The 144,179-nt window shown below is 35.2% G+C and overlaps 2 protein-coding genes across 7 annotated transcripts in view; one reads left to right on the top strand and one right to left on the bottom strand.

Moving 5' to 3' along the window:
* Positions 1–16,044, top strand: part of LOC129748297 (protein gustavus) — a 738,224-nt gene extending 722,180 nt beyond the window's left edge. For all 6 annotated transcript variants that reach the window (XM_055742842.1, XM_055742843.1, XM_055742839.1 and 3 more), the window contains 2 exons: positions 12,528–13,438; positions 14,966–16,044. In XM_055742842.1, the coding sequence (XP_055598817.1) occupies positions 12,733–13,438; positions 14,966–15,105 (846 nt within the window). In that variant the 5' untranslated portion in view covers positions 12,528–12,732 and the 3' untranslated portion in view covers positions 15,106–16,044. The remainder of the gene's footprint in view (positions 1–12,527; positions 13,439–14,965) is intronic.
* A 12,478-nt stretch (positions 16,045–28,522) lies between these two features.
* On the bottom strand, positions 28,523–116,950 carry LOC129749849 (uncharacterized). The gene is made up of 4 exons (XM_055744942.1): positions 116,632–116,950; positions 45,360–45,460; positions 29,520–29,920; positions 28,523–29,449 (listed from the first exon to the last, which is right to left on the bottom strand). The coding sequence occupies exons 2-4, from the start codon at positions 45,457–45,459 to the stop codon at positions 29,291–29,293; spliced, it is 660 nt and encodes a 219-aa protein (XP_055600917.1). The 5' UTR covers position 45,460; positions 116,632–116,950; the 3' UTR covers positions 28,523–29,290.
* Between the last annotated feature and the right edge of the window lie 27,229 nt (positions 116,951–144,179).

Consider the following 144,179-nt stretch of genomic DNA (forward strand, 5'->3'; position numbering starts at 1 on the left):
AACTTGATCATCACAAGGCCGTACAAAGAACCAACTCAGGGGGGGATTTTGGTTACCTTTTTCTTTAAGATAATTTGGCTCAGTTAATGCATGAATAAAAAAAAATTAAACAGATTTTTAACATAATATTTAATTATTCATACTAAGTTCTTTTACATTGAAAGTTTTTCGTATTTCATTTTATAGAAAATATATTTATATTTCCTCAAATCTTTTCAATTTCAAGCTAGATTTGTATATGGAATCCTTTAGTAGTTTAATTGGAAACTTATTTTCATCGATGATTGAAATCTATGAATTCGTTTAAAAAAAATCTGGAGGATTATAAATTTAGATTATTTTAATTCAACATAGAATTTTTTTTTTTCAGAAAAGCCTTAAATTTCATATACAATCTATCCACGCTCAAATCAAATAAGCTAAATCTATCCAACTCTTGAGATCCGATCATTGGATAAATGAAATTTTCAATAAAAGTTTAAAATTTTGTGATTTAAATCTAATTCTTCCAAACTCGATACAAATTTAAGATTTGAGGTAAATGTTAGTCAATACACACACAAAATTCTCTGTTAAGTATTTTACGGGAAGATTACATGTTTTATCAGAAAATATTTTCATTAAATATCAATTCTGTAATTCAAATTCTGTAGAAGATATTTTATAAATATTATCCAATTTCTTTTACTAAAAAAAACATTCAAAATAAACTCAAGTTCTACTATATATTTGCGATTCCCCAACAAAATAGTCATTTTGATCATTTTAACACATGCAGAGACATGTATGTATCTTGTATTATATCTTGCGCGATATGTTACATTCAGAAGCATTACGCAAACATTACAAATTTAGTCGTCAAACTAAATTTTACAAAATTAAACACAAAAGCTTCGGCAATTAAGAGATACTAAATTTGTAGAATTTGGTCAAGTGGTTTCTGAGATATCTCGCGTGAGCTTCCATTACGTCGCATAAAGCTAAATGTAAACAAACAGTTTAACTACGAAAAAAATACAAAAACTGACATAAACTAGTTGCAACTTCCTTCAATTTAGAATATTTGTAGCCTGGAGAACATATTCTATATGTAAAATACATATTTTAAAGTTGTTTTGATAACTTTTGCTGTAGTTTCCTGTGAATTCTTAAGATGTTTCATCATTCGTCGTAAAAGCTCACGCGAGATATAGAATGTCGAATATCGGTGTTTTTGGCTTAAATTTTTTCGTGGTCCTCAATGTATTAATTTGATTGTGTAACTCATTCAAGAGCTGAATCTGAAACTGAGTTTTGTTGGTATATTAATTCAGAATCTAAATGTTGAGCCTGAATTCAAATTTAAACTTTGAATATGTATTTGAATTTCTATATGGTTGCTGAAATGTACACAAAACGTTTTCTGAATTCAGACCTTCAGAATCTTTGATTTAAATCTGATTTTATTATTTCAATTATTTATGTTTAACCCGACTTGCGAATCTAAATTAACACATTGCGGACCAAATGCGAGATATCACGTTTTTTCGCTTATCGCTAGTGTGCTCTAAGAAGCATACCCGATCAGGAGAGCATATCAAAATAATAACTCAAACGTATCTCACCAAGATATTTACATCTGATTCAGTTATAATTAAGTACTGAAAAATTTAGATTTTAAGTTTCTCCAATCTGAATTATATCTTATTCTGATTGACAGACTTGAATGGGGTTGAGATAAATTCAATGATAAAGAATTTTTTCGGGTTGTCCCAAAATAAAATGATTATATCTTATTTTGATACATGTACAACTTTTTCTGAAACACGGACATCGAAGTCAACGGCCCAAACCGTACATTAAAATTGGATCCAAATTTTGGGAAATCAAAAATGGAACATGGTTTTAGCAAATAATATGGTTAATTGACATCCCGCTAGTAATTTTTCTCGAAGCACTCATATCTTGATAAGTTATAATTTTGATAGGTTTTGTTCTGCCCAATATCAAACTATGCTTTCTGAACGAGATATAATCTTGAAAGGAGCATATCTAAAATTGATATAATTTAGCTATGATCGTATAGATTTTATGATATAATTTGAGATATTTTAACATCCTACAAGTACAGAACAATAACTCATTTAGATAGGAAAAAATTAGTATCAAAATATCTCATCTTGATATAATTTAGTTTTTCCCTCCTGATCGGGTAACTTAAATTTAACGAATTTGAAAATGAAACTTTATTCTACAAAATTGAATACAAAAATTTAGATTACTCAACAGGTACTTATTTGATACAATTTTCTCCAGTGGATGATGAGATATAGAATGACGATTTTTGGTGTTTTCCGGCTTAGATGTTTTCGGCCCGTAATGTGATAAAATAAGAATTTCGAATTAGGAATCTGATTTTGAGTCTTCAATTCTGGTTCGCCATTTTGAAGAATTAAAGAATCTGAATCTGAAACAAAAAACTCGGGATGATTTCTAATTTTTTTTTCACATCCAGAAAATTATTGAATCAAATTTTGACTTAAATGCAAAACCAAATTTGAACGACGATTTTAAAACAGCTTCCCACATCTTTTTTCTAAAGATGATTCGAACCGAAAATCGAAGATCCTAAACTGAGTGCAGAATCCGAATCATGCAAACTGGAACAGTAGTTCGGAACCAGAGCCTCGGAAATGAATTCAATCTTATTTTAAATTTTAAACTCAGATATGATCTTCTATCAACAAGTGTTTTTTTTTTGAAATACTTCAGCAGAATTCTGAGTCTGGAATTCGTTTGAGAGGTTTGATCATCAGCTCTGACTCAAAATTGTTACTCTTGAATCATCAAAATTTGATGAATAATTTAAATTTTCGGTAAAGGGTAGAATATCTCGCTTGCTTTTGGACCCTCATGGGGAGGGGTTTAATCCCCAAACTCCCCCTCCCGTTTCTACGGCTATGGATCATCATATTATCAAGTTTCGCTGAAAAGGCACAATAGAAAAAAAAACGGCATTATTTTGTCATAAAACTTGTCTTATTTAGTGATTGAATGACTTTCAGACATTCAGTATGAGTTTATCCACAAAAGATGTAAAGATTTTGGCCTACAGCTCTCTCAAAAATTGTACATTGTCACAAAAAAGCCAAAAAAAGAGCAACGTCACATCCACATGAAGGTTTCTGCCCTATCTTGTGTGTAGAATAACAAATATTCGTCAAAGATAAGGTAATAAAAACAACCTTCAAAAATCTAAAAAAAATCCTGATTTTGTAATGTTTAAGATGCATCCACAACCTCAAAATATTGTACGAAAATCATTTACAGAATGTTCACCATTTTGTTGAAAAATTTATCTCTAGAGTGTACTTCTGACTCTGACTTAACAGAATAATTCTCGCACGAATCAGGGTTGGGCCAACCGTTCATGATTAATTTGACAAAGTTTGCTTGAAAATAAAGTTTTTGAACGCATAATTGGAAAATTAAAAAACATAACACGATATAAATTTTTTGTTTAATTTTGAAAAGGAAGTAAACAAATCCGGGTAAAATAAAGGCATTTTTTCAGCGAAATTCTGCAACCGGGACGGATCTAGTCTTTGCCAAATTTTGTATCAAAGATCCGAGCAAGTCTGGGTGAAACCAAGCAATCTGGTAAGATTGCTCTAAGAGAAGACTCCAGACTCCAGCGCAGTTTCAAAGAACCGTGAAACGGGGCATCATGCAACAGCAGGGCCAGATGCACCATTTGTATACCACAGCACTGGTAAAATTTTTATTCATATACTAAAGAATAGATTTTTTTTTAAATTTTTATTAGATGTTATAGAGGAAACATTTATGATAATGAAAAGATGTTGACAAAGTTTCTCACATCAGGGTCAAGTTTTTTTTTAGATTTTGATTTTCATAGAAAATTTGAAAAATTGAGCAATAGATGTACAAAATTTTACATTTTTCGAGCCGTTAAAAACTTTACACAGCATGACGAATTGGCTTAATGATATCAACTACAAACTTTATATTGCTTTTATTATCCTATTCCGACACTGTTGGTGTAAAAATATTTTCCGGACAATCACCAAATTTGTCTTAGATAAATATTTTTGAAATTCAGTTACCAGTCTGAGCTTAAATGCATCAAACTGCAAATCAAAGATTCACCTTTTAAATCTCGTTTCCATATGCTGGAATATGATTGTTTTGCATCCCGCGTTTGTCAATTTTAAAATTTCATCCATCCAAACATTTTTATAATTTCAGGCAGTATAATTTTCTGTAGTTTTTTTTACCCCTAAATGTATGCAGCTCCCTTATGCATTTTCATCAAAAAATCTCACGAGCCACAAAAATACTAAGGAATAGAATAAGTACCGTGAAAACGCCGTATCTCTTAATGAGATATTGAGAAATAGTGGGTAGAACACCAGAAATGTTCAAAAGTTCACTGAAGAACATATTGAAACACGAAAAATACCATAAAGATAAGCTTGGTTCCAATATTTAAGCCATGAACCCGCTTTTGAAAGTACAACCAACGAAGTAGGTAAAAGGTGCAAATAGAATGCATTTTGTTATTGCTGCTGTTTACCGCGCACCGAACAATTCGTAGCTCATTGCCCTAGGTCAAACCATTCGGTTTGTTGATGAAGCCTTATCAGTCGTCGTCCCGCAACTTCGACGACGCCAGAACAAATTTACATTGGTTGCGCGCTCATGCAACCTCATAGGGGGAACGGTGAGAGGAAGCAGTACAAAACCTCTAACAAGAAGGTGTCGAGGTACCCGGAACAAACGGGCTCCAGAAAGATAACCTCAATTACCGTTTTACCGTTCCAAAAACCAACGGCGATAACTGTTGGCGTTCCCCGTTTGCCCGATTGTTGAAGGGAATTTGAAGATTGGCCAGCAGCAGCCGGTTTTCCAGCAGTCGTGCCCAAGGTCTGCTGGCACCCAGAAGTTCGCCCACCACACACCGGTTACGCGATTCGGTAACGCGCTCGCGCCCACTTTCGCGTATTTTTTTTTTCTTATTTTTCGTGGAAAAAGCGCCAAATTTGTTGTTCGGCGAAAGGAACAACAACAAACAATCCCTTTTTCGATTGGACAGGCAATTGGCGACCGTCAAAGAGCTACCTTTCAGAATTTGGAGCAGAAATTTGTGAAGGGTAAAACCGAATTGAACGGATTGGCCTCGTACGCGCGCACGCGGACGTTCTTTCACCGGGCTTAGCGCGCAAAAGTGATCGTCGTCGATTGCGCGACGACGAGTTCGAGAAAGCTGAATCAAAACATTCCCGCTTACCGGGGTGAACTTTCAATTCGGTGGACCCCTGAACAGCAGCGGTAAGGTTCTCGATCGTGGGTTTTGTTTTGACAATCTTTGGCCATAGGAAAGTCGCAGCCAGAAGATCACGTGTTGCGTGGAGTCGTTGCCGCGTAAAAATCGTGGGCACCTCACGCGTGTGGCCACCTCGCGCAGCCTAAGAAAGGTATGACGAATGTACCGTAAATGGGCTTCATTAACCTTGCAATTAATCTACCTTCCTTGGACAATCGGAATCGAGAATCCTGGCTGGAGAGCCGCCTCCGCCAACAATAACTTACCGGCTGCTGCACTGTTTGGGTTCTTAGCAAGGACATCTACCTTTTACAACCGAGCAGTGCAGCGCAAGCAATGCGCCTCAATGTAGAGTGTTACCTACTCTTACTAGGACAATCGGCATGTGATCGAGTTTCGGTTTAGTTGTTTTTTTCCCACCGAAACATTGTTGCAGCAGAGCCAGATTCATTCATTCAAGGTTCGACCAGAAATTTAAAAGTGGCGAGCTTCATTAATTCCGCAAAGGACATAATATGCTATTTATAGCTTTGTTTTGATGAATCAAACAACTACTTGTATCAGAAATAAGTTATGAACGAATCAATGAAACGAATTCTAGGACGTTTATCAAAGGCGCGTCGAAAATTATTAACCAAATCAGCAAAAACACAATATGCTGCTGATAAAAAGCTGAATATTGTTTTGTTATTCCTTCCATCTCGGAACTTATTCTAAATTTTGAATTGAACCGATTTTTTTTCGAGTGAAATCTCAATAGAATTTGAAATTAAGATTGACGTTGAACCTGACACTATAAAATTTGTTATATGGAGACGGATTTCTACAGTCTAAATTTGAATTTGGAAAATTTCATCCTTAGTCTGACTCCGGATTCAAAACGTGAGTTTTCGGCTCTCATCACGCTTAACTGTAAAATTTGATAAATAAGTTCTGTCCCGACTCAAATTGCATCACGGGAAAAACGCTTTAAAAAATAACCCATGGAATAGGGTAAGTGAGCCCTATTTTGGCATGGTCCTTTTCTTGGCATGCCAACATGTCTTTTCATGTTTTTTCAGGTCCCAATTGAGCTTAAAAAATTTTGAATATATTTTCATTGCGAAGAGATTAATTTGTTTCAAATCTGTGTATACCGAATTTTTTGATTGTTTGTACTTTATTAAAGTAGTAATTTTTTTTCGATCTGCATCCGAGGCAATTACGTTGGAAATCACCGTATGAAAATCAGATGAACTTACTTTTCTAGTGCAACTGTTGAATTCACATTCGATTTCAAACGCGGACATTCACTTGAAAAATTTGCAATAAATACTCATGCCTACAGTTAAACTCGGCAAAAAATAAAAAAATACTAGAAAGACAAAAGAATAAATATTTTTTTAGGTTTTGAATAAAAATTTAAAACTAATTTTGTTCCTTATCTTGGCATACAACTTCAATCGAAATACACCACCAGTGTTGGAAGCTGGAAAAAATAAATGTTCATTAAAGAAGTATTTTTGGGCTAATGTTTTCCCAAAAAATTCAATTAAAACTACTCACAAAAGTTTTCATACTAATTGGGTTGTATGATAAGACCGTTTCTATCAAATTAAGCTTCGAAATAAGTTGGAGAACATAAAAAATTTGACTAACTAAAAGTCATATCCAAGCATTGAAAATGCAAAAATCGCTATTTGGGAACCATGAATCGAAGGTACATTGGTATGCGTGCGAACAGCATTTGCATTGCAGTCTGCCGAGCAAATGCCACGTGGTCTCCTTCAGAACACAGTGGTTCGAAAAAAAAACTAAGTGAAATTAAGCAACTCACAAGACTTAAGATGTTTTTCGTATCTCAAAACTGTTAGATCGATGGCAATTTATGACTTGAGTATAAAAAATACATAAATTTTTAAAATCGTTTTCTATTGCTTGGGAACCATATACTCAGATTTAATTTTTTGGATTTTTGTTCTAATTTTTTTCTTGGAAACAGAAGTTGGAAGTTCAGGAAAATATCGTTTTCTTTCCAATCATTTCTTAAAATATTAGATGTGAGTCGAATTAAGAGAGAGATATTTGGAGATATTTGAACCCAAGGTGGTCAATTAAGTACCTAAGGACATGAATCCTCTCAATATCCTGGAACTTAAGACCCCTCGAAAAATACTGGGTTTTTTTTAGCAAATACTACTAAAACAACTCGAGGGGTCCAATCCTAAGGAAGAATTTGATAAAAAGTAGATTTCTGTAAAGAAGAAGCGGTATCAAAATGTGTTCAAAATTTAATGAACAGTGCTAGGCTGATGCACTTTTAGTTCACACTAGTCCAAAAGCTGATCTATAACTAATTAAAATTCTTTTTTTTTGTTTTTGAAAATGATTCTAGAACAGAAATTCGAGTAAATTTGAGCAAAAAGCTTCGTGAACCTTTGCGTAAGTGTCGTTTACTGACTCAATTTTCAGACAAATATTTCTCCATTAACGGTAGAAGAAATTAAACGCCTTTGTGTATGCAATGCTTTAAGCATAAAGAAGTACAACAGATTTTTTCAACACTCATAGTGTTTTTAATAAAATTTGATACACTAGAAACTTTTATTTAAGATCTACTTGTAGAAAAAAACATATTAAACAGTCATTTGCAATAGAAATTCATGTGACGAAATTATTACCATTATTTAATTTATGTTTTCAACAACCTAAAAACTTTCAGAAAAGAATCAACGAAACTGTTAGTAATATTTTAGAAAGTATGTTTTTAAACAATTAATTTTAAATATTGAACCTGAATTCCGAATTCAAAATTTATATTTTAAAATTTTTTAATTTCCAAAATCCCATTAGGTTTCCAAGTTCGTTTTCGTCCACTTTAAATCTAAATTCGTAGTCTTAAGTTAAATTATGGGATTCTTAACTGTAGCGTGTGTTATGATGAAATTTATTAAATTTAAAATATTTAAATTAAATCCAAAATTATACTCGAGTTCTCAATTGCAAATTTTAAACTACAAACGAGGAATCAAAACGCAGCCTGTTTTAAATAGATATTTTGTATAAATATAATTAAACAAAATAAAATCATTGCCTATTTTATAACAAACATCAGCCTTTTCAAATCCTAACAAAGCCATGGCATGAATTTCATTGAAAGCGCCCACTTAAATATTGAGCACATTAAAGTTTTTTTTTGCTGGAAACCAGACATTATTTTGCTGGTTTTCATTCCGCTGACTTTCCAGCACCAATTCCAGCAATTGAAATTACTGAAAAAAAACAAATTCATATTGCTGGAAATCAGCAATCCAATTTGCTGGAAACCAACAATTTCTTTCAAACAAAAAAAATACCGGCTGTATTTAATATCAAATTTATTTTTTTTTAATTCAAAATTAAATATTGAATACTGGCTGTGTTCACAGCAAAGTTTTTTTTTGCAAAAAACCAGCAAAATTTTGCCGATTTTGTCCAGTTGGTTTTCCAGCAATATGTAAAATATAGAATATGCTACAAAGATCAGCAAAATGTATTGATAGGAAAAAAAATCTTTAAAGAGGCATTTTAAGAAACCTACAAATGTTTGGTATATATTGGTTGGTGTCAATGCTTTTTATTCATATTTCCCTAAATAATGAACTTATGCCTGCTTTTCAATAAAACAATTCATGGTTTTCAAAACACAATTTAACCTACAGAAAAAATAACAAAAAGAAAGTTCTTCCTCCATTTTTTAGCGGCTGGTCCGTCCGTGTTGAAAAAAATTTATGAAGCATGAAAAACAAGAAAATATTTGCCATTTTTGTTGTTAAATTTATAGCAAAACAATTTACTTACCGAATAAAGAGTTTGCCAAACTTCGATCACTTTATTTTTGCAAAACCTAAAGCTTACTTTCGAAAATAACGAAGTTCTTAATCTGACACATCGATTGCTGATTTTCCAGCAATAATGATCAATATCTGGAAAATTACCAGGAAAATAGAACAAGTGCTGGAAAAGTCAGCAAAATAAATCATGTTAGCTGGTTTCCAGCAAAAATTTGGATTGCTAAACGTTTCCAGCAATATTTTTTGCTGAAAATCGAAAAAATATCATAGTGTGTATATGTATTATATTATATGTGTGTGTATTTATTTTTAAAAACATGATTTTTTGTCAATGTTCAAACACTGGCTCTGAGGTGGCAGCTTTGTCCCTAAGTGTTGATCATTCGCCACCTGAAAAGAGTTTTGATTAGTATCTGTTTATGGAATATCTATCTGTCCAATAAAAACTCACCCTTGACTCTTGATTTGATTTTTGATTGCTAGAGTATAGAGGAAATAAAAATAGATTGATCTAACCAAAATTTCTAAAACAAAGTCTCACCTTGTTTCAACGTGCGAAAACGAATAGACTCCAACTTGACAACTCTATTGCTGAATTTTCTAGCAAACAAGACCGATTGCCGGAGAGTTCAGCAATTTGAAAACCGATTACTAAATTTTCAGCAAAAATGACAAGAACTGCTGAAAAATCCATCAGTTAGAAAACAAATTGCTGGTTTTCAGCAAAAAATTGGATTGCTGAACGTTTCCAGCAATTTTTGTACTGTAAATTGAATAAAAAATCTTAGTGTGTGAATTAAAAGACATAAATTTGCCAAAAATAGAATACATGAATAAAATGCCTATTTGCCAATCATTTAATTTTAAATCTTATTGTGATCTTTATCGTGAAATCTGAAAAGTAGAATTTTAACCGTGTTCTTATGCCCAAATCAACCCTTAAAAGTATAGAATAATAAGTTGTGAATTTCAAAAAAAAATCTAGTCTTATTGAAGAATTCACTATTTTTCGGTTTTACTATTTCAATTTTAGAACTCAAACTCTCTCTTTACTCGAATGTCTTATACACAATGCTCCTACTGTTTGTCAATTTTGATGTTGTATAGTGTGGAATCCCGGACGGCCCATTTGCAGGGTTCATCTCGTGGTTGATAAACCACTAGGGGAAAGTCGGGTAAGACGGACACCCTATGATAGAATCGCAATAGAAAATCAGATATTGCCATTTTCATCGCAGTTTTCGTGCAGATCGGCAGTTTAGGTTGTTTGCTATCGCATTAACTACTGGAATTAGTATTCCTTCATCAAAACTGTGCTTGCAAATTACATTTTACAAAAATGGTCGGGTAAAACGGACACTGTTCAAAAAAGGTACATTTTGCCGCAAAATTTGCTGTAAATGTAGATATTTTTGTGAGTTAAGTTTAAGAACACGCTTTTAAACCAAAATGAAACCAACTGATCCGAGTCCAGAACAGTGTGGTTTCGGAATTCCGTATTTTATAGGCGCTTTATTACAGTTTATATGGCCTGTTTGAGATGTTGAGTGCTTTTCGATCGGCAATTGCTCCTGACAAGGTCTTCTGAAGGCATATGGAGGATCAAACTGATGAAAAATTTAAAATACCTGGAGAAACTTATGTGTCCGTTTTACCCGACCTTGAGGTGTCCGTCTTACCCGCCTTAGCAACTTTTTTTTTCAAAACGTTTGTTGTTCAAGACCTTTGACGGAAATTCACCGGTTTTCCTCCAGATGATTAAAAAAGAAGCCTTATAAACACTCTATCTTTGAAAACTGTTGGAGTTTTCGAAAACTTTGCGAGTTATGAACATTTAAAGAGGAGAGAAAATTACATCAAACAATGGATCCTCAAAGTTTTTGTTTGTTATGTTTACTATTATGGGACCTTGCTTGCTAAAAACTAACAAAGAGTCTCGAAAATGTTGTTACACTTAGGCAAACATATTCTCATCATTAGATTTGTACCTAACATAGTAATTTTGAAATATTGAAAGTGTCCGTTTTACCCGCTGTGTCCGTCTTACCCGACTGTCCCCTAACTTTTTTTTTGGGATTTTAAACCAGTTGGTTTATTCATCCCCATTTTCCCCTAACTTTTTTCTTTTTCTCGGGATTTTCATCCCGAAGGATGATTCATCCCTATTTTCCCCTAACATTATCGATCTCTAAATACCTACTTGAGAGCTTTGTTATTCTAGCGATTGCTATTGCTGATGTTACAAGCTTGTCTCTATTGATTATCATTGATTAATTTTTATTATCATTTGTGTTATCGTTTTTAATGCCAAGAGCTGACACCGACTTCTGTTTATTCCTGATGGCCATGGGCTATATACCCGGCTAACTATCAGATGCCATGAACTGAAACCAGCGTTGCCATTTCTACGGATTTCTCTGTAGATCCGGATTTTAAGCATTTCTACGAAGCTACGTATCGAAGTTCGAAATTTATGGATTTTCAGCATTTCCTACGGATTATCGAAAAAAATATAGGGATTCTGCGGATAAACGAAAATTCTACCTGACGAACAAAAAAAAAAGGTCAACAAGTTTCATTTTGTCAAAATCAGTACATTTTTCGATTTCCGCCAAACCTACGGACTTGAGTGGTTTGCAATCTGGCAACGCCGGCTGAAACCCGGCAATATATTTATTTTAGTTTAATTATTCTTCCGACAACCATTGGCTGATACCCGCCTAGCTGTCGATTTTTAACTCAAATCTTTAAAAAATCCAGATAACCACGGCCCTAATGGGCAGTCGAATTCCCTCTTGCCCTTCAAAGGCGTGCAACTGATCTCTTGCCTTTAAAGGGCTGCCGAGAATCTCTTAAGCCCATTGAGCTTCCGAAAACCTTTTGCTCATAGGGCTTTCATTTATTTACTAATCTGGATCGCAAATGGGATCGCCCATTTGCAGGTTTAATCTCGAAATTGATTAACCACTAACATTATCATCAATTTTTGAAACTGAAAGTCGATAAGACTTAGAAATCATGGGACATCAGAGTGATCAGTGAATATGTCTAGCTACTGTTTTTGTTTCCCTCTTAACTTCACATGTTTTCATCAATCTACGGAAATTTTTGAACTTTTTTTATAGCAGTTTCATTGCAATTGCATTGCATAAAGAAAGGCGCTATTCAATTCAAGTATAAAAAAATTGTCGGTTAAAAAGTAAACAGGCATGAAATCATGGCAATCATAAATTAAATTTCAATTTCAGTAGGCGAGTTAGGTAGTTGGCTTGATATCAATATTATGTTCTTTGAAGTTATTTTCACATTTTTAAACATTTTCATGTTCATTTTTTAAATATTGTTCAAAAGTACTAACGTTTCCTTTTCTTTCCCCTTTCCGCTTCCAGATACAAAAGTAGCCGGGGTCCGGTGCTAAGGTCTAGCGAACGTCGCCGTCCACAGAGTATATCGTCATCCACCTCCACACTGCTGCCCCGTGTGGTGCTGAACCGAATCGATCCGAGGGAGTTTGAGCGTATCCGCGTCTCGTACAAGGTTGCCATCCGCAGTACCCGCAGCAGTCGTACCAACAACAGCAGCGCGCACCCTGGCATGAACATGGGCCAAAAGATCAGCGGAGGTGTTAAAACGGTCAACAGCCGCGACCAGCCATCGCCATTCATTCCGAAGATCCCCCGGGAGCTGGCAGCACATTTTCAGCGGCCGCCACGCCTAGATCTGCTTCTGGATATGCCCCCGGCCCCGCGAGAAACACAGGTCAAATACAGCTGGAACTCGGAGGACCGCTCCCTGAATGTATTCGTGAAGGAGGACGACAAAATGACATTCCACCGGCATCCGGTGGCACAGAGCACAGACTGCATACGAGGCAAGGTCGGATTCACCAAGGGTCTGCACGTGTGGGAGGTGTTCTGGTCGACGCGGCAACGCGGAACCCATGCTGTGATCGGTGTGGCCACCTCCGAAGCGCCACTCCACTCCGTAGGTTATCAAAGTCTGGTCGGCTCGAACGATCAGAGCTGGGGCTGGGACCTAGGGCGCAATATGCTGTACCACAACTCGAAGACCTGCCCCGGTGTCACCTATCCCGCGATACTTAAGCCAGACGAGACGTTCCTGGTGCCGGACAAATTCCTAGTAGCATTAGATATGGACGAGGGCACGCTCAGCTTCATCGTCGACGGCCAGTATCTGGGGGTGGCTTTCCGGGGGTTGAAGGGCCGGAAGCTGTACCCGATCGTGTCCGCCGTCTGGGGGCACTGCGAAATCACCATGAAGTACATCGGTGGCCTCGATCGTGAGTATTAATCCGTTTCCTTTTCTTTTTGTCTCAACATTCGAAGACCGACCATCAAGGACTCCCCCGAATCGATTCCGAATCATAACAAACCTTTCGCCGTCGCCACCTTCACTTCCAACCAAGTGTTGTAGCGATCATTGGACACACTCTCTCGCCAGGCCGCCGCCGCCTCAAGTGCCATTGATTGGCGTCAGGCTGTGCTTTGTCCGGCACATTAAATCGAGCAAATCGCGCGAAGTAAAAGTCGTTCTCTTTTTTTTTGTATTACGTTGGTACCACCTACAGACCCCCTCACAACACAATCTGAGATCAAGTGTCCGTCAAAACAAAACGACCAAATTTGGTGCCGAATTATAGGTAGAATCGGGCCAAGGGAACCGCGAACTGTAGGGGTAGGTACTTGTCTGGCTCGTGCACTTGGTTCTCCGCCGTTGGTTGGAGGTCGCCGTTCTAGCCTTGGGGGAATTTTGGTTTTGGGAGCCATTTTTCCGCTAATTGAAATCGCTGTCGCCAGATTAATTTTGTTTTGTTCGATACCAAACTTGGATGTTTATATTATTCATTTTTCTTTCGAAGGCTCGTTTACTGTAAGGCCTAAGGAGCCGAGTGATATTTTACATCTTTCATACGGGAATTCTTTTCCGGGTTAAAAAAATTTTGGTTGAGAGTTCGTAAATTTAGTGTTTGCTACCTTTGTGATAAGCACTTGCTAAGTGAAATAAAAATCTAATATATGCATCTTTTTTTTCGCTCCAATAACAAGTCAAAAAGTGGGTCCAACTTTAGGAATTCTAAAATGGCCAAGATTTGGAACGAGGGTCACAATTGAGATTATCTCGGTTAAAAGTTAGTTTGCAGGCTTTAACTCAAATAAATCACAAATCTAAGGACAAAAGTTAAGTAATCACTTGAAAAGCAAGATTAACTTTTTGAAATTCCTACCTTCTTTTGAATGCGAGAAAAGAATTTCTCACCAAAGACATCTCATTAAACGCCATAGTGTAGGCAACAAAATTAAACAGGTTCTGATGAGTAAAATTAGGCTGGGGAACCAATATTTTTAAATATAATCGTTTAAAAACAAAAATGTTTGAAAATGAAAATTTTAATATTAATCTGTAAATAATTTTCAATTTCAAACAACTTTGTCTTTAAACGTTTGTTTAAAAAAAAAAATCGATTTTCTTAGCCTAATTTTACTCATCAAAACATGCTTAATTTTGTTGCCTACACTATGGCGTTAAATGTTATGTCTGTGATGAGAATTTTTTTTATTCATCCCTATTTGTGATGATCATTTGAAAGGATAAAAATCCCAGGAAAAAATATGAAAATTACATGAGGGATGAATGACCCCATAGCTGTTAAAATCCCAATGATCAAATAAATAAAAAAAAAATGAAAATTACAAGGAATCGATCTTGAGGGGTTCAGTACATGTTTAAGAAAATTTAAAAAAGTCCTTAACCCAAGGAAAAAAAAATACAATTTATCTAACCCTGTCTCCTTGTCTTTCTCTTTTAGCTGAACCGTTGCCATTGATGGACCTGTGCCGACGCGTCATCCGGCAGAAGATCGGCCGGACGCACCTCGAGGAACGCATCGAACACCTCCAGCTGCCACAGTCGATGAAAACTTACCTGCTGTACCGGGATAGGAGATAATAAGAGGAGCCACCGCCGAAAGTCGCCCCCCGAAAGCCGCTCACTTCCGCTTCCGCCCTGCCGAACGTCTTCTCAAACATCAACAACAACAACAGCAAACATCAGCGCGAGCAAACAGCGTGAAATGCCCCGGAACATACACACCACAACTAGCAGCTGCATCTACTATTGATTATTTAAAATAATTTTTATGCTTATGACAAGAAGAAAAACACATTTTTTACAAAACAGTTCGCTTGAAAAAAAAAAACAGAAATCTGAGTTGAATTACACTTTTGACCTTCTAAATTTGACCTCGAGAGATGCTAGGAGGGACCCAATTCTGGGAGCTGTGTGTGAGACGTCCCCCCCAAATCCCCTTCCCTTATATTTTAAATTTAAAAAAATACCTTCGTCTGTGCGTGTTTCGAGTGGTATCAATCAATGGTAGGAGAAAAAGAGAGCGCAAGATCGATATCAGTACGTTTTTATTAGGGACTGTGTTTCTTAGGATGAGTTTATATATAAATATATTTTTTTCTCGATCGAGAAAAGCAATAATAAGTGCATTTCGAGCCCCCGTTTCCCCAAGAATAAAAAAAAAGAAAATTGGGGGCACAGAAAGCGCAGCATACACACAAGAATAAGAAGTTGAAGAGCAAGAAGAAGAAACTGACACACAACTCTGTGCGAATAGGGAAAAGTTCCCACCCCCCAATCTCACAAACTTTTTTTTTAACATACGGATTCTGCGATAAGTAAAACTTAAGGACATAGTAGTGTAACATTAGGAAAGGCAAATAAATAAAAGTAAAGAATTAAAAAAGAGGAAAAACAGATGCAAACATAAAACAGAGAAAAGAGATAAAAAATACTGTAGTAGTATATATATTGATGAACAAATGCAAATCTAAGTAAAAGTAATACAGAAGAGAGTAAAAAAATAAATTTGGCAAACATTATTTTCACTTTTTAGATGGAAAGAAACCAACAACAAACAAAACACAAAACCAGCAACACAAACAGTTGTAGAAAGAAGTCGCGACGGGATGGCAGCTTAAAATTCCTCCCGTTTCCCCCCCTCAATTTGTAAGATAGACTCGAATGATATGAAGTGTGCCGATTATGATAAATCGAAGCGAATCAAAAAGACGACCCTTTTTCGTTCTCTGCCGAAAGTGAGATATCTTTTTGATTGTAAGCAATTGTAACATATGTATAAGAGAGGAAAATGGCTGACTTCTCCCGGAACAGAAGAACCCTCTTCCAACTGTTTCCCCCCTTAAGAAAAAGATTCCCTAGGCCTCGCTTCCCCTTCCTCGAAACACAAAAACACCTCCCTTCCCACTCCCAATCGCCAAAAACAAATTCCCCAACTAAACTTCATTCTCCAGCCCTGTTGTGAAATATCTACGAAATAGAGAGCAAAAACACAATCTTCTAACAAAACAAGGACAAACGTCTCAGAGCAAGAAAATCGCCTAAACATGGGTGATAGAATAGAGAAAAAAACAAGAAAAAGTTTTCCTATCCCCCTATTTCAAGACAAACAAACCAACAACAACAACAGTAGCAGCAGCAAACAAGCAACAACAACAACCGGAGAAAATCGTAATGTGTTCTGTTTTTAAGCTTTTAATCTGTAATATAGAAAAGTGTCACAGGATTTAATGAAATACAAGAAGAAGTAAACAGAAAAAAAACAATCGAAGAGCGTGCGAAAAAGAGCAAGTAACTTAGTGGAGAAGGAAAAGAGATAACTAACTAAGATAGAGCAAGGGAGCGAGTGAACAAGTGAGCGAAAGTGACAGAAAGAAACTAGCGAGCGAAAGAGAGAGAAAGGGACACAGAGAACGAACGAGAATAGCGAGCGAGCGAGCAAGCGATCGAGTGAAAGATTTGCAAAACATTTGCTGATAAAACAAAACAAAAAAAAACCAACAAAAATTGCATGAATAATATACAATTGAATAATTTCAACACCGAGCGTTTGTGTTTTCGTGGTTCCGATTGAGAAAATCCAAAAAGGTTATTACATATTCAATAATACTACTCTGCGTTTGACTGGGTTCCACTCATATGAATCTAGCATTTCGGACACTCCTTTTAATTTTATAAAAAAAAAAAACCAAAACATGTTTCTGAGAGAAATTCTCATTGTTGATTAGCTTTTATCTTCCAGCAACCAAACTTTCCAGAATAACAGGTGTTAAATGTGAGAAATATTTTTAAAGTTTGATCGATTGATTGCGTAAATTGAGGTTTTTATAAAAATGAATCTTAACACGTTCGTCGCCACGCTCATTTTGGTAGTTTTGCTAGCCGGGCCCAAAGAAATTTTCAGAGAGAGAAAGCAAAGAGGGAGAACTCCCATATTTGAAACGTGTGGCGAAACTGAGCGGTAAACTCCAGTAAGAGAGCGTCACCTGCTTTTTGATGTGACGGCCCCCCCCCCCCCCCCAGGAAATACACCCGTCTGCCAAATATGGGTGACGTGGCGACGAACGTGTTAAAGCGTTTATTTTACACTGGCACGGTGGCAGTGGAAAATTTCATAAACAAACCAAATCATCACCCGGGACGATGCATATGAGTCATAAGCGTTGTCCCCGGTGACGATTTTGTTTGTTCACGAAGAAAAAGTTTGCAACTAAGCCAGTGGAAACAAACGAAAACGCTATTACTCAGAGCAAGTTCACTGGTGTTGGAAAAAGTGGTAGAAATTTTGACATTTTGAAAATTTCGCCATGCAAAAAAATTTTCAAGATCTGTGGCCTTCAAGTTTTTCTACAACACGTGTTGTATTTTCGCATGCTGTGATGCAAAAATAGCAATATTTCTATCACATTCGGCTGAAATAGAAACAGTGCTGTAAAAAACTACAACGCCCAAAGATCTTGAAAACATTTTTGCATGGTAAAATTTTCAAAATGTGCTACAAGTATTGAAATTTCTACCACTTTTTCCCAACACCCGTGTATTTGCTTTCAGCGTAGGATAAGGTTTCATTAAAAAATTGTTTATGTAAGAGTGATGTTAGTTACTAGTGAGGAATACAAGTTATACGCGAATTTACATCTCTTTTCCCTCGTTGAAGCCTCCAATTTGTCATTTATGTAGATAATTACAAGCATTAACTTAGGCGCAAGCTGGGAGATAACTTATCAATACACAACGTTGAAATCATCATTATTCATTGGAAGAGAGGTGGTGTAAAATAATTGAGTTGATATACCAATCCTTACATGTTGAGGCCAATATAAATTTAAGATGCTTCAACACCTGGTTTGAACATGCGCCATTGGAGGGTTAGCCATAATAACCAAAGAAAGTTACAAATTTTGTAACAAATAACCCTCAGCTCAGTTGAACTAACAGGATTCAAGGCTGAAGAATTTTCTGTTTTTGAGAATCGTATCGTGATAGACTTGTATTGCAAATATTGTTAGGTTTCTCGAAATTAAATTACACTCAGACTTGAATAGTAGAGGTTCAGATAACGCAAATTCGTTATCAGAATACTCAAAGGTTAAAAATAAGCGTTGAAATAATGAGTGTTCAAGAAAAATTTAATATTTTTGTGAAGTTCAAACCAAAATTAATCTGGAGAACGTTGGAAAAATAATTGCGGTTAAAAATACTATTTAGTGTAGACCATGGATCGCCAAGATTTTCGATAAAATGGCTTTATTTTGAAGCTAGCGGACAGCAGACACTGAATTTCTTCATGAAAATAACGTATTATGAATGTCGCTGTGGGCTTTTCATTAACTTTGTAGGAAAAAAAATGTTTGCATATATTAAGGAGTCTTTGAGTTTCAAAACCTTACGGCCCGTGGGCAAAATCAATTTTGACTCTTTAAACCAACCATCTTTTCCAAAACCTCCTCGCTGCCTATACATCAATAAAAAAGATTTTCAGATATATTGGAAAACGTTTGGAGAAAAAATAATAATGTAAAATTATGCGCATACTCTTTCTATCTCACGATGGGTGATTCTCTGTTTTCAATACCCAAGGAATACAATTTATTAACTTAAAACCCTCAGGGTTGTCCCCAATGATGAACTGATACAATGACTTAAGATATTCTTCACCTTTTGAATGTTGATTAAGATTGCGGGCCGTTCACATTTTTTGCCAGCTTAAAATGGAAATTAAGATTTGAAGCTGAGTAAACTGATTCAGATGGTCTGGTGGAAATTAGGATGTTTGATTTTTGAAATACTAAAACAATACTCAAAGACCTTTATCTAACATACCATAACTTGAAATCCCATACGAAATCGTTGTCGTTTTTCTCCGAGCTTTATCCAGCACTTTTAGAATCTATGTGTAGGGAAGAATGAGGATACTTGATCCCAGGAAGTACTTCATTCCTTAGTTAAATCTCGAAACTGGATCAATTTTTTTAAGAAAAAAATCTAAATAGAACAAATCATCAAAACTGGTATCTCGAATAATTTAATTTTTTGAGTTACCACTTGCACCTGATTTTTGGACTTTGTTTAAAAAATCTAACAAAATGCATATTTTTTTTATCATTTTTTTCCCCACACGAAAAAAATTTAACAAAAATATTTATTCCAATATGTCAATCGTTAGAGTATAATATGAACTTCTTAAATAATGCCGTATTTCCAATAAAATACTAAAATGTGGACTTTTTTTAAGAAAAAGTTCTCCAAAATGTATGTTATGGGTTCACTTATTCCCTAAAGTCCAAATAGATATATTCTTCTTCTGAATGGATTGCCTAAGCTAAGGCGACCCTAATCAAAGGATCAAGTCTCCTTCAAATTCAAAATATCACAGTTTTTTAGTTCCACAAAAACGCTTATAGTTCATCCACTGATCATAGTTCATCTACGAGTTCATGTATCGAACTTACGTTTGCAGCATATAAACTCGAATGCAAAAAACGGTGATCTGAAAAAATTTTCCTAAAAGATTTATTAAAACAAAAAAAAAGGATCAAGTATCCCCATTCTCCCCTATATAAATATATTTCTGCCAGTCTGTCAATTTGTCTGTTCCCGATAGACTCGAAAACTACTGAACCGATTTACGGGGAACTCGACAAATGGAAGTTTCTGAGGCCAGGGAAGGTTCTTATGATAGGTTGATAGTCTTTATAACCCGAGAACTAATCATGCAAATGGAATCAAATTTGGCATGGTATGAGGAATGTTTCTATGATGGTTTGGTACCTCTCCTTTGTTTCAATGAAGAGATACGAAGGGGAAAAGGGCTCTTTAATTTTTTTTTACATAACTCAAGAACTTATCAAGCAAATCGAACCAAATTTGGCATATAAAGGTATTTGAAAATGAGTAATGATAGTAGGTATGATAAATTTAAGCCACTCATTTCTATCAGCGGAGAGATATAAATGGGGAAAGAGGGCTTCCATACATTTTTTTTGCATAACTTGAAATGCAAAAATTGATCTTGAAAATTTATCTAACAACAAGGAAAATTATTTTGATATGGTTTTATGATTATTTGGGACACTGCCCTTCTTCCAGTAAGTAGGAACGTAGGAAGAAGGGAAGATTACCCAATACAATTTTGTTTGCATAGGTTCTCAATTTATGTTGACGAAACCAGCAAATGAATTCAAGTATGGCATGGAAAGGTATTTGGGTATGAGATATGTTTCTACCATTCGATTGTTATAGATCCTTACGCTTTACAGTATGGAAAGGATAGGAAAGAAAGGTGTTCCATATAAACTTTATTGTAAAGCTTAAAACTAATCATCCAACGGGATCAAATTTGATATAAGAGAGCTCACGCTCTCAATACAATTGAAATGTAATCCATTTTTAGAAAATTTCATTCATTCTTGAAAGGTGTAGCAAAGCAGATTAAATCAAGAATACTGCATATGCATATGCATAAGTGGCTCATGATCGATAACGCGTGGTTGAAAACGCCAAAAGGTATGCAACAGAATTAAAATTTAAAGGCGTTAGCAGTTTTGAGCAGTACTGTCAGCAATATTCCATTGGCAGTAGAGTCAGCCGGTTTCATTTCAACATGTCAAAAAATCTCTTAAATAATCTAATTTCATGAAAAGTATGGTTAGTATGAAATGTTAGTTAACAATTCATATGTTTATAAATTCTCGCAACATTTAATCTAATTTCGAATTACGCCAATTACCGCTTTACACTTAAAATATCAAGGCCCACAAAAAGTAGGTTACCAGAAATTTCAAACAGCTTTAACTTGCCAACTACTGATCCGAATTTCACAAAGTTGGCCTATTTTAATTACTTCAAGTGTCTAGTTTTAATTTGTTGAACTTCATTTCCCTCCAAAGTATTTCAAAATTAATATCAAAAAGATACTGTAGTTCAAACTTTTTTTGAAAAATTTACCTCGACTTCGCCCATGTTAATCTATGGTTTGAATAATCATTAAAAATTGATAAAACATGGTGGATATGCCTTGAGTTTTAAACTATTCAGTAGTACATAAATTCAATAAAATCGTGCAAACAAAGTAATTTTGAAGCAAAAAAACTTATCAATTTCAATTGCCACCCGCTCAATGTATATCACATCACACCTACCACGCAATATTTCTTTTATTTAAAAGGGTACAAGAATAAAAATAATACTGCTGTTATCTTAAAAATCCGAGAAATCATATATGATTCCATGTCAATCGTGCAAAGCGGAAAATTATTTTTATCCAAATTTTGAAAAACTTGACGAATAGACTCGCTGAGGTCTACAATACAAATCCTGAAATTTTCAAAATGACCTGCCAAACTTTCGTTCCTGGACCATCTCTCCTATTTTCCTAGTCGTCATTTTCAAAATGCAATCTCTCCGAATATTTAAGTCAAAGAAAAATGACGAAAGGATCTAAGTTTTTGTTTGTAATATGTGTCTAGTTTTTTGTTCACTGAACATTTTAATCCAGGGGTGAACAACCTTTTGATCCAACGACGGGCCAATTTGAATTTGAAACTTTGTTGACAGGCTGCACTGAAAATAACATTTATTATTTAATTTGCAGAGCTTTATTTTATAACCATAGATTTTTTCACAAAACAAATTTGAAAAAGGAAAGATAAAACTAATTGAAGTTTTTAAAAGAAAGAAGTTAAACACCGTATCACTCGGTACATCATTATCATTTTATAATAATAAAAAAAACTTCTAATTGATTTGAATTCCTTCGAAAGCATTCTTGGAAAAAGAGACATCATTTGCTTTCCTTGTTATTGCAAACGAAATTTTTGGAGGCCTTCCTGATTCATTAAAAAAGTTTTAACTGTTTTATGAGAAAAATCCTTTTGCTCAAACCGATGATACGATTTATCATCACTTCCATTTGAAGGTTTAAATCCCAGTGATAAGTTATAGTTGAAATAATTTATTTTTATGGAATCACTTTTACTATCTTCTCAGCTTTGGACATTGAATTATTATAGAAATTTCTTGACTTTGATTCTTTTTTTATAGTATCTACGAGAAGTTTTTTCACAATTTAAATTTGTCCTCAAAGTCTTCACGCTTTGAAAAACTGTTTTTTTTATTAAAAGTTATTTATCAGATCAGATATTGAGCAAGATGGTCGAAATCGCAGAACAAATCCATAATTATACAGATTTTTAGGAGGATTTTGTTAAAGTTCTAGCTTATGTACATTCTCGTTTCTAGAGTTTTTTCACACATTTGACGGATTTTCTTAATTTAATTTACCCAGCTAGCCTTTAGCTTGCATAAGATTTTTTAACTGATATATGAAAATTTTATTACTGGTAATGTGGATTACCAATCTTCAAGTGTAATGACTCGATTCTCAATGTTTTGCACAAGATTTCTACGAAATTTCTGAAAAATCTGGTTTGGTTAAACCACATATTTACAGATTTTTTTTTTTCAAGAAATCTGAATTTTAGTCATCGACTTTAATGCTCAGTCGTGTCGATAAGAAATCAAAAATTGTTCATCCAGGCTATTATAAAACTTTCCTCATTCTAGTCAATATTCAAGAACAAAAAGATTTCACTTGTTAACGGTTTTTTTTACCAGTACTTGAATGTTAAAAAAACTAGCTTTTGCACATAATTTGATAAAATAATTTAAATTTCATAAAATATTTCCTTAACATAATTATTAACAAAGTTATCTTTGCCAACGGATTTAAAATTCCTGCGATCATCTGTAACGTTTGCTCTTACCAACAGTTTTTTTTTTATAGATTTTAAATTTAAAAAGTGGTATTTCAAAAATTAGGAAAAATGTTATCAAAAATGAAATAAAAATTCCACTCTGACAAATAAATCATATTGCAATTATACCTTCAAAAGAACAAAATAAATGGTTAAACACTAGAAAAAAGTTAACAATATGAATAATTGTGTGGCAAATGCAACTCCAAACAAGTAAAATGTAGGGAAAAGTGTGGATACTTGATCCCCTTTTCTTATTTTCACCATATCTTTTTGTAAAAATTAAGCAATTCGCACCCTCTTACATTTTCTGACAGCGTGTAACTTCAAGTTTCTATGCTCCAAAAATTAGAACGATACTTGAAGTTAAGGGAGACTTGATCCTTTATTCAGGAAGCCCTAGTCCTGAAAAAAAAATCAAACAAAACCCAAAGATAGAATTTCAGTTTACTATTTTGGTCATGTTTTATCTCATTTCACAATTTATAACTGACAGAAGAAGAAAATTCTATAACTTTGTCTCAACGCTAATGATATTGCATACCTAAAGGCGCTATTTTCTATAATTAAGAGAAAATTAATTATATTGACCCTTTTCTTCAGAACCTTTGTTTGTTAAATGTTAGTTATTGGATAAATATTAGTAATTGAGTAATCAGCAATGATCACGATCAACTCAGAAGAAGAATATATTGTTTTTAACTCTAGGGATCAATTGAACCCATAACTAACATTTTAGAAAACTTTTTCTAAAAAAAGTTGAGAGTGCTCCATTGCTTTGGACATATGGTATTATAGAGTTCATATTACGCTCGAACGATTGGAACAAATATCTTGGTTACAAATGTTCATGTAAGGAACATTTTAAAGTGATGAAAAATGATCTTCAAGTCACATTTCGTGAAATTTTTCAAACAAAGTTCAATTACTCAAACAATTTTTTTGTTAAAATTTTTTGAGCTTTAAGCATTGCTGTTTTGCTCCATTTGGCACATTTTTCTTGAACGTTTGATCTTTGTAGGACATTCCAGTTTCGAGATATAGCTAAGGAATCAAGTATCCCCAGGGATCAAGTATACCCACTCTCCCCTGTATTTGATCAATCACTAACATATTATTATACGGACTAGTTGAGAAATAAAATCAATTTGAGAAAAGCTTCGCGGGCCGCACAGGATGTATTTCTAGTTCCCGAGACATTGAAGATTAAATATTTTCTCGAGGTTTCTTTTGTGTAACTAAGTGAATCCTCTGCTATAATTCAGGGTGGCTTTAAAAAATACTACGTAAACCAGAATCAAACACTAGGGATTGTGATGTTCCCGTTCTGGACCGTCCGTCGGTCCTCTTCAGGCTCTCGACTATGCCAGCTTTTTATAGTCGTTTATACTCGGGTAGTTTATCTCGTGCTTCAGGATACCACATCCTCCGCTTGCACAAAAAGCTTTCTAATTGCATCCAGGCATTTTTTTAAAATACATATCTAGCAAATGTCAAAATACTTCTCTTCAATCAGTTGTTTCCGTCTGCGCTCAATGTATTCATGTGTTTCATTGTCTTCTATTATATCAAGTTTTCTCTATTCAGAATTATTCATCACATATGCAATTACCAGTCTTTCTCAAGAGTCCTTGTGATTCTATTTTCTTCCTCAATTTTTCTATTTTTCTATTGTAGTTTAATGATTTTCTTTTTCAGCCATTACTATAGTTATATTACTCCTTCCTTATATAGTTACTTTATATTTCTCCTTCCATAATCTTATTTTTTCTGCATCATCTTTCTTTTCCCATCATCTACAAAGCTGGCTCTCGACTATGCCAGCTTTTTATAGTCGTTTATACTCGGGTAGTTTATCTCGTGCTTCAGGATACCACATCCTCCGCTTGCACAAAAAGCTTTCTAATTGCATCCAGGCATTTTTTTAAAATACATATCTAGCAAATGTCAAAATACTTCTCTTCAATCAGTTGTTTCCGTCTGCGCTCAATGTATTCATGTGTTTCATTGTCTTCTATTATATCAAGTTTTCTCTATTCAGAATTATTCATCACATATGCAATTACCAGTCTTTCTCAAGAGTCCTTGTGATTCTATTTTCTTCCTCAATTTTTCTATTTTTCTATTGTAGTTTAATGATTTTCTTTTTCAGCCATTACTATAGTTATATTACTCCTTCCTTATATAGTTACTTTATATTTCTCCTTCCATAATCTTATTTTTTCTGCATCATCTTTCTTTTCCCATCATCTACAAACAACATCATCTTCACTATCATATCCTCCCCTCTCTTCCAGGCTTTATTCAAGCTTCACCATCTCCTCGACATTTCTTCGTTTCTTCTCTCATATTATTTTTCATTTATCATCGTATTGTTATCCATCCAAATTACTGGTATTTTTCTACAATCTCTTATCGTCTCACGTTATTTTTCTCATTTGCTTTTCTCATTTCCCCTTTCATTCTCAATGCTACTACACTTAACCATGAACTTAAACTCGTAATAAGGTTTAAGCTTACTTTATTTATTTTTTTCCCATTTTTCACCTGACCATGAGCTTATACTCAGATTCAGGATTTTTACAATTTAATATTCTACCTGACCTTGAGCCGATACTCGGATTCAGGATTTAACTGTATCTGCCTGATCTTGAGCTGATACTCTGATTCAGGTTTGCATTTTCAATTAATTGCGCCTTGGGCTTGACCCAACTGCAATTATAAACACTGCCATGAGCTTTACTCGGACTAGTGTTAAACTTCTTTGCATCTTTCTGCGCATCTGTAACTGCGCCGTATCTTCTTAAAACTCGCCTTATCGCAGCACTCTACGCACGGTGACATCGTGTTTACCCCAACAGCCAGTATTTGTGCACAGCAATACCACGAGTATTGTAGCGCCTAGCGCATTTCTGAGCATTGCACAATGCATCACCCACAATCATCCCTTGAAACATCTCATCCTGTAATTATCACTTTAGCACTATCGTCCTCGCTCCATCGACTTTGCATCATCGTGCTCTCGCCAACACTCCCTCGCTGTCTCTCCCTGGGATGAAACAAACACTCTTTCTAAACTAAACTCCTTCTCCATGGGAGAGCAGCGCTCCTGCTTCGGTCGCCAATGTGATGTTCCCGTTCAGGACCGTCCGTCCGTCGGTCCTCTTCAGACTGAGCCTCTGCTCTCGACTATGCCAGCTTTTTATAGTCGTTTATACTCGGGCAGTTTATCTCGTGCGTCAGGATACCACAGGGATCTAGAATTCATTTGTCCAGAAGACACATTCCAATTTTCAACTTATTTGGTCAACATTAAGGGATGTCTTACCACATCCTAAATTTGTATGGCGTCTTTTATTTTATCTCGATGTCATTTTGAACAAGTTTGTTGAAAATCGTAAGATAATTCGATCAAAGACAAGAAGTTACTAAGCTCTAAAAAAGGTATTGAGGGAGAAAATATAAGCCTAATTTATTTCTATTTGTCTCATATACAAATGCTTCCATCATTGCTCTCTAAAATTCAATTTTCTAATCAGAACATCAACTGAATTTTATATATGTGAAGCTACCTTGTAATGTAATATTCACATGAGCAAATTTTTGTGACGTTCTGTCAAGTTGTTTTTGAGATAGCGTCCAATGAAGAAGTTCATCGACTTTAATTTTTGGGCGCCACGTGCGCCATCTATAATGAATTCCAAGAATTACCCTTTTTCAATCAAGGCTTTTTTATTACTTTTTTTGTTGTCTAAATCTTGATTTTCAAAACCACTCAAAACTTTTAATTTGATCGGAATTATGACAACTTTAGCAGATTGTCCTCCTTCGACGCAAAAAACATATTTGACTTTCAATCAATCCACCTCTGCTTTGCAGTAGTTGCACTTGCACCATTCAAGAACCTATCAAAACATTATATCAACTTTGAAGGATCTATGAAAGTTTTATTCAGGGAGAAAGGTTAAATTTGGAGCCAAACTTCTTTGTATATTCAGCAATTCCATGTGTCAATAGTAACTGACTGATTTGTAGCTTCCACAGATCGTCAGTCCGACATCAAATTTTTCAATTTTCTCTCTTTTTTCATCTTCGGAACATCCAGGCGAGACTTGTCAGCAAAAAGTTTCTGGCAGGAAACCTGCCAGGAGCCCATTTAAGAGTTCGTGTCGCTGTCCTTTACGAAGTTTTTCAAAATATCTCCTCGCGGTTCCGATATTTTGCGCACGATTTGACCACCGTATTTTGTTTATTTTTACGGCGGGCGCCTTTCTTCTCTTGCAGAAATAAAATAAGGCGTGTATATTTGTCAGATAGATGAACTTTCAAAAAAAAACCTTCGTGGAATCAATCATCTCCATGAATAGTGAAAATAAGAATGAATTAGCACACCTTTAGATCCCTCAGGACTCCTTAAACGATTTACCATAAGGGCTGTCCCAACGGTAGATGCAAAACACGGTTTTCGACCACGCTAAAACAGTCCGCCCGGCACCGGAACTTTTGTCGACTAGCTGATTTCCAGCTGTTTTTGAGTCTCCCACTGGAACTTTTCTGAATTTTTCGTGATCGTGCTCAAAAAATTTATTCAACGACCTTTTCAAAAACTACTTGACAGAACGTCCCATAAATTGCACTTTCCTATTTAAGTTCTTTTTAAAAGATCTTAAACAGACTTTAAAGTTCGAGCGGTATGTGAACGGGTGTCAAAGTAGCTCTGAGGGAGTTGATTTCTTATTTTCTCGAGTGCGTTATGGATATGACAAACATGATCATTGGTTTCATCATGATCATTCGATTTAATGATTTTGAGAAATCACGTTATTCTTTGTTCGAATGCATGTTGTTCGATTTATACAGATTGGATGCGATAATCGTTTTCATAGTAATCGAAAGTTGAGTTTTTGGAGTCCATCGTGGTCCAATGACCTTTCTTGATGAGCTATGCTCCAGCTTGTTGGAATGATCATTGAACCAAGTTGGACTTTTGAAACCCTATTTTTTACGGTCGTCATGACAGAAAAGGATTGTTTTCTAGAATTAATCTAAAAATGCTTAGAGAAAAATGATTAAAAATGGTTACTAAAGTGCAAAAACGGACGATTAAGCTAAAAAGATCAAACAAGTTCATGTGATCCGTTACGCTATTTTTGACACTTCATATTTAGAAGCACGAAATATAACAAAACTTTAAAAAAAATCAAAGCATTTTCTCATATTTTCCGATTAATAAATCATCGCTCTAGTATATAGTACTTTTTATTTTCCAAAAAAGAAAACAAAAACTTACAAATGTACAGAATACCTTATTCACTGACACTTAATCAATTTGGGCTGTATTTTGCAATGCGTTTCGATTGATTCTTTTTTTTTTTGTGTAAGAACAGGAGTACCAATTTTTACTCATGAATTTACAATGATTTCTTTCCATAGATAAAAATTGATACCCATGGACTAGTTTTCCGAAGAATTTTCAGTTTCTCAAAAACAGTTGTTTTTATGATGGCGTCCAATTTCGACTATATGCATACAGCTGCATCGAATTTCATTTCTATTTTTTCTGTTTTTCAAAAGCTTCAAGCGACGATTGTTACAATATTTTTGTACAGAGAAAAAAGTCATGAGTTGGCCATTTATTTTTTTTTGCTTTTGTTTTTGTTGTTCGATTACGATAAAAACATAACTACAGATCAATAAATAATAAAACACAATAAGCATAACATACAAATTTTTTGTTGGTTTCGAATCTCGAAGTTATTTGTTCACTGGGTGGCGCCGTTTTGGCTTCTTCCAAATGGCTTACGGGGGGGGTTTTGTATTTTTTATTTTCAATAATCTACCTTCTGGGGACAAAACAATTGCTTCCAAATTTTCGAATATTTGGACTGTAAAGCTAAATGTTTTTTGTAGTTGTTGTTGGTTCGTTTATCTAGGTGTGAGTCATAAACAGCTTGGAAATGTTCATTTCTTTTATCACGAACGACCAAATTTTGGTTTTCCATTGTGATAGCTTACAGACGAATGCCAGGATTGCGGGAACGTACGAAGTTCAACAGTTCATCGGAATCTTCGCACACGAACGGCTTCAGGTGGTGACAGGCAACGTCGTGCCACTTGAGTCCATCATTGTAGAAGTTGTTCAGAATCGACAGGCAAGATTCGTCGTTACCCTACAAAGTAATGAAATTAGCGTTAGAATGACTATCTTCACAACATAAATCTTCCTCAAGAAGGTCTCACCTGGGCCGCTTCTCGGTTGTCCGGCTGCTGCTGTCCGTATCCGCCGGTGTAGCTCCAGTCTCCGGTGTTGCGCTGAGTGGTCGGTCCAATCTTGACTCCGGAACCGGACCAGAACCAGCCGTTCTCATTCGGGGGCTGCAAATCGGGACGGTCACAGCCGGCAAAGTTGCACTTGCGACCGGACGTCCAGATGTAGCGCACATTTCCGCGAGCGATGCGCTGCTTGATGAATTCATTCTCCTGGGGCGTCTCCATCGAGACGGCGTCCATGCAGTGACGGCGGCAGATGTTTCGGGCATCGAGCCAGTCCACCTCCAGACTGCGGGTGGGGGCGTGCTCCCAGCTGAAGAAGTACGAGTGTGCTACACCGCGGGCATCCCGGTAGGTTGCGTGCCGCACACCTGGGAAAATAAAAAAAGGGAAAGAATCAATCAGTGGCGTTTAAGTCCAAATGGCAGCATTAATAGGTCGGTAGACATGAAATCCTTTCCACACAGATATTTAAGTATTTAAGTGCTCTTTTGTTGGGTGAAGAATGATAACAGTGACCCCGCAGTTCTCATTTGAACAAATCAGAAGTTGCGCCTGTCGAACCAACTGGTCTCTACTAAGAATATCACTATCCAGCTTCACAATGATATACGAGTGCCGTTATGTACTTCCGGGACCATAGTTATTGCCGCAGCATAAGATCACCGTGACTGACCAAGTGGTCATGTTATAGGTCACGGAGAGGACTTTTAAAAGCCGAAGTCTAAGGCATTAACATAGATCTGGTCGAACGGATCACGGGTCTAAGCCTACTGCCCCGTATAAGCACTGTCGAGGGTGTATTTATGCTGACCTAAAGAGCGTAGGCGCTGCAAGTTTCTGCTACAGAGAGAAACGTCAATCAGTCAAATACGTCCGATAGTCCTAAATGCAGCCTACAAAGTGTTGTCTCCAATCCTACTCCGCCGCCGCCTTAGTACACAAGCAAACAGATTCGTGGAAAGTCATCAGGCCGGCTTCATGGGGGACGGTCTACGACTGACCAGATCTTCACATTATGGCAAATCCTCCAAAAATGCCGTGAACATTAAGTCCCCACGCACTATCTATGGAAATTCATGGACGAGAACGGCTTCTCCGGAAAGCTGACCAAACTTATCAAGGCGACGGTAGATGGAACGCAGTGCTGTATGCGGATCTCGGGTGAATTGCCGAGTTCATTCGAATTCCGCAGGGAGCTTCGACAAAGCGATGGTCTCTCCTGCATGATGTTCAACGTGGCAATATAAGTTGTTATTCGTCGAGCGGTGGTTGCAATGCGGGGCACGATTTTCAACAGATCCAGTCCACTTATCTGCTTTGCCGACGACATTTATATACTCGGCAGATCATCTGGGGCAGTGGAGGAGATCTACCGCAAACTGAAACGCGAAGCAGGAAAGATTGAGTTATTTATGCTGGCCTGCGGATCCGAGACCGACCAAACCCGCTTTTCCAGTAATAACAAGGTCACGATCGACGGCGACGAGCTGGAGATAGTCAAAGACTTAGTCTATCTCGGCTCACTGCTGACCACAGACAATGACACCAGCCGAGAGATCCGGGGCGAATGTTCAGTGTAAGTCACGCCTACTATGGACTCCACAAGCAACTGCAATCGAGAAGACTTAGCCCTCGCATGAAGTGTAGCCTGAATATGACGCTCATTAGACATGGATATTGTTCGAGGAGGACCTGCGAACACTCAGAGTATCCGAGCGACGAGTAATATGAACCATCTTTGGAGGCGTGCCGGAGAACGGAGTGTGGAGGTGAAGGATGAACCACGAGCTCACGCTACTCTATGGCGAATCCAATATCCAGAAGGTAGTGAAGGCTGACCGGATACGCTGGACAACTGTCCTGCAAAACACGTGTTCGCTACAAATCCGATAGGAACGAGACGAGCAGTGGCACAACGAGAAGTTGGAGAGCGGTTGCCATGGACCGAGTGAATTGGAGGAACATTGTTGATAAGATTATGTCGTAAAACGGAATACTATGTAAATAAAATAATTCCTAGTCTTTTGCGAAGTTTTCGATAGAGTCGGCCGGCTTCTCATGTTTATTCAAGTACAATTTGGTAAGGGTTTTAATCGGTCCCGCTTGAGGACAATTTGGTGGAATCATCGTCTTCGGTTCGATCTAGACTTTGTTGGATTTGTATCAAGCCATCGTGTCCTTTGAGTAGTGAACTCATTCCAAATCCGACGAAAACAGTACTGGGTAATCATACATGCGGATCATGGGGAATACGCAACGGTTCAGGCATTCTCGGACGTAAAGAGCTTTATTCATTGTGTCAGTAGTCAAGAACGGCTCGGAATGCATGCCACACTCGGATATGGCTTGCCAAACCAAACCATTTTATCAAATTTTCCGGTAATAATTGATGTCTGCTACTCTTCAATACTTTGACCATCCCTGACAGTGTAATACTGGTCATTTGGAGCGTGAAACGCGAAGCAGGAAGGATTGGGTTGATGATTAATATGTCCAAGACGAAGTACATGCTGGCCTGCGGATCCGAGACCGACCGAACCCGCTTGTCCAGTAACAACAAGGTCACGGTCGACGGCGACGAGCTAGAGATAGTCGAAGACTTTGTCTATCTCGGCTCACTGGTGACCGCAGACAATGACACCAGCCGAGAGATCCGAAGGCGAGTTATCAGCGGAAGTCGTGCCTACTATGAACTCCTCAAGCAACTGCGGTCGAGAAGACTTAGCCCTCGCACGAAGTGTAACATGTATATGACGCTCATTAGACCGGTTGTTCTCTACGGGCACGAGACATGGATATTGCTCGAGGAGGACCTGCGTACACTCGGAGTATTCGAGCGAAAAGTGTTAAGAACCATCTTTGGCGGCGTACAGGAGAACGGAGTGTGGAGGCGAAGGATGAACCACGAGTTCGCGCGACTCTACGGCGAACTCAGTATCCAGAAGGTGGTGAAAGCTGGCCGGATACGCTGGGCGGGACATGTTGCGAGAATGCCGGACAACTGTCCTGCAAAAGAGGTGTTCGCTACGAATCCGGTAGAAACAAGACGAGCGGGGGCGCAACGAGCGAGGTGGTTAGACCAAGTGGAGCGTGATCTGGCGAACGTGGGGTGCCCAAGAATTGTAGAACGGTTGCCATGGACCGAGTGAATTATAGGAATTATGTTCGTCAAGTTATGTCGTGAGACGGTATACTATGTAAATAAATAATTGGGAGCGTTTTTAATCAAACTTTCAATAGGTCTCGCCGTCAATGGTAACGCACGCCAATTTTCGGATCATATAATTTACGAGCTCTTAGTTTGGCGGAAGCAGCTTATTTTTTACCCGGCTTCGGCTTTTTTTCTGCTTCTTATGTGTCTTTAAACTCAATCTTACTTGGGCACTGATGGACGGTGCTGAGAGGGGATTCCACTTTTTGGTCACATCCTAAACTGAGGCAGTCTTCTTATTTCGACTTTCCGGTCCAAAGTTTTGGCAACCGGACCCGGTTTTCGCTCAGATTTTTTTGTCCACGAAGTTGCTTTACTCTCCAGACTTCCGGTTCGAATTTCAGACTGCTCCAGTGTTTACTTCTTCCATTTTCGCCAACTGACTAAACGAATTGTTGGGGATACTACATTATTTGTACATGATATTTTTGCTTTTTTCCGGGGAAATGGTTTTCATTTTTACTAAAATAATGAAGAGCGGAGCACACGATACACAGATTTTGAAGTTAAACTGTAAAAAACAACACCAACAGAAATCAGCTGTGTAATCGTACTTATATATGATGGGGCATCCTGTATTAGGATCTAAGATATCCAGTCAGGTATACAATTCTCAATCAGAACACGATGAAAGAAATTTAACGAAAAATTTAACGAGGATATTGGCTATCAGAAAAGTTAAATGTAGAGTGTAAAACTTGGGATTTCTAAATTAAGTAATAGGTAGAACTTTGAGAGGGGAATACACCTATCTGTAGCTGGCTTTCAAAGTATAGAACACGACCACGAGTGAAATTACGAAATTGAGACTAAAACTTGTCATGAGCACGCCGCGTGCGTGGTAGGACAATTCGGGGTAGATGACTCCGAGTAGAGTCCGAGTCACCGTAGGATGGATATTTTCTAGTGGCGAGTAACGTGTTAAAGACAATGTTCGGAAAATCGCTCAAGAAAAGCAATCAGGAATGGTTTCTAGCTAAAATGATGCTAGCTGCAAGTGCTGTGATACGCACGTGGTAAAAGTACCCATGTCGAAAATCAACACTAACTTGATACAAGAAAATATACCATGCTCCATCGGAGGCTACCGTTGGTATTCGTCACGTGGCTAATCGACACGGTGATCGACATACTTGGTGATACATTTTGAACGTCGCTCCCTCAATCATTCCCGAACGTCTATCCTCGCATCATTGTTGATAATGCTCGTTATTGATAGACGATCTTAATGTTTCAAAAGGAAAAATCGTAATAAATACCAGGACCACATGTTCAAAAAAGCTTTAGCACATGCTGGACAGTTCATTGCGGTTACCTAGTCATGATTTCGTCCTTCTAGGCAAAGCGAAAAATCCAAATTCCTTTAAAAATACATAGACCGCTCAGAACTGATGCATATCAGTTATGATCCTAAAGGTTGAAAGTCGTCAAGGAAGGAAATCAGCATCGAGACGTTCGATAGCTGATAGTCGGTGCCCTTCTTTACCACATCCTGTATCGCAAAAGTGTTTCAAATACAGAAGCGTCGTTGTCATGCATGATTGTTTATATTATTTTTTTTTTGAAGAAGGAAAATTTGACTGCTTTGATTTTTTGGCTCTGAATGTAGTGAAGCATGGGTCAGTGAAAATGATTGATTTTCGGAACATTGGTTAAAGATAAGCAATCACCGATCGAAGTACATCTCGATGAATGAAGATAGCATTGGTTTATTACGAAAGGTTATTTATGAGATTGTCCCAGAAAGAAGGATTTGAAACGGATGTTGCCGTTGAATACGATAGCTTCAGTACGCCCGTTCTTTAGAAATGCAAATTTAAGTCGTTACGAATCATTTTCAGTAGCGAAGCTTCAATTAGTTTCGAAATTTTGAAGTTTACTTGAATATAAATAATATAACAACTGAAACCAAACTCAGTAAATTCAGCTGTACTTTAAATAACTAAAATATCTGTGCTCATGGCAACCACGATCTGAAAAACTTAAAACGAGAGAACCAAGAGAGCGAACGAAGATCGAATAATGAGTGCGTTAAACCAATTCTCAACGTTTCTGAATTGTCACAATACGTTAGTGATCGATTTTCTTTAAAAACTGATCGCTTGTGGTTGGTAAAAGTACCTAAGTTGATTTCCACACGTTAAAAAAGTGAACAAATAAAAATAGCAAGTATAAATTGAAATCTTAGCGTAGTAGAGTACCTGGAAATTCTCACAATGGAAAGGAAGTTGAATCTTCATTATTTCGCCGAAGCGCCATACCAGCGAGGATTGAAGTTCATCTGTGCTTAAAGCTGGAATCACATCAAGAAGTAATAAATGTTGAAAATTGTGTTTCATAGTGATAAGTACCCACGCAGAATATGATGTAAAACGGCATTACGGAGAATTCAAAAGTATGCTTGTCCCGCCAAACGATCACTAGACATTCGACTCCACATTGGCGTCCATGCTAGTGTAAATTTTTGCATTTCCCTTCAGGTGGGAGGGAGGAATACGATCAGTGCTTGTGGGTAACCCAAACACTGATACTATTTCTTCCTCCCACCTGAGGGAAAATGCGAAAATTTACACTAGCACGGATTGCCAATGTGGCGTCCCGAGCAAGGTTTCCGAAATCACAGAAAAATGTGTTATTTCACAGAACCTCGAGCAAATTTTCATCACAGAATCTGTGTCACAGAACACAGAATTTTGAAACATTCACAGATTTCACAAAATTTTGGAATTTTGAATGGATTTTCGATATTCAATTTTTTTTTGCCAATAAAAAATATAGATTCCTTACTTTTAATATGAAAAATATGATAAGATTGCAAATGTAGATTGATTTTTCCCAACTAAAATGTTAAAAAGATCCAATTTATCATGAATTTTCAATGAAAATAAAGGGCATAGCATCACAGAAAACCATCACAGATTTTTTGGGTAAAATCACAGAATGTCAGAATTTTTTTCTCAAAAACTCAGATTTTTTTTCGGCAGCCTTAGTCCCGAGTCTAGACCTTATTGAGGTCCAAATCCGCAAAACTGACTTGATTGCTTCCTCAACTCTGTAAAGGTCAATTGTGTTAGCCATTGAGCTCATCATCGTTGGTTGAGTTTGGCTCTCATATAAAGTCTGCATGGTGGGAGCGCAAAGACAATTGAGTCAAAGATACCACAAGGACCACAAAGTTTGCAAATTTGCCATGTTAAATTTTCATTGCATTATTCATCAAGAGAATTTATGCGCTAAGTCCCTCAAAATGGATCATGTTATGAAAGTGGTCATCAAAATTGACATTTGTATAAAGTCGAAAGGGTTAAATCACCGACAATTCCAGGAGTTCCTTAAGTCCTTGGATCTAGTCCTTGGAATAGAGTTTGTAAGAATTCTACAAAATATATTTGAAAAACAAATGTCCTAGAGGATGATTTAAGAGCCAGTTCAAAGAACAATGATCAACTAGTTCATCATTTATCCTTTTGTCTTAGCTTTCTTCTTAGAACTTTTTCCTTTGTTCTCGAATTTGTGAAGGCATGTGTCGTGATTTTACGATCCTTACGAATTTCAATTCAGAGATTCACTCAGACACGTCTGTCACTCACAAGAATAGATCGATTACTGACTTTGATTTGATCGTTTTGCCTACACAGATAAAAAAATGTAATGTTACGTTGCATGGAATTTTGCGATTTTGAACTCGAAAATAAAAATCGCTCGAAAAGACATGTAAAAACACGAAAAACGATTTCCAGTTTCGAAAATCCATGTGACCTTACATGTAAAAACATGGGTAGAAAGGAATCGGATGTTTTCATGTAATTATGAAGGTTGTTTCATGTAAACTTCCCTTCAAATTTTGTTTTATAGTGTATTGTAAATCTACCCAGACAAAAAATGTAAACGTACGTTTCACGGAATTTTACTTTTATAAATAAAAAAGAACCATCACTTCAAATGTCATGTAAACAATTTGAAAACAATTTTGGCCCCATGCATTTACGAGGACAGTTACACGGAATTGCATGCAAGCAAACGCTTGCTATATTTGTATGACAGCTCAAGCGTTTGTCATGTTTACTTTTTCAGTCTGTTATGAACGTGGTTAAAGTAAGTCCGGGAAGAGTGCAGCGAGTTTTTATTTATATTAACGTACGCAGAATTATACATGAAAGCAGGTAAGCGAAAAGAATACATTATCTATATATATAAAAATGAATTTCTGTCTGTCTGTCTGTCTGTCTGTCTGTCTGTCTGTCTGTTCCCTATAGACTCAGAAACTACTGAACCGATTTACGTGAAACTTGGCAGGTAGGGATATTGGAGGCCGGGGAAGGTTCCTATTATGGTTTGGGACCCCTCCCCTTAACAGGAAGGGGGGGAGGGGCCTCCAAAACATAAGACCATTTTTTGCATAACTCGGAAACCAATCAAGCAAATGGTATCAAATTTGACATGGGGTGGTATTTGGGGTCAGGGAATATTTCTATGAATATAAAGTACCCCTCCCTCCTCTCAGTGGGGAGATAGAAAGGGGGTGAGGGGGGCTACCTTACAATTTTTCATATAACTCGAAAACTAATCAAGATATTGGTACCAAATTTGGCATGGGAAGGTATTTTGATACGAAAAATATTTCAATGATTATTTGAGATCCCTCCCTCTTTCCAGTTGAAAGGGGGAGGGGCCTCTTTCATATTTTTTACATAACTCAAAAACTAATAAAGCAAATGGAACCAAATTTGGCATAGGAAGTTATTTGGATACGGTAAATATTTCTATAATTTTTGGGACCCCTCCCTCTTTACAGTAGGGAGATATAGAGGGGGGAGGGACCCTCTTTTTAATTTTTGACATAACTCAAAAACTAATTAAGCAAGTGGAACCAAATTTGGTATGGGCAGGTATTTGGGAACGTGACATGTTCTAATGATTGTTTGAGACCCCTTCCTTCTTTCAGCGGGGAGAAAGGAAAGAGGGAGGGAAGTTTCATACAATTTTTATTGTAAAACTCAAGAACTACAACAGCAAATGGAACCAAATTTAACTTGGAACGATATTTGGGTACGAGAAATGCTTCTATGAATATTTGGTATCCCTCACTCCTTCAAAGAGGTAGAAGAAAAGGGGGAGAAGAGGTCTCTCTTAAAATTTTCAGTATAATTAGAGAGCTGATCGAGCAAATTGAACCAAATTTGGCATGTGAGGGTTTTTGGATACGAGAAATGTTTCTATTATAAATTAAAGTTCTACCTTTTTTTCAGCGGAAAGATATAAAGAGGGAAAGGGAGGCTTCCATACAATTTTTTTTGCATTACTCGAGAATTAATCGAGCAAATGAAACCAAATTTGGCATCAAAAAGTATTTGAGCACGAAAAATATTGTTTCTATGAGAAACAATCCCTCTCTCATCAGTTTTTTAGCATAAATCCAGAACATATCAAGCAAAAACAACCATATTTTACATGCTAGATTGTTTGCGTACGATGAATTCATTCATTATTCATTAATTAATCAGATCTTTAACACAAATTTATAGAGCAAGATTCAGAATATTAGTTTAAATTATCTTTGTGTTGCAATTCGAAACTCCAGCTGCAGCTCTCATTTTATAGCGGTTGGTTATGAATTATGTTATAATTTAATTTAAAATAATGCCAATAAAACAATAAAAATTTGAATAATTTTTGAAAATATCATTTCATTTTGAAAGGTGTAGCAAAGCACACCGGGTCAGCTATCTATATATATAAAAATTGATTTCTGTCTGTCTGTCTGTCTGTTCCCTATAGACTCGGAAACTACTGAACCGATTTGCGTGAAACTTGGCAGGTGGGGGTATTGGAGGTAGGGGAAGGTTCCTATTATGGTTTGAGACCCCTCTCCCTCTCAATAAGGGAGGGAGGGGCCTCCCAAACAAAAGACAATTTTTTGCATAACTCGAGCACCCATCAAGCAAATGAAATGGTATCGAAATTGGCATGGGGTGGTATTTGGGTACGAAGAATATTTCTATGAATATTAGATACCCCTCTCTTCTCACAGAGGGGTGATAGGAAGGGAGGAGGGGGGCTACCTTACAATTTTTTATATAACTCGAAAACTAAAAACTAAAGATATTGGAACCAAATTTGGCACGGGAAGGTATTTGGATACGAAAAATATTTTAATGATTATTTGAGACCCCTTCCTCTTTCCAGTAGAAAGGGGGGGGGGCTCTTTCATTTTTTTACATAACTCAAAAACTAACTACGCAAATGGAACCAAATTTGGCATGGGAGAGTATTTGGATATGAAAAATATTTCTATGATTATTTGAGACCCATCCCTCTTTCCAGTAGGGAGAAATAAAGGGGGGAGGGGCATCTTTTAAAATTTTTTACACAGCTCAAAAACTAATTAAGCAAATGAAACCAAATTTGGTATGGGCGGGTATTTGGGAACGTGACATGTTCTAATGATTGTTTGAGACCCCTTCCATCTTCCAGCGGGGAGAAAGGAAAGAAGGCGGGGGGGTGGGGGGGGGAATTTAATACAATTTTTACTGCATAACTCGGGAACTAAAACATAAAATGGAACCTAATTTGGCATGGAACGAAATTTGGGTACGAGAAATGCTTCTATGAATATTTGGTATCCATCACTCCTTCAAAGAGGTGGATGAAAAGGGGGAGGAAAGGTCTCCCTTAAAATTTTCAGTATAAATGGAGAGTTGATCGAGCAAATTGAACCATATTTGGCATATGAAGGTATTTGGATACGAGAAATGTTTCTATCATAAATTGAAGCCCCACCCCACCTATAAAAAGGGAAAGGGGAGCTTCTATATATTTTTTTTGCATAACTCGAGAATTTATCGAGCAAATGAAACCAAATTTGGCATCAAAAATTAATTGAGTACGAAAAATACTTTTTCTATGTGAAACAATTCCTTTCTTGCAGTAGGATGATAGAATTGGGAATATAGGAAGGGAAGAGGAGGCTTACATTGAACTTCTTTTTTTACAAAATCCGAGAAATGGACAAAACTTAACATGGAAGATCATTTTGATATGATTCTATGATTATCTGACACACCATTCTCCATTCAGTGAGTAGGAGGAGGGAGAGATCCCAATATAATAGTGCTAGCATAAGTTCTCAATTTATGCTAACGAAGCCAACAAACGGAAACAAATATGGCATGGAAAGGTACTCGGTTACGAGATATGTTTCTAGATCCTTACGCTTTACAGTGTAGAGAGGGGAAGAGAGGAGGAGGCTCCATATAAATTTTGTTGTAAAGCTTAGCTGAGTTAAAGATCAGCTCTCAATTTATAGCGGTTGCTTATAAATTAGGTTAAAATTTGATTTAAAATAATGCCGATAAAACAATAAAAATTTGAATACTTTTATTTTTTTATTTTTTTTTCAAGACCTTTTGTTTTACATTCTGGTCTGTAAGAATATATCATTTGATTTTGAAAGGTGTAGCAAAGCACACCGGGTCAGCTAGTCTATATATATAAAAATGAATTTCTGTCTGTCTGTCTGTCTGTGTGTCTGTCTGTTCCCTATAGACTCAGAAACTACTGAACTGATTTACGTGAAACTTGGCAAGTGGGGGTATTAGAGGCCGGAGAAGGTTCCTATTATGGTTTGGGACCCCTCCCCCTAACAGGAAGGGAGGGAGGGGTCTCCCAAACAAAAGACTATTTTTTGCATAACTCGAGAACCAATCAAGCAAATGGTATCAAACTTGCCATGAGGTGGTATTTGGGAACGAGGAAAAATTCTATGAATATAAGGTACCCCTCCCTCTTCTCAGTAGGGTGATAGGAAGGGGGGAGGGGGGCTACCTTACAATTTTTCATATAACTCGAAAACTAATCAAGATGTTTGAACCAAATTTGGCATGGGAAGGTATTTGGATACGAAATATATTTCAATGGTTATTTGAGACCCCTCCCTCTTTCCAGTAGAAAGAGGGAGGGGGCCTCTTTCATAATTTTTGACATAACTCAAAAACTAATTACATACACGCAAATAGAACCAAATTTGGCATGGGAGGGTATTTGAATATTTCTATGATAATTTGAGACCCCTCCCTCTTTCCAGTAGGGAGATATAAAGGGGGGAAGGGGCCTCTTTTATATATTTTTTTTTTCAAAACACCAAAACTAATTAAGCAAATGGAACCAAATTTGGCATGGGCGGGTATTTGGGAACGTGATGTGTTATAATGATTGTTTGAGATCCCTTCCTTCATCCAGCGGGAAGAAAGGAAAGAGGGAGGGGAGTTTCGTACAATTTTTACTGAATAACTTTAGAACTTCAACAGCAAGTGGAACCAAATTTAGCATGGAACGATATTTGGGTACGAGAAATGCTTCTGATGTGGGTGAAAAGGGGGAGGAGAGATCTCCCTTACAATTTCCAGTATAATTGGAGAGCTGATCGAGCAAATGGAACCAGATTTAACATGTGAGGGTATTTTGATACGAGAAATGTTTCTATTATAAATTGGAGCCCCGCCTTTTTCCAGCGGAAAGATAAAAATGGGGAAAGGAGGACTTCCATACATATTTTTGCATAACTTGAAAATTAATCGAGCAAATGAAACTAAATCTGGTATCATAAAGTATTTGAGTACGAAAAATACTTTTATGAATATTAAGTTCTCACCCATTCATTCAATGGGGGAGAACGGAAGGGGGGATGGTACTTCCTTTCAAATTTATGCATAACTCAAGAATTAACTACGCAAATAAAACCAAATTTGGCAAGGGATGGTATTTCAATACGAGAAACTTTCCTATGTGAAACAATTCCTTTCTGACAGTAGGAGAATAGAATTGGGAATACAGGAAAGGAAGAGGATAGCTTATATTTAACTCTTTTTTCATTACAAATTCGAGAAATGGACAAAACTTAACATGGAAAATCATTTTTAAATAATTCTATGATTATCTGACACACCATCCTCCTTTCAGTGAGAAGGAGGAAGGAGGTGAGTCCGATACAATTTTGTTAGCATAAGTTCTCAATTAATGCTAACGAAGCAAACAAATGGAAACAAATGTGGCATGGAAAGGTATCTGGTTGCGAGATATGTTTGTACGATTGTTGTAGACCTCCACGCTTTAAAGTGTTGAGAGGGGAAGGAAGGATTTAAGTCATATTTGTGTTGCAATTCGAAAATCCAGCTGCAGCTCTCATTGTATAACGGTTGCTTTTGAAATATGTAATAATTTAAAATAATATTTACTAACAAAACAATAAAGATTTGAATGATTTCTGAAAATATCATTTATTTTTGAAAGGTGTAGCAAAGCACACCGGGTCAGCTAGTAGAATATAAAAGAAATAATTTTTCACACCAATTAATGCTTTGCAGGAAATCAGAGGAGTCCACAAACAGCGGACCAGCCGGCAGCGGTTCCATTCACAATACTCTTTGGATGCGGTTTTTTTATGTTTCCGGAAGGATCATCTATACGACTCAAAAAACAATTGGTACAAGCTGACCCCGGCAGTGCCCAATCCATGAAAAAACATCTCCGGAAGTTCTCGAAAGCTCCGGATTCAGATAGGATTGAGCACTACGCGAAAACACAACAAACAAGTGGCGATGTTAATGCTCCGGTAAGAATTATTTTGGTATTAAAGTTCTTGCGTTTTAGTATTTCATTCTTCCCCTTTTCAGCCATTCCCGTCCAAACAAACCCAAAGAGAGAAGAATGGTTCTCAAAGTCCATTATCCCGAATGATGACCACCTTTGGAATCGTACGTTCTCAGCTCCAGTTTGTGAGGACAGCACATAATTAAAAATTTTGGATCAGAAGACGTTCTCTCGATCATGTTTGTTCTCCCGATCGTGTTTTTTATGCCAAATAGAATGAGTGGCCCCTGCGCGGTTTTGTTGTGTGATATTTTTTCATCAATCGCTCTGAGAAGATATGAATGACCAGAAATAGTGGAAAACGTTAAGCCATCGTCGATTGAAATAATCATTTTGCGGAAGAAAAATATGGTGCTAAACTTCAGCGGTCCTCGAGGTGCCAGACCGGGTGTGACACAGAGCCAGTGTAGTGATTGTTTGATAGTCTATATTGTATGTTTGTGTTGATTAATTGAAATTTGTATCTTTTTTACTGCCGTGAGTGATTTACATGATCAATAAAGTTTATGAAATAAACAAAAGCTGGATTTTTTTCTATGAAATTTGTGCTGTCCGAAATTGGGGCTTCAAAATGTAAACATACAAGCAATAAAAAAAGGAATAAGAGAAGGGAAATTTACATGTAATAACCCATGTAGATACCCGATTCCCTTCTACTAATGTTACATCATGTAAATATACAATGCATGAAGAAAGCATGAGATGTACTTTATCTTTCAAGTACAATTACATGTAATGAGTTGTACAATCGCTGTCAAATACCCGATTCCTTTCTACCCATGCAGTTTCATGTAATAATACATGGATTTTTTTAAGTGTGTAGGGTTTTCAAAACATAAATTGTTGCCATAGAAATTTATTTTATTCTCTATATCTTCAGTGTTGCCAAATAGAACTTTTATTTTATTTTTATCAAATTTGATTTATTTTCTGCATATCCTTCGTTTCAACTCTACATTCCTTTTCACCTCCATTCTTAAGAAAACTTTGAATTTATCAATTTTTGTGTTTCCCTAAAAAGAATTTTAAATTTTGTTAAGAATGATAGAGATGGTTCCGAGTTTTTAATTGAGTATATTAAAAAATTCCTACAAAGACTGGAATGTATAAATGTTTGTTTTTGTTTACATTAGATTAACTTACGTTTACTAGATATCACTCATTTTTTTTTATCAATTATTCTTCGTATGTTCCGGTGATCAAGATTTTTCTGTAGTTGAAGAAATGATTGTAATGTTTGTTTGTTTTATATGTTTCTTAGGTAACCTCACTTGTTTGCTGTCGGCTGGTAAGTATAAAAAAAAACTTTCACAGATCGCTCTTTGGACCGTACTGAAGCTGCTGATGGATAAACAAAGTTGCTCTAGGTCGGCGCGGATGTCTACTGTGAAAATGTGGCATTTGTTAGGCAAATGAAAGTTTAGAATTGATGGTCTAATTTATAACGTGCTGAACTTACAACTTTCTGGAGCCGAGTAGAATATTAGTTGTGTTGATATCACGAATGCTATTTTCGAATTACACTTCCTAATATAAATAATATTGTATTAATACACATTTCTTTTTTTTTTCTTTTCAGATGAGGTTACCTGCGGGCGTAAAACTTATGAATTCAACTTGTAATTTTAAGCGGTTTCACTATTCACGATGTGAGGAAATGTGATCAATAAAGATATTAGACCGGTAATAATCTTCTTTTGCTTTCTTTTCTATTGAAAGATTTCTCTACAAACTACTTCCTTGCAAATAAAAGTGGGTTTTTTCATATTGGCCTTTGGCTCAACTTTCTAAACTAGTACTCACATTCCTATGTTATGCACACGGAAAAAATATATAAAGATAATCTGACGGAGACGCGCCGTGACACGTGACAAATTTTTTAAATAAACTTCATCTTATTTTTTTTCTTATTTATAGCGGCCCACCACAAACGCGAGCAAAATTTTACTCATGCTGAGAACTGAAATGTTTAAGATTAGTGCGAGGAAATGTAAGGATAATACAAAATTAAATACTACATGGATCTCAATAGAAAACAAATTTCCTTTAAAGAGATCCTCTTTTTTATATTAATACTACTAAGCAATTTTACAATTCTACTTAACAAAAAATCAGCAGAAGCAACCTTAAAATATGCGCTTCCTAAGCCAATCCGTAATTTTCCACCGGAAGGCCAAATCAAATTAATCAGCAGAAGCAGCCTTCAAAATCTGCGCTTTCTAAACCAATGCCTTCTTTTTCAACCGAGATTCTAAATCAATACAAACAATAAGTAGCAGTAGCCTTCAATTTTGCACTTCCTCAGGAAATTTCGTCTTTTTCCGGAGCCGAATCAGACACAATTTCGTTCGTAGCAGCAGCCTTCAAAATATGCGCTTTCTGTGCCAACCTTTTTTTCTACCGGAGGCTGAATCAAAACTTTTTTTGTTTCGTAGCAGCAGCGTTAAAAATCTGCACACTCTGTGAAAGCCGATTCAGAAACAAATTCTTCTTAACAATCTGCGCTCTCTGTCCATTCTACCAATCATTCCATTGTCGTGTTTCAACGGTTCTTTCGAATCTCAATTCAGAGATTCACTCAGTCTGTCGATCACAAGAATAAATCAATTGTTATACTAGTGTTTCCAAAATATAGATCTGGCCATAGAAGTTTATTTTATTTTACATATCTTCAACGTTACCGAATGGAACTAGTATTTTGTTTATTTCTATTTAATTTGAATTATTTACTGCATATCCTTTATGTCATCTCTACAGTATGTGAAATGTACAACTCAGTCCAAAATACATCAAAAATCAACTTTTGGCATTTAAGTTTCAGTGCGTTTAGTTAAATCTTCAAAAACAAAAGTGGATAAAGCGATTAACTGATGAAATCCATAAATTATTATAATTTCCAAAAATAAATCATTTTGCAATTTTAAAACTGAATAACTACTCCAACTTACGGTTAGCACAGCTGCGGGGATCGGGCAGGGCAAGTCGTCGTTGGGCCAGCACCACCGTCGCTCCGATGGCCAACAGCGCCAGTGTTCGCAACACGGACATTCTGAAAATAAAAGTGAGAAAAAAATGACCGTTAAATTAAGGATTCTTTCGCTATGATACACGTAATATTTTATGGATATCTATTTTATTGAAAAAAAAAAATAACATTGAAAAACTTAAAGTATATTAAGTTGCTAGAAATTTTGTTTTAAAATTGAAACTTCTTCCACGGTATTCGTATTTTCAAGTATAAAATCATTTTGAAGGTTGAAAACGAAGCTCGAAATGCAACAGCTGGTTCGTTTCCAAATAGGTAAAATCACTAGAGCTGCGAACCAGGAAGCCAAACCTATTTCCTGAAATCGTTAAATCCGATCCATTTCAATCGGATTTGATGGACGTTCATCGTTTCCACGAAAATTTTCCCGCTTTTCAGTTGTTTTTTTTCTACTTGGCACAGCTGACCACCATAGGTCGGTCATCAAATTTTATCAATTCGATCTGCTATGCTCCGTTTTTGTTGTTGGAATTCTGATTGGATTTTTTTTTGTGCTGTTGTCTGCATTTTTTTTCGTTCTTGCTGTTGTTGAATTCATTCCATTCGATTGAGCGATGCATTGTTATGTTAATGGGGCATTTTTCAGCGCACTGAATGGCGATCTCGTCGATTGAATGCATTATGGTAACATGTTAATTGACGTAGAAGGCAGTTCAGTGTCGCTCAACGGTAGGTTAGGGAAAATTCTGTAGGTCAGCACAATTTTAAATTGATTTGAAGCTCATGTAAACTCTCCATTTTTTGTTTTTTTTGTGATTTATTCGACGTTTTAAGCTCTTGTTCACTGTGAACACTGAGGCAAACGTCCTTCAGAATACTGGTTGATTAAGTAATAACATTGATTGCATCAACCTCACCTCACTCTGAAACCTCCGAACACGTTGCAATCTTGTGCATCCCACGGAATTCAACGAGGTAGCTTCTTCCCATTGCAATTGCACCATCACCCGCGTGACATCTGAAGAGTCCGATTTCTCAACTGAAGTATGCATTACCGGTTTTGATTGCGGTTTCGTAATAAACAAAATAAATATTGAAGACAAATCACTTGCAGGAAGAACTTGCGCCTCATGTGGATATAAATGTAATTACACAGACAGCAGCCGAACGCTTGGAATCATCTCCGGGCAACTTGAATGGAACCCCGCTGTTGACCTCTTCTTACGATCATAGTTAGGAAGTTGCCGTGAATGGATAAATCTGTGGGTTTAAATTTTCCGCCACAGACGGCGGACCTCGTTGTTGGTTAATCTCCATGAGAAACTGATTAGCTCTTTCGGTTTCCTATGCTGCAATTTTCAATAATGAACTAAGGTTCTAGATCTTTCCATGCCCGTGGGGTTCTGTCAGTCTGACATCAGTGCTTACCACTTAATTTCAGTCTTAATCCGTGGTAGTATATTGGTTGTTTGACAGAAATACACCATGATTCCGATTGAAGTGGCATTGAGCTCTCTCACACGAAAATACCCCGTACATGAACCATGTAAGTAACAGATGGGAAACTTAACCTAACCTAACATAGCCTTTACTTGTAACTTGAGTTCCTAGAAAACCTTTAGTTAAGCATTTTAGGTGGTTGGTGGTCCGCAAGATTAATATCCGTACGTGTTTTCATAGGCACAGGTGAAGATGATCATAACATCTTTACCGCTGCGCGGTATTTAAGGATCTGAACTGTGATTCGCGAATCTCTTAAGGGGGGGGTAGGGTCTAACGGGTATAAAAAAAACACCATTTTCACGATTTTTTTCTGGAACTATCGTTCAAACAAATGTATTCAAATTTTTTGCATTATACAAAGCATTGTTAAAAGAACATTTAGTAATTTTTTTGTAGAAAAATATTGAAAAATGAGCCGGAGACGGAGCATTTTCGAGGATGCCTTTTAGAAAACAGGATTTGCGGTGGACACTGTATCTCAGCGCAGAATCATCTGAAGTCAAAAAATCAGAGCAAAATATTTTTAATAGATGTTTTTCTGGACCCCAACGTTTTTATTTAGCTTAAAAATATTTTTATGAAATTTTTGTGGCTGTTTGAAGTAAAAACTACGATTTTTCACTTAAAAATCCGCCATTTTTGACCTGTAAAGTCTCCCCAAAATAAAAAAAATCAAAAAAGAAAAACGTTGGGGTCTGGTATTTTAAATATAGAAAATGTGTTCCAAATTTGAAAAGAATCGGATAAGTAGTTTTCAAATGACGATGTCCACGGACTTTAAAAATGTGCTTTCGAGAAAAACGCGTTTAAAGTTTCTGTTCTTGCTTTCTTGCAGTATTAGATAGCAGGAGATAAAGGCCTATAACTTCTACAGTTTTGCTTCAATTGACTTGAAAATTTGACACAACATTCTTGAAATGTTTTACAATAAGAAAATAAATAAATAAAAAAATCGATTTTTTGAAAATGTTAGACCCTACCCCCCCCTTAAGCGAGAGACGCTGGATGTGCGGGTGCTTGAAATCTGCCATCGAAGCTGGTTGATTATGTAAAATCGTGACTCTAGTAGTGAGCGAACCTACGGCTTCTCGGTGAGAAAATGAGTGTCATAAACAAAGTGTTTTTGGTTGAAGGTGTCAGGTTCCTTTTTTCCGCCAAATTTGGAACCGCTTCTGATCGAGATGGATTGGCATCGTTCTGGTGAATAATGAGTGTCATGTTTTTGAACTGGTCTTGAACAAATTGATCGTTAAGGAATGTTTAAACTTGGTCTGGTTACCTTATGCATGAAACTCGGTTTTCACAAAAAAGATTTGAAACCAGGACTTCAAACCGGAGTCAAGTAATTTCAACACGGAGATTCCAATCCCTGACCTACAATTTAACTTGATTCTATCCGAAATTATTCGGAAAAATTTACTGTTCAACGGAAAGTTTGATACCTGTTTGACAACATTCGTCCGAGATTCTAAAGAAATTGCAGTTCTGGTCCACAGTGGAAAGTTTGATTTGCCTGAGTTTGCAGTCAGGCGAAGAAATTTTCCCGAAAAAATGAAAGATATCATTTTTTTTTTAAATCACTGAGTGGAATATTCCAGATATCACAATCTGATTTTAAGTGAAACAAAATTAAGACTTGTTTTTTGTAAAAATACTGTACTTCGTGTTTCAATTCCTGATCAGAGAGAAAGAACTTTTTTTAAATTTTATTGGACGCTACTTTTTTTTTAATTATTGCATAGAACAATTTGAACAACATTTTTAGGGATCTACAATCGATACCGTCAACTGGGGCATCATGCAACACTTTTCAACTTCAATGGCTTCTCAAAACTCAAACTTTCCACAGATAATCATACCGTTTTAAGGTTGATGGAACGTCAAATTGACGCAGTTACAAAAAGATTTGGTTTCACCAGTTATTTTTTAATTTTCAAAAACATCTAAATTTCACCCTACTAAGAAAATGGGGCAAAATGCAACAAACTTTTTTTAATAAATTTTTGTTTTTAAAGAAAAAGCATTAAAGTGCTGCATACATTTAGGGGTAAAAAATTCTCCGACAAATTCTATTAGCTGCAATCATAAAAAATAATGTTTGGATGGATGAAATTTTGAAACTAGCTGCAAGATGAATCTTTGATTCGCATTTTTATGCATTTTTGCCCAGATTGGCAACTGAATGGCAAAAATATTTATTTAAAAAAAAAATTGGTGATTGTCCTAAATCTATTTTTACACCAACAGTATTGGTACAGGATAATAAAAGCAATATAAAGTTTGTAGGTGATATCATTAAGTCAATCCGTCATCTTGGAAAAAGGTTTTTACGGCATCGAAAAATTCAAAAATTTAAAGTCCGGTCCGGTCTAATTGTCCGGATATCATTGAAAAAGCCCGTATTTATTAACTTTATTTGCCAAATCCAAAAAAAATATGTTGTAATTTTTCTGTGATTCAAGCGTCTTAAACGAAGTTTTTTGAGCAAGTTTTATTTAAAAAAAAATCATGAAAGGTTTTTTGAAAGCCTTAAATCGATTTAAATCTGCTGATAAGTTTAAATGAAAAAAAAAATTGTTCAAGATTTTTTAATTTTTGTTGAGTAATTCCTGGATTTTGACCAAATTTGCCCGGATATTGCCTGGATTTTTGGTCGACAAATAAGAAATGAACTGCCCAGAATTTTTGAGGTTTTTAGATAAAATAGTCCGTATTTGTCCGGCCTGGAGACGGGCTGGAAAAATTCTGGCAACCTTAGATTACAGTCGTTTTACCAACTTTATGGTATTCGCGACTTTATATCAGCGTTGCAGTTGGCGGCCAGTCATTGAAAAACTTAACCGGTTTAATATTTGCTCTTGGGCTCGAACTCTCGGATATCGGCTCAGAAGGAAGCTGACTGCCGGAAAATACCCATAGAAATAATTTTATAAAACCTGATGATTGTTTTTCTTCAGATAGAAACAGTTTCGAAAAGAATGAATTTTTTAACTTTGCGAAAATTGGATACTGGTGCTAAAATCCCTTTCAAATGTATGCGTCGTTGAGCGACCAAATGGAGTTGACCGCATGAGGTGATTTTTTATATAGTTTTTATTCTAGTAGTTCAAAGAACAATTTTATCCCTCAACGTTTTGATTTCAAAACACATCGGCTTTTTGGGCCATCCTTTTAAGCACGATAAATAGAACACTTAACAATAAATTGAACGTATTTGGCTTGAAAAAGAAGTTTAAAACGATGAGATTGCTCAAAAAAATCATATTTTTGCTTCCACTCTAATGGACTTTATAAAAACAAGCTAAAGAACTTGGGTTGAAGTGTTCCTAAATATGTACTCATATCGGTTTAAATTCAATTATTTGGTGAAAAAGTTCGTGAGAACTTAGGAACAAAGTGAAAATCTCATATAAATTGGGGAAAATTCAAAGCAGTTTATCAAGGTAAGACACACAAAAAAAAATTATAAAATAATTTTCTAGCATTTATCACCCGTGAAATTTCCTGAAAAATCCAATCTGCCGCTGAATTTAACCGGAACCATTTGAGTGAGCTTTTTTCTGTTTATGTCCTACCAACAAAAAATTTGCGTCACTGAAATTCTATAGAATGAACTGAAAGGTATTTAAAATGTTTTTTTAAAAAGCCCATTTACAGTTGAAAAGATAAAAGAACGCGTTCTGTTTTGTCCTTTTACCCCTATGAAGAAGATGTGATTTTATAAAATAATTGCTTTAGGACTCACTTGGAAGTCGATCGTTTTTTACTTAATAAATATCAATTTATAGCTTAAAATTGGACTCAACCATGTCCAAAGTTTCAGATCGTTCTTTCAATTTAATGAATATATCTTTTCTAAAAGTTAATTTGTTTTGAATATCTTTTTCATGAAAGAGGGATTATTTGTAATGAATAAGCATTTCATCAATCTTCAAGAAACATTCATTTCACATCGTAATCTTTCCCAACAATTTTTCGGCTGAAAAACTGTTTTGATCACGAAGTTTATTATTGTTTTCAACCTTCCACTTCCAGTTTTTTTGGGATTGAGGGTCGAAATTTTCCTAGTGTACAATATTTTGACAATATTATCATCAATAGCAAAGGGTTCGCCGTTGACATGAATTATAGTTCTTTAAGATTTGTTGTCTTGAAATTTGAGAAACAGAGTTTTTAAAAACAATCTTTAGATTCTTTGCATAAAATTTTGAGTGAATGGTCGGGATAAAGGATTAAAAAATAAATCCGATAAAAAATACTCCCTCAAAGCCTAAGCAGCTTAAGTGACTTTGAAACTTTTCAAACATTGCATGTTGTCTGACATTTAATACATAGTAATGTTTTTCAACGAGTTTAACTAGTTCAAAACTTTAATTTTAATATTTTAAAATAGAAAAAATATAGTCATGTGTTTTTGAATAAAGGTTGAATTATTGAAAATCAACTTTGAGTGCATAAAATATGAAAATTCTGAGTGGAAAACAGTTTATTACAGCAATGCGATTATTAAAATTAATAGTTAAACGTAAATATCCACTCATTTAGCAAAAAAAATCCTCATATCTATTCTATTTTGTATGACATCGAATATTATTTCTGAGGTACAAGTAAGGTTTGGTTTTGGTTCACATGAAATGTATTGCAGAAACCAAATATTATTTCAAAAATCAAAAAATTAAGTTTTTAAAGCTTTCAGTACATTTATGGTGAATCTTGAATGGAAATTTTCATTTCTTGTACAAATAAAAACACGTTGCGCTAATTCAGGACTAAATTAATTGCTAATGAAAAATTTATTGCTATTTTTGGCAGTAAAAACAACCAAAAAAGTTTGGAAAATGTCGTGCAACAATAGGTAAGATGTCAACGATTGGCAAATCACCCTACGTCTCAATCTAAATGTATGAGAAAGTGGGGAATCGTATAGTTTTCTACATTTTCAAGGTATCATTAGGTATCATTATATATTTTTTAAATTTTTATTAAGTTATTTTCCCCCAATTCTGACTGTTTGAAAAAAAGCAATATTTTTTTGGATTTTGAAAAATGGTGGGGAATCGTGGGCCACCAAATCCAAATTGACCAAATAACATACAAAGTTTATGAGTTGACCCAAAACTGTTATTTCCTAATTCATTTCGTAATTTTAAAGCAATTTCAGATGATGAAATAAAAAAGAGAGCTGTGTATGATCGCATAGATTCCAAAACCTGGCTCGCGAACGTTTTGGCAAAATTTCTTATACAGGATGGACAAAATATTCTTCATAACTCTTCATTTGGCATAAGAAAACTTTACAGATAGGAAAAACATATTTTGTGTTCTGAATGTGTATAAAAACATAAAAATATAGGTGTTTAAAGATGTGTGGCCCACGATTCCCCACAAGCTATGATTTACAAATTGGTTGCGTTTGTGTGACTTATTGATGTTTCATCAAAAATTTCTTTTCCACGTGAAAGATCATGAAAAAACTAAGATCATAAGCGTATGAACATATTTTTGTTATGCACTTTAGGTTCCCCATCGTTAAATTAGTGGGTGTTTTTTTAATTATGTAAGTAATTTTTTCTAACTTTTTTTGACTTCATAAATAAAAGAAGCATATGATGCGTATTTAAGTCAACAACATATAGAAATATATGCTCACGCAAAGTGATGACGATGATAGTTGGTTTGAGATTTTTATCTCGTCACACATCTGAGATATTAAAAGTGGCCCACGTTTCTCCATGGCCCACGATACCCCACTCTGTAAAAATTTACGTCAAAAAATATGCTTCGCTTTTGTGCGTCTAATTTGACATAAATTCACATCATCGACGATATAATATTATGTCGAATATGTCTTCAACTTATGTTCGAGAATTTATGGCTTCAAGTGTTTCTGTTTTGCTCTAGTGTAATTTTTTGTCAACAAAGTGACGCTTCAATGTTATACATTTTACCTTATATGTGAAAAAATAGAAGCGTTTTCTTTGTAACACCATCACTTATAAACGGATGGTCGGAATGGAGTGAAATTTGGTATCCGTGGGTTTTTTGGGGTCAGAGATGGTTTCGAGAATCTCACTTTCTATGGAACGGGGGCTCCCATGCAGAATCAACTTAAAGTGGGAGAACAGTTCTCTCTGCAATCAGCAGTGAAACCAGATTGATAAATATTAGATCATGTACATATTTGCAAGAATTGCCCAATGAGAGAAGCAGCAAATATTGTCACTGGCAAAGGTTAGCATGCGCTGAGAGCAAAAACTTGCATTCTCCTACATTTTTCAGTATGTACGAATAACATGTCGATTATCGTCCAATTATCGTCCAAAATTATATACGCTAAGATCAAAAGACATTACTTTTTTGTTGTTGAAATGCAAAATAAAAAAAAAAATCAAAAATTATCACGAGGTTTTAAACATTGTATTGGTATAAATCGTATTTTAATACAAATTTTCGAACGAAAAGGTTAGTTCTTTTTTTAATCAGTAAATCAATAAACAAATTGAAGTTTTAAGCAAACAAATAATCGATATGATATTGAAATAACATACCAATTTAGAAAGCCACTATAGGGCATGTTTGATGGGATTACAGAGAAGCCAAGCATTGAAAAACATAAAAATTTTGTACAAATCATAATCTTACAGTGAAAATAGAAGAGCTGAATTCTGATTTGTTAAAAAAAACCATATGATTGAAATGTTTTTTATAAGATGGCACCTCTAACCAAGGCCATGCAAGTGGGGAGCGTTTTAAGAGTTAAACTAACCCTTAAATTTCGTGAAATGAGATTACCATAACTATTTCATCCCGAAAGGTATTTATAGATAAATGTTAACAAAAAATATCAGAAAATAAGCCTTCCTCCGGTGAAATTTAGTTCTTTTGTAGCCTAAGACATTTAGCTTTACGACACTAGAAGACGTTCGCAAATTGAAAATAATTTTTGATTGTAAATTTCAAATTGCAATTCCACAAACCTTTTGTATTTCAACTCCAAAAACCCTTACTCGTTAAGAATTTAAAACAAATAGTAGTAAGTAGTAAATAGTAAGTAGTAAATAGTAAGTAGTAATTTATCACATCAACCAGTTTGAATCCAAATATGATGTAAGTGTGTTTCTGTTAGCTTTTGTTTTTGCTTTTGAAAATAGATTTAAAACATTCAAGATGTTTCAGCACTTTTTTTTTAACAAAGCTGTTAAATAACAAAAAATAACAAAATTTTTGAAAATTAAAGTTGAAAAAGTTATAAATCAATGATCAACTTTCCCAAAACCGCAAATAATTTTGACTTTTTCCAAAAAGTTATGGATTGTTTTGTTCACTTTTCCCCATTCTGTAAAGTACGAAAAGTTATCAAATTTTTGATGAAGTGTTAATTCAAATTGAATCACAAGTTTTTAAGGAAGCAAAAGTCGAATCGTTTTGCAGTCTTCAACATATTTTTTAAATGCAATTAAACCATTTGTTAACTTTGTTTAATAATAGCAGATATTCTTGAAATGATATCTTTTCACATTTCTGAAAATTGATCAATTTTAATTTTAAGCATTATTTGATTTCTGAAATTAGGATATCTAGGCGAAATATTATTCTTGGATTGAATTCAGAATCATGTCTTTTGTGTGGGTTTGTTGAATCAGTTATTTATGAATGATCACTCAAATCTGATTTATTTTTAAACTTATTAATGCCATATCAACCAAACTAGAGGTTATTGATAAAATCTGACAAAAAATCGATTTCAGGATGCCAAAGTTTTCAACCAATTAAAAAGAGGCACCAGAAATCCTGTTCCCTTAAATTGACAATTTAATTTTAAAAATAAGTTTTTAAATGGAATGAAATTTTTATTGGAGAAATTTCCTTCTAAAATGTTATAAATCTACATATTTTAATCTTGATATTTTGCATTAGCTTTCAAAAAAAATACCGAATTTTGTAGTCCTACTTTTTAATTTTATTTTAACTTAGTTTTTTTTAGTTAGTTTGTCTTTGAATTTAAAAGTTGAAATTTTTGTATTCTGTACTCTCAATCTTTTTGGAAGCATCGTTTATGGTCGGACACCGCCAAAGGCCAAAAAAAAATTATTGTTTCGAGAGCAAACAATAAAACCTGTGCTGGCAAATTCAAAAATAAAATTGTTTTTATTTTTATCAATTCTCTTTTTGAATTAATCATGACTTTTTAATAAATGTTTGGAAAGTTCAAAAAATGATTCCAAGTTGTTACGCTTTTATGCGGAATGTTAACCTTATTTGTATTGCTTTGTGCCTTCAATCTATGCTTCAATATCCATAATAAAACTTGGAAACCCTACATTTCTTTTTAAACGGTCTCTAATTGGTTAACTTATACTTTGTGTGTAAAAGTTTCTATTGATGAATTGAACCGGTTTATGTTTTCAAAAAAATTTTAATTATTATTGTGAACTTCAAAAATAAAGTTCTAGTCTATTATTTTGATAATACACTGGATTCTTTTTTTAAACGATTGTTGTGTTCGCGCAAAAAAAGAAATCGTGTAAAAAAAGTTCGAAACAACCGGGCAAAATTCATCGCTTATTTTGAGTAAAGTGGCCAACTTGGACTGTAAATCGATCATTTCCAGCCAGGTAGACCATTCCGAAGTGATTTGAGTGAAACCGGGAAGCTCAAAGATTTGTTTTGGATTGCTTTGTTTTGGGTTTTAAGCCACGCTTGTTCCGGAACTTCCACAGAGCCTCTAAGTGGCCATTCCAGCACATGTTTCCGTTGGGAAGCAACGTCCAAAACCATTTACCACCTAAGAGTGGTTTGGACAAAAAGCGGAATTGTGTAGAACAGTGGTTTTCAAACTTTTTCCACTCACCACCCCCTTTTTCAACATTTTTGAGATCATCGCCCCCCTGGGCAAATTTTAAGAAAATCTTTAAAAAATTATAATCTTGATCTTTGTATACCAATAGCTTTTGGCTTTATGTTGTTGTAAGACTTAACTAAAAATGCATTCAAATTTATATGAGCTCTTCAGAGCCAAAGGGGTAGGGGGCATTATAAGTGTAAAAATGTTCGATTATGATGTAATGCCAAACGATTCTTCATATTTCAAACTATATTTCTTGATTTTTTAAAGATTTTTAGAATTTTATTTACATACTATTTCGTTCGAAAGAAAAATGCAAATTTTCGAAAAATATATGGAAATTATGATAAAACACAACAACTTAAAATCGTGTTTTCTCGAAATACGCTTTTATATATTTACATAATCCTTGTGGCACCGAGGGCCTCATTTTGCTTCAAATCTCCAGTTAAAACTTAATTCTATGTTAAATTTCCTGGGCAATTACTTAAACTGATTGATTAGTTTGTTTTGATATAAAATCAAATACATATAATCAGGCTTGGCAAAAGTCATCGTCATGAGGCGTGAAGCTGTGACTGTGAAGCCTCTTGGTCCGTCAAACTCAATTGACTGTTCCTTAACGACCAGTCACTTCGTTTGCCAGTCATTCAACCCCCAGTCGTTTGAAGCTAAAAAAATTTCATAGTCAGCATTCACCAATCGCATTCGAACGAGTCGTCGACCGAACTGAAAACGAAAAACGAAACGCATTTATTATTATTGTTACTCCTGCCAGCAAACCGAAGACGACCGAAGACGAAAAAGAAACGCATTTATTATTGTTGTTGCTCCTGCCAGCAAGCTCGTTTTCAGTTTTTTATTGCTATTGTTGCTCTCTGCCAGCAAGTCGTTCAATTAGTTGTACCTGCCGTCAGCAGCAGATTTATCTAGACAGGTACAGATTTTTGAGCTCATTTTTGGTACAGAATCTGTACGTACAGATGACAGATTTTCAAAATTTGGTACAGATTTGTACAGATTTTTGAATTTTTTGACTTACATCAAGTTTATTGAAAACTTTATAGAAAATAAGTCAAAAGTTAGCCAGTATTATTCTGACGATAGGAGTTTCTTACTGGGAAGTACACGATGGAACAATAAGATTTCCAAATTTGCTACAAATAATTAAATATCTGATTATAATCCCTAACTTGTCAGCAGTGGTTGAGCGCATTTTCTCGTGAGTAAATATCAATAAAACCAAATTTCGTAATCGTCTGAATGTTGACACATTGGACGCTATCTTCAAAACGAGAAGTTATTTAAGATTAAACGGCTGATCGAAAAATGTCGTAATAAATATGACGCTCTAAAATCGTTTTAATTAAACTATGTATAAACATCATGAACATTAGATAGTGTTGGTTATGGAAAATATGTTTTAATGTCAGTTTTTTCAAGAAAGAAAATAAAAATGATTAAATGAGTTTCACAAAAAGTGTTTAATTAAAAAAACTGTACTTAGTGAAATAAAGTATTTATTTTTTTAAAGATTAAAAATAAGGAATCAAAATCTTCACATATCAACAAATTTAATGCAGAACTTTTTTTCTTTGGTACAGATTTTGGTACAGATTTTTGAGTTTTCGGTACAGATGAAAAAGATTTTTTCGATGAGCGGTACAGATTTGGATGTGGTAACACTGGCAGCCGATCAAAGTGTGAAGAGATTTGCCAGTCACTCTCAGGATAAATTTTGACCATGTGTAGGAGCTTCGCTTCGCCAGTCGATGATGGAGAAATGTTGATTGTTGTCGTGCTTTATCCGTCATGCGAGTAGTGAGGCTTCGTCAATTGAGAACAGTGCCAGTCGTTTGATGAAACAAAACTAGTCGGGTCAAGCGTGACAGGCGAAATTTACCATCACTGCATATAATAAATTTTGGTAAAGAAAATTATATATTCCCATTAGTTTGCATTATTGAATACAAACTAATTTCTATAAAGCCGGTGAATAACGTTGAAAATAGTATTATTTCTTGATTTCTGCACTTGAGTCCTGTTCAAAGTTATAAGTTAAATTAGATTCTAATGAATGAATTCCAACAGTGTTAGTGATGATAACCGAATAGATTTAAAGTTCATCCAATAGATTCTTTTAATCGACTGAAATAAAAACGAACAAATAAGAACTTTTAAAATAATCTCTTATCTTCCTAAAAATATTCTTTTATATTGTCTTTAAATCACAGATGACGCTTTTTTGCAGGTTTTGTCTGTTTTCCAGATTTTTTGTGACAATACAATTTAAAGATTATCAAGCATTGCCATCTAAAATTAATCTTTTTTAGGATAACCCTAAATAATCAAACAAAACAAGACCAACATGTGGAGCATATAAAAAATTTGTAACTATCTTTAAGATGCATTTTGAGATACCGGATCCAAATTTGCTTGCAGCTCTGTAAAATTATAGATATTTTAGTCTTGGACCTGATGTTTGGTTCTGTAACGTTGTTTCATAATTTTTCATCGAACTATCTCGTTGATATGTTAAATCTACGTTGATTCTTCGATCTGAACACCCCACCGCCCCCTTGGCCCTTCCAACGCCCCCCAAATTTCAAAATTGAGCTCACCGCCCCCCTGAAAGCTCTCAACGCCCCCAAGGGGGCGGTAAGGACCACTTTGAAAACCACTGGTGTAGAACCTGTTTTTGACATGCTCAAAAATCGTCTTATTTCGAGAAAATCGTTTAAAAAAAGTCGTTTAAAATAAAACCGTGTAAAATAAGATCGTTTAAAAAAAGAATCCAGTGTACAAAGAATTTAGTGTGATTTTACCTCGGATTTTGATCACTGGCACTTTGAAAGAAGATTTTTTTTACATTTGTTCAATTTAGATTCTATCGTCAATTATGTGTTCTGAATAAATTCTCTTTTATTCAATAGATTAAATTCTAGTTTTATCAGAAATGTTAATTCGTATTCGTTTCAGGGTGTTTCTAAAATATTGATGGTGTAAAAATATTTTTCGTACACTCACCAATTTTCTTTAAATAAATATTTTTATAATTCAATTACCAGTCTGGGCTAAAATGCATCAAAATGCAAATTAAAGATACACCTTTTAAATCTCGTTTCTACATACTAGAATATGATTGTTTTTCATCAAACGTTTGTTGATTTCAAAATTTCATACCTCAAAACATTAATTTTATGATTTAAGCTAGTAGTATTTTTTGCAGTATTTTTACCCCTAAATGTATGCAGCATCTTTACGCTTTTTCTTTTTAAAAATTTTTGACAGAAAAAATGTAAAGTTTGATTCGAACAAAACCAATAATGAATGAGATTGGTGCTTTATGTGTTATAACATCACAAATATATCAAAAACTATAAATCTTCAAACGATTTTATTGGATTTTCCATTACGAGCAAAGTTTGCTGCAACTTACCCATTTTTCGGTGAAAGTTTTCGTAAATTTAAAAAGATCTGGTGAAACCAATTATTTTTCTGAGTGCGTTAATTTTATGTCACATGAACCTTTAAACTTTTTATGTACAAGCAGTATGATTATCCGTGTACATTATGTTTTCAGAAGCCATTGAAGTTGAAAAGTGGTGCATGATGCCCCAGTTGACGGTATCTGCTCAATTACAATGTTGGATGAAGTACAAATTCTTCCTAATATGCCCATATAAACTGCAAACTCGTACATAATGCAGAAAAAATCGAATAAATATCCGTAATTTTATTTGTTTGTATGTAATCCTTATTTTTGAAAATATTCATCAAAGTTTTCAAGAACCGCGATTCACTCCACCACAAACCACAAAACAATTCAAATCTCGTCCTTTTAATTTTGTATTTATTCGCTTCACATTCATATTAAAGTTTAAAATCTTAAAATTAAACCCTTTCTTTAGCGGACTAGATTCAGCATCCATGGGATGCACAAATTAGTAACTCGAACCTGATTTGCAGCTCCAAACCAAACTCTTGGAATCTTCCAAGCCATATGCTGCAAGAAGATGCATCGTGCAAACGTGATAAAAATGGAGGCGAGCATCGACCTTTAGCAATGATACAACACCCCATTAGGTTGACTAACCATTTTCCAGTTTTGAGCCATACCTCTGATAGATAACAAACTGCAAAGTCGTGCCATTACCGGTTTCGTTTTCTTTGAATGGAAATTGGTGTGAAAAGTTGCAGCTCTTCAAATGGCGAAGAAGAAGCTGGTGGGCATTACAAATTAGCGTTTATCTGGTTTTATTTGACATCTGTTGATTATGACAGCAATAAAATCATTCCCGAACGTAAATGGTTAAATCTACAAGTTCTCACAAATAAATAACGATTCAAGCTGAAATTTATTGTCACCCATGTTTTAGAACTTGAAGGATAAATTTTTAAGTCAACAATCAGAAGGTATGATACCTACTCAATTGTGGATTTAAAAAAGTTCAGATGCCATCAACATGGATTAGCTTAAAAAATGAAACCAATCAGCTCGTTCTCACCCACTTACGAATGGCAGCCACGTTTCGAGACCAGCTCAATTCTGTGGCAACCACAACACAACTCAGCCTTTGGATGATAAGAGCGTCGTCGTTTAATCCAGGTCACAAAGCAGACATTTGAAGTTTCCAAAGCTTTGGCTCTAGCTCGGTTGGCCTCACCGATAATGATGCTCATGTATTTAGTCAATTGAAATGTGCATTTCAGCATGTTCATTAACTGTGTGTTGTATGCTGCTGTCAATGGGAGATTTCGTGAGCAGATGATTCGTTCGGGTGAAGTGGATTTTTTTTTCTTTCTTCATATTGCTGCTTTAGAATTAACCACACGAATGGCATAAATTGTGCAATTGTGGCGACGACCGAAAGATTGTGGCTCAAGGCTTCGGGGTCCAAAATTAGCCGACTTATCCTATAGTATCCGATTGAGGGGGTTGATTGATGGGCTTAATGCTCTGGACATGTTTTTCTATGCAATATCTGAACGATGAAGGCGTATTTATTTGGATAAACATTGATGATTTATATTAGAGGCAGAGATCTTCATAATTTTCAATCAAGGGTTTACATTATAGATCTACCGATTCATTTATTTTTTATTATTCGATAAAACGAAGATTCAGTTGAATTTTCAGTCGAATATTTAGAAGAATAACAAAAGCGATTCGTTAAATTTCCTTCTATTTTTTTTTTCGTCTATAGGATATCCCATAATGCTTAGTACGATTTTGATACAATCCTGCTCATTCCGGATGACGTTTAAACACCTTTTATCTTCTGGGTGATGTTGTTTACAGTTTAACTCCAGTTTCCATAACTTTTGTGAAAATGATTTTTCCGGAAATACGCGAAAATATCGTGCACAAATCGTGTACTTTCCCCAACATTTCGCTGAGTCAGTTAGCGAAAATGAAAGAAGTACACATGGGAGCAGTCCCAAATTCGATTCGAGAGTATGGAGAGTAAAGGAGCTTCGTGAAAAAAAAAACAAGTCTGGGCGGAAACCGAGTCCGGTGAACAAAACTTTGGACCGGAAAGTCATGCGTGCTTACGCCTGTAGGAAGACTGCCGCAGATCGGGATGTGACCAAAAAGTAGAATCTCCTCTCAGCACGGTACATCGTGTCAAGGTAAGATTGGACCTCAAGACACATAAAAAGCAGAACAAGTCGAAGAAGAGTTATAAATAGGCTGCTCGTAAATAACATGAACAACTGTTGTGTGGGAAACAGCTTTATCCACTAAATTGCCCTCAGTTCCTTTTAATGATGAAATATTTGACCAAGAAGTTTCAGAATTTGAAGAAAGAGGATGCAGCTACCTAAAATATTGATTAGACGAAGTAAAAGTTGGAAACATTGATCAATATCATGACTGAAAAAAGTGTGCGCAGGCCGATGGAAGATACCAAGAATAAAGTAGAAATTTTTCTTACAAAAAACACTAAATAATTTTTCTTTCAATTTTTTTCATGAATTGTCATAAGATTACCTTCATTTTCTTCATAGAAAATCCGATCAAACGCATGATTTTTTAGATACACGCATTCGTATCAGTCCCACTTCTAAAAAAACTAAGCTTTAATGACTTTCATGAGAGGAATCCGCAAAATTTTCCTCTAGCGAGCCCGATTGAAACTTTTTAGGCCCATACCAAATCGTATTTGAGAAAATACTTGAAACCTTTAGATTTTATCGAAAACTTTGTAAAAGACTGAAAAATGTGGCCAAAATGTGCTGATGCGAAAGAGCAGTTTTCGGACAAAATTCGATCACTGGCCAACCGATTGACTGAAAGCCAATTTTTATTGAATTACTGTAAAAGAAGAACATAAAGTAAAAAAATTAATTTGCTCCTAAATTGTGTTTAAACAGGTAATTTTAAATTGTGCTTAGATGTAATGGGACACCCTATAAATGCTCCTCTTCTACCCTCAATTTTTTTTCAAGTTGTATCTTGTGTCATCTTTTTCTCTTCAAAGGAATTGTGTGAAATTACGAGTTATTACAAAAACCAGAAACTATACAGGAATTTCAATTAGTAGGATTAACCGAATATCCCAAAAATGTGTCGTGCCAGTGATAGTCCGATGTGATGCTTATAGGCGTTTTATTGTGTTTTATCAGATGTTTTTTTTTTTTTTTCACTCGGAAGGCTAGTGAACTGTACATTTTTCCTTATGTTAATACACATATGTATAGTATGCAAAAAAAGTTTATCCACCCACCTCACAATTTTGCAATTGTAATTTTTTCTGGTGAATAGTTGATTTCATGAATTATTTATAATTTTATTTATAATATTGCCATTGAAAATACGGCGTTTATATCTTTTTTCGGGTTTTATGAGATAAATTATGAAAAAGGGTAAAAAAATACTTAAAAAAAAGTTTATCCACCCTCAAATGGATACTACGATTTAAGTGTGTTTTACATAGTTTTAGTGTGTAGCCTGCAGCTTTCTTGAATGTAAACATTGTGTCTAGCTGTCATTTAGCGCTCTTGAAATTTTCGTTTCGTGTTTCGTGTTCAAAATTGAAAGTAATTGGTTGCAAAATGCTCAAAAAAGCACAAATTCCGATCAGCATCCAAAAATTGATTGTTGAACATCACAAAACCGTCAAAAGCTACCGTAATATTGCCGATATTTCCAGCTTAATAAAGATACGATTGCTAGGATTGTTCAGGTGTACGAAAAGTGTGGTTCTATCTCACCAGCTAAGCGATCGGGGCGTCCTTCCAAGACTACAGGCCGAATTGATAGAGCTATCGTGAAGAAGGCAGAGCTGAACCGGGGACTATCAACTCCGAAAATTGCGAAACAGATTGAAAGCGAATTTTCCATTCAACTGACATCACAATCCGTGCGAAATCGTCTTCATAAGAAAGGTCTTAAGGGCAGAATAGCGCTTAAGAAGCCATGGTTGTCCGCAAAAATATCAAAAAAAGATTGAAGTGGGCCCTGGACCACATTTCATGGACCAGTGATGACTGGAATATCGTGATTTGGTCAGATGAGTCGAAAGTAATGCTATTTGGGTCTGAGGGTATCACAAAAAAATGGCGGTAGTGTCATGGTGTGGGGATCTAAGGCTACATCCGGCGTTGGAAAACTTGAATTCATCGATGGAATCATGACCAAGGAGGTTTATTTGGATATTTTGAAGCGGAAATTACCAGCGTCTGCACAAAAGCTTAAGTTGGGGCGCAGATATAAGTTCCAACAAGACGGAGATCCAAAACACACCTCAAAGCTGGTTTCGCAATGGTTCAAAGAAAAGCGTATCAAGGTTATGGAGTGACCAGCGCAGTCTCCCGACCTTAATGCGATCGAGCATCTCTGGTCCATTTTGAAAATTAAGGTTCAGGAGCAAAAACCAACAAGCATCCAGCAATTGCGCAGGTAATCTCAACTGAATGGAACAAAATCACCCCGGAAACAACTGCTAAGCTTGTTGAATCGCTACCACGACGTTGTCAAGCAGTTATTGAAGCCAAAGGAAGTCTCACGAAGTACTGAAGTTATGTGAGCCGAGGGGTGGATAAACTGTTTTTGTGTTAATTTTTATCTTTTTTCAACATCATATGTCAAATGCAACAGAATATGTTTTTTTATTTGGAACTTGAATGAATTGACTTTGTTTTAACATATACAATAATAAACTGAACAACAATTAACTGTATTTTAATTTTTCGTAGGGTTTTTTGGAATACATCTAGTTTTTCGCTGGGGGTGGATAAAATTTTTTTGCATACTGTATGTGCAAGAACTTAAACTTTCGAAAAATAAAGTGTTTCAAACTAGGTTTCATTTAGATGCTGGTCTGGCTGAAATGTCCCATCAACAACAACGTGTTAAGGAAGGGAATGTATTCAAAACCAGAATGCAAAGCTTAGTATTTTATGTTCATCTATTCTAATATTTAAACTTTTCTAAATTATGAACCCAAAAAGAGCTCCGCGAATGCTTGAAAATAGAATTTGTTGAAGCTACATAAGCTAAGAAGTAGATACACTTATTTTTGTTTCAAGTTTCTATCCGGGGCAATTTTTTGACATAAAATCGTTATGTTTATTTTGAAGGGTTGCTTAGAAGAAACTAAATTATAAATGCAGGAAGTAGATTTGTAGATTTAAAAATATAATCATTTGTCTTTGTTCTTGCTAGAGATTAGCATTAGGATTTTTTTTAAGAAAATTTTCAAGCTAGTGAGTATTATTCCTTATCAAAACATAAAGACATGATGGTGCCATTTTTTAAGATTTTCAGCATGAAATGTTTTAAAAGAGTTAGTTCAAAATAATTCGTGAAGAATCAAATTATGCTTCATTCCTCATTGACTACTAGGACGTGGTCGGCTAGTCCCAAGCACCGTTTTTTTGGCCCTTGCACAAAATTGATGGAATGGAATTGGAAATCCGTAAGTTAGGTAAAGCCTATCAAAATTTACTATCTGAAGTCTTTAAAATTGTTTTTTTATACACATATTTGCACAAAAAAAGCTGTGTTCAATGATTTAAGGTGAATATGAGTAGTCAACCGAGCTATGCTAAGCTAAGCTAAGAATTCGTGAAGATTCAAATTATGTTATATCTCTTTCTCATGTTTCTTTTTAAGAGCGATCATGGTCGATGACCATGAATAAAATACAGAGAAATTCAAAATTTTCAAATTTAAAATTTGCTTGAAATGTTTAGGGCAGGACATTTATGAACTTAAGATCTGTAGTTTCTGTGTATAATAACCGTTATTGGTGCATATTAAAGATTGAATTTCTCAAAATTGTACTGAGAGATTGTGTTGCTTGTTCCCAGCACCTTTCATTTGGTTCATTGTGCAATGCTGATTATCTCGAATCAATCACGGAGTGCAACCATTATGTCATTGGCTATTAGGGGCCGCAGGTCTACCGTAGTTGATAACAAGTTCAAGCTCAAAGTGAGAGTATCTCATTATTGGGGTTTAGTTTTTCTATATCAGAAGTTATTCATTTAAAATCATTACTTTCAAAAAAGGCCGTTTTTTGAAGCTTTTAACAACAAATCCCTGAACCAAGAATCTTTTATTTGAATAATGAACTTTTTATTTGCTATAAGAATTTTATATTTTTTCATATGAATTTTTTCAATTCATCTAGTGAATTTGAATGAAATTTCCAAATGATATAACTCTGATATTTCAATTTTGGATTACCATTATGGAACTTTTTCAGTTTCAATTCTGTATAAGGATTAAAAGTAAAAATTTCAAATCCATACAAATGGTTTGTAATTTAAACTATTTCTTTCAATTTTCTGGTATGATGAGTTTTGTAAGTGGAAATTGAATCTAAATTTAGTTATCAATGCAAAATCAAGGTAAAAATCAGGATTTTGTCCCAATGATGAATCGAACTGAAAATCAAGAATAATAAACTGGGGAAAGATTCCAGAATCCGATCATAGGAAACAAATTATGATTTTCTAAAAATTTGGAAACCCAAAATTTGGGCACAAAACAGTCAAATTTGGGAGTTCTTCAATTAAAATCGAGAAGAAGAAAACTCGAAACATTGTATTTGTAGAATTGTGGACCTGGGATGAGATTTACAGGTTTTGGCCTTTGTTCTGTGTCGAGATTGATACTCTTGATTCACTTTAGTCGTTCATTAAAATTTGATTAAGATTTTAATTTTAATTTAGAGAAGAAAATTTTGCTTCACATTGTTGGACACTCATGGGGGAGTTTAACCTAGGGTTACCATATCCCGCAATGCTGCTAAGAAGAGTACAATGATAAAAAAATCCAAAAGAGTAAGATAAACGTTAAGAAAATCAAAATAAAACTGATTTATTTAAAGTCATCCAAATGCTGTCAATTTATTGGGGTTAAAAAAATAAGATTATGCATTCCAGATTGCCTCCGGTCCGGTTTTCCAGATATCGAAGCCTGGATGCTCGCATTTATCCAAAATCTATGCAAAATTACATAACAACACTTTTTTACATATTGCATGGTTTTTTGAGCTTTGTTCACCGAAATACACGGGCAAACCTTTTTTTGGAAATGTAAAATTTGAACTGAATACCACTGACTTTTTCTCTTGAATTTTCATGTCAGATTTGCCTGGATATTCTCCGGTTTTTTAACTGAAAATTTTAAAATCCAATGCACGGATTTTGCAAGGTTTTTGTGTAGAAATGCTTGGATTTGCTCGACCCGAAATCGCTTAGAAAATATTCTGGATAACTTAGGTATGACGTACATGATAATTTTCATAATTTTTCAATTAATGAAATGAAAAAGGTCAATGACTGAATATTCCTATTTGGATTATTCGGAACAAAAGTTTTACTAGATGTTATGCTGACAAACCGCACCAAACCCGATAGATTATTGGTTTCGAAATGAGTTTTTAGGCGCGTTTATTTTCTTTGAAAAAACTATAAGTTAGATTTGTGAGCTACGAAGCATTTGAGTATATTGTTTTTGTTTTCTTTGATAACTGTTCGGGGATTTATTGCATACTCAAGGCGCTTTTTGCGCTCACTGTTAATAACGATTCAAAAATGCCTTAATAAATTCGGGATATTTAGGTAAGGTAATGAACATTTTTGTAAGTTGTCTATCTTTTGTATTTCTTGTATAAAATGTGGTAAAAAGACTCCAAATATTGAAGCAAACAAGTTCATTTTTCTGATTAAATAGCCCTCATTAAAAAAAGAGTACATTTCGTAAAATTTCACAAAAAGAAGAGTACGCCCATTTTTAGATCGAAAAAGAGTACATGTACTCTTAAAAGAGTACGTTTGGTAACCCTAGTTTAACCCCCAAACCCTCCCCCCTTCTTTCCTACGGCCATCATCTATGTTACATTTATTGAATACTAGCTGACCCGGTGTGCTTTGCTACACCATTCAAAAACAAATGTTATTTTCAGAAACTATTCAAATTTTTATTGTATTGTTGGCATTATTTTAAATCAATAACATCATAATTCATAAGCAACCGCTATAAAATGAGAGCTGCAGCTGGAGTTTCGAATAGAAACACAAAGATACCTAACTAGAACAAATTTTCTGAATCTGATCTGTAAATTTGTGTTAAAAATCTGATAATTTTAATCTGTTTCTTTAAGCTTCGCCCTGAAAAAGGAGGTTCTCAAATTAATCATACGCAAACAATCTTACTTATGCTTCAAAATTATTAGTCTTTTAAGGAATTCAATGCGTCAACTAGTGTGCCGGTTATGCCGAGAACTTTTAGAAACCTGACTGCTGTGGCGAAACTCTATTTTTACTGACGGAGTCCGTTTGTTACCACATTCACCGTATCTACTCGGCCAAAGTTTGGAAAAACCTAGATGATGTCCACGTCGAAGAAGCGCGCTCGAGAATGTTGAAGGAAGTCACCATGGAAACGACGGCGATGTAAACAGGATGCCGTCCGTCATTGCGTCTATCAAATTAGTTTTCAGAAAGGTCGCGATTCTCTTGCGGCGTCTCGATGCACTCTCAGGCAGTGCACCCAGTTCTCAACACTTATGAATTATGGTTGTTTTTGCTTAATATATTCTAAAAAACAGATAAGAGAGCCCCCCTGTCTTCCCCTTCACCCCCTGCTGAATGGAGGTCGGGATCTTTAATAATCATACCCATTTTTTTCGTTCTCAAAAATCCTCTTATATCATCTTCATGGAATACCACCCCATGCCGAATTTGATACCATTTGCTTGATTGATTTTTGAGTTATGTAAAAAATTGTCTTTTATTTGGGAGGCCCATCCCCCCCCGCCTTCATGAGAGAGGGAGGGGTCTCAGACCATAATAGGAACCTTTCCCTGCCTCCAATACCTAACCTGCCAAGTTTCACGCAAATCGGTTCAGTAGTTTTCAATTCTATAGGGAACAGACAGACAGAAATCCATTTTTATATATATATAGATAAGAATCTTCATTAATTAAAAAGGAAGCGTCTATCAATACAATATATCATCTAGTTTTGTAAAAAAAATCAAATCATTCAATCATCTTCAATTATGTAAAAATGTTTATCGAGGATTTGATCATATTTTTGTAAACTTTGTATGAGAACCTCTCTTTTGGATTCGGAGGGGTTTAAAATTTCTCGTCTCTGAAACGGATACACACCAAATTTCCGGAAATTGTTCAAAATTTGTTATATTTTTAATTTGGTATGGGAGCCCTTCACCCTCCCTTAATTTGAAAAAGTTTGTAAGCATTATAGACACCATTGCAGGTCTTGAAATCGGCTGCACACAAAATTGCACGTTGATCGATACAGTAGTTTCGGGAAATTATTTGAGTTGATGTTTTTTTATTAAATTTGGATGAGAACTGCGCCTCCCCCCCCCCCTCCACCATCCCTAAATTTTGAGGGGTTTGAAAGTATTCTAGAAACCGTTTTCTGTATTAAAAAAGGCTACACACCACTGATCGCTACAGTAGTTTCGGGAAATTGTTCAAATTGTATATTTTGTTTAAATTTGTAAAAGAACCCCCGCCCTCCCTAAATTTGGAGGGATTTGAAAGGATTATAGAAACCGTTCACGTTCTTAAAAACGGCAAAGCACAAAATTTCACGTTGATCGGTTCAGAAGTTACCGGAAATTATTCAAATATTTTTAATTCTGTATGGGAGCCCCGCTCCTTCCTTAATTTGCAGGGTTTTGAAAGTATTATAGAAACCAATTCCGGTCGTCAAAACGGTTACACATTGTTTACGGAAGTTGTTCAAATTGTGTCATGTATTTTATATATGTGTATGGGATCCTCCTCCTACCTAATTTAGAGGGGTTTGAAATTATAACAGAAACCATTCTCAGTCTTGAAAACGGCTACACACCCAGTTTCACGTTAATAGGTTCAGTAGATTCCAGAAATTGTTCGAGTTGTGTCATTTTTTAAATGATTCTGTATTGGAGCCTCCCCTCCCTCCTTTAAGTTGGAGCGGTTTGAAAGTATTTTAGAAACTTTCACTGACCCAAGAAACTTTTACATATTAAATTTCGGTTCAGCAGTTTTCGAGTCTATAGGGAACAGACAGACAGACAGTCAAACATTCATTTTTATCTACATAGATTTGTTTGAATAACGTCATAGGAATTCCGAAAATTGATTAATCGTTTCAAGCATAACCTGTACATGATTAATTTGTCGACAAATAACAAATTAAGAACAGGCTCTTTTTATATTTTGAACAACTAATAGACAACTATTTAAAAATAACGTCGTCTTATCTTCTGTCAGCTTTTCTTATATGTCAGCTTTATGTTATCACTCGTTTTAAATTTTTTGTTTGGTTTTATCTTCCTTAAAATTTCAGGTGTGGGAATTTAACCTCGTTACAAAACTTTACTACCTCTTAGGTCATCTTCATGGAATTGTACTATCATTTTAGAACAAAGTGTTATTTTAAATTCTTTCGCACCGAGAATTGCATGTGAAATAATCCATCAATCAAACCTGGCAAACAATGGACCTTCTTGATGCCATCCGATTGCATCCCTCCAGGGGTACGTCGTGTGATACTAAATAGTAGCAGCAGCCAGCGTTTGCAATCGTCTGCTTCGATTCACGGCTGCCGACAAACGATGGGATGGGAAGTCTTGCCGCTAATCGCCGTCTTGGGTACTCACCTGCAAGAAAAAGAGAACAAAACAGAAGCAATCGTTAGTATCTAGGTTCGAGCTTCGGTCCATTCTAAGCTATTTAAGATTAAAATGAGCAATAAAAGCGGTCCGATTTTTCTCAATATCTGCAAAAGAAGCAGAACCGTGAAGCACATCTCTGTTGAAAGATTTTCGCAAAGAGGGTAAGGCGGGGGACTGCTTAAGATTGCATCAAGGCAAATAATCACCATTCCACCCCAGACTCGGGTGGGTAATTGAGTAGAATTGAAGGGAAGAAAAAGAAACAGAAGAACGAATAAAAAGTTTACATGTGAGCTTTTGTGTTCTGATGAGAATCGCTCAACTCAACTGCTATGAATGGGTAGAGGGTGGCTGGGAGGGTTTCATTCGAACCTTCTGCCCACCCTCATGGAGCTGAGAAAACGAGATTATCACACGACAGGCACCCCTACTAACGACACGGGGAGGGTGCCGCAATTCAAAGTTAAACTTGCAAATTGCATCATTGTTTTGCGCCAATTAGAAGCTCCACACGACGACGCGCAGATCGGAATCGGAGCTCGCAGAATTTGCCACCGGGTGGTTGTTTGCTGATGGAAGGATTAAAATCTCGACCTGTGCCTGAGAGTACTTCATCATCCGAAAAGTCGTTCAGGGTCTAGTTCCGTTTTGTGTTCTGAGTAATCTTTCCGTCTACCTTCTAGTAAGTGGGGTTGTGTCGGGGATTTTTGTGTTGCGTTTAGTGTTGATTAATGACTCTTGATCGTGGCAGATTCAGATGTAATTTCCCATGCAAGTCGCAGCAGCAGTATACTTTACGGAGTATTTTGTTGATTATAGGAAAGTTAATTATATAACAAACAGTTATCTAAAATCATACAGACGTTTTCATTGCGTTAGTGCAGCAAATGTTTTACACAGTACAGCACTGTTCTCTTTTGACGAGACTAATTAAATTTGGAGTAACAATAACACTCCCAGAGGGAGAATTTCGAAGCGTTAATATTCTTCCAAAAATTTTTAAATTTCAAGAAGAACTGGCGCAATCATCAATATATTAATAGAAATCGGACTTTTAGAGAACAATAATAAGCTAATTTAGCTGACACACTAGCGTTTTGATACCAAAATGCCATTGAAATCAAAATAACACTGTTTCGCGTTGCATTTTTTATTTTCTAATTTCTAATGTATATCATTCTGGAACTCCAATTGAAGATGTTCTGATTACGAATCAATATTCTTAATGTAATCCAATATTCTTTAAACTGGATCATAGACAAAGTTTTACATTAATCTTCACTAAACAATATCAATTTTCATCTATGCAAACTTTTCCTCACATGAACTCGAGACATTTTACTATTTTTTTATGTTTATAGGCATCGACTTTTCTTATATGTATAACGAAGTAAGTTCAATTTAAAACAATCTTTTTTACCGGAAAAAATCTTGGTAGTGTCAAAACTTAAATTGAACTAAAACTTAAATGAAAAAAAATCAGATTATTTCAAACATCGAGATAATGGATTTACAAATATTGTAATTTATATTCCCAAAACTACGTTGATAGATTTGTCTACAATAAAAAATTTAAAACAAATCTACTCATGCTTATTTCGCACTACTTTTATAATAAGTATGTAGGTATAACTCCTATGTGTAGATTTGGCTTACTTTATGCACTGCTTAAAAAGTATGTTTTATTTATTTAATTCATGAAGGGCATTCAATTCTTAGATACAAATAACAAAGTATGGAAATTAAATAAATTACTATCTTTTGTGAAGGTTTACAAAAATCAAAATTTAAATTGATTCAAAACATGAGAGAGAAAATTCCTAAGTAGTTAAATTTCATTTAATTATTATAAAGCGTGTACTGTTCTTTTGCATTGTTTACGTCAATTGACAGATGAACGTTAGAGCTTATAGAGTTTTTGCATTTTTTATGGGTATTGATTTCGACAAAATCTGCCTCTTTCTTTTTGACTCCGCTCTGAAAAGGGAAAGTTTCACATTATTCGATCACACATCACGATCAGAAACAACCAATTATACCCATTATTTCGTACCAAAACGACACCTCAGACCACATTCAGTTCAATTGGTTAATAAGTTCTTAGTTTAAACAATCCTCTCCTCTCCAATCTCTCCTCTCCAATCCTCGTCCAATCCTCTCCTCTCCAAGCTGCAAAGCAGAAGGGTCTATAACAATCATAGAGACATATCTCGTACCCAAATACCTGCCCATGCCATACTTGATTCCATTTACTTGATTAGTTCTCAATTCATACTGACAAAATTGTGTTGGAACCTCCTCCTGTTTACCTACTCACAGGAAGGAGGGTGATGTCTCAAATAATAATGCAACAATTTCTTGTACTCAAAAAATTTTTCATGTTAAATTTGGTTCATTTGTTAGATAAATTCTCGGTCTATGCAAAAAAAAAACAAATGTTTGATATTTGAATGTTTGAATGTTTCTTCCTATGTCTTCAAGCCTATCATCCCACTGGAAGAAAAAGGGGGTTTCAAATAGTCATAGAAAATGTTCTCGTATTAAACTACCATCCCATGCCAAATATGATTCCATATGCTTGATTAATTCTCGAGTTATATAAAACCATACAAGGAATCCCCATTTCCTTTCTTATTTTCCAATTGTATGGAGGCAGGAGAATTTAATATTCAACGATATATTGCTCGTACTCATGCCAAATTTGGTTTCAAATGCTCGATAAGCTATCGAGTTATGCAAAAACTTGTATGAAAGCCCCTTTATATCTCCCCGCTGAAAGAAGGAAGTGGCCTCGAGTTATCATAGAAATATTCCTCTTATTCGAATACCCTTCGTGCCAAATTTGGATCCATTTGCTCGATCAGCTCTCCAGATATGCGGAAAATGGTCAGGAAGCCCCACTTTTCTCTTTTCATCCCCTCAATTGAAGAAGTGAGGAATACTAAATATTCGTAGAAGTATTTCTCGTTCAAAAATACACTGCCATGCCAAGTTGGTAAGAAATTGGTCAGAATAATTTGAAATTAGTTCAGTCTGATGGAGGAAAGTTTAGTTACGTTTTGACTCCTACATCAATTTGAATTTCATTGATTGCTCGGCCAGTTTCGAGGTTATTGCTGGGGCCAATCAGTTACATGTACTAACGGCCGTTATAGCGTAATAAAAAATTTCTTTTGCTTGATTAGTTCTCGAATTATTTAAAAAATTGTATCTCCCCACTGGAAAAAGGGAGAGGTACTAAATATTCATAGAAATATTTCTTAATTTATCGTACCCAAGTACCGCTCTATGCCAAATTTGGTTATATTTGCATCATATGTTTATAAGGACAAGTGCAAACGCAATACTTTTTCCAAACTAATTCACAGATGCGTTAGTGTATCGGTTTTAAAATGAATTTAATACATGTTCCGGTATGTTTTATCACATTTTATTAATATATTTGCTGTTTTCCTGCAATATTAATGACTTTTTGGGACTCCACTTTTGCTGACTGTTTTTTTAAGCAAAAGGCCTTTTTTTACCAAGACATTACGGAATTTTGAAAATCCGCTTCAGAAACAATTCTTTGGATACCTCTTCTGAAAATTTAAATAAAATAGTGAAGCATTTTGATGATGAGTTTTCTGAAATGGTTGATATTGCATGGCTTAAAGATGCGTTTGCACTTGCCCTGGTAGAGTAGTTTGCTCCGGCAGTGTGGGTTGACAAGAGTGAATATTATTTTCACTACTTTGAGGGTGTACTGAAAATTTATCATAAATTTTCTGCTTTCACTTAAACATCTGTCCCAAGCACTCACCTTTTAACGAAAAATCGGATTTGAATGCCCTTTTTTGTAGCCAAAATATGCCAAACAAAAACGCACTGTTCATGTCTAGTACGTACTTGAATTCGCAGTGCAGTATTTTCAGGGCATAATTTAAAGAAAGTTAAGTTTATCTATGTCAAATTGTTTGTTTGGGCCTAAGCAACAATTTCTAGACGAAAAAATATTTTTTTGTAACAGAGAAAAGTAGAACGTTTGCAATTGCCCCGGTGTACCTTATAGATAATTTGATCTTTCACTGAAATATCTGAAAAACAATTACGATAGTCATTCAACAACACTATGGTATCTTGGTGAGAACATTTATTTTGCAGAACTTCGAAAGCTTTGTCGAAGAGCGATGTCCGTTTTTTTTTTCAAAAAAAAAAGATGTTTTAAAATGGTTTTAAAGTGCTTCGTTTTATTGTGAGAAGTTATTAAACGGTTGAAAACCGTAGACCGGTCGACCGTAAAGTTCGCGTTATTTTCAAAAATGCTTCAAATCCGTAACTCTAGCGTAACATTTCATAAGGGCGAAACTTCAAATGTTAACAATTCAAGTTAACGGTCAATCTGGATGTACGCGAGTGCAATTTATTGAATAAGCGCGGTTTCAAAATAAAATCACTTATAACTTTCAAATTGTTGATAAAATTCAATTGGGAAAATCTTCCTGTTGGTGCATTTTTGAAATGGCGTAGTTTGTTTTTTTTTCGTGTAGGACAGAAGAGCGTAACTTCACAACCAAAACAAAAACGGACGATCAATCAGCTATTTCCTAGCTTTTCAAACGAACAGGTGATTTCTCATTGTTTACAAAAATTTTGACATATGATGGTCCACTGAATAACAAAAACATTCCCAAGTAACATTTAATGTTTTATAGTAGGCTACTAGACCAAGTTTAGGTTTCATAAGAGGCTTAAAGAGTCCTACAAAACAATCGATGTTACTTGAGATTAAGCATGTTCAGTAGACTGCCCCAAATTTGTATGGGAAATTCAAAACCTGTAAAATGTTATGCGCTGCAAGCTAAAATTGATCATAGGCCTAGTGCAAGATCTCATGCGAAATTTGGGCCAGATCGGATCATCGGAAGGGGTCGCTCAACGAACCTGAAGATTGTATGGGATTTTGGGAAACATGAAAACCTAGTTTTTCATCAATAACTTTGGTTTTCTTCGGCCGATTTCTTTTGAAAACAAATTTTCTTAAAGCCCAAGTTAGGACAAATGTTTTATCCGAAGACTGCAAATCGATTCGAGTAAAAATAGATAAGTTATTAGGCTTCAAAAATGCGCTAACTTTTTAAAGGGTGGTATTCATCATTGTTTATGAGTCGGAACATTAGAACATTTCGACGCAGCATTAATTGTGATGAATACCATCCTTAAAAAGTTAGCCCATTTTTGAAGCCAAATAACTTTTTTTTTATTTTAACTCGAATCGACTGGCAGAAAAAATCGGCCTAAGGAAACCAAAGTTATTGATGAAAAACTGGTTTTTCATGTTTCTCCCAAACAAAATGTCTCAAAATCCCATACAAATTTCAGGCTCGTTGAGCGACCTCTTCCCGTGATCCGATCTGGCCCAAATTTGGCATGAGATCTTGCACTAGGCCGAGGATCAATTTTAGCCTGCAGCACATAACTTTGAGGCACTCTAATGTTCAAAGATCGCGCAATACCTTAATGGGATTGAATCCAAAATCAAACGGAAATCCAACGATAAGTGCTTTAATTACGTTTTTTTCAAAGTAGATATGAGTTTTAATAAATTCATCGTGTTTGAAACAGATGAAAAATACAAAATTTCAACAGTGAACAAATGTTTTTTTTAAGAAAAAATGACTTTTCTTTCGAAAAATCATTGAACAAATCTAATCTTCAACGTTCAAAATAGAAATCAACTGAGATGTTATAATTTTCAAAAACAAAAAACAATATCAAAGCAGACTAGGCGTTTTAGGGACGAATGCCTCCTGTGGAGTTAAAATCCCTTTAAAATAAACAAACAAAAACAAAGCAGACTAGGCAGCGTCCGTTTCAGGAAAAACCTAATTGGGCGCATTGGGCGAAACTTCCAGGCGTAACTGAAACCGGAATCAAATAGATAAGGGTGAAACTCAAAAACATCCTAAATTAAGGGCGCGGAGAGTCTTATCGGAATTAAAAAGCTAGCAAAAGCACTCTCTGTGCGTTGTTCTCTTGATCGCTTCCTGTTTCGTCGGAGAATATTCTCAGAACTAGAACTGACTGAGAGAAAATTATTTCGGACGAGTGATTTTCATCGGCATTGGCATATTTATAGCTAAGTGTTAAACAAGTGATAAACCAGCTATCATTATCAGATCTGCTCGATTTGCTTCCCTGATTAAGGCATCTGCATTCAGTTATTCCCAATAACCATAGAGTTTTTACCAATGTTGAGATCAAGGGTTCCACTCAAATGCATGGTTTGAACTTCGTGAGCATCCTAGAGTGGCTCCTTATCCACACAAAATATCTGAGCCTCAACTTAGCAAAAATTATCGTTTACTTTCGATTAGCAATTGAGCTCGTTTTACTTACACGGTAGCTAAAAGCGTATTATGCTTGATTTTAGTGAAAACTAAGTTTATTAAATAGTCGCTTTCTTTTTTTGGCGGCAGCCGTATTTGCCGCCGCTAAGAAAACAATCAGTGTTATTAAAAAAAATCGATTCCGGCGGAGCCTTTGATCAAATGGACAACGGAGTGGTTAACTTATCGACAATTTAAGCATACAGGTAAGAATAAATCTGGAAGCAGACCGATTTTACGGTTTTAATTTGTAAAATTATTTATTTTTTTACCAGGTTGCCGCTGCAGTAAGGAAAAGCATCAATGCCACAAAATGTCTGGGGCGGTTGTCAAGTCCTGGCAGAACGGAACTTTCGCGGCGAATAGGAACATCCGGAAATTGACGGCAGAATTTCACATCCAGAGCTACCCGGTCCACCCACCGTAGAAAAGTTTTAAAAATTGAAGTGACAAAGTGTTGTGTACATTTAGAAAAAAATAATAATTAATTAGTGAAGGTGAAACAAATTGTGTATAGGTTGTTGCAGTATTTATGGAAACTTTATTGTCACTCTGTAGTCACCTTTAATGTAAAATATTTATACAAAAATGAATCTTGGCTGGAACACTCACAATAAAAGTATTCTTTTATTATCATTATTCATCGTTAGAAATACTTGTTTGTTTCTGTAGTTAGGAGGAAACTGCTTTCATAGTTCATAATTTAAAAAAAAACATCGGCATTGTACGTATCAAATTCATTGGTAGCTCAGCGTGCAAAAACACGTGTAATGCCGATTAATTGATTTCCCCAAGATGGTGTTGATATGAATGTATGTAGGTAAGTAACCATGTCGATTGAACTTTTTTGTTGGTTTCCTCTACAAGTCATTCGGTTCCTAGTGATTTTCTTGTACGGAAACCGAAATGGCACCTAAGTACAACTTGTATGAATGTTGTTGTAATTGTTTTTTAGTTGCGGTTGTCGAATTTTTTTTTTCAAAGTACAACACTTTTCGCATATATGCGCATACAGACATAGTCATACGGTTGGAATATTGCTAGCAAATTCTCTACACTGCTGAAGCGAATTAGGTGAATTAAAATGCAAATAAGGGCTTATGTTGATTTAATTACATAACACCTAACTAGTGAGCCTCAATGATACCATTACCAACTGCAGCATCGAAAAATCAAGTTATCTAATATTTTTCTCTATAGGAAATTATCCTTGTCAAGTATTAAATTTTCCCGCAAATGACCTTAATAGCTGCAAATTTTTTTTATTACTTGTTGATTTCTTCGAAGTCCTAATACATTTAATATATGTACCCTATTTAAGTTAAAAATATTATTGATACACGGTGGTAGAGACAGTGGCTATCAATCGAAAAGGTGTGTCCGTGCTCAATATCCGCTAGTCATCTAACCTGACCTTCGGCAATTCAATTTCCCTTCATCACTTTATCATCGGTCTCAAAATGACGATACCGATGAACCAGAAAAAAATCGACGTTAAAAAAAATCGCCAACCTCATCTCGACCCACTGGCATTAACAAAAAAAAATCTATGACAGTTTGATCCAAAAAAACCTGTAAGGCCTCCTAACGGAACCTTTTCGAGGAGAGATCAAACGGACAAACACTGACGACCGGTTGCTGGTGAAAACATCAAATAGGTAAACAAATTAGACAAGAAAAAAAAAACAGACAAACAAACGAAAAAAAGTGCGACACGGCGGGCGGTCGTAAACAGTTTGTCACGTCATCGTCCCCAAAGAGCGTGCACTTAAAAACAAATTTGAACAATTTCGCTTTCGACGACGACGACGCGAAGCGCAGAAACACGATCCCTGTGAAGGTTGGCTTCAACGCCGGAAAAGAAAGGCCAACGCCACGCCGGAGTCTGGGCACGAGAGAGGCGTAAATTTCTTAGAAGTAGGTAGATGGAAAAAGTGGTCTTGAAGGCATGTGCTCAGGAGAGTTTTGCTTGTTGAAAATAATCTGCGGGACAGATCATTGAGCCGTGATGGAACGCAAGTTATGCGAAATTCCAAAATGGTTCGAACTACATTTTACGGGGAACTCGTCTTGCAATGCAGGATTACATACAAATTAATACCTGTAACCATCGGATGGTTAGATTGTATGTATGATGAGGATCACAACATTGACTGCTCGAATCATCTGCCTTTGATTTTCTAGCCAAGTGTGTACTATTTTTAATTTTCCCAATAGGCAATCTGCAATCCGTTGATGATTATTTTTCATAGACCGCCGATATCTCGTTGTCGCTCTGATTTTGCTCTAAAGGACTCGTCACAAGAGGTCTTTGTTTCTAAATAATTGTATTTCCTACACTTTTTTTTTCTTCCCCACACCTAAAGGCTCATTTGAGCTCCCTGGTAATGGACGTTACTGTTTTCAGAACATCTGGCAGCAATTGAAAAAGAAAGATTATTTAATTGGCGAGCAAATTCTACCCATGTTGAGAACACAAAAAATATTATTAATTGCGATGAAATGTGACGAATATCATTAACACTAATTTGCACTATGAATCTTAATTGAAAAAAGTGACCTCTGAAGAGATTCATGTTGAAAATGAATTTAACTCTTGTACAATAAAATTATAGTAAATTTGAAAAAAACTAACTTTTTTTTTTGCTAACACCTCTACCACTACCTCAAAATTTCTACAAAATTAACGCTGCAAAGTTATAAATCTTTACACTAGCAGCTTGCTTTAATCGACTTGTTTAACGAGTTATTTTTCCATTAATCATTTGAATCATTTTGTTTTTGGATGTGGATCTACAATAAGTTTCTTTCATTGGGTAAGGTATTATATTTGGTTGATCCGAAAAAGAAATTCTTTTCTGACCTAAGGTTATCAATGACCGCCAGCGTTGTGTACAATATTATTTATAATTAATGCAAATGACAAGTATTGTGTGTTCTTATAGGAGCTCTAAAGTTGATATTTTTTCCTGTTTTGCAAGGATTGCAGCTTCTGGAAATGTGATTGAGATGCTCGTCTCCAAACTGAGATAAGGGGATAAGGAACTTCAACAAGACATGTTGAGAAACAAAACGTCGTAGTCTCCACAGGACACCGCAGAGAGTAGAAATTCTTTTTTCTAGATTTTTTATATGGCAATTCCACGAAAGAGTATTATCTAAGTGAATATCTTCGTATTTGAAGCTTTTTACTTTTTCTATAACAAAATGATATATGCTGTGGTCTCTATGTGGTGGTAAACTTTCCTGGATAAGCGAAATATCATATGCTTTATTTTTGTGTAGTTTAATGACAGTAAATTTCTGTTGAAATATGCGGATAGTAATTTTAAATCATGCTCCAGATTATCTTTTTTAGTAATTGGAGATATTCTTGAATAAAAAAGTCCAGTGCCATCTGTGAAAAGCCTTGCTGCACCAAAAAGTGGTTTACATAAATCATTAACATATAAAAGATCAGCAGTGGCCCTATATGCCCTTGAGGAAAATCCGACATTTCTACGAGAAATGCGGATGTTTTCTTTGGAAGGGGTCTTTAATGTATGAATTTGTATTGAAAATTAACCAACTGTTTTAAATCATTTGGTAAGGACCCCACGAGAACCCACATTTTTACATGCTTATGATTAAAACTAATCAAATTCCATCAATACAACTTTGTCCAAGACACCGATGAGCTACAACCAACCCTCCGGTCTACAGTCAATTTTGACCATCAAAGTGTGGATCCTGGGCCACTGTGTGCCGTGATTAAGCGTATCATACGCCTTTTTTAAGTCCAGAAATAAGGCACGAACTATATTTTTGGAATCAATTTCTTCGATTATGGCACCCCAAAGTTCAGAAATTGCAATAAGAGTATTTGAGTCTGGTTTAAACCCATATTGCTTACTATTATAGAACATTGTTGCGATTGAGGAAATTGGTAATTCTATTGACTAGTAATTTCTCAAAAACTATGCTCAAAATGTTCTAGATCGTCACACACAAATAGTGGACTGTATGATCACTGGACAATCTGAACAGCACACTAAACCTTGTCCACTCTTATGGGAAATTAAGGCTTCCAATACAGTATTCCGAAAATCACTCAGAAGAAACGCTCATGATAGGTTTCTAGTTGGAAACATTCAAAGCCGATTGCTGCTGCCTGTTGTTCCCTAGAGAATCGGCAGAGCGACATGGCGCAAATTTCTTCCCAAACAATGCGAAGTCAATGAAAACAAGATTTAAAAGCGAGAGCGGATTCGCATCTAAGTCGATCTCTCAAGCTTACTACCTGGTGTATCAGAAGTGATTGAGACACTAACTGATACAAGATCCAACTCGAAAATCCACTCACTCACTCACTCAAACTCAATCAATGCGGTCTTGCATCGGTTCATACTGCCTGCATACTTTCTGGCAAAGCTACAGAAACATATGTTCATACTTACTGCCTGCGTGTTCGAATGGCTATTTTGGTCCTCCCCAACAACAGCAACAACAAGCAAGATGTATCAGGCAGACAGCATTCGATCATCGATCAGTAAACGGGTGAGTGAGTGAGTGATTGAACAAGAAAAGTTATTGACTGAAAGAGGAAACTGAAAATCAGGTAGCTCCTCAGTCAGTTAAGAATTCCAACTAAAGAAGAAACGCCTCTCTTTCAAATTGTATTTCTTTGATTCTCGGAGCAGCGCTGTCGAACACAATCTTTGCCCCGCTGGGAGATAAACCAACCGACAATTTAGGTTTTGCTTTCGCTGTTTAAAACGTTTCAGTGTCTTTCATGAGAATTGAGTGATTTTCGGAACACTGCTCCAATACACTTATCGGGGTATTGTTGCTTCCCGATCTGCCCCTTTTCACTTGGAGGGACTGGGACTACTGGGAATACTGAAAATTAGCAGGTTGAAGACTGTGGGGGAAAGTTTCTTTTATAGTTTGAAACCCCAAACAAAAGACAAATTATAGCATAGCTCGAGATCTGATCAAGCAAATGGTACCAAATTTAGCATGGGAGAATAATTTGGTGTGAGAAACATTTCATTTATTATTTGAAACCCCTCCTTCTTTCCAGTAAGGAAAAATTAATAGAAGGAGGGGCCTATATGACAATTTTTTACATAACTCGGAAACTATTTAGACAAATGGAACCAATTTGGCATTGGTGAGTAATTCTATGATTAACTGAAGCTCTTTCCTTCTTCTATTGGGGAGTAGGGTTTCCATATAATTTTTATTGCATTCTAGCTAACCCGGTGTGCTTCGCTACCCCTTGCATGGAAAAATTTAACTTCATTACAATTATTCTAATTAAAATAAACTTCATTTTAAAACTGTTTTTCGAACTGTTTTTCATGGCACCTGAGCTTCTTGAAGGTTTGTTTATTGAAGGAGGAGGGGTATTTAAATACAGGAAAGTTTGTACATAATCAAAAAGTGTGCCAAATTGTTAATAATATGTATGATACATTTGTTTAATATAAGAGTCATCATTGAAAATGGAAGCGCCAATAAGTACAATATATTATCAAATTTTGTTTAAACTTATTTGTCAATTCTTTAAATCATATCATTATGTCTAAACGTTTATTAATTATTTAAAAGAAATCCTTCAAGGATTGTTTAATTTTGTATTTTTTTTTGTTAATTTTATATGGGAGCCCCCCCCCCCACTTATTTTGAATTTGGAAGGATTTGAAAGTATTTTTGAAACTATTCCCGGTCTTGAAAACGGCTACACACCAAATTCCACGTTGATCTGTTCAGTAGTTTCCGAAAATTGTTTGAAATTTGTTAAATTTATGTAAATTTTGTATGGGAGTCCCCTCTTTTCGGATTCGGAGAGCTTTGAATGTAGTATAAAAACCATATTCGGTCTTGAAAACGGCTACATACCAAATTTCACGTTGGTCGGTTCAGTAGTTTACAAAAATTGTCCGAGTTTTGCCAAATTTCTGTTAATTTTTTATGGGAGCCCCCTCTTTTGAGATTGGGAGAGGTTTGAAAGTAGTATAAAAAAGCATTCCCGATCTTGAAAACGGCTACACACAAAATTTCGCGTTGATCGGTTCATTAGTTTCCGAAAATGTTCCGAATGTTGACAACTTTCAGTTAATTTTGTATGGGAGCCCCCTCATTTCGTACCCGGAGAGGTTTGAAAGTAGTATAAAAAGCATTTCCGATATTGAAAACGGCTACACACCAAATTTCACGTTGATCGGTTTAGTAGTTTCCGAAAATTGTCCGAATGTTGTCAAATTTCTGTCGATTTTGTATGGGAGCCCACCTTCCTTAAAGTCGAAGCGCTTTGAAAGTATTATAGAAACCGTTTACGACCCCAAAAACTCTTGCATGCCAAATTTCGCTTTAATCGGTTCAGTGGTTTTCGAATCTACAGACCCCGTTCGATTTTGGCAACACGCCCGTACATTTTGTGTTGCCAAAATCGAACGGTTTTTTTTTTCTCAATTTTTTTTTCAGTTATTTTTACAAAATAGTTGTTATTATTACTAAAAACGACATTTTTAGTCAATTTCCGACCATTTGAAGTAATTTCTAATTTTTTTCATCATGTTTTTGATGCATTTTGCACTTTGCTTATTTTGTTTAGAATGTTTGTTTTCATTTGATTCATTTGCAGTTTTCATCATTCTTCATTATTTTCCAGTTGTTTTTTATCATTTTCAGTCTTTTGTTTGAATTTGTTTTTTAACTTTTTGAATTTTTCAACTTTTTGTAATTTTTGAGTACTTTATAAATTTTTTAAAAAACTTTTGTTTTTGTTGTTGTATTCTATCACCATTTCTGAACGTAAAAACGTATTTTTGGTTTTTGTCTAAATTATATTGGTCCTGTTATACAGAAAACGAAAAGGTCATGTCGTTTCTAAAAATCGTTCGATTTTGGCACATGTGCCAAAATCGGATGTTGCCAAAATCGAATGTTGCTAAAATCGAATGTTGCCAAAAACGAACGGGGTCTGTATAAGGAACAGACAGACAGACAAACATTCATTTTTATATATATATAGTTAGACTAGCTGACCGAATAATTGAAATTTCTAGAAATTATTTAAATTTTTTTTGTAGGTATCATAAGTGCTCGGTTTATGCCAAAAAGATTGAATGGAAGCTCCCCTTTCCCCTCTCCATACGAAAAATTCTGGAAGGATGTAGGGTTCCCATTTTGTCGTTATCAAAAACTTTAATAACAAATATGGTTATATTGGTTGATAAGTTTTAAGCAATACATCAGCATTTATCTGGAACCTCCTTCCGTCCAAGTCTATAAAACTCTATATAAATATATCTTGTACTTAAATACCTTCCCATGTCAAATATAATTTTTCTACTTGATTACTTCTATACCAAAAAAATGATGTTGGAACTCCTTCCTGTTTCCTATGTAATCACTGCAAAAAAGATGGTGTTTTAAATAATCATGAACCATTTCTCATACCCAAATGATTTCCCATGTCATAATGGTTCCATTTGTATGAAAAGTTTTTGATTTATGCAAAACAATTCTCCCCTCTTACCTGACTTTATCCCAAATTGGAGGAGAAAGGAGTCCCGAATAAGCATATAATCGTTTATCGTATCCAAATGCCCTCCCATGTCAAATTGGTTTCCATTTGCTCGATTTGTTCTCAAGTTATGCGGAAAATTGTAACTAAGCCCCCTTCTTTCCTTCCTATCATCCCGCTGGAAGAAGGCAGTAGTACCAACGATTCATAGCAAAATTTGTATGATTGCACCCTCCCCACTGGAAGAACAGAGGGTTTTCAAAATATCATAGAGACATTTCTCGTATCAAAATATCTTCCCATGCCAAATTTAGATCCATATGCTTTAATTATGCTAGAAAATGTAAAGGAGCCCTCTCCCCCTTCCTATCTGTTCATAAAAAGGAGAGAATGGTATCAAATATTCATAGAACCCTTTCTCATGTATGTATGTATGTATGTATGTATTTCTACCACCCAGCTAGCAAGGCACAGCCGGTAGCAGCGAGCAACTTTTGCATAATAACTTGTTAAAAATTCATCAACTGTATAAATCCGAATGCCTTTGAGTGGACTATTCCAAAGGAGAAGAAATGTAAGCAGAGGCACTTACATTTCTAAGAAGGGATGGGATAAAATCTTCTCCACCGAAAGAACATAACAAAATTATACAGCGTTTGATTCGAGCCGTTATAAAGCTAAGCGCTCCACTGGGTGGGGAGACGGACCCGCCTTCAATCCACGATCCCTTGCTGGTGAGGTAGCCCAATGCTCTCCTCAAGAATCGCTTCAATCTGATGCCCGGGTGGACCGTCCCATACCCCGAATATATAGTAAATAAATAATTACAATAATAGTTACAATAACAATACAATTACCTTTAGCACTTTCTGTGAATGAAATTTTTGGTTAGGTTGTTTTAAAAATAAATAAATTAAAATTTCAAAATTAAGTAATTTACAAATGTTCTTAATTTCCGACGTTTCAAAAACAATAAAAAAATTTCAAATTATTAAAATTAAAAATTCCTTAAATTTCAAATGTTCAATGCTTTTTAATTTCATTATTTCTAAATGTTGAGAATTCAAAAATATTGTATTTGAAATCAACATGATTCAAATTTCCATTCCATCAATTTTCCAAATATTCAAAAGCAAAAGTCATTAAAATTCTGAAATTTTTAAATGTTTTAGAAAACTATGTAATATGGCGGTATTTCTGCTGGATCGAGAATATGCTACCGAGTTCTAACAACATTTGATATGCTTCGATTCTTTTAGTTTGATTATTCAAAAGTTAAAAACGATACATAAAATCAAACAGCAAATATCTCGCCGGTATTCTTCTGTTTCTGGCAAATCCCTTGTTGACGTAGGACCTGCTACTCTTTCATATAAACATCAAACAGTCGCTCTCCCTCCGTTTGTGCAACAACGTTCAGCGAACACTTCCTTTTCATAGATAATTTACTCATGCGAGCGACTTTACCATCTTCCTTCATAAGAATTCAAATTTCACCGCCTCCTACGTTCCACGACGGGAAAAACTATGCGATGCGACCGACCTTTTATCTCAACTTTTGAATTCTATCAAACACTTTGTACCACTACTATCACAATCCCACTGATAGTATATTTCAAAGAGTTGCAGTTGCAAATTTGCAAATACAGATGGAAGCTTGAACTCCCTCCCAGCCCAGCATTTCAGGTAATTGCACACAAACACCACATATAATAAAACAATGATGGATTCCTTAAACGAGCAGGCTTCCGATTCGATTCTATCTCGCTTATCTCCCATTTTTTTCACCACATCACCGAAACTCTAAATACCCTCTTATTTTTCTTCTATGCAGGTATCGCTTATTGATGAATAAAATGACGCCCTGCTTGGATTTTATTTTTTCACGATCATCAAGGGCACTCCAACTCAAAGAACGATTCACTGTAAATCTCACGTTCACAAAAACTTCCCCGAATTCGTCCAGCTTCGCTTAACCAAACTCAAAATGACCAATTTTAGCTTTTTTCTTTCATTTGCCATTTCAAACGAATCACACCATCACTTTTTATACCGAAATTAATCTTCCGATAGCAACAGAAACATCAGCGCGCGGGAGCAATGAAAAAATTGAACCGAACGCGACTGAGACCCGAAGCAAACTCCATTCATAGAACCCTTTCTTATACCCAAATATTCCTCCAAGCCAAATTTGGTTCCATTTGCTCGAATATTTCTCAGTGAAGACTCCCCCTCCTTGCCCATATCCCCACTGAAAACAGGGAGTTGTCAAAAATAGCTATAGAATCATTTCTTGTTTTCCAATTCCATCCCATGCCAGATTTGGTACATTAGCTTGATTAGTTCTTGAGTTATGTAAAAAATTGTGAGGCTGCCCCCCTTCCCCATTTCTATCTCCTCACTGGAAGAAGGGAGGAGTGTCAAATATTTATAGAAACATTCCTCGTACCCAAATACCCTCCCATGTCAAGTTTGGTACCATTTGCTTGATCGGTTCTCGAGTTATGCAAACATTAGTCTTTTGTTTGGGAGACCCTCCCCCCTTCCTGTTAAAGTGAGGGTTCTCAAATCATAATTCACCTTGTAGAGAATTACCGTGGAATTTCTATATTGAATTGCTTGGCAAAGGTTTTCGAACTGTTGATCTTTAACGCAATGAGCACAGTTTCATCCCATATCATTGATGAATGTCAGCACGGTTTTAGAAAAAAGAGATCAACATTGTCAAACCTGATGGTTTATGTCCCCTTCGTTAGCAGTTCTTTGGCAAATAAGACGCAAGTGGATGCAATCTACGTGGACTTCTCAAAGGCTTTCGATCGACTACCTCACAAGCACCTGATTGATAAATTGGACAAAATGGGATTCCCAACTTGGCTGGTGAAATGGCTTGAATCATATCTTCAAGGCAGAACTGCTTTCGTCAGACAAGGTCACATCAAATCTCAAAATATGATGGTTCCATCCGGTGTTCCTCAAGGCAGCCATCTGGGTCCACTTTTGTTCAACCTCTTCATGAACGACCTTTGTGAACTTATCGATTCCGAATTAGTTTTCTATGCAGACGATCTCAAAATGTACCGCTCAATAGCTCACTACACAGACTGCTGTCACTACAGCAGGACCTCGATAAGCTTATGCTTTGGTGCAAAGTGAATATGATGGAAGTGAATCTTAAAAAATGTAAGATTATTACGTTCACCAGAAGTAGGGTTGCAATTTCGCATCAATACACAGCTGATAACGTGGCTATTGAAAAAGTTGAGTCTATTCGAGATCTCGGTGTTATTGTAGATAAGTCGCTATCATTCAAGGAACATTTAGCTGTAACGGTGGCAAAAGCAAAAACAGTCCTAGGATTTTTGGTCAGGAATACCAAAGGATTCAGTGACACTACAACTCTCAAAGCTTTATATTGCTCGCTTGTTCGCTGTGGATTGGAGTACAATATTCAAGTCTGGGCACCAAACACGATCGGAGGATTGAAGCTACTCGAGTCAGTTCAAAAGCGATTCCTGAGATACGCACTGCCTAACCTACCATGGAACGAACGCCTACCACATTACCATGCTCGATGTGGAATTTTAAACATCGAACCGATTGGTTCACGTATTACACTACTTCGTCGTCTGTTTATATTCGACGTCATATCCGGTAATATTGATAGTGCTAGCCTCGTGGAAATGATACCGTTTCATGTACCTTCTCGTTCCTTACGGGGTTTTGAGCCTCTGAGATTGAACAACTATGGTAGGAACGAATTTTATAACCCGTTTGACATATCTTGTAAATTGTTCAACCAAGTGTATGTATGTATATTTTGATTTCAATGTAAGTAAAGATAGTTTTAAGATAAGATTAAGTAATCAGTCTGTATGACATTAAATTGCCGTAGACAGTGACCAATAAATAGAAAAATAATCGGAACCTTCCCGACCTCCAATACCCCCACCTGCCAAGTTTCACGTAAATCTGTTCAGTAGTTTCTGAGTCTATAGGGAACAGACAGACAGACAGAAATCCATTTTAATACATATAGGTATAGATGAAGAGCATGGCAAGGTGACAATGATCCCTTGGGAGTTCTTCGAATTCAATCTTGTTCTTTGATTCAAGTCCTAAACACTCATCGTGTCCTCTGCCAACTTTCTGCACCACGCAACTATGACAATGATTTCGAAAGAAGAAAGTTAAAACTTGATGTTAAAAAGAAGTGAAATTAACGAAAAATTGCCCATTCTTACTTCTTATGATCCATCTTTATAAGAATGAACTCGTTCGTAGCTATAACAGCTATCGGACTTTATTGTAATGAACAGTTCGATGTTGTTATGTAACCATCTTTTCTTGAAAGTACCTATTGAGGAGGCACCCGTCAACAGGTTGATTGGTAATGCAAAATAATTTATGCTTAAGCATGCATATCCCTCGCGCATCCCGTAGCAACGGGTGACCCGCCCATTATTCCGCGCCACCTACGCCACTGTTACCATGCGTCGTCGATCAGCGCAATAAAAGTATACATAATGGCAACAACAACAGTCAACCAGCCAGCCAGTGAAATGTGCACGTAGCGCAATAAGAAGCAGAACTTGTTCCGGATTTCGAGTGGTTGGCAATGTCAGTGTTTTCGCTTTCTAAAGCAGGGAGAAAAAGGCAATCAAAAGAAAAGAGACCGTGCTGGTGCTGCTGGATGCTGGAAATGCCCTCAACCGGGTTTTGTCACTTTCTACAAATGGGGGATCGAGACCCGTGATGAACAGAGGCCACCATACATGATCATGATTCGTTCGGTCCGGTGCGGTAGGTTTTATGGCCCGCGAAAGTGGCCGCGGGGATAAATCGCTCTTGACAACAACAACAGCAACAACGAAAAAAACGCAACCCAACGCAACGCAACAGATCATTCGGTGAGTGAGGTTTTGACAGCTTGACTTACTGCTCGACCGGCGCGGATGGATAACATCGAAATGGCGCACGCACGCACTTGCTTCGGAGTTGGAGCTACAACATAGTTAAATGCCGCCTCATAGATCACCCCACGTATCGAGAAGGTAAGTGATGAATGAATGTGTCAACTTAATGATGAGGGTGCACATGGACACGAAAACACATTCTCTTGGGTAGAGGGTAGCTGGCTGAAGATTAAGCGCATGCAGCATCAATCATTCAGAGATTCGAGTCGAGATAGCCTGAACCGGACTGAAGTTTCGCGACCAATCGCGATGGTCTTTTCTTCCGGGAATGTTTTGATTTCTGATATTTTCTTTAAAGTATTTAAAAAAAAAATCTTATTTTTGGTGAAAAGTTAAATGTATTTTGGACAAATTCCAAAAATTTACTTTTGTATGAACTTTTACTGTTTGCAACAAGTTGTTTCCATCGGATTTTCATAAAAATCCGAAGTAAGTTTACGACACAATCGTCAAAGGTCATTATCAAATTAGTCCACACCACCGGACCCAAAGTTGGAGGGAAAGTTGGACGTGAAAATGTTTCAAGTAAAAGCTTTTCACTCTGAGGAGACTTAAACGCCCGGCCAAGCGACAAACTCGCATTTCCAATAACCATAACTGCACTCTCGCGCCAAAAGCACTAGTTATTGCCTCGCCAAAAAGATTACCTATACAGTCATCGAACGGAGGACGGGCGTCGTCGTCATCGTTGTCAATTGATGCGAATTGCTAGGTAATTGGCACCACAAACATACAACCATATTAACTGTTTTATGTTTGCATAACTTCGATTTGTCCAGCCCCGGGTGCATAATAATTTTTACCGATCGAATTGCACCACCGTCTAGCGGTCTCCTTAATGGAATTGTGGTCAATAAGTACCTAGATGAAGATACCCTGGTCACGATTACGCATACACACCCTAATTAGGGCCCCAGAATTTACGATCGGCGATCGGCACCCCTGCAAATAAAACGGGGAGGGTTGATCACCTTACGAATAGAAATGGCTTATTTTTTTAAATTACATCAAAGCAGATCAAAGTGTACTTTGTGCCGCGCATGTGTGATGATAGCCGAGTCGAGTCCAGGAGTCGCTTTAGGTGAGAATAGTTACTTCGGATGAACTTTGGGAATGAACCTCTGTCACTTCACTTCCATCGACTATCGGAAAAAGCTGACTAAAGAGTACCGTGGTTGTGAGGTGACTCCAATTTCGTCAACTCACGCGCGGCGCAGAATAAGGGCCAGATTTATAAACATTGGAATCAGTAATAAGTGAAAAGTTTGACCCTTATATTATAAAGTAATTTCAAAATTTCTAAATTATAATTGATCGAATTCAAAAGCAAGCAACCCCTAACTCTTCCATGAGAGCCCTGAAAAATGGATATCACAAGCTTCAACATGGTCTGAATTGAGATTACGAATGTTAAACCACATGTGTGAAAGCATGCAGAATAAAAACATTTTAATACTTCGACCTTTCCATACAACTTTAATAAAAAAATAGATGCAAAATAACCTGTCGATTTGCAATTTGTGGTATTGAGACCACAGAAATATATATATATTTTAGACCTCTGAAACCGTATTTTTCAACAAGTATTGAGTTGAAATTAAGGTCGCCAGATTGTCAGGTTTTATCCGGGTTTGCCCGGATATTTAATACAAAATTAGGGAAAAGTCCGGTCCGACCTGGTTCCCCGGATTTCATTGAAATAGTCCGGATTATGGCCGGTTTCATCCACTTTATTTGTCAAATCAAACAAAACAATTAACAAATTATGTTGTAATTTTTTTCAAAATTTATGTATCCAAAACAAAATTTTTTGAGCAAGGTTTTTAAAAATAATCATGAAAAGTTCTTTGAAAACCTAAAATACGATTTAAAATCTGCTGATGAGTTTTGATGAAAAAAAAATTCTTCAAGTATTTTTTCTTCATTTTTGTTGAGTTTATCCTGGGTTTTGACCAAATTTTCCCGGATTTTTAACTGAATATTTTTAAATTAAATGCCCGGGTATTTATGCCAGGTTTTAAGATAAAATAACCCAGTTTTGTCCGGCCCGGAAACGTGCTGAAAAAATTCTGGCAATATTAGTGAAAAGGCAACTTTTCTCAATCACTGTTTTCCGAAAATTTCGTTTATAATATGTAGGTTGAGACTCATCGGACCGTCCTCTAATTTCACCGTTCGTAATGCCTTTAAAGCTGAAAATATCAATGTTTGTTCTCACCTCAACCTTACATTGTTTGTAATCATACCTGTAACGAGAAAAATTAAAAACACATTACTAACAAGTTATTTGAAAAAAAAAAACAAATTATATCAGTTGCATCTTCAACTCGAAATTTGTTATCGAAAGTTTATGGAATAAAAAAAAAGCGATATTTAAATGAAATAAATTTGTGGCCAGAAACCTGTTTATGTTACTACTCTCTACTGCATGAACTATGAACGTTGAGAATAGACGTTTAGTCAACGGAATTTACTTAACTGAAATCTAACTAAGCAGTTTATGCTAGAAAAAAACAATTTTTTTTCATTAGTTTTTGTTGTTTCAATATTGCAACAAATGAGATACAATTTGTTCAACATTTTTAAGGCTTCATAATTGCTAATTGAATTTTTGATGCATTAAAATTGTTCAGATTCTTTGACAGTACTTAAAAAAATAGGGGAGAGTGGGGATACTTGATATCCTTTTCTTATTTTCATCATACATTTTTGGAAAAATTTAGTAGCTAACACCTTTTTACATTTTCTGACAGCTTGTAATTTCAAGTTTCTTTGCTCCAAAAATTATAACGATACATGAACCCGTAAATGAACTAGAAGCATTTTCGTGTGACTAAAAAAACTGCGAAATTTTTGAAGTTAGGGGAGACTTGATCCTCTATTGAAGGAGACTTGATCCTTTATTCGGGAAGCCCTAATCCTTGGAAAAAATCAAACAAAACTCTAAGATAGAATGTCAATTGACTATTTTGATCATGTTTGTTCACAATTTATAAATGACAGAAGAAGAATTCTATAACTTTGTCTCAACGCTATAGACATTGCATACTTAAATCATGGATTTGTTTTGAACCAAAACGAAGCTTTCTAGACCCCAGGGTTTGAGAAATTCAACAATGACCTCAAATCGCCTCAGTCTTCTTATGTTATAATATAAAGTTCCCACCACGGAAAAAGGGTCTTTTTATATAATGCATGAAGTTGCTGTGAAAAAACTAAATGTGTATCAAATTTGATATGAATCGATCATATATTGATCGAATTGTGTGAAATTTTACGCCGATTTAATATTTCACCCCTCCACCTTTTTCCGAGATGAGAAGGGTTTGTAACTTATCAAGAACAAGTTCCGGCCCGAAAAACCCGTTATAACAACTATCACAATTCACAACAATCGAACCAACTGATAACACGAAAACACTTCTGCATATGGCATAACACGCCGGCTAGCTTCCAATGTATAATGGCTCCTATCCTACACTCAGGCAAATCCTTATTAGAATATTCGTCAGATGCGTCTCATGAACTGCTTTTAAGAGTGTACAATTGTTTCACATAAGATTCTTATGAAATTCTTTTAGTTTTCACAAGTACGACTTATGAAAAATATAAGAAACGGCTTTGAGAAAATAAAATTAGCACATTGATTCATTTCATCAGTTTTTTCATTGTCTAACGAAAACTCTTCCCGTGAAGTTTAAGTTTCCCTTAAGTGAACGGACGAATTCGTCCGCACTACAAGTTCTCGCTTGTGGGGCGGACCACGCTAAGCCTACTAATGTGTGGTGGTAGATGCAACTCTATCTGTATCTACCACTTCATAGTAGTAGGCTCGGTAGGAACAAAAATTTGGTATGTGATGGTAATGCTTCTAAACAAATTCTACCCGCTCATTTTCACCATCTTTCATTTCTTCTAACCTTCTATCCATCTATATAAAAAAAAATTCATAATCTTTAGATGTCCTTACTAAAAAGGACATCACTTTTCACCGCTAGGCCGATAAATCAAAGTAACAAATATAAATAAAATTATTCGATTTTGAAGTCGTCATTATTTTTGATTGACGCAATTTAGAGGTTCACGGTCGTGAGCAAAATTGCTCTTTGAATCTTCAGCAATAAGATGTAGCCTGAAAAATTTCGAGTTCATTGCAGCAGTGAGACTGAAGGAATTTTTTTGACAAAAAAGTCACTATTCCATACTAATTTAATTTCAAAACCAAATTTGAATTTTTTGCTACAGCTCATTTAAAATCCTAGAGCCACAAAAATTAGTACAGTTGTTATTGAGCCCAAAAGGAACCCAAAACCGTTTGATACTTTTTTATCCGATTTTAACCAGTCATATGTTTATCTTATAGTCATCAGAATTAATCAAGTCATTTTGCATAATTTCAAGTCTCGAAACCATTTGAGGCCCTTGGAGCCAAAGGTGTGCATAACAGCTTAGATATTTAAAAAAAATGAAGTGGTTGTGATTGGCCCATGTATAATTCGAAAATTTATATTTTTCTTTCGAACGTATAGGTATTTAAAAATACCCTATTTCAAAATAAACTGAATGCGTAAATTTTTATGTTCAATGTTAATTCATTATGTAAGATAAAATCCAAATAATTCCTTCCGTATGCAGAAATCGAACACTGTCCTAACCATTTTCAAATATTTACTAGATTTATCATACTTCTTGAAGTTTCCTTTAGGAATAATTATTTATTTAAGAAAATAAAAACCACTAATAAATATGTTAAATGTTTCTCAGGAGTGTTCAGTTTGCTTTACTATCGAGTTTACAATTTTGTACAAAATCTTTCTCAATATGCCAGAGCTATGTGTCTTTTGACAGGTATCTACATTTTAGAGTCACCATTCTTCATTGTAGGTTTTTTGAAAATTGAAAAAAAAAAGAAAACATCACAATCTACAAGGGACCAAGGTCTCCCAATGTTGCAGTTCAGTATTGATCAATACCACAGTTACAGTTCAAGTAACAGTTTTAGGTATTAACACGTTCGTCGCCGCGCTTATTTTGGTAGTTTTACTAGCCAGGCCCAAAGAAATTCTCGGAGCGAGAAAGAAAAGGGGGAGAATCCCAGATTTGCAACATGTGGCTAAACTGAGCGGTAAACTTGAGTAAGAGAGCGTCACACGTTTTTGATGTGACGGGGCTTCCCAAGAAATACACCCGTCACACGAATATGGGTCTCATGGCGAAGAACGTGCTAAGTTATCAGACTAAATTGCATTTTAATCGATTATTTATTTAGAAAAATCAAAGTATCATTATTTTTGAAGTTCAATATGTATAAAAGACGGAAAAAATACTCAGTCAAGATTCCGGCCGACCTAGTCCCAGTGGTCGAGATTTTCGTTTGACGCCTACCTTCAGATTTTGTACAGTCACCTTATCCCCTTTTTTCGGCGCAGAACGCTAGTTTGCTTTGAACTTCTTCACGCTGCTATTTTTCGGGTCACTGCTTAACTATCTCCCAATATTTCTCGATTAGGCGAAGTTCTAGTGTGATGTAAGGGTTCTTATCCATGGGCACAACCTGGACGTTGTAAGCGACATACCACTCCATGGCCTTTTTTTCATGATGCCATAATGATGCCAAATCCAGCCAAAACAGCACAGATAAGTCATGTTTCTTCAGGAAAGGTAGCAACCGCTTTTGAAGATACTCTTTTATGTAAATTTCCTGGTTGACAGTCCTGATTGCAACGAAAATGTCGCTTTTCAAGCCACACAGATACAGATAGCTTTCCAATCGAGATATCTCTTGGCAAACTTTGATTGTTTGATATGCGCTTGCTCTGCCACCTTTCCCCTTCCGGTTGCTGTAAAATACTCTTGACTCTGAAGTCTGCCTCGGCGTAGGTTTTGTCGTCCATTACCACAATGCCGTATACAGCTTCCGAGATCGTATTTTTATCGAAAAGTTTTGCTTATCGTTGCGATTTGCAGTCACTACCTTCTTATAAGTCGATAGTCCGGATCGTTTTTAAGCTTCAGATCCAGGCTTCCTAGTTGCCTAAATACGTTCCTCGAACACGTTTATTACTTTGGTGACGGTTGGTTCCGCCAAATTCAACGATTTTGCTATTTTTGCGTGCGTATATTTTGGATTTTCACGACGAATGCACAAAATTTTGATTCGAAGGTCCTCTTGATTAGACGCCAAAACTAAAGATCTAATGTCGAACGCCAACTAGAAGCATCATTCCACACACACACACACCTACAAAATGAGGGGCGTTGAGGTTTTTATATGAAAAATTAGGAAAAATACGGCGGGGAATTTCCACAATGCATCGATATTGTTAAAGGGCTAAACTAGAAGAAGGCAAATTTTGCTATCTGACGCCGTCATAAAATTCAAGATGACGGCACCTTTTTAACTTTAAAATGCTGTAAACGACTAAAAATCACATATGTATTGAGTGAAAGGGCTCAACAAGAAGAAGTCGAGTTTGGCTATTTGACGCCACTCAACATGGACACTTCCGCTAATCTTTAAAATGCTGTACATGGTTGAAAATCTCATTAAAATTTAATGCGGTTCTAAGTGATTTTCAGCATTTTGAAGTTAAGCGGAAGCCGCCATCTTTGATTTCAAGATGGCGTCGGTAAGAGAAATTCGACTTCTACTCGTTTAGCCCTTTACCTAATACCCATATTGTGAGAGTATCATACGATTTCAGTGATTTCAATCAGAGATGTTAAAATCGCGAGTCTACATACTTGCACTTTGCTTTTCTTTGCAGAACGATTTTCGGTATTTTCAAGTCCGAAAAAATCGGTATTCGGTAGGAAAATTCCAAAAATCGGTATAAATACCGATTTTTTTCGAAGCTTTTAATACCATTTTTATTGAAAGAATATTGAAAAATTACTATTTTGCTGATATCGTAATTTTTAAACATGATAATTTCTGCCCACTACGACTTTATTGTGTTATTCACTTTAAAAACTTTTATCATTTAGTATTTTTATGCTCCTTAACCTTAACACTGAATACTACTACATTCATGAATCCAGATCTTGCCGGGATGTTCTTGTTTCAGAAATACAACGTTGAGAAAAAAAAATATCTACAATTTTTAAAAATTGAAATAAATAAGATAACAACTATTTATGACATCATTCAAGATAGTCATTGAGTATTTGATAATAAAGATCATAACTCATTGAACAGCTTTGTTGAAGACTGCGAAACGATTTGAGTTTTTGTGTTTTTAAATATCAAAAATTCAATTTCGTTCAAAATTTCTCTAAAATTTCGTCAATATTTCCGTTTTTTGTGGTTTAGAAAAAAATAACGAAATGAAAACTTCCATTACCTTTTTCTCATAGAAATCAAAATTACTCGTGGTCTTCGAGAATGTTGATTATTGTGTAGATATTTTCAAAATATTTGGAATGTTTCAAAGCTTTGCCAAAAAGCGCACAAATTTTTTAAAGAATTTTTATTTGCAAAAGTTATCACAAAAACATAGGATTTTTTTTAATTTTGTGGACTTGTGCTATTTATCAAGAGCGTGCACTTATTTTGGTTCCTAAATTTTAAAGCCACAACTTCAAGATATAATTTGCTTAAATCTTAAACTGCTATAATCTCTAATCTACCATGTTATTTGATAATCAAAATTCGATCTCAAGAGAGTTGGCATAGGAGAAAAAGATGCTATCGAATGATCTTAGACTTGCTGACTGTATAGGCACTATAATTATATTGGTTCATAATTTAAATAAGGAAAAAGATAGTTAGGTAGACAGTACCATTTATAATTGTATAGAAATTGAAAGCACGCGCACTGTCACTTCGACTTTGAACTTCCATAACTTTTTACTCTAATGATATTTTTTGATCAAATTTTCGGCATTAGATAGATCAACTGTCACACTTTTATACCACAAAATTTGAGCATTCTGAAGTTTGTGTGGCATGAGATACAGTAATTCTACGAAAATCGGACTATTTGGACTATTACCATTTTAACTGCAATATCTCAGAAACTACGCTGTATTTTTTATTGAAATTTTGCAGAGTGATTCTTGAAATATAAAGCTAGCATGTCTGAAGTTTTTGAAATGTTCTTTTGATGGGATCAAATGTGACGCGATGTACAATATTTCAGGCATGAACCTAAAAATGAGATTTCTATAGAATTTTGGACGATTCCTGAGAACAATATCCTCTACATCCACAAATCAGTTAAAAATGTCTATCGAAAGCAATGAAAAAAGAAACAATACTATAAATGACCTATTTTTGTTTTGAAATCAGAATTTCGCGATATTATTTTGTTTTTTGTTTGAAATAGATTTACTGGTTGTTAAACATAAAAAAGGATTTTTCTATGGAAACATTTGTCCAAAATTCTATAGAAATCGCATTTTAGGTTCATGCCTGAAATATTGTACCTCACGTAACTTTTGATCCCATCGATAGAACATTTCAAAAACTTCAGACATGCTAGCTTTATATTTCAACAATCACTCTGCAAAATTTCAATAAAAAATACAGCGTAGTTTCTGAGATATTGCAGTTTGAATGGTAAAAGTCCAAAAAGTCCGATTTTCTGGTATAATAGTGTAATAGTTGATCTATCTAACACAGAAAATTTGATCAAAAAATATCATCAGAGTAAAAAGTTATGGAAGTTCAAAGTCGAAGGGACAATGCGCGTGCTTTCCATTTCTATACAATTATGAACGGTACTGTAGTTATATTTTGAAAAAAAAATCTGTCAGAACGAATTTTTCAAAAATCGGTATGATATCGGTAGGTTTTGCCAAAAATCGGTATTCTGTGAATACCGATTCTTGGTCAAAATTTTCGTAAAAAATCGGTATGAATACCGAAAAATCGGTAGGTGTGGCATCTATGAATGATACTATCGATAGTTCAACTCCGAAAGCATCAGGAAGTAAGCTTCGGGTAAACTCGGTAGGAGTAAACAGCAATCGGGGGAAACATCAGCGAAGCGAACGTACAGTTCTGCGAATTCAAAATTCAAATCGTTTTCGTTCTGCAGCCGAACACATCAATCGGACAACGCACGGGGGCGTGGCTAAAAGTGATAGATACAAGGGAACGGGAAACGAGCGAGAGAAGGGTGCGAGGCAATGTTCACTCGGTCCGTCGGGAAACGATCGCTCGTGTGCATTCGTGTACGGGTAGCTTCGTTCTGTTGTTTCGTTGGTGTGATTTTATTCCTGCGAGGCATGGAAAACATCAATGCAAAACTGTTCTCTTCGTTTTGTGTGCAATCACGTAATGATTGGAACGAAGATAAAATCAATCTGCACACAACAAGTTAAACTCGGAAGAATTCAGCCGAATGATTCTTTCCGAAACTAGTTTACACACCACTGATTTCAATATGGAATTCAATATGGCGTCAGATTGTGAAATTTGAATTCTTCTAGTTTAGCCCTTTTACCCAATTTCCATATTGAGAGGGTTTCATTCGATTTTTAGTCATCTACATCATTTCAAGTTAAGCGGAAGCCGCATCATGGATTTCAAGATGTCGTCAAAATTGAATTCGACTTCTTTAAGTTCAGCCATTTCCCCTTATACCCATATTGTGGGGCTTTCATTAGATTTTCAGTGATTTGAAGAGAGATCAAAGTTTTTTTTCAGTGATTTACAGCATTTTAATCTTAAGCGGAAGCCGCCAATTCAACTTCTTCTTGTTTAGCCCTCTTACCCAATACCCATATTTTTTGGGTTTTAAGCTACTATCAGTAATAAACAGGTTTGAAAAGAAAAAAGATTCCAAGATGGTGTCAAATAGCGAAATTCGACTTGTACTCGTTTATCCTTTTCAACTAATATTAATATTCCGGGGGTTTCATGCGATTTTTAGTCATTCACAGCAGCTTCAAAACGAAAGCTTCAAAGCTTCAAAACGAAAAGCGGAAGCCGCCATCTTGGATTAATGATGGCGTCATGCAACAAATTTGTTCTTTTACTAGTTGGGCCCTTTCACTCAATACTCATATTGTAGAGATATTCATACCACTTCAGTTGATTTGAAGTATTTCATGAAGTATTGAAGTTTAAAAATCAGACACTGCGTGCCTTCTTAAAACATGTGATAAAAAGCTTGGAACAAACTTCTTAGTTTATGTTTTTTTGGAGTTTTAATAGAGCATTCAGAACCCTTCCTAAACATCTGAAACAGTATATTTAGTAAAAGCTTTACTAGCGTTTTCAGAACTACCTGAAAAAAATGGTGCAAAACTTATGATTTTTTTATGACCATAATAAAACAGTTATAAAACAAGCTGCATATAAAATGTCATAATTAAACCATGATAATGCTTCAAAGGCTTGTTGACCTAATCTGTGTTACTTGGAAGTGTTTCCTACACCCAGTTTTTCCTGTGTGTTAGGGCAGTAAATACAAATCTTTTTTGGCTAAATTTTATAAAATAAGGGATCACTTCACTACAACACTATATTTATTACAACACATGTGTAAACGACTAAATGTGTCTCCATGGATTGGATCTGCCTCGAAATTTAAGGTGTCAATTTCTTTGGAGTGACAACCTTATCTGCTGAAAAATCTAAAATAAGTGTTTGACAAGCGCATTGTCTTCATTCATGAATCGAAGTCAAGCATATGCGCCAATCAACGACACGTGTTTCGGTATCTCGTTTATCAAGTGAATGGCAAAGTCAAGCGACATGCACCTCAACCATGCTTTCACCCGATGCTACAATGCTGGCTTAAAGCCAAATGGTCAGGCGGCCAGGTGATAATTTAATCGGATCCATGTTAATCCACACAAAATGCGATCTTCCGCCGCCGCTGATCGGTTTAACTAGTTTTTATTGTTGCAAAACAACCGGCCCACAAACGAAACGGTGGCAGTAAATCGATCATCCAACAACGACTTTGACTTTTATGACCCTCGGCTTGGAGACCGAATACGGACAGCCGTTATTGTTAAAGTCTTTGACAAAACTTCGACCAACGAATAGTGCCCTGGGGCTAGGAAGTTTAGCCCCAATGTATTCAACTCCTGCGAAAGGCAGACAATCGCCCCGCAATCGATGGATGGGTCTTCGGTTTGGTGAAATGTTGCTCACGTTTTATGGCCCCATCGAAAACGGTTCCTGAATCGATCGTTTCGTTACAACAATCCCTCCCAACAACGCCGGTTAAGCCAAATTTCAGGAAAAAAAAAAGGCAGCCCTCGCCCCAAACCGCAGCTTTGTTTTTGTCTTCGCCGATTACGTGATGAGTCCCCTTTCCGGGTTATGTTGAATCATCGGTTGTTTTTGGCGGGATTTTTTTCGATGAGGCTGCCCGAAGGGGTGTGGCAGGAGAGAAAGTTAACTAACTCCTCTCCAACTTTAGCGACCGGGTAGTGGATCGTAGTTTTGAGGTCACACGAAACAAACCACTGCCTCCCCACCTTCGAAATCTATTCCAAATATTGACACACATTGGGTCACGTTGACAGCCGCGGAATGTTCCACAGTACCGTCTTCGTCTTCGTCGATCGGATTACCTAATATCCAGCTCGATCATCTTGCCCTGGAACGGAGATTAACGACTCGACTAGATTAGCATACACCTCTTTGTGTGGCTCTCCGATTTGCCTGTCAACGATTGCAACGGATTGACCGAAATTGCGTGAAGGAACGCACAGATCAAAACAAAATCGAAAGAAATTAGCCAATTTTTCAGGTTATTTCTATCCGAGAAGGGGAAGGATGCAAAATGCACTGCTGCCGCGACTTTAGCCATAGGGGTGGTCGAATCGTGTCTCGTGTGTGGGGGTCTCGATTTGGGCACACATCATTTTCGCTGTCAGGGAAAACTAATTTTGGACACACTTGCCTCCGGATGACGACGACCCTTGGAGCGATATTATATCGATCGTGGCCGTTTTAGGGAAACGTATTGGCGTAATGGGTTGTGAATGGTGTTGGTTATTTTTAGGTTTATGTAACAACTTCTTTAGGCTTGAACTATCTAATCAAAACTACTGAAACGTGGGAAAAAGCTGACACGTTTAGACACATTTTGTAAGGCTGAATTGAGGTCTTGACTGATAAAAGATTGAAACTAAGTCAAATACTGAGAAAAGATCTATTATAATAGATTTTATAACTTTTTTGCATGAAGCAATTGACGTTGAGGACCAAAATATTAAAAAAAAAAAAGTGCTAAATAAGAATAGTACCACTTATGTTTGTCTACAAATATCAAGATTTTTCTTAAAATTTTATGTGTAATAGTGAAAAATAATGCTTCTACAAACTATTTGAATAAATCCCTGCATTTTAAGACCTTTTCCAATATTCCAAAGGTTTATGAAAGCATTCAAGAGATGTTCCTCTAGCCCTAAGAAATTTGATAGTTGAGTTGTAATATCTTACCAAACTGCATAATTTCTACATTAACATAGCAGCAAAAACAGGTGGGAATTCAAAAACTTTGTTTTTTTTTCAGTAAACACAACTATTTCGAGTTTTAAGTCGTAGATGGCACCACTCACTATCTTGCAGTTAACACCTAATTAAGTTTGAATAATGATTTTCCGGATTTACTTAGGCCCATTTTAATCATTTCAAGGTAGCTTTTCAACACAGTTTTGCTGGAGTTCACGCTGCAGAAAGCTTTTCTGGATTTGCAAAGCTCATCAGCACAAGAATGACCCACTGCCGAGGTTCCAGCTCTTCTCAACTTCCGATTCAATTGCAAATCATACCAATAATACTGCTAGCCGTCTGTTCTATCAAGCTACATACATAGGAAAAAACATTATTCTGATTGTCAATCTAAGAAATTCACTTTTTAGTGACCTTGATGCAATTCTAATTTTTTGTTCAAGTGATCTTAGAATTTCCAAAGCATTCACCCGGTACCAAGTACTTATTATAAAAAAAAATAGTTTTATTAACTTTATTTATTTTATTTAGCACACAATATTATGCGTGTCCTACTCAACACTGTACTTTTATTTCATGAAAATCTTGAATCATAAGCCATTCGCCATCGGTTGTCATTCGCTCACACAATGAGCACAATGTTCATTTTTTCCATAGCACTTTGAGAGAGTAAAACCGGGAGATCAAAGTAGTCAGCGGTTGAGACATGGCGTGTTTTTCAGGAGCTCTGTGAAATTAAATTTTATCCCTCGAAAATTCTAAGAAATTTTGAAATTGTCAAGTGTAATGTTGTTAAATTGTGAAAATTATGAGACGAAATAGTGACGAAACATGTGTGCTAATATTAACGTAGACAATCTCGTGAAGATAAAAGCGAGAGGAGGCTGAGAACTCTGTTTCCAGGTGAACGCGTTTTTTGTTGACAGTTTTTTAAAATTCGATTTTGAGGTGTTAGAAATAGTTTTTTCAAGAAATAATTTTGTTGGGTTGTGAGTAAAGTGTATATGAATGTAAATAAAATGGAGTCAAACATTGAGTCATCAACGCTTCAAGGTAAATGTATTTTTTCATCGATGTTTCGCAATTGGTTTTATGACGACGCAGCTTTTTTTTTGCATATTGCAAAAGCGTCCAACAAATTTAATGTAGATAGCGCTTCAAAAGCTTCATAAAAGCTCGAAACTCCAATCTTTAGCGTTACCATGTATTACATCTTCCAACTAACCGTACTGACATCTGGTGAGTAAAAGTTCTAAGAAGTGTAAGTTTCATCTTGTTTGTCGTTTTCGAAAATCAGTGAAAAAATATAAATATTTGGAAATATTTTTCTCGAAATATCAATTTAGGCTTTGCAATATTTACTTCAATTTTTGTTTTTGCAATTATGGACTTGAGCTAATGTCATCAACCCATCATACTATCCACAGAGTAGACGGAAAGATACGAAGGCAAAATAGCTGATTTACAGAAACCCAAATGTAATATTCTTTATTCTAATTCTTATTGCGGTGAGTATAATGTTGGTAAGTTTCTTATTGCGGTGAGTATAATGTTGGTAAGTTTCGTAATTTCCTAATTCCTTAACAGCATTTAATGTATCAATATTTCATATATACTTCCCAAATGACATAAATTCATATTTAGGTCTTTCCATATTCAAAATATGATATGAAGCGTTTGGTAGGGATCTCCACGCTTCATTCCTTCCCTGTATCCTGTATCTTTCGCGGTTTTCATCACATGGTTGGCCTGGCCGTAGTAATATCTGCAATGCATAGCAATATGTAACAGGTAATACGCTGAAAAGAAAAATGAAAGACGCAAGTCTTCCATTTTCCAGGATGCCTACATGTTTTGGCCATGTTGATGTAAGAAGAAGAAGAAGAAGAAGAAGCACTTTGAGAGAGCAAAACCGAACACTGCCTTAGCTTTCTCATCAATGTGCCACATCGAAGCAAATCACTGAGCTACGCAGCGGTCGCCCTCAGCTCATTGAGCTGCACAATGTGTACCACCCAAAGGCTGAATTCAACAAACGAAAGCGAACTCTTTGTCTATAAACAAGCAACAGCAACAACACAACCAAAATTGAGGCCTGCCGACTGCCGAACACCGTTGCCACAAAAAAAATTATCATAAATGAGTCTGATCTTCGTCCATAGGAGTCCCAATGTAACAGAATTAAATACACTGATGGTACATATTTTCGTGGCATCGCTGCTTTGGAGCCGACAGGCCGAGCCCGACCGGATTTCGTTTGTTGCTATTGTTTATAAGTTCAGTTTCATCAGTTTCATCACATATCATCGAAGAATGCCAACATGGATTCGGTAAAAAGCGATCAACACTAACTAACATGATGGTGTATGTTCCGTTCATTAGTAGATCTCTATCCGATAAGAAACAAGTCGACGCAATTTATGTGGATTTCACCAAAGCGTTCGATCGGCTCCCGCACAAACTACTTATCGATAAGCTTGACACTATCGGATTCCCCAAATGGTTGATCATGTGGCTAGAGTCATACCTTCAAGACAGAACCGCATTCATCAGACAGGGTCACATCAAGTCCACAATTTTTGCCGTTCCTTTTGGAGTTCCCCAAGGAAGCAACTTTAATCTCTATATGAACGCCCTTGCCGAATTAATCGATTCGGAAAGAATATTGTACGCCGACGATTTAAAGTTGTATCGCACCATCACAGATTATGAAGACTGTGTTTCACTTCAACAAGACCTCGATAAACTTATGATTTCAACGGAGATGAATCTAGGTAAATGTAAAATCTTGACTTTCTCCAGAAGCAGAACAGAGATAACGCATAGTTACCTAGCGGGTGATTTTGTGATTGAAAAGATTGAATCTATGAGGGATCTTGGCGTGATTCTGGACAAATCGCTCACGTTTAAGGATCACCTAACTTTGACCGTGGCTAAAGCTAAAACAGTGCTAGGATTCATCGTACGCCACACAAAAGGATTCAGTGATACCACCACTCTAAAAGTACTTTGCTGTTCTGTTTTGAAGTATAATATCCAAATTTGGGCACCTTCATCCATAGGCTGTATGAAGCTGCTAGAATCTGTCCAGAAACGTTTCCTGCGATATTCAGGAACCAATCGGATCTCGTATATTACTCCTCCGGCGTGTATTCAACTTTGTTATTTTATCTGGAAACATCGACAGTACCAACCTGATCGAAATGATACCATTCCATGTCCCTTCCCGCGCTTTGTGCAGTTACGAACCATTAAGGATGATGAATTACGGACGAAATGAATTTTATAACCCCTTTGATATTTCTTGTAAGCTTTTAAACCAAGTGTATTCATGTTTCGACTTTAATATAAGTACCGTAAAACGGGGTAACAATGATCACCGGGGTAAATTTGACCAACAATAAACTTTTCCACTTTATCATCAATAACTCAGTCTATAGTTTGAATTTTCGAAAACTGTTTTCTACGTTTGGAAGCCTATTAATTGAGTATCAAATAGGCAAAATTTGGACTGTATGTGAAATTTTTTTTCTGTTAGTAAAAATCTTATTTCAAAATCATAAAATATCTATTTTTTCAAGGCCCGCAAAAAACAGCTCTCCTGATGATACCAAAAAGTATTTAGAAGCGAACGGGTTATTTAATGTGAAAGAACAACTTTTTTCCTTTGTATATGAGCAGTTTTGGTACTATGTTTATAGTCATTTAATGAAAAAATTTTGATATTTAAAAAAAAAGAAATTTTCCAAGAGTAAGGCCGTATTGGACAAATGGATAGGAACCCTATCAAATCGTTAGCTTTGAAGTAAAAATTAAAATGGAAATAGTAGGAGGGCCTAGGGGAATGAGTGAAGGTAAAATTTCATTTGAATTTTGAAGCACGAACTATTTATCAATTATTATAATTTTTGCCCCTAAATGTAGGCAGCATCATAGTTCTTTTTTCGATTTAAAATATTTTAAAAATTAAACGTTATAAATTAAGGTTAAATTGATAAACTAGCATTTTTAAATATTATGGAGGTGTTTTGTATCCTTCATGATCAAGAAAACTCGATAAAACCGTCAGAATAGAGACTGATCAATGTCACCCCAAAGCATCAAATTCTGAACAGAGACGAAAACGATTTTTAAATCAAATTTAAAGTAGTCTAATAAATTTCTGCATCCATGTTTTATGTTTATAACAGTCTTCTACTGGTCTTTAAAATATAAAACAAGCCACATTCCCCTTTACAGAAAACATAATCGAAATATATTGAAAAAAGTGATCAATCTTACCCCGGATTACGGTAAGGATAGTTTTAAGCGTAGATTAAGAAAAATCAGCCTGTGTGATATTGAGTTATCGTAGACCGTGAACAATAAATAAATAAATTTTCCTCTTGCAAGCAGCCGCTGCGTCTTCGTGCCGGACTGGACGAACGATGATCGTTTTAATTTTCTTTTGATGAGAAGGAAAAATGTAACAAAGAAGAGTGCTTGGCAAATTTCTAAAGCCACCGTTCTCATTGAGCAGCACATTGAGCAGAGTGTATCAGCCCATTGTGTTTTTCATCATTGTGAGAAACCTCTTAAAAAATTCGATTATCGGCGCGCAGTGCGAGAGCGAACAGTAGAAATACTATCGCCGTGCGCGCAGTTTTAGGAAGCTTGCGTTCACATTGTGCTTCCAGAACACATTGTACTGTTTTGAGGAGTATAACACCCCTACAGACTTCCCACTTTTCCTCGAACATGACTCATAAGCTTCTGCACAGTTGCATTACCCACCATTTTCACCACTTATCACCAATCTTTTTATTTTTATTTTACGACGCATCCGCTGGTTTTATGTATTTTCGTAGCTTTGCTTTGGTCAAAGCCTAAAATGTCTCGATTGGCCCTGGTTCGGGGCAATTTGGCGGATTCATATTTTTTGGCACAAAACAGACGTTTTGGCTTTTGTACCACCCTAGTGTGTCTGTGGCATAATGACATGATGCCAAATCGATCCAAAATAAATGCTTCTGGAGGCATTCCGTGATATAGTTCTGAGTGTTCATTGCTTCCGATATGATATACGGTCTAGAAATTTTGCGCACTCGCAAATTGAATGCCACACCATAACCTTCTTGCCCAACTTTTCAGTGAAAATGGCCTTCTCCGTTTCGAGGATAGACTTCAATTTTTACATCGTCAGACTTGTGATATAGCTCAGTTGGCGAGTCAGTTGCTTCCTGAGCGAATGTCCGTGAGCTCGAGCCCAAGATCAAAAATCGAACACAGTTGTACCGGATAAGTTTTTCAATAACCATCTGCCAACTGCAACGTTGATGAAGTCGCGAATGTCATAAAAATGATAAAACGGCTGTAATCGAAAAAAAGTTTCATCGTCCATGATAATGCACCCAGAACTTTTGCAAAATATTGATTCATATAGTTTCCGGGTTTTTGGTTTGACAGAAGCGGCATGATTTGGGTTCCTTTTTGGTTTTTTTCTGCTTCCGGTACGTCTTGAGCCCAAGTCGCTCTTTAGCACGCATCATGTTAGACGTCGAGGTCCCGATGGTTTCTGTTTGTAGGCATCTCTGACCATTTTGTCGATTGCAGGACTTACAGGACCAGATTTTCGACCACTCCTCGGTTCATTGTTGTTTTTTGTTTATAAAAAAAAAGACCATCTGACGTATGTGTCTGAATGGATTATTTAAATCTATCTGAGTTTTCTGATTAGTTGTTTTTGTTTCTGATTAATAAGTTTGCGGAACGTAAGGGGTCGTTACTGCAATAGCGTGTATTTCTCGATTCTAGTGAAAGCCAGTCACGATTTCGCAGAGCTCTTTCTGGATCATAAATTTTACAGCGGGAGAGTATCCAAGAACAGTCGTTTTTTTCTGAGAATTTTCGCCACAAATAGTGATTGACCGATGGAATGGCAATCCGACAGCGTGTGAAGGCCATGCAAAGCGCTACGATGTCCATAAGGTGGCAGGTTTCGAGGTTTATCCCACGGTAGATCACGCAGAGCATAACAAACGAATTTCCGTTGAACAGCTTCAAAGTGCGCTACCCACAAGATTGGCAGATTCTAATATTGAACAGACCAGGCAGCAATACAAAACTCGTAGGCAAACAGGATTTGTAAATTCTTTACTCAGACGTATGACAAATCCCAGCATTCGGTTAGCCTTTTTAAGTGTAACACAGTAGTTACGTTCAAATGTCATATGATTATCCAAAACAACGCCAAGGTCCTTTATTTGATCAACACGATGTAGAAATTCGCCCTGTATATTGTAGTTGTACAAAAATTGAAGTTTCTTGCGTCTAAATGTTACGATACAGCACTTGGAGCAGTAGGTTGTCTGCACACCAATTTACAACCGTATCGAAGAATCGTTGTAATATCTGACAATCTGCCAAGCTGTTAACGATAAAAAAATCTAAACGTCCGTGTGCATGAGTACTCCGCATGTTAATATCATTACAGAACAGGGTGAACAAAATAGGGCCCAAATTACTTCCTTATGGTACCCTGAAGTCGGAATGAAACCAGGAGATTCAGAGGATCCAATTTTAACAGCAAGACGACGATTAGTTAGGTGCCTCCTGAACCAGGCGCATAATCTCTCAGATAATCCCAAGCGTTTTTACATTAAAAGTAAAATTAAGTGATTCACTGAGTCAAATGCCGCAGTGATGTCCATGTAAATTGCGTCAACCTGATTGCCACAATCCATATTAGATATGCAGAATGATGTGAAAACTGCCAGGTTTGACATAACCGAACATTTAGAAAAAAAACCGTGTTGATTGTCCGTAATCCAGTTCCGGCAGGCTTAAAACATAACATCGTCGACAAGACCTTCGAGCAGATAGCTAGCGATGTGGCACCTCGATAATTGCGCACCTCTTGCCTATCATCCTTTTAAAAGATTGGTCTCATGAAGGATCTTTTCCCGGTTGCAGGAAACTGATGTTGTTTTAATAAGGGGCTTTAGAAGTACAGTGCAACACTTTTTTAACACACATGCAGTTATTCCATCATGTTCAGTCGAGGTAGAGTACTTCAAATTTTTCATAGCCTCCTAAACAACAAACACGTCGAGATTTAACACATCGTTGGGCAATCGTGTGACAGCTACGCTAATTTTATCTACAGATGGCGATTGGATTGAAAATACACTGGAGAAATACATTGCAAAAAGAACACATTTTCAGCAGCTGATTCAGCAATTTTGTCATCTTAATGTACCTCCGCAAGTAGACTGTTTCATTTCGATGAATGGGCATCTAGTATTAGTAAAAATTCGCAGCAATTTCGAGCGCAGATGTTTTAATCGTTGGTCGAGCCATGGGTACAGATTTGTCCAGTTCACTTAAGATAGAACTAGTTTCAGGAGATGGAAATCAGCCCTGCAGATGGGTCGAAAGCCTCTTTAAAAGTGACCCGATTCGGGAATGAAATGATGAACTCAAGCGGAGGATGATATACGTCAATTGGTACAACGGCATCACTTGCTTCAAAAATTGGGCTGTTCAAGATTGATTCCTCCGTAAAAATATAATTCAACGTCCGATACCGCTCCGACGTTCATATCCTCTTTTTCAGCTTATTTTCTCAACGAGATTCCACTCACAGTTCACTACTTGTGCACAATACTTTTACTCTTCTCCGGAGTAAGAACACGCATTTTGAAATGTAATCACAAACTAAACATTTTTTTATGTTATCACGTACAGAATGAGTAAACAAAAGGACGCAGCCAGTAGAATTCGAAAAAAAAAATTCGATTCAAAATGATCGATAACATGCGCTTATAATATCGGGAACAATCTATAAGTAAAAAAAACTCTAACATGTGTCATAAGCCTACTTGGATGATTAGTTCTACTGAATCAAAGCAATCGGAAGATTCCCTTTAATTCAATCATGGTATAAGAAAAGTTCAGATACCGGTATTTCGATAGCAACGTATTATCTTATTCAGTGTGCGTTTTAGGTTGAATCAAACAAAATCTTTCTATTGCTTTAAATAATTTAAAAAAATACTCAATCAATTTGTACACTTTGTCAGCAAAACTGTAGAACATCACCTACAAAGATTTGAAAATTTAAGGTTTTAATTCAGTACTCAGCTTTTCCGAAGATCGAGAGTGATTTTGACTTATGATGTCTTTGAATAAAACTCCTGTATCCTGATTGATACCATTGAATTCCAGAGTGTCCTTATTCTGACAAATATTTCATATCGTTATTTTATTGAAACTGCTAATGAAACATCTGATCATGAAATTTCAAAAATACCATAAACTGTCAAAATGGATCGCAATGAAACTAACGACTTCTGAGCAAAATTTTTAATTCTCCACCAACCCATCGTGAACCATCATCTGGTGGGTCAAGTGCATCATAATTAATTAACTCGACCTGAATAATCCTACCTCTTCTTCTACTGACTAGTGGGTCAGCGAAAATCGTTAATTGAATGCAAACTTTTTTGGCCAGAAGAAATTCCATGCCGATGATGCTTTTTTCGACACTGAACTCCATTGAAATTTCGTAACAATTCAATGCGCCCACGATTTCATCATTGTTCTTCGGTTTTCTTTCTATCAGCTGAACTCTACTCGCGGAATGGGACAGCGAAATGAAAAATTATGTTTTATTTTTGCTTTGAGCTAATGCATTGCAGCAAAATAAAATAAAAAATTGTTCGGAAAGTTCAAACACTGTAAGCAGTGTGCTACTGATCTGCATTACTAATGTACCGTGTGAAATGACTGTTTTTTTTTTTTTGAACGATTGTTCTTGAATCGTTGTTGATTGAGTGAGAAAATTGAAAAACTGGATCAGAGAGGCACGAAGAAATTAGTGAAAAATGAAGTTAAGACGTAATTCATTTAAAGAATTTTCGGAGTATTTTTTATTATAACCTAAAATATGAGGTTTAACTTAAAGTACTCAGGTCTGAGCATTAAGGCTAGAATTGCTTCGATAAGTCAATTAATAAAAATCGTTAGAGTGACGAATTTTAATTTTTTTTTTAATTCCCTTTAAGAAGATTACATATAATCTTTGAGCTAGGTCAAACGAACTGGATGACGATATTTGAATTTTTAGAATTTATGAATAGAAAAAAAAACCCCATATTCTACATCATAATTGAGCTTTCTTTTTAAGAAACTTACAGCGATTCAAATTTTTTTGCATGAAATTGAAGGGATACAGACATAAAATTTTAACAAGGAATAGAAGATTTAAAAAAATATTTCCATACATTTAAACAGATCTGAATAATTTTTGCAGCGTTCAACACATGAAAGCAATATATTTTAATTGAATGAAAGTAATTTATTTTAAAACTTTTGAAAATATATTCGTTGCATAAAAATTTTAACATGATTTCAATTTAGTTCTCCCAATGCTACAAATAATTGGAAAGTAAGCCAATAAACAAGCATTTGGAATTAAAGTTTTCTAAAAACACATCCTTTGGATTCAAAAACTTCATGTCAATCTGTCATGAAAATTCTGTCATGAAAATTCAACAAGTTGTCCAAGTTAATATCCTGTTTTTTTAACCGTAACTGAATCACGACTCAAAATTTTTCTAGTTTTCCAACTAAGTATTCGATGCTTGTAATTTATAATTTGCTTGACAACAGAAGAAGCGAACAACAAGATATTAAATTGATGAATCAAAGCAATCGAAACATTCCTTTTAATTCATCCACGGTACGACTGCTTTGATTCATTTGAATCATTTAACCAAGTATGCTCACAACACAATAAATCAAATTGAAACGCCGTTTTTTTACAATATCCACTTGCCTACTAGAAGTTACTAGAAGTCAAAATACATACCTGTAGACTACCTTGTAAGAGCAAGTTCACTGGTGTTGGGAAAAAGTGGTAGAAATTTTGACGTTTTGAAGATCTTACCATGCAAAAATGTTTTTAAGATCTTGGAGTGTTGTATTTTTTTACAACACTGTTTCTATTTCAGCCGTATGTGATAGAAATATTGCTATTTTTGCATCACAGCATGCTGTGTAAATAAACTTGAAGGCCATCTTGAAAATGTTTTTGCATGGCAAAATTTCCAAAATGTGCTGTAAGTATCTAAATTTCTACCACTTTTTCCCAACACCAGTGAACTTGCTCTAACTATGGGTTTCGTTGAAAATAGTTGAATGAAAATAAACGAATTGTCACAGATAAAATAAAGTTTAATAGCTTTTTTAAACAAGTAACCTATTTATTTGTAATATTATTTTATTAAACTCAAACTTTAGACAAAATCTAAAATGATCATTGACATGAGCACATCAGGAATCACAAACATTTGCAAGAGGAATTTCAAAGTTTCAAATCAATGCTCTTTCTGGTAAGTCATTTGTAGATTGTTTAAATTATGTTTCTTATTCTTAACTAGAAATTTGCTAGAAAACGAATTTAAAGCAGTTTGGTTTTTTAAAATTTAAATCAATATTTCCAGAGCACCAAAACAAGAATAAGAATTGAAAAAAAAACAGAAATAGAGTACATAAAATATAACAATAGATTTAAAAAATTGAATCCAAGGTCTAAATAAATTTAAGATCAAATTAATAATTAACCAGTAATTAACCAAATTATTCAAAACACATACCTTTTGATGTTAAATTTAATTTTGAATAAAAAAAGAAATGTATTTATTTAAATTCAAGTGGTCAACGTCAGAGGTAAATTTTTTTTTTATATTCATTTTCTCCTAGATATGAAAATACGAGGCTAACAAAGCTCATAATCAAATTCACAATAATAAGTTATATAAAATTATATTTGTGGGTTCAATTTATCATTAGAGGATTATGTTGATTGATGAATAAATAAAATGATAAAAATGAAAATAAGGAGTTCCAAGCTTTGTTGCAAATATTGAAAGCCCTTAGAAGTACTAAATAAGTTAACACAGCCCAAAAAAATAAAAATTTTAAGTTGCTACTTCAAATCACTTTTCGAACTTTTCAAAGATTAATTAAAAAATTACGATCGAAGATTATAATAATAAAAGAAAGTGAAACGTATCATGTTTTTCTTATTAAAACTTTAGATTTAAAGGATTTCAAGAAAAATTCTGGAATTGATAACTCCAGGGATCAGAATTTTTGAGGCCTATTTTTGATGAATGATTTAGATGAATTTTGATTCCTAATCTCAAATCATTTGTCGAATTTGGTCTATCACCTCTAGTTTTGTTGGTAGAGAATTTACTATTTTAAAAATGAATCAGATTAAAGTAAAATCAATCATTGATAACTTATGATACAAAAAACCTACATGAACAACAAAATACTGATTTTAAATTTGTTCATAATCCGATAAATTGAAGAAAAATGTTTAGCTTAGATATTCTTAAATCAGATGTACAGAGATCTGAAGTAAAATTCAACATTTTATCATTACAAGTTTTTATGAAATCACACAATAAAGATTTGAAAAGGTTTTATTCCATGTGACAAATTAATTGAAGAGGCAAAACGATTTGCCTTTTGGTATAAACTATTTCTTAAATTCAATTTGATTCAAATAAACAAAATAAATTTCAAATAAACCAGAAGTTATATTTTATTACCTTTCTCGACGGAGTTAAAATTTATTGTTTTCTTCGGGAAATTTTATCATTTTCAAATTAATAAATAAACCTTTTTCCTTCAAAATTTTTGGTATGATTAACAATTTTATCAAAAAGTGCTGGTTTTTTTAAATTATGTTTACTTATTCTAAAAAGTTATTTCAAAAAACGAATCCTGATAGAGAAAAAAATTATCAAATATTGCGATTCAGAGCACCCAAATTAATTTAAATAAGCTCATAAATTCTTTGCACCTCGAAAAAATGTGATTTTTTTTTTGCTTGTATAGGTTATTAAAACCCTTTTCAATGTGAAGTTGAACATTCAGAAGAACAAGAATCACAAAATAAATTTGGTCCAATATTGTTTTTTTTTAAATTATTCAATTAAGCATCAAATTTGAAAATACATAAAGACATAAAGGATTAGTTATAAAGTAATGGATATTACGTTTTAGATTTGCTTATTTTGTTGACTATCGTGAGTAGTAAAAGTCTGGAACATGGCTCCCAGCTTGTTGATGTATTAAATTAGTGTTTTGTTGAATGGATTTTTTTTTGGTAATTTTTAACGACTGATATTTTATTAGTTCTTCATTTTCTAATCGGCATTTTAGTCTTTAGCAAGCAAATAACAGAGTTTTACAATGTGCTCGACGTTTCAGCATTTTATCGTGGCCTTCTTCAAGGGATATCTAAAATATTTTTTTTTATATTTTCTTTTTTATAAACTTAATAAATATTTTTATTTTTTTTGTACAAACTTTACATTATTCTGTATGTGTTCCTGAGTGTATACTGTGTGGTGAAAATTCCGGTTGGATTGGAACCTGTTCTGATGATTGTAAATTGTAAAACTCTGTAATTTGCTTCCTAAAGGCTGAAATACAAATTAAAAAATAAAGATGAGTAAATTTTAAAGTTAAACAGGTTTGTTTAAAATTCTGAACTTATTTAGTTGACATTTCTCATTTCTCAAACTCATTCTTTATACGAAATAGGGTTTTTGAGTCTTGAGTGAGCAACAACTTTTGGTGGAATTGCAATTGAAAAAAAAACATATATTATGCTAACCTTGCCTTCCATCCCCCAAAACCGGGACACGTTCCGTTTTTTTTCAGTAAATTTTCCGCCGTCCCGCTTTTCCTGACTCAACCCTCTCCGATTCTACCACTTGAAAATAGTTGGTCCGTGATTGATGAAACGCTTCTCATAAAATCTCTCCTCAATTATTTTCAACAGCTGTCATTTTTTTCTAATCTTCTCATATCCATCTATGATTTTCAAAACTAGAAATGTTCTTACCAAAAGAACATAACATTTACCGATAAGGCAGTAAAAATTAAAAATAAACACCTTAATGAAGTTTCACTGATTTACACTGGAAAACCCTAAATTTAGCCTCAATTTAAATTCATTGGTTAAACAGAAAAACATTCACATATAATTTGTTTTGTGTGTTTTCTCTCAGAATAAGTAGCATTATTTCAAAGTTTATATAAGACAAGAATTTATAACTCGTTTTGTTTTAAGCTTTAAAGGTTAACAGCATTTTTTCCAGATATATCCGGACCGGGCGAATCCGGGCATTTGATTTCAATATTTTTATCCCGAAATTCGGACAATATTCGGGTAAAATTTGGTCGAAACGACGGAATGAATAAAAAATTAGATAGAATACACTTGAAAATATATTTTTCTATCAAACACAACATCTATCTATCTATCTATATTTTGCAAATAAAGTTAATACATCTGTGCAAAATCCAGGCTTTTTTCTACGAAATCCGGGCAACCAGGCTGGTCGGAATTTTCCTAAATTTAGTGTGAATTATCTGGGAAAGTCCGGGTAAAACCGGGCAATCTGGTAAGCTTATCTTAGCATCACCATAACAATCTGGTTTAGTTAAACGTTCCTCGAGAAAGTTCTAGCGATGTTCATATTTCTCGATTGAAGAAAATATTCTTTGAGTTGCTTCCAAATGATGATGGCTCCAGATGTTTTTCAGGAATCCTAGCAGAATCCTTCGAATGTAAAGTTTAGGGATAAAGTCGAATTCCGGTTAAAATAGAACAAGACTTTTTTTAATCAAACAATTAATGAATGGACGAGTTAAATGAAATAAACTAACAACTACCAGATGTTCAAAACCGGCTGTTAAAAAATGTATCCAGTACAACTGTATTCGATATTTACTCTTGGACTCGAACTCACGGACATCGGCTCAGGAAGCAACTGACTTGCCAACTGAGCAATATCACAAGTCCAGATTTAGGAATAATTTCCGCCGGAAATCTCTCAATTCGAAGAACTGAAGTTCAAATCTCCAAGTAAGTAAACCTAAGAGTAAGTGAAAAATAGTTTATTATTTCAAGCTTCTCATAATTGTCTGAAAAACTATCAAGCGAATAGAACTAGGAATTCGACTAAGGGAAATAAATGCCCATAAAATTTTAATTTTGAATCAGCCTCACTCTCTCAGTATGGCTGAATAGCCGTCTAATCAGCTTGATTTGAGACTTGGAAGTTTCTATTTATTGCAACATGTATTTTGAAATGTGTAGTATTTATGCTATAAACATTCTTGGAAAGACTGAGTTAGCTTTTTAGATTTTGTTTTCTGGAGCTTTTGACTTCTTGGGATTAATCTCAAAAAGTGATAATCACTATCTATACTGGCACATTACACCTTTTTAAATCGAAAGCCACAGATTTTATAATTATTTATGAACCAAATCAATCAAAACCCGTCGTTATGTCAAACACAAACTTTTTCCCACACTTGACGATTTCTGATTCGATGCTGTTGAAAAAAGTAAAAAGTATCATTTCAATATTTGCGCGGTTTCACTGCTCTTTAAAGACAGAGTTAATTTACACTTTGTGGTTTTCTCCACGCGAATCGTTATTCGTACGTTTTGCCCGCGCGCAGTTTTCTCTTATAGCGGGTTCGCGTACACTTGCGGCCAATTCCCGATCTACCGGGGTTTAATTCCTCTGGATCAGCTGAAGACGGAAAACGGGGGAATAAAAGAGATCCGATACCGGAATTCCGAAGAAAAAAAACCGCTACCAGTTTTGAATTTTTAATTAAATTGACGATCATCTTTGAGCAGTTCCTCCGTCTTCTCGACACGGCTGAGGTTCGATTCGATTCGCGCGCGCTTGTTGTTTTTTTCCCTACTTCTTTGAACCGTGTCCGGAGAGTCCGTTGGCACACATAACAAAAACACACTGGGACCAGCTACTAGCTTGTAGGTCTTTTCTGTCCTCGAACTTCAACTTTAACCAGGCCGAATCGGGAGAAATGTGCAACTCAACGACTACTGACTCAGCACAGGTTGACTAAAGATTGGCTCTGGCACTTTCTGTGGCAACTTTCTTAAGGTCTCTCCGGTCAGGTTTCCCTTTGGCCGATAACCACTGATTATACAGTCCAAGAATGAAAGGAATGTTTAATATGTTCGTCACTTCCCTTCGGCTCTAGCACTAAGATCAGGACCGAGGCACTGGTATTTAGTCTTCATTTTATCGCCTTGTTTCGATTTTCATCACTTAACCGAGAAATCCCGCCATCCGGAGGGCTCCACATTTTGTTTTTTTTACTTGAGTAACTCACGTTGACGTTCATCAGTCTCATCGCAGGTACAAGCACTGATCAGAGGATCTATTTTCCCACTTGAGACACTTCCAGATTTTCCAGTTCCAGTAAGTCGTTTTTAATCCAAACGCAGTGATACAAATCCAGTTCACTATCCATGTCTATATCGCACCGAAGTCCTCATAAATCACAGGAAATGACGTCCCCAAATTTTGCCACTAGGCTCATCGAACCTTCCAGAAACTTACCTTATATTTAACACCAAACTAGCAACGTTCTAAATTCGGCTGCACCGAAAAAAAATCCAGAGAACCGCGATCCAACACAGAAAAAAATCGCACCGTTTGAAAACGACACAATCCGCACACACTTCCGGTTGTTCACAAATCGGGGGGAAGAGAGATCAGTTCGCTTCGGCAGTTGGTAGTATGACTGAGTGGAAAAACGTTCTGGTATCGGTTTATAGCTGGCCTAAATGTTACGCTGGGGACCCCAGGCAGCGTGTATGGTGAGCGGACACGAGCGAGCAAAACGCGAAAACGTGCACGCGCGCGCCTTCACAATCCAACACGAAGAGATCGACTAAGTCCAAAACCGATTCAGGTGCAGACCACTAAGCGCGATCGGTGGACCCCTCACTAAGGGTCATTGAGTCGTCAACAGGTAGAGACCCTTGGCTGAGTGGAACCTTCGATCGGTTTTGAGCGAAACACGACTGAGAGTTGTTCAGGGGTGTTTTGCCAACTTGGGGAGCTGCTGGACCTGGCCCGAGTTTATGTCGACTTTGAGCTGCGCTCTCGAGATGCAAGTTGGGAGAGCAGTTTTCGCGTGGTTCGGTTGTTTTTTGTTTTCAAAATAAAAATATTGAAAACTTTGTTTGGAGCTCGTTGGCGCGAACGGATTAAACACAGTGAAGACTGAAAGAATGGAAATAACTAAAGAGTGGGTTCGTCTTTCTTGAACGTTGAAGTCTCTCTCAATACATTCTAGCAAATGTGAATTTGTTGATGCTTTTTCGCTTAAATAAAATGTGCAACGCCTTTAAAAGTATCCTATAGAATGAGATAACTTTTCAATCAGAAAAGTGTATATAATAGAGTGTCCATTTCCCGGCCATTTTAGTGTTCCCGGGAAGCTACAAATCTGACGATTCTTTCCCGGGAATTCTCGCGATCCCGGAAAAAAATTGGAAATGAAGATTGCATACAAAACCTTATTTATATGACATTTCAAAATTTTTACGTGATAATATTGCAAAACATTTCTAACTTTTTACACCTTAAAAATTCAATATGCACAACAAGAAAACGGAACATCGATTTTGACCTAAAATTCTATCACGGTGTATATTTCCCATGATGTAGTTTTGGGAGCGTGTAAATTTAGATCGAAGTCGATGCACGAAATCCGACGAAGAAAGCTGTTGTGTAAAAATACACAGGGGTGTAAATTAAAAGTCTTTTCATCGTTAATATTAAAAAATATTAGTATTAAATTATGGTTTTCGGTGTTACGACTCTGATTATTGAAAAAAAACAGGGGTTTTAATTTTCGTGTGGTATATATTTACAAAAAAAAACACCTAACCGAAAAAACGGTCATCCACTACCACGAACAGGTCTAGGCTGGAGATGTTGACCACTATGATAATTGCATAAACTTCACATCATTCCCCTGGTCGATTTTCAATAATCTCTAAATAAAAAAGAATTTTAGTAATTTCATATTCAAATACCTTTATTCCATTTCATATACCTACAACCTATCCGACAGAATTTTGCTGGGCGGATAACAACCGAGACTTCCGAGCAACAGTTTTTGGCTAGTCGTGCAAGAACCGTAATCTCGAGTCAAAGTAATAAACACTTATGCCGCGAAAAAACATTGCGTCTGTTATGTTTCACATAGTTATTGATATAATTTTTATAAACTTGTAATATCTCATTCAACAAATATAAATTTACACTATTTGTTATATAAATTTCATCGATCGTTTTAACTTTGCATTCCGGAATGTAAAATTAAACCAAAACAGTTTATTCTATTCAAATAACTAAAATTAAATCAATGTTTTAGATTCCGTATACTTTTAGAAATTTTTTGCTGTGTGCAATTATAAAATTCAAGACCCAAAACTAAATATGTGTATATAACCGACAAACTTGACCGATTCTTGGTGCAAAAATTTTAAATAAAGAATGATTTATCACTATCGATAGAAGATGGTTAGCTAGGCTTCAGGTTTAATTTTGTTTCAAAAACTGTAATTTATCGATGATTTCGCTACTGTCAACAGATTGCGAATCGACAATGCTGAACGATGAGTGTTGAAAATAAAACGTTCAGATTAATTTTGTATCGTTTTATACAATCTTTGTCGTTTTTCACTTTTAAACTAAGTTTTCGAACGAAAAAACTTTTTTTATCAAACTCGATGTATAAACCAGTGCTTAGAAAAAATAACAATTTAGACATATATTAAGGTAGTTATTTTTCTAGTTCAATCTGATCCATTTTTCCTATTTAGATCGTGTAAATTTTAAGTAATTCAGCACATTTCCCGAGATTTGGCAATTTTTGATTTTTTTATTCCCGAGAAATCCCTGGTAGGACACTTATGTATAAAAGTTCCGCTCAAATATTTTGTATCATAACTTATTCAATGGATTATAATATTGCACTACTTTTTTGTTTGCTTTTGTAACCGTTTGTTACAAAATTCTTGCTATTTTTTTGTTGGTACAATGTAAAAGTTGAGTGAATGTTCATTTGTTTTATTTCTTGTTAGGGTTAATTAAAATATTGTTAGATTTAAATTAGAATAAGAACATAATTTGTTAACACACTCGACAACATGGCACAAAGTGGGTTGAATGCAATGGGAAAATTCTTACTTTTGCAAATGGAAGGAGATTGCATGCAACATCGTTGGTCGAGGAAAATGGTTGCGGCGTTAATGCTTTGATACTGGCGCGATTTTGCCAAAGCACAAAAGGTGTGATTTTGTTTCAATTAGACCGGCATCGGTCATTTGTAAACCAGGCGTGAGTGTGATCAAACCGATAAAGTAGAATTGAGAAAGTGAAAAGTGTCTTCGTGGCTAAATCAGGATTCCCACAGGACACGAGCCTTATTCAGGTATGGTTAAGCCTGCCCCAGGATGAGTGGTCAATACTTACCTTCTGAATTTCCTTTCATAGGACCTTTTTTTCCGTTTAATAAAAAACCCTTTCTCGCCACTCGAGCGGCAAGCCGTTTGAGAAGCCCCGATCACACTCTTCGGCCTAGTGGGCCCACTAGCCCACTACGTCTAACCCGTAAAAGAGCGTCGAAATCCTCTGGTCTGCGGGCCATAAGTTGCTAAGGAGGATTATCCCTCGGGTCGGGGAAGACCCGATCCTAAATCCCAAGGAGGGCCCTTCTCGTTCCTACCAATCAGGTCAGCCTGGGTAGGTCGATTACCGGTTTTATTTTCCTTCAGTAGATTTCATTTTCTTTCAATAAATAATTTATTCCGTTACAAAACAGTTTTATATATTTTGATGAGACAAGACAAACGAGCCTTCTTCGTACCTTAGAACGCGCAGCCCCTCCAATTACCCTGTGGTTCGCCGACTCCGAGACGAAGTCAAAGAGTCTCGTGCCACTGAGCTAGCATTCGTAGTAGTTATTCATTGAACAGTTTCATAAACAGTTTCACTTTTAAAGCGGACCAGTCTAATTAAGTGTTTAGTAAGCTGTATAAACTAAACTCTAAACTCGCTGTATAGACTAAACGCTAAACTCATCATTATAAGAATAAGTTTAAGTTTACAATAAGCTATCAACAGTAGTCTCGTATTGTTTTTTGCACGTAGTTAGACTACCTCTAGACATTTTTATTGCTTTTTTAAAGAAATATTCATTTTTCAAGGTGATGGGAAGTGTTAGAGAAACATGAGATATCATAGAAAAAAAGAACATAGGCTGTAAATATAATAATTTTTTCGAAAAAAGTACGACGATTCACTGGCATGGACTTGAACCCGCAATTTCCGCTTCAGTACAACAGCGCGTTAGCCAACTAAGACACCAAGGTAAACGTGAAGAAATTGGCTCCCGTATGCGTCCGTCGATCAACTTCTGGATCTTCTATCTATAATCCATGTATATCTCGCATGTGTTCTTTGCTCACTATTGATATTTCTGTTATTTCACTATCACCATCAACTATCAACTCTATCAACTCGAGATTTAAGCCGAGCGAGCACATGATCGATTGCTTCGGGTTTGCCGCTACTAACGGTCAAATGAAGAAGCATTCAGTGCTTTCATGATATATTTTCTAGTGAATTGGCTCGTATGCATTGTTGCGCACGTTACATAGGGGAAAGGTTTCCTAAATGGGCCTATCGGGTTAAATGACCCTACGGCTGTTTGATGAAATGGCTGACTAGACAGCTTAACTGACCAATGCATTTTGAAGGTGATACGCTTAGAACATAAGGCAAGAAAGAATTTTATGAATATACAAACTCAAAAAATTTAAAAAATCATACAAGATTTTGATACATTTTGATGTAATATTTAGACTTTTAAAAACTATACGTAAAGAAGCTTAAAACAAAAACTAGGATGGTTTTTGTTTCTTACTCAAATGAACTTAAGAAATTAAACATATTTCAGCTTTTGTGGAGGTTTAATAATGATTATATAGTGGAATAATAGAGTGTTTTTGTATGCCCCCATCATGTTTGTAAAATGCCTCCATCGTAAAATAACAGGTTAAATAGAATAAATAAATTATTTTTATCATTAAACCTTCAAATCTAAGCTCTGAATAACATCTTTGGAGAGAATTGAAGATCTAAAAACAGATTTGATAAAGTTTTTCTTATAGATGAACTGCCTCCATAGTATGGCAACCCTAACTTATGTTTTATTCCATAAAATTATAATATACATAGATTTTTACAAAACTTCAGCATTGTCGTACGAAAATTATTACTTTCTAGCAGTTTCAATTAAATTATACGGAAATATTGCCCAAAAAACAGAAATTTTGTTCAAAACATAAATAGGCGCATTTAGCCCGCACGGTTTGAGGTTCGGCATTTTGGACAACATTTATAATAAAATCATTTTCTTGGAAACAGAAGAAAATTTTAACATAAAAATTACTCCAATGTATAGAAAACAGATGCCTGCACACATGTATATAGTTTTTGTACACATATTCTATGTGATATTTGATTAAATCAGTGTTCTGCTTAATAGGCGCATATAGCCCGCTCCTCCCCTACCAAGAAATGTTCATGTAATTTTAGACCAAAACCGATGCATGCAAACGGAACATTCGATCTAAAATTTTATCTCTAAGCAATTTGAAATGATATACTTAATTTCTTCAAGGTGTTTAAATTTAGATTGGGAGTAATACACGATAATGGAACGGCTTATTTTCTTTTGAAAATTCACAGCGATGTAAATTTTGTGATATTTTTTATTCGAAGATATTTGCAATCTCTGTTAACCTTCCAAAGCTGTTCGGATCAATATGACCCGAAACGCGCATCTTAATGTTTATTCCAATATACTGAAGATCTAAGATGTTTGAGAGACCAAGTATGTCCTATGAAAATGATAACCGAATTAACGAGAAAAAACTGGAATTTGAGTAAAAAAAACGGTGCATTGAAAAATTATATATATCGAAGGGAAGCCTAAATTGGTTGTCATTTAGTGAATGTGAAACTATAACTGTTTTCAATTGCCGGCCGTTTTTTTATTTGCCGTCGGTTGGAAACATAAATTGTTTTTTTTTAAATACCGGATTACATACACACGGCACTCGGTACATCCCAGCAAATATTTTTAAAGATATATTTCTCAACAAACTTTGTTATGCGTTTCATCTAATATATAAAGATGAGTTGGACTATATATGTTTGTTTGTTTGTATGCACCTTATACAAATCGACACCGCTTAACCGATCAGCCTGAAATTTGGTACAGAGATGTAGTTGGACCAGGGTCAGGTTTTAGTAATAGTTTTGAGCCCCTCCCACCCAAGAAAGGGGACCCTCCCATACAACTTTCGTTTTCATTCCCACAAACCAAAAGTCATGGCACCCATTTTTCAAAACCGAATTTTCCTTTTGGAGGGGTTGTTTTCACCATTACCATGGGCCGGGCATTAGAAACGATCATCAAGAGTTCACGTGAACTGGAAAGCAAATCAAAGCTTGCTGAGCATTAAAAACTTGAAAGGAGAAATTTTTGCGGGTGATTTTTCCTTCGCTGTTCAAAGCACGTGGTACCAGTGCGAGGTATTTGATTGCAATAATTAGCCTTCATTTAGGAGTATTTGATTGCAATAATGAGCCTTCATTTAGGATTATAAAAAACTACTCGCCTGTTAGAAAAATATATATTGCTAAGAACAGTGGTTTTGCAATCTGTCTCAACCGTCGCTGAGGGGCGTTGAGAATCTATAAGAATATACAGTGTGTAAAGTATGGATACAATGATTCATTTTCGTTATGAATCGACTTCTTCAGTTGAATAACTATTTGGACTGAAAACTAACGTTCCAGCTTTAAGGAACCAACTATTTTCATATTTTTGGAATTCGTCATGGGTAAAAAATTAATTCAACTGAGGGTTGTAAGTTCAAGGCTGGGATCTCAATACTTTGATTGCCGTGTAGGAATTTAATTTACAATAGGGAGTAGACAACTAAACGTTCATTTTATGAAAAAAGTTAAAACCAAATTCAATGCATGAAACTTTTAAGTAATTAAATCTGAAGTTTTTAGTTTTGTACAATTTGTTTTCAATGGTCAATTTATAAATTTAAAGTTATAATTGTTCATCAATGTGTTCAATTCAACAATCCAGTTATAAGAAAACTTAAAAAGCACATTGAAAACATGCAGAGGAAGTCTTTTATAAGGTTTCAGCGGAAATCTATTAAGAAATTTCTAAGTACAAAATAAATTTAAATATGTATACTATTCTACAGGGAGAGGATCTATCTTGAAAGCCATCTTACAAGCCAGATATACTGGATTTTCACTAGATAACAAATGGAAAAGATAAAAAAATGTTATCATTTGATGATAAAAAAAAGGGTGTATCAATTCAAGCTTCCTGAAAAATTGTTCCAGAATTTTTTCTGGACGTATTGGGACCGAGCAAATCCAGCCAATTTTATCGAAAAACCTGGCCAAAACCAGCATTTGATTTAAAAATGTTCAACTCGATTTCAGGGCAATATCCGGGCAAACTTGGTTAAAAACACGGAATTATTCAGTAAAATTCAAAAAAAAATCACTCGAAATATTTTTTTCCATCAAACCACATAAGCAAAGCATTAAATTGTCATGCTTATCATGCTTCATAACAAAAGTCATGATTATTTAGATTAAACTTGCCATTAAACATTTATTTTTGGACGTAAAAATGTTAAATTATAACAATTCAATTTGAGTTTTATGTTACATTTTTAAAATGAGGTGAATAAATCCGGGCAAAATTCGGAGTTTTCTGACGAAATCCAGACCATTGGGTCGGCCCGGACTGACCTCAAATTTTGAGACCAATGTGCAGGCAAGTCCGGATAAATCCGGGCAACGTGGCAACCTTGGACAACAATGTTTTTCGTGATTGAATGAATAAGCATTCAAGGTAAATTATTTCAAATTTCTTCTAGCAAACCTCATAACTATTAGGTATTCAATAATATGAAAACGATAAATTTTGCTAAAAATTCCAATTAAAACATGAGAGTACTAAAAAAACTTACAAAGCTTACGTGGCCAAACATGGTGATATGATGATGAACAGAAAGCTTTCAAAATTTCAAACGACTCAATTTAATTAATATTTTATATGAACCCGAGCAAGGCCGGGTAAAATCAGCTAGTATCTAATATATAAAGATGAGTTGGACTATATATGTTTGTTTGTTTGTATGCACCTCATACAAATCCACACTGCGTAACCGATCAGTCTGAAATTTGGTACAGAGGTGTAGTTGGACCAGGGTAAGGTTTTAGTAATAGTTCTGAGCCCCTCCTCCCTAAGAAAAGGGACCCTCCCATACAACTTTCGTTTTTATTCCCACAAATCGAAAGTCATGGCACCCATTTTGGCAACCGATTTTCGTTTCCTTTGGCGGGGTTATTTTTACTATCACCAGGGGCCGGGCATTAGAAACGACCATCCAGAGTTCACGTGTACTGGAAAGCAAATCAATGCTTGCTGAGCATAAAAGATTTGAAAGGGGAAATTTTGGCGGGTATTTTTTTCCTTCTACTGTTCAAAGCACGTGGTACCGGTACGAGATATTTGGATGTAATAAAATGCCTACATTTTGAGTTGAAAAATCTAACTAGCCTGTTATTAGGAATATAGATATTGTTAAGAGTTGTACATAGTGTTTATCAAAGCTCTTTATCGCCGCCGCTGGGGGGCTTTGAGGCTCTACAAAACTTACAGTAAACTGAACAGTGAACAATAAATTGACTTTTTCAGCTGAACAACTTTTTGGACTGAGTGTTAAAAAACTTATGAACCGATTTTCATAAATTCCAGCTTTTAAGGGTCAACCATTTTCATATTTTTGGGATTTTTCATAGAGAAAGAAAAATTTATTAGATTCAGCTTTCAGCCTTTTAGATAGCCTTCGAGGAATTCAAACGGGGGCTTAGAAAATTGATTAGGAAATTAAATCTAAGTTTTTTAGTTTTATATATTTCAATTCATTGGCGGCCAATTTCTAACTTTTGAGTCATTTTTGGTCATCAATGTGACTTGACAACATTAATCACTTTTCAAAATTAATGGGAGGATTGTGTCCAACAATGGAAACATTGAAATATAACTCAAACGAAAACTATTTCATAACATTATAATGGTAACTTCGGTTCAAAGATAGTTTGTTTTCGATAACTTCAAAAACGTATTAGTGAAACTTTTAACGTTTAAGAACAAGTACTCAGAAAGGTGTGATTTTATGAAGCACACATACAATTGAAAACATGCAAAGTGAGTTTTGAACATGGTTCAACAAGATTCGAAAGTCTTTTTTGAAAATTTCTAAGTAACTAAAACTTGAATATACTATTGTAAAAAAGAAGATCGTCCAACTTGAAAAATGGAATGATTTCCTAAAGAGATTTTTATTAAATGAGGGATGTGAAAGTAAAAAAAAAAACAGTTTTATCAGCTGGAGATATCAGGTAAGTGCTATTTAAGCTTCCTTAGAAATGGTGGGTAAAAAAAATGTTTGTTATGACAGGATGAACAAGGATTCAAGGGAAATAGTTTTAAATTTCTTTAAACACAAACAATTTTTATTTTTAAATTACGAACACGAGAAAAACAATAAATAATCTCAATCAAAACATAAAAAATACTAACAAAACTATATAGCTAACATGGCCTAAAATTGGCTAAATTTCTTATATCTAATGAGGAACACAAAGCTTTCAAAATTTTGAAAAGTCCAACGAGTCATTTTGATTTATATTTTTTGCGAACCCGAGCAACGCCGGGTAAAATCAGCTAGTACATTATAGAATAGTCGCATAAAATTCGAAAAAAACAGCATTTACCTACCAAATTGGAGGCATTATACATACATATTTTTAACTTCTGGCTTAAGTAATGAGAATTATACAAATTGGACGATATTCAACACCTTATTCGTACATCCTGAAAGCGTACGAGGGAGCGCAAGTTTTTCTCTCAATGCATGCAAACCATTTTTTTTGTAACATCTTTATTTAAAACGGCTCATGCCTTTAGGCTTTAAGGAGCCAAACTCATTTTGTTTATTTACAATTGTGTGCTTAAATCTAGTTCATCTCTTTTTATTAGAATAGAAAAGAAAATAGATAGGGAAATATGAAAATAAAAAGAATTATAGGCGAAGATCAATAGCTTTTAGGAAAAGATATATTTCGAACATGTAGTCCAAGTCTATTAGAGCCAGCACAATGGAAACCATTGTCAGCGACAATATTTTCTACTTAGCTACAGGTTGTTTTCTCACTTGAATCACGCGTGGGAGAATTAATTTGCAAACATGACGGACTTTTTATCATATTCGATTTACACTGAATTTAAGAAACCATTTTAACGATCGTTTTCTTATCTAGTAGGAATTGCGATTTGCATTGACATTGTAAACGATTTGAGCTGTCATTTCTAACGCGATTTTATGTTTGCTGGGATCATTCGACAATATCCTTGCTGACTGATTGTTTCCATCCGGCTTTGCCTTGTGATAGGATATGAAAAATATTTATTTCTTTTCTTTCAGACATATGCAATGCAGTTGCGCTGGGAGGACAATGCCAGTAATTAGAAAGCTTGTTAATGCCGGTCTGACATAGAAACTTATACCGATAATTCCACCTCCAAGGGAGCTCATGGCTTTGAACATTCGCGATTTCGAAGCTAATTTTTGACAGATCGCACAGTGCGTGCCAGAAATGTAAACAAACAGGTGGAAATACAAGCTTGTAATAAATAATTATTTTCTCTGATTTGGTTAGGATTTTCATAAAATGATGGATACAAATTTAAAGTAGAAGGTTCAGAGATCATTGTTAGCTATAGGAAAAATTGTGTATGAGCCGTGAAGCATTGCAAATCGATAACAAAAAAGGTCAATTTTTTACTACTCCAAAAACCTTTCCGAGTATTTCACTTATTTTTTAATGAAAACTTAAGCCAAAGCCACATGGTAAGCTAGATTTTTTTATTCGAAAAAACATAAATTTTTGCTATTTTCTATTAGGGTTCCTTCTGCTGGTGCATACAACCAGGCGTAATAATTTTAAAGCTGGAAGGCGGACTTGAATATTTGATGGTGGTAGAAATAAAAAAAATATGTATATCCTTGAATTACTACACACACTACGTTGATGCTATTCATAATTGGCATCGTTCAATGGTTATATCATGTTTTGTACTTTTATCGGACATAAGGTCCGATCTGATTTTTTTTTGGGAAATTTTATTGATAATTAAATTTATACAACCACTAGCCGTACAAAATTTCAAATTAAAATTTAACATTTATACTGTCTAAGGCTGAAACTATTTAAATTTTTAAATAAAATTTCTATTAGATGTAACAACTAATCCAAATCCAATAGTTATAGTTTAAAGTGACAACGAAAAAATCATTCTTGCATACAGACCAACGAGAAGTGCATAAACTTTAATATAAAGATATATTATAAAAATATAGAAAATTGGAAAAAAAAATTAAAAAGTTCAGAGTAAAAAATGGATGAAAAGATTTATTTACTTGTTAGTTTTTTTCTGACCGACACACTATTTAAAAATGGAACTATCAGATAGAATTGACTCTTCTACCAGGCTAATTTATTCTAGTTTAATTGAAAACAAACTCCAATTTTTCAAAGGAGTGTTTTTTTTCAAAATCATTTGGATTTATGAAAACCTAACTCGAAGCAATGTAAAGTCGTCTTTAATTTATCGTTCACCCGGAATGTTGCTCACGCAACATCGTACTACCCCAGATGGCAGCAGCGCAGCTTCAAAACAGCGGATTGTATCCATTACCACGTGGCATCAGTGAAATGAGTAGTTGAATGTGATTGTAGATATTTCTTAAGGGGTGCACTATGCACTATGGGACAGCCCCATATAATGGAGCGGACACAAATAATTTTTTTTGCTTTTTATGAACTTTTTTGAAGATGAAATGCATTTTAAACATTGAACAACCAATAAAAACTATTTTCAGCTTTGGTTTTGCATGTGTGCTCAGAAAGGACAAAAAAAATGGAACATTAACTCGTTTAAATGCGTAGTGTAGATTTGAAACAATGCATGTTTAAATTATTGCTTAAAATTTCGGTTTAAGCAAACCGGAAAACATGGAGCTCATAAACTATTTCCAGGTTGAATATTATCTTTCGTTGAAGACCATAATTCTGATAAGTATCGCTTAATAAACATGATCGCAGATAAAATATTGATACACGCATACAAGACTGTGGGGATTTTATCGCCCTTGTTCGGAAATTCTATAAAAAATCGAGACAAGTCTGATGCCAACTGAGTGCCTGGATTTAGTGATTTTTTTCAAGTTTTCCAGCTCCAATTTTTTTGAGGTATACATAACTTTACGGCAGCCCGTCATTTTGAGGGGTTCGTAATGTTGATATACCGTGGCACATTGCTTCATATTTTCTAGATTACAAAATATAATTATGAAGGAATTTAACGTTCAGAATTCGACTATGGTGTTAAATTTAAATTATGAGCTCTAGTTTTGGTGTTATGATTCCAAGATAAAAATACGTTAATTAGCCGGTCATAACTACCAAACAAAAAAACTTGTATCAAGAACAAAACTAGTTCATTACTTCTAATATAAGTCTCTTTTTAGATTTTAATAATTTAGTTTCAGAGATATAACATCTGGCATCACTGGAGGTCATTTTTGAGTTTTCAATATATAAGACCTAAACTAATTCAGCAACTTTGTAGAAGACTTCAATACGTTTTGACTTATGGTATGGTTGAAAACATATTATTTTTATTCGTACCTCAAAATTGAATCATATCGTCGGAGGTTTATAATTTATGCATGATTATATGATTATATGATGCGGAAAAGCTTCAGCGTTTTATAAGTTCAAAAGAAACTTTATAGCACAAACATTCTTGTAGCGCTACCACACACATTTTACTCTAAACACTATTAGTTTCAATGGTTTTTCGGAATGCCGCTAAGAAAGGTTTGGTACCTATTCATCTTTCTTATGTTTCTTATAAATTGCTCAGATGCTCCGGAGACCGCGTTGTAGTAAATGTGTATAGACACTGATGTAATTACCTCTCGGCACGGTGAGAGCAAAACAATAATTTATTTTATTCTTCCAGTGCAATGCAATGCAAGGCAAAGCTAAGTAGACAAAATAAGACCGAGGTGTACGGTTATCATCAACATCAGCGACGTCGCCATCGTCCTAGAAAAACAAAACGAAGAAGACCTTTATGGGAGAGCTCCAGCAACAACGCCAACGCAACGTGTTTACCTATTTATACCTTCTATAGGAGGTACCCTATACCTCGTCTAGCTATTCTTACAATGATTTATGCGGCCAAGAAAAGTGAAAACTGTTACATCAACGATCTTTAGACTCTCAGATGCTTCTTATAGTTACTACAGGGAATTTAGGTATCCATTGTTGGAGATCGGGTCGGGTACATACGGGTCACCTGCTTGTAGTAATCCACTTAAGCTGATTGTGTTTGGCCGTACACGCTTGTACCTGACGGGGTAAATTAGGTCTTCATAGTTCACTTGAATTGTCTAGCAATAGCTACCTACTAGTGGCGTTTTGGCTAATGGAAATGAAACTACTTCAGGTCTCCACGAAGCAAAAGCCAGGTGGCATGGTTTCTCTCTATGGTTAGTGTGGGAGTTAAAGTGTTTCTGGGGGCAAAAGAAATAGATCTAGAAACTTCGCGGTAGCTACTTTAGCCTTGTTGTTGTTGATATCAATTGATAACGTCTGTCGGTATGGAACAGAGCTCTGTATACAGTAAATTGATTGATGGGGCAATAAAAGGATTCCACTGTACGACGTTTTAAAAATTTAAGACAGTGGAGAGCGCAAATCGTTATTTAAATCAGAAATAAAACTTTATTTATTAAAATTTCAGTTTAGAATGCCATAGTTTTTCAAATGTATATTTTTTTTTAATAGTGACCGAGTATCAGCAAAGTGCCTCCTTTCACTTAGATTATTCTTACTCTGATGTCTTCATTTATGACTGAATTCTCTTTCTCAATTATACCGCTTAGAATAAACATCTGTTATGAGAACTGTCTTGACATTAAAGACATTTACTTTAGTCTAACAATTTAGGTAATCCAAAAATGTAATAAAAAAAACAGTGAATAGGGATTAAGTCTTAATGAAGCCCGGCCCTCAAGTGATCTCATGATTCGAATTTTCTTTTTATGCCGCTCCAGCAAATTCATAACATATTAAACGTGCAAGAGAACTGGAGATGAGATCAGTATATTGCCTTCAGATAACCATTATGTCTACGTAGAGGTTAGCTCCTACTATCTGCTAATAAAAATTCTTTATTATCTTCATTGTATCTTATCAAAAATGAAAACTATGATTTGATTTGTTGAATGCATAGAAAATTTAATTCGTAATGTATTTAATACCTCTGTCACCTACTCAAATTGTCTGGTTAAGACAAATTCAAAAAAAAAATTATAAAAGTTTATTATTTCATCGTTGATTGCCTGGTATGTGCTTCATCAAAAGTAGAATAAATATTTTTCCCATGACAATTGGGACATGAAGATTTCAGACTAGAATTCAAAATTGAATACTAGAACCAAAGCATGAAATTCAATGACACAACTGTGAGAGTTCGAAAATTTAAAATCTAAAATCATTTCATATTTAGAACAACAATTCAGTGTCTCAAAAAGGGCCGGATTAAGCTACCGGGAGGCCCGGGGGAATTTTTCTCTGCGGCCCCAATGATTTTTCTTTTTTTTCAAAAAACTATCCCAAAGAATACAAAACATTTTAAACGTGTAAAAGAACTGGAGATGAGTTCAGTATGCTGTCTTCAAATAGCTATGTTGTCTGCGTAGAAGGTAGTTTCTGGTATCTTCAAGTAAAAATTGCTAAATAATCACGTGCAAACATTGCAGAAGAGTTTAGAAATTTCTCAAAAATCAAACTGATTTGAGCTTTAAAATGCAGAATTTAATTCTCAATTTTTTTCAATACCCTTATGATCAACTAAAATTTCCCGATTTAGAAAAAAAATCCCGGATAGGTATTTGAAATGTTTTTCATCTCACCATTGATTATCTGGTTTGTGTTTCATCAAGAAATATTTAACTTATGACAATTGGGAAGCATCATGAAGATTTGAAACATAAAATACAAAATTCAAAAAATTTAACAAAATCATTATCATTGAAGAAATCAGATAACAAAACAGATAAGGAGTTTAAGACCTTAAACAAAGATTCTCGAAATTCAGAAAAACCATGAAACTGAACTTCAGTAACTGACTTGAACCGTTGACAATGTTTCAAACCTAACTTCAAAAATAATGCTCGAAAAGCTTATATTAATTTTGCATAATATGTGCATTCCAAATTGCTCGGATTTTTTAACTGTATTCCCAGTAAATTTCGAGAACACTGAAAATTTCAAATTATTTTCACTGTTTTTCTTCACTTTATTATTTTTTTTAGTTTCGATAGTACTCGGCATTTACCGTGATTTTGACCTGACAATATTCTGAAATGTTTATTAAAGTCTTCATGTCAAATTGAGTAAACGTGAATCTATTCAGAAATGTCGTATCTATAAAATTCCTCACAAACAGTGTTAAAGTTTAAAGGTAACGAAAAACCTTTAAAATTAATGTAATGGGAAATGTTTTTATTCACCCTACTTATTCGGTACTAAAAATCTTCATTCAACATTTGAAAATTACTGTTATTAATTAAAATTTTGACAAAGCTAAGAAAAAGCTATTCCAACCGCCGTAAAAGCCGTAACATTATTTTCAGAGATTATGTGTTGAAAAACCAGGGAAAAATGCGCAGATTTAGAAAAAAAAAATTCTTGATTTGTTCAGCACGCAAAATGCTGAAATGCTGACTCTAGAGGGCCTCTTTAACTTGTTCGAGAGATAAACTATTCAAGATATTTTCATAGGAGATCCCCTTAGCTATTAGATTTAATGTTTGAAATCCGAGTTTCCAGTTTTGATTTTTTCCCAGATTTCTAGAATTGAAAGCAGTATGATTAAAGTAATGTTAATTTTTTTTCGGGGCTCCCTCAGCCGATGGGCCCGGGGCAATTGCCACGTATTGTCTCCATTGCAATAATAAAAAACTAACCAGATTTCAGCAACCTTACTCAAAGCAACTCATTCATAGAATATAGATTATAATAAATTCCAGTTTCTTATGTATCACGATAAAATTTATTTATATTTAAAAATTATGGAAATAAAGTATTTAGCTCAATTAATAAAACAATTATTTCCCAACCCAATTTTCTTGAGTTCGAGCTCAAGTGTAACATCAAGCACTAGGGAATCGAATAGGTTATCAATACTAGGCCACCAATTGAATCGTTAAGTATTCTAGAATGGCTTACCCGATGGGCTTTGCTACACTTTGTAGAACTGAAAGAATTTGTGGAGAAAGTATTTCAATGTGTGTTTATAAGTATATAGTTTTCGAATGGAGTTTCAATATCAAGAACAACCTTTTTTGTTTTTATTTGGTTGGATTTTAACTTCTAAAAGTCATTCATCCCTTAAGAACAACCTCTTGAAATGAAAGCTGCTTCTTGAAGTTCGAATAGTAATGGCAATCAAGATTGATTCTTATTCTGAAATAATGATTTTACTTTATTGACTTCATTAATTCTCGAACTATGACAAAAAAATATGTAGAAAGCTCCTTCCTGTCGTTCCTCTGAAAGATAGAAATTTTGTGTGCCTGGTTTGGTACGATGTGACACCAATTAAAGTAATTTTTGGTTCTATCGAAATAAATTTTACATCGTTTCTGTCCCTAAAGTTGATATCTAGATGGTAATGCATACATTCAGGGGTAAAAATCACGTGTGAGACATAAGGCATAAGGCAGCGCACCTAGCGGTTTATTTTAGAAGCTGGTAGTTCCGCTCAAGATCAAAGATGGTTCCACTTAAGATCATATTTTACCTTTACAAACCACGCGATAAATTGATATTTTGATGGAAGACTTGTTACAAAAACCCGAATAATGCTTTTTACGAGTTTACGAGTTTTTGCTACCATTTTAGTCATTAAAAACCAGTTTATAACGGTTGAGAGTTACATAAATTGACGTTCAAAGTCAGCTTAGATTAATGAAAATCGTAGCAGAAATGCGAATGTTTTTAAAGCTTCTAATAACATTATTTCATTTCATAAATTATAGCAAAAATGACAAAGGTGGCATGGAAAGATCTTGAAAAAGTGTTATTTCAAAATATCGATAAGATTCATATATAATCATTGTCTAGATCTCGGGAAAAGTAAGTGGTTCCGCTCAAGATCATTTACCCTAGTGAACTGATGGAAAATCAGACCGAGACAGTACCGTAAACTGGGGGAACTTTGATCACATTTTTTAATATTTTGGAAGGGGTTTCTTTTTCGTAATAACAAAAAGTTTTAAATCACTTACTGAGGTGAGGACTATAAATCATGATCATTGATTGCAGTTAATTCAAACAACATTGGTGGATATAATTAAATATTTGTTAGGTACAAAACCACAAGATTTCGAGTTTCGGGGTAACTTGGATCACTATGGTTTTTACGTACCTCAACATCTTCAAAATTATTGTCATGATGCCATTTAGCACAGAAGGCATAAACATTAATAACAGTAATTTTATAATTGGACTAAACTGAGTTTTTTAGCTTTTTTTAAATATGGATTTCAATGTATAATGTTGCTGCATACATCTTGGAGTAAAAGTTATAAACATTTCTCAATTCTTTTTGGCCTAAAAAACAAATGAAATTTTGCCTTCATGTAATTCCCTAGGTCCTCGCACTGTTTCCATGTTCGTTTATTCTTCAAATTGAACCATTTGCTAGGGTTTAAGCCATTTTTACTATCCGAGCTTTGAACATAAAAATAACACTTAAACTAAACCCGAACAAAGATGAAAAGTTGAACTTTCACATAAAACAACTCATTTGCTCCAAAATGTTTAGATTTGATCAGGAGAGATGTTTGTTTGTGAGCCTTCGAAAACCAGATACTTTAAGATTTTAAAATTACACTTTAAGTAAAATCAAAAATCTTCTAATAATAACAGAATTTAGCTTATTTGCAACTCAATTTATAGGCTTTCAAACGTAGTAAACATTTTCCAGATATTTCAACTTTTTGCTTAGTTAATGATGATTATCTGCAAAAATTTCATGTTGATCAAAGTTCTCCCAGTTTACGGTACTTTGTGATCATGTTTGCGGATCATGGGCAGCAGTCGATGGTTCATTAGACTGGCCCATAACATAAAAAATCTATATATATTCTACGCGGCACCCCCTAGGTTGGTGCCTTTAGGTGAAAAAATTACTGTCTGGAGGTTTCAGGTCATTTGGCAAAAGCACGAGCTGGCGCAAAGGACTTGAAATTTGTATGGAGATTTTCGGAAAAATGTATGAAAAATCGACTTACCTTCACTCGTTGTGTTGTAAAATATGTTTCCAGTATGCTAGAAAGCTCAGAATTCCAGGAATTGTAGTTCAAACGATGACAAACAAGTTTGTAGAAGATTGTTATGCAATACGAGTTGACTGTGATGAGTTGTTTGCAATTGAATGTGTGATTTTTTTTTCGCATTTCATCTATATATGGTGAACGGTGTATCGGTAGATTATTAGTACTAACTTGATCGCATTGTCACTCAATGAGAATAACAGATAGAAAGTTTGTGTTCTCGGCAAAGTTGTAGCTTATTTTATAACAAATATCTTTGCAAAATTAACTGCTGCATTGTTGTGTGATTAGAAAAAAATAGTTTTGGTTTAAATGATCTTTCTTTAAAAATTTTTCAACGATATGAGAAATCATATTAAAAAATTTCACATTCAATTGCAAATAACTCACCACAGTCAACTCGTATCACGTCATAATCTTCTACAAATTTGTTTGTCATTGTTTGAACTACAATTCTTGAAATTCTGAGCTTTCTAGGATACACGCTAGAGATTATTAAACCATTTAAGATTAAAAAATAACCATTTTTGACCTTTTCCCGGGAAATGCCATTTTATGAGTTCTCCGTGAGAAGTCATAAAATGACTTTTTGGGGAGAAGTTCGAATATGGTTATTTAACAACCGAATAAAATTTCTATGGAGATGTTGAAAAATGGTTGAAATTGAACCTTAATGGATAAAGCCGTTTGTTGCGATGAACGAATTTAATGGAAATTCTGCAATATTTAAATAAAAGCGCAATGATTCTCAATAGTTTATTTGTATATTGTGATGTACAATTTGTTGGTAGGTTGTGTTCGAGTTCAATTGATGCTGCCATCAGATGCATGTCCGTGATTGATTGATTGTGGGAAAATTGTTCTTTGATGTGCAACCGTACTGTTTGGAAACCTTTGGGTGCATGTTGAGCACTAAAAAGCAGAATAAGGTATTCAATTAAACCACATTTAACAAAGAAAACTTTTTTTTAAACTTACTTGATGATATTGAAAATCGACAGGACAAAAAATGATTCTCTGAACTGAATTTTAAAGTTTCCGGAAACATACAACGAACGTAGTTTCTGATCCGCCAAATCAGTGGAGCTAAAAAGGATGCAAATGGTAATGGTTCTACGGTCAATAAAAATATAATAGAAAGACTTACTAGCAGATTGCTTCATGATGCCTTGAAAGTTGGTCTAGCCCATTGGGAAAACATAACTCCGGATGCGGGTAATGCTGCTCGGATTCAGGTGTTCGCTGATGTGCATTCACACGGTATAAATAATTCGGTTGGCTCTTGTCTGCTGGTATTCATCCATCCTGAACAGTTCCATAGGTTGATTCACCGGGTCGGATCCGGGTAATGCTGCTCGGCACCGGCTCGCCAAGTCTCTATTTGCTAGCTGGGTGGCTTGACGGGGGATAATTTCTTCCGGCTCCGAACTACTTTTTCTGCTCTGTTCTTCGCGTGATTGGTCATGATTTATGTTACTCTTTCAGAAAACACCACAAAAAAAAAACAAAATGTCGACTATTCAAATATTCGAATACAAAATAGGTCCGACAAGTTGAGGTTAAATTTTCAACCATTTTTTGGTTAACGCTCCGAAACTTCGAATATGGTTTAAATTTCAACCATATCTTTTCTTAAAAAATAATCATATTCACAGTTTTTCAGCAATACCCGAAAAATGGTTATTTTTCAACCAAAAATGGTTATAAAAAATGAGCGTGTAATGCAAACATGTTTAAGAACACAAAGAGTGAAAGTATGACGATTTTTCATACATTTTGCCGAAAATCTCTATCAGTGCTGCAAATTTTCAGTGTCAGCTTTCAATATTCAATTGAATTTATTGCAGTGTATCGTTCAGTTCAATTCCAACTGGATTCATACGAGAATGAACAGAAAGCTCAATCCCGAAAGCACACTGCACACTCATTCACCAATCGGAGACATCGATTGTTAGTATACATTCAGGCTCTTTGCAGGTTCATGAGATTAGCAAATCTTCATTTTCAGTTTCAGGCAAACAATGCTGATATTGATGAAAGCTTTATTTCAATATCATTAAGTTTAGTCGAATGGTGACAAAGCTTGGGCGAATCGACTCGCTAGGCTTGCGGAAGAAACTATGTGTACGACAATCAACGATGAAATTAATTATGAAAAAACATTTCAAAATTGCGTTTTTATTTGAGTAGTTGGTCACTTGCATGCGATGTCAGTTTTTTATATTGAATTTTGTTGAACTTCTCAACATTTTGTTTTTAAATCCTGGAACTTATCATTACCAATTACGATTGCAGGTTAATATTATGGAATACTGAATTTGCTAGTAAAATAATCCGAATGCAATAAAATTGATTAAATAATGAGGTGGTCATTTTATTTATCACAAGAATGATCTAAGAAAAACTAAAAGAAGGTTAGTAACAAACAGATAATGCAGATGTGCAGATAATTCGTCATAAAAATAGACAATATATGTATTTTGTCATTAAAGTCATTGTCGCTAAAATACCCCTGAGAAAGTTTTAGTAAAATATACTTCAGTAAGAAATTTCTAACCTACGAAGCCGTCCCTCATTTGAAAAATCGTTTAGTCATAGCGGTTTACAAATCGTGTTTTCATTTCAAATTCCAATTGCAAAAATGGCAAAACAAATGTCAACTTTTGCTGACACTGATTGAATACTACAGCTGCATTCACTGATCGAGACAAAGAGCGAAAATCGCTATCGTAGCAGCCGAGCGAAACAAGTTTGTTCTGGTTCACGAATGTGCTTTCAACTGACTGACAGCTATATCGACAAAGCTTGACGAAAGCATGAGAATGACTGAGCCGATCAGAAGCTTTTGAATTGGCTGACGTTTCGGCTCGATTCATGTCAGCTTGAACTTTCTACACTGATAGAAATTCAAAGTCATTCTCATTTTGTGCTTTTAGAAAATTGCAGCACTGATCTCTATACAAATTTCAAATCCTTTGCGCCAGCTCGTGGTTCTTCCAAATGACCTGAAACTTTCAGAAAGTCATTTTATCACCTAAGTTCACCAATCTAGGGGGTGCCGCGTTGAAAAAAAATGTTGTAAAAATCATCTCATACAAATTTGGGCCAGTCTAAAGGTTCATGCACTCTCGGCCATAAACCGCTATATTCATTGTGTCAGTAAATAGCCACGAACGGCTCGGAAAGCATGCCACACTAGACTGAGTCGATTTGGGGTCATTTTTTAATTTCTCAAACCCTGGGGTCTTAAAAGCTTCGTTTTAGTCCAAAACTCATCCATGATTCTTTGCAGAATTTTTAAGTAACGTTTACATGAGTAAATTTGAACTTTTAGGTTTGTATGGGAAAATTGAATATTTTATAATGAAAAACCAACATCATTTTTGTATCTTCTGTGGAACCGAGCCCTCTAATGGTTTTTGTGCCAATTTATAATTTTCTTACAGTAAATTTTCCGCTGAACAACTTTGTCGAATATCAAAACTTTGAATCTTTTTAGACAAACAAGTTATTAGCCATTTAACAGGTGTATGTCTTTTGGCATTGATAAACAAGAAATTCAATTGACACCACTGCTGGGTGCCTAGCGAAGTAATGCAAGACCACTTTTCATGCCATACTTCGTGGGGCACAAGCAGTGGTGTCAATTGAATTCATGGTTTATCAATCCAAAAAGACATACACCTGTTAAACAGCGAATAACTTTTTTGTCTACAACGATACGAAGTTATGATATTCGACAAAGTTGTTCAGCGGAAAATTTCCCTGAAGGAATTTATAAATTGGCACAAAAACTGTCAGCTGGCTCGGTTCCACAGAAGAAACAAAAATTATGTTGATTTTTCAGTACAAAATATTCAATTTTCCCATACAAACCTAAAAGTTCAAATTTACTCATGTAAACGTTACTTAAAAATTCTGCAAAAAATCATGGATGAGTTTTGGACCAAAACAAAGCTTTTAAGACCCCAGGGTTTGAGGAATTCAAAAATCACCCCAAATCGACTCAGTCTAATGCCACACTTCCGTATGGTTTGTCAAATCATTGTCTTTTTATCGATTTTTTTTTCGGTAAAATTTTATGTCTCTGTCTCGTTAATACTTTGGCCATCCCAAACAATGAAATACTACACTCTGAAGCGTTTTGTAAACAAGCTTACAATAAATAGGTTTCATCGTCGTTGATAACGCACATCGATTTTCCACACAGCAGTTGATCATATCATTTACGAGCTATTGATTTGATGGAAGCAGCTTTTTTTGACTCGGCTTCGGCTTCTTCTACTCATTATATGTCTTTAGATTTAGACCCAATCTTACCTTGGTACGATGGACAGTGCTGAGAGGGAACCCACGTTTTTTACCACATCCTGAATTGAGGAAATTCTCTTACTGACGTACACACGCATGACTTTCCGGTCTTAAGTTTTGGCCACCGGACCCGGTTTCCATCTGATTTTTTTTTTTACACGAAGCTGCTTTTTTCTCCGTACCTCCTCCGAAATGAAATTTAGACCGCTCCAATGATCACTTCTTCCATTTTTGCCAACTGACTCAGCGAGAAGTTGGGGAAAGTACATCATTTGTGCACGATATTTTGGCACTTTTCCGGAAAAATGCTTTTCATTTACACGAATAATATGAAATCCGGAGCTCACGATACACAGAGTTTTAAGTTAAAGTGTAAACAACAACACCGAGCAGAAATCAGCTGTTTAAACGTCATTCGGAATCAGTAGGGCTGTATCAAAATCGTGGTTAGACACAACGGGACAGCCTATAGTTTAGATCGCAAGCTCTTGTATATTTTAAATTGATTAGACTGTGCTAAAAATAAAAATGAAATGAAATCGATCACAAAGCAATGCTAGGAAGTTGAATTTAAACTTCACAAATACAGGGCTCTGTATCTTCCAAAAGTCAGTAGTAACAAATAAACCTCGACTCTCAATATTAAGCTCGTGTACCTATGGCTGTTCATTTCCCATATCGCACGGTAGTTTGGCGAAAGAAATGGTAAAGAAAAGCGCTACCCGGTTTATGTCGAACATGCCAGCAGACTGATTTGTTTGGCGGTTTCCTTCCTTATCAGTGGCGCTCGCTCGAAGGAACGTCAATCGTCAAGCAGCGATAGATTCCGCCCTGTCGACTTCCATTAACCGCAAGCGATTCAATTTTCATTCATCGCTAATAGGTTGAATTGCGTAAGTATGGTAGCGATATTCATTAGCAAAAAGTTCAAATAGTTGGTAGCTGGTGGAGCTCGTGATATGGCTGTGAAGCGCATTTAAAACCAATTTTGCTGAAATGAGCTACATGGGTGTTGAACATTGTAGAAGAATTTCAGCTGAAATGGAGGCGTCAGCGGAAAAATTTGCTAGGCCCTAAAAGGTTAACAATCTTTGCATAGGTACATACATATAGGTTTGAGTTAGGAGGAAGAGAAAACAATTTTTGAGATTGATTTTGCTGAGCGAGGGTGTCGAACAAGTCTGGCTGTATCATGATACGACCAATGATTGCTCAATAACCAGACATGTCTTACAAGCAACTTTATGTACGGAGATCAATCAAACAAATTGATCTTCACGGGATTTCAAGTTGTCAAAAGTCATGCTTTGAGCTCGATGAAGTTGTTTCTATGTTGTGGTATCACTATTTACTTGTGGAAGCAGGTTTTGAATCCCAAGATCGTTTTTGAGCCCGATTCCAGAACGATGAAATTTTAAGTAAATTTGATCAGCTACCAATTCAAGTAAGTGCAATAGCGAACTAGTCTATAGACAATAAGAATAGTACCCACAAGCTGAATTCACCCGGCCTTGCTTGGGTTGACATAAAATATAAATCAAAATGAGTCATTTTTCTTTTCGAAACTTAAGAAACTTTGTATTTATCATAATAAGAGATTTTGCCCATGTTTGGCCATATAAGCTTTGTAAGTTTTTTTAGACTGTTTAAAGCTTTGATTGAGATTATTTAGCGCTTTTATCGTTTTCATAATATCAGGGTGGCCACAATTTTTTCATTTTGAAATTCCCGGTTTTTTCCCGGTTTTCCCGAACAAAAATTTAAGGTTTTCCAAACTTTGATTGTCCAGTTTCCTCGGCATATAGTAAAATTTTCAAAAGCATGATCTTTGTTCATGATATCTTAAGTTGACCCTATCATTTTCCGAAGAACTTGTCTTCTGTTTAAGCTAAGTTTTGAAAATATATTCTTTAGAATTCAGTACAGATTTTTATAAATTAAAGAAGTCAATATTTGCAAAAAAAATCAAATTCAATTTTTGAAACGCTATTATAATTGTATTTTATACAATTCAGTGCTTAAAAGTTAACTTTTGGACACAGAAAACATTATCGAAAAGCGATAATTTTTAATACAAACTGTTTTTTGTCTGCAAAATTACAGTCCACTACTTCATCACAAATTTTCAGTCATTTTGCATAATCATTGACATGTGGTTATTTGCAAGATGCACTTCTTGTAGGTCAATTAATGGATTTTCAAAGGATTTTTCAAAATTTCATTAAATTGTGTGCGCCACTTGTTGCAAAACTCGACGTAATTATCCACCGAGTTGGATGATAAGCCTCGTTGGGTAAATTTACGACTCGTGTTTAAAAAATAAATTTTTTGCAACTTGTTGCAATGAATAACTTATTAGAAACCATTCCCCAAACATTGTTTTTGCATCTTGAATTCTGACCTCAAAAGTTTAAAAAAGATATGGGCAACAAGTTACAGAGTCTCTATTAAACAGTTTTGGGGATTTTCAACAGCATTTCAAAGTTTGAGATATAGACCAAATTTAAAACATTTTTTCAATTCAGATTCGCCCATTGTTTTATTTGTGTAAAACTAAGAAATTTCATTTTCAAAATGAATATCGGAAAAAATTACAAAAGGAATTGAAAATTATGATATCTAAACTTATTAGAATAAAATCAAAAGTATCGTAAATTAATAAAAATATGAAACATTTATTTTTGATTTTCAAAGCGTAGTAAAATTAAATTTTGCAGTTTAAATTGATTGATAGATACTCGAATTAAACTACCTACACTATTTAAAAAATCTGAACTTCAAGACTCATGGATTTTGAGTTCAAGATAACATTTTGATATATTAAAATTGCAAATTTTGAAAGAAATTCAAAAAGGAACAAATTCTACCCGCTCATTTTCACCATCTTTCATTTCTTATAACCTTCTATCCATCTATATAAAAAAATTTCATAATCTTTAGATGTCCCTACTAAAAAGGACATCACTTTTCACCGCTAGGCCGATAAATCAAAGTAACAAACAAAAATTACGGTGGTTAATCTCTTCATAAAATCAAAAAAGAACAATGTAATTTTTGGTAGGTAGTAGAAATAAAAAGTTAAAAAAAAACATTTCTTAATTCTCTGCTGCACACGACTCCATATTTGGTTTCGAACTTAAAAAAAACAATTTTTTAGCATGATTCAGAACTGTCAAACATTGCAAACTATATTTCTAATTTAAAAAAAACTGATTTCGTACCTACATTATTTTAACAATTAAAATTATTAAATAACAGATATATTTTCCTACAGTAAAAATATTTCCATCAAATGAAAATCTCAAAGTTTTCATTTTTCATTCAGTGTAGCTTTGCTATGCAGAAAAATGTGGATTTAATTTCAGTGAAAAAAGTAACTGTTATTTGTTCAATGTTTATGTTGAATCAGTTTCTCGGGGTAAAATTAGATGATTGTTCCGGTTAATAAAAGAGTTATATCATATTTTGTAATGTTTGCTTGGAATTAACTCCTGTATCAGGAAAAAAAATCTTATAAATTTCTTCAAAAACATGCTAAGCAAAAGCTAACTTTGAGGATTTATGCAAAAAACAAGTTGAAAAGTGGAAAAATAAGGTTTTGAAAAAGACTCGACAGTGTACATAAAATTATCAGAAACTATGAGCTAAGTTATAAAATGCATTTTACAATAAAAACATGATATGTACGTACTTCTTTTCAAATCTGTAAAGCTTTGTTTCACAAATTTATTGTGCCGTCATGAATTCGTATCATTTATTAGATTCTGTTAAATCTAGTTCTGGTGATATTGGGTTTTGAAATTTAAAAATTCCTAAGTACTAAGCAAAATACATCATTGACCATTGATAACTAGTAATCATCAAGTTTAAAAATCCTCAAGTTAAAAAAGCAATAGAAAAAATGTAACTATTTGTGACATCGTTGAAGAATATTTATGAGCTTTCGATATCAAAGATTTAAATTCAATTTAAAACTTAGTTGAATACTTCAAAATTGATTTGACTTATGCTTTAAAAAAATATTTGATTCCTTCTGATTAAAAAACTATTCCAAAATATCGTTAAATTCTCATAATTCACCAGACTGTGAAAAACAAACTTAAAGGACGCCGCAGTTTGCTCAAAAGTTTCAACTATTCACGGTCTTCGTAAAAGTTAATCATTGAATCGAAACCTAAGATTTGAGTATCTTATAAAAGTTCTGAAATGTGGCTAAAAATTGTTTAAAGTTAATCCCTGAATCTCGAAAACTAGAGCCAGCAGAAAACACCAAACTGCATATTTGGATATGTCGCCCTCGAATTAGTCAAATTAGCTGTCAACCCCCCTAGCCAACCGAAGAACGTTTATTTGGTTGACTTGTGCTTTCGAAAAGAAATAAACTAAAAATAATCAATATTATGGCAATAATTATGTTATTATGACATGGGTCTTTTTTTACATTAATTTCAAGGATTTTTTTTTTCTCAAATGCGTCACTTAAAATACAAATATGAATATTTAGGAAATATTTACACTGTTTTTTTCTAAATTTTATTTCAATATTCGTCACGGATCAGGTTAGAAATCAGTTCATTAGACTTTTTCGCAAATTTTCAAAGGAATCTTAACATAGTCAGGCTTTAAAAAGTGTAATTTAAAATTTTCTGAATAAATTATGACCAGTGATCGAGAAAAGTTAATTCTCCAATCAGTGTGGTTGATAGGAGATGGTTTCTTTTTTAACTATGCCAATTTTCGGCAATGTCTAACTTTAATTATTAAGCTACGGAAAAATACCGTGTCGTGCATAAAGATGATCGATTGTTTTGTGTCTAACTCTTAAGTTAATAACTATCACTGGAAAAATATAGTTTTCTCATTTTTTTTTCCATTTCCATTCGAAATTTGCTTGCTTTTATATGATTGAGAGTTTTTTTTAAACTATTGTAATGATGTTTAATGAACAAATTTTAAGAGGTTTTTTGAATTTCTCATCTAATTTTCGGGCAGTTTTGAATTCTAGGTTCCAGTAAAATTAGTTAAAAGAAATTAAATTTTGAGGTAGTTGAAGAGAAATCTGAGAGTGTTTAAAATTTCCAAACTTAAGATATTCTTCTTACACAATTTTGAACTGTAAAATTCTGACTTGGAAATTGAATTTTGAATTTTGATCAGGTATTCAATCTTAGAAAAAAAAAACGA

The sequence above is a fragment of the Uranotaenia lowii genome, chromosome 2 (genome assembly GCF_029784155.1).
Source record: "Uranotaenia lowii strain MFRU-FL chromosome 2, ASM2978415v1, whole genome shotgun sequence".
Taxonomy (NCBI): domain Eukaryota; kingdom Metazoa; phylum Arthropoda; class Insecta; order Diptera; family Culicidae; genus Uranotaenia; species Uranotaenia lowii.

Bases quoted from the DNA above. Each gene is read 5' to 3' on its own strand.
- LOC129749849 (XM_055744942.1), bottom strand. From the start codon at position 45,459: ATGTCCGTGTTGCGAACACTGGCGCTGTTGGCCATCGGAGCGACGGTG. The intron at 29,921-45,359 runs GTAAGTTGGAGT...TTATTTTCCCAG, and splicing joins TCCCCGCAGCTGTGCTAACC to GTGTGCGGCACGCAACCTAC. The intron at 29,450-29,519 runs GTGAGACCTTCT...ATTACTTTGTAG, and splicing joins ACAACCGAGAAGCGGCCCAG to GGTAACGACGAATCTTGCCT.